The sequence below is a fragment of the Schistocerca gregaria genome, chromosome 7 (assembly GCF_023897955.1).
Source record: "Schistocerca gregaria isolate iqSchGreg1 chromosome 7, iqSchGreg1.2, whole genome shotgun sequence".
Lineage (NCBI taxonomy): Eukaryota > Metazoa > Arthropoda > Insecta > Orthoptera > Acrididae > Schistocerca > Schistocerca gregaria.
Genome location: NC_064926.1, coordinates 85,495,351 through 85,639,529, shown reverse-complemented (window position 1 = coordinate 85,639,529; position 144,179 = coordinate 85,495,351).

The following is a 144,179-nucleotide window of genomic DNA, read 5'->3' as shown; positions in this document are numbered from 1 at the left end:
ATGCCCCGGAGACGAAACTCAGCCTATGGAAGATTGACATAAAGACTCGTCCCAGAAAAAGAAATTCAAGACGCAACCTTCAGCTGGAAAAATCATGGCCACAGTGTTCTGGGACGCAGATGGTGTTAACCATGTTGATTTCTTTGATCGTGGAACAACAATAAATTCAAAGCGTTACATCACAACGCTGCGAACTCTGAAACGACGGCTGACTAGTGTCCGAAAGAAAAAGGGAGATCTTTTCCTGCAGCATGACAACGCCAAACTACACAAATGGTTCAAATGGCTCTGAGCACTATAGGACTTAACATCTATGGTCATCAGTCCCCTAGAGCTTAGAACTACTTAAACCTAACTAACCTAAGGACAGCACACAACACCCAGTCATCACGAGGCAGAGAAAATCCCTGACCCAGCCGGGAATCGAACCCGGGAACCCGGGCGTGGGAAGCGGGAACGCTACAGCACGACCACAAGCTGCGGACCCAAACTACACACTTCACGTGCCATCACAGCAGAACTTTGAGTCACTTCACCGTATGGCATCCTCCATACAGTCCATCTGTTCCCGATAATGAAAGACAATCTGCGGGGACATTATTATCCTTCTGATGAAGATGTTGAGAGACCTGTGAGACTGTGGTTGCGGAAACAGAGTGTCGACTTCTTCCTTGATGGCTTCAGAAAACTTGTTCATCGTAATTCTTCAGGCTTTCCTGGCGATCTAATGACACCTTGGGTTGTCGGGTGTTCTGCCGGATATCAGCGTCGTACTTGATCGATATTTCGGTAGCGTAACTCGTTACCTCCATCAGGTGCGACCTGAGACCTGGAGGGCGCGGACCGCAAAGCAGGACTGCAGGGGACCGAAAAGGGATTGGCAATGCTCCAGAAGATCACAACGAGTGGGCACGGACCACAGTGGGAGCGCGTGGTGAAGGGGGAAGAAGGCCACAGGCATAAATACTGGACCAGGTCGCACCTGATGAAGGTAACGAGTTACGTCGCCGAAATATCATACAGTACGACGCTGATATCCTTCAGAACACCCGACAACCCAAGATGTTGTTCAAATGGCTCTGAACACTATGGGACTTAACATCTGAGGTCCGCTCGGCCACACAAGTCGGCGCTCCATGTTTTCTTACCTCCTGCCTAACTGTCATAGTACTTGCAGTGCATCCTGATGCAGTCTGGAATTCCAGTGTGATGCTCTGATAGATGACTGCCTATTACACATTACGACCCTCTTCAACTGTCGGCGATTTCTGGCAGTCAACTGACGAGGTCGGCCTGTACGCTTTTGTGGCGCACGTGTCCCTTCACGTTTCCACTTCACTACCACACCGGGAACAGTGGACCTAGGCATGTTTAGGAGCGTGGAAATCTCGAGTACGGACATATGGCACAAGTGACACCCAAGCACCTGACGAAGTTCGACGTCTGTGAGATCTGCGGTGCGCCTCATTCTGTTCACTCACGATGTCTAATGATTACTGAGGTCGCTAGTATGGAGTATCTGGCAGTAGGTGGCAGAAAAATGCAGCTAATATGAAAAACGTATTTTTTGGAGGTGTCCGGATATTTTACATCACTTACATCTGCATCTACATTTATACTCCGCAAGCCACCGAACGGTGTGTGGCGGAGGGCACTTTACGTGCCACTGTCGTTACCTCCCTTTCCTGTTCCAGTCGCATATGGTTCGCGAGAAGAACGACTGCCGGAAAGCCTCCGTGCGCGCTCGAATCTCTCCAATTTTACATTCGTGATCTCCTCGGAAGATATAAGTAGGGGGAAGCAACATATTCGATACCTCATCCAGAAACGCACCCTCTCAGTGTCTGCCACTTGAGTTTGCTAAACATCTCCGTAACGTTAACACGCTTACCAAATAACCCTGTGACGAAACGCGCCGCTCTTCTTTGGATCTTCTCTATCTCCTCTGTCAACCCGACCTAGTACGGATCCCACACTGATTAGCAGTACTCAAGTATAGGTCGAACGAGTGTTTTGTAAGCCACCTCCATTGTGATGGTCTACATTTTCTAAGGACTCTTTCAATGAATCTCAACCTGGCACCCACCTTACCAACAATTAATTTTATATGATCATTCCACTTAAAATTGTTCCGTACGCATACTCCCAGATATTTTACAGAAGTAAGTGCTAACAGTGTTTGTTCCGCTATATAATCATAAAATAAAGGATACTTCCTTCTATGTATTCACAGTGCATTATGTTTGTCTATGTTAAGGGTCAATTGACACTCCCTGCACCAAGTGCCTATCCGCTGCAGATCTTCCTGCATTTCGCTACAATTTTCTAATGCTGCAACTTCTCTGTATACTACAGCATCATCCGCGAAAAGCCGCATGGAACGTCCGATACTATCTACTAGGTCATTTATATATATTGTGAATTCAGTGGTCCCATAACACTCCCCTGTGGCACACCAGAGGTTACTTTAACGTCTGTAGACGTCTCTCCATTGATAACAACATGCTGCGTTCTGTTTGCTAAAAACTCTTCAATCCAGACACACAGCTGGTCTGATATTCCGTAGGCTCTTACTTCGTTTTTCAGGCACAGTGCGGAACTGTATCGAACGATTCCGGAAGTCAAGGAAAATAGCATCTACCTGGGAGCCTGAATCTAATATTTTCTGGGTCTCATGAACAAATAAAGCGAGTTAGGTCTCACACGATCGCTGCTTCCGGAATCCATGTTGGTTTCTACAGAGTAGATTCTGGGTTTCCAAAAACGACATAATACTTGAGCAAAAAACATGTTCTAAAATCCTGCAGCAGATCGACGTCAGATATATAGGTCTATAGTTTTGCGCATCTGCTCGACGACCCTTCCTGAAGACTGGGACTACCTGTGCTCTTTTCCAATCATTTGGAACCTTCCGTTCCTCTAGAGACTTGCGGTACACAGCTGTTAGAAGGGGGGCAAGTTCTTTCGCGTACTCTGTGTAGAATCGAATTGGTATCCCGTCAGGTCCAGTGGACTTTCCTTTGTTGAGTGATTTCAGTTGCTTTTCTATTCCTTGGACACTTATTTCGATGTCAGCCATTTTTTCGTTTGTGCGAGGATTTAGAGAAGGAACTGCGGTGCGGTCTTCCTCTGTGAAACAGCTTTGGAAAAAGGTGTTTAGTATTTGAGCTTTACGCGTGTCATCCTCTGTTTCAATGCCATCATCATCCCGGAGTGTCTGGATATGCTGTTTCGAGCCACTTACTGATTTAACCTAAGACCAGAACTTCCTAGGATTTTCTGTCAAGGCGGTACATAGAATTTTACTTTCGAATTCAATGAACGCTTCACGCATAGCCCTCCTTACGCTAACTCTGACATCGTTTAGCTTCTGTTTGTCTGAGAGGTTTTGGCTCCGTTTAAACTTGCAGTGAAGCTCTCTTTGCTTTCGCTGTAGTTTTCTAAATTTGTTGTTGAACCACGGTGGGTTTTTCCCATCCCTCACAGTTTTCCTCGGCGCGTACCTGTCTAAAGCGCATTTTACGATTGCCTTGAATTTTTCCCATAAACACTCAACATTGTCAGTGTCGGAAGAGAAATTTTCGTTTTTATCTGTTAGGTAGTCTGAAATCTGCCTCCTATTACTCTTGCTAAACAGATAAACCTTCCTCCCTCTTTTTATATTCCTATTTACTTCCATATTCAGGGATGCTGCAACGGCCTTATGATCACTGATTCCCTGTTCAGCGCTTACAGATCGGAAAGTTTGGGTCTGTTTCTTATCAATAGGTCCAAGATGTTATCTCCACGAGTCGGTTCTCTGTTTAATTGCTCGAGGTAATTTTCGGATAGTATAATTTCACTCGATGCTCTGTCCCTATCACCCGTCCTAAACATCTGAGTGTCCCGGTCTATATCTGGTAAATTGAAATCTCCACCTAAGACTATAACATGCTGAGGAAATTTATGTGAAATGTATTCCAGATTTTCTCTCAGTTGTTCTGCCACTAATGCTGCTGAGTATTTGTGTATCAGCAGGACAATGCAAAGTGTCACATTGCTCACACTGTACGTGCTTGATTCGAAGAGCACCTGGATAAGTTTATCTTACTCTCCTGGCCACCAAACTCACCGGAATTAAACCCAATCGTCAAACTGTGGGATCACCTCTCTCGGGCAGCTGGTCACTGCACTGGAGCCAGCGTGGCTCCACGTCGCTGTCGGTACCTTTCCGAACATTATTGACTCTCTTCGAGCATGTGAAGCAGCGGTCCGCTCTATAAAAGTTGGTTATTTAGGCTTTCGACAGGTGGTCACATTAATGTGACTGGACAGTGTACAACTTAAGTCTCTAGAGAAGGATGCACAGTCTACACCCAAATTATTGTTACTTCTGGCATTGTGGTTCTGGACGGCACAGTTCATCCCGAATTTACTCTCGTTATTAATCATAAATGTCACGAAAGCGTACCTGTGTGTGACCTAGTAAGTGTAAGAATTCCTAGAGACCTGAAAAGGCTTCTGCAGTAAGTTCCGTTATGAGCTTTCCACATTTGTCTTACCGTCGCTCCTGTGAAATAAGTCCTTTTTTGACAATGTCTGCAGGCCACAGAAGATTATGCAGTGTAGTCTAGCAACACAGTGAGAGGAATTTCAGAGCTCAAAGAAGACCCAACTTTGCTTACTGGTTGCGTATCCATGTGTACGTGCTTCCCAGCTGATCGTCCATCTCAATACCCACGCAGTTCACACGTGTACCAGATCTCTCCTTGTTGTTTTTGTGGTCCTCAGTCTTGAGACTGGTTTGATGCAGCTCTCCATGCTACTCTATCCTGTGCAAGCCTCTTCATCTCCCAGTACCTACTGCAGCCTACATCCTTCTGAATCCGTTTAGTGTATTCATCTCTTGGTCTCCCTCTACGATTTTTACCCTCCACGCTGCCCTCCAACACTAAACTGGTGATTCCTCGATATCTCAGAACATGTCCTATCAACCGATCCCTTCTTCTAGTCAAGTTGTGCCACAAGCTCCTCTTCTCCGCAATTCTATTCAGTACTGCCTCATTAGTTATGTGATCTACCCATCTAATCTTCAGCATTCTTCTGCAGCACCACATTTCTAAAGCTTCTATTATCTTCTTGTCTAAACTATTTATCGTCCTTGTTTCACTTCAGTACATGGCTACACTCAATACAAATACTTTCAGAAACGACTTCCTGACACTTAAATCTATACTCGATGTTAACAAATTTTTCTTCTTCAGAAACGCTTTGCTTGCCATTGCCAGTATACATTTTATATCTTCTCTACTTCGACCATCATCAGTTATTTTGCTCCCAAAATTGCAAAACTCCTTTACTACTTTAAGTGTCTCATTTACTAATCTAATTCCCTCAGCATCACCCGACTTAATTCGACTACATTCCATTATCCTCGTTTTGCTTTTGTTGATGTTCATCTTATATCCTCCTTTCAAGACACTGTCCATTCCGTTCAACTGCTCTTCCAAGTCGTTTGCTGTCTCCGACAGAATTGCAATGTCATCAGTGAACCTCAAAGTTTTTATTTCTTCTCCATGTATTTTAATACCTACTCCAAACTTTTATTTTGTTTCCTTTATTTCTTGCTCAATGTACAGATTGAATAACATCTGGGAGAGGCTACAACCCTGCCTCACTCCCTTCCCAACCACTGCTTCCCTTTCATGTCCCTCGACTCTTATAACTCCAATCTACTTTCTGTACAAATTGTAAAAAGCCTTTCGCTCCCTGTATTTTACTCCTGCCACCTTCAGAATTTGAAAGAGAGTATTCCAGTCAACATTGTCAAAAGCTTTCTCTAAGTCTACAAATGCTAGAAACGTAGGTCTTAGGGTCAGTATTGGCTCACGTGTTCCAACATTTCTACGGAATCCAAACTGATCTTTCCCGAGGTCGGTTTCTACCAGTTTTTCCATTCGTCTGTAAAGAATTCGCATTAGTATTTTGCAGCCGTGACTTATTAAACTGATAGTTCGGTAATTTTCACATCTGTCAACACCTGCTTTCTTTGGGATTGGAATTATTATATTCTTGAAGTCTGAGGGTATTTCGCCTGTCTCATACATCTTGCTCACCAGATTGTAGAGTTTTGTCAGGACTGGCTCTCCCAAGGCTGTCAGTAGTTCTAATGGAATGTTGTCTACTCCCGGGGCCTTGTTTCGACTCAGGTCTTTCAGTGCTCTGTCAAACTCTTTACGCAGTATCATATCTCCCATTTCATCTTCATCTACCTCCTCTTTCCTTTTCATAATATTGTCCTCAAGTACATCGCCCTTGTGTAGACCCTCTGTATACTCCTTCCACCTTTCTGCTTTCCCTTCTTTGCTTAAAACTGGGTTTCCACCTGAGCTCTTGATATTCATACAAGTGGTTTTTTTTCTCTCCAAAGGTCTCTTTAATTTTCCTGTAGGCAGTATCTATCTTACCCCTAGTGAGATAAGCGTCTACATCCTTACATTTGTCCTCCTTATGATATCTAAAGTCATCTTGTTCAATATTACATGAGTGTTTGTAAACTGTTTGTTCTGAACCAGTTCCTCACCTGTTCCATCATTCTCATGGCTGGGTCCTGTATAAAAATGTTTGGGCGCTTTATTGGCATATCTGTGTCAGCAGCAAACTTCACATTTCTTGAAGAATCTTCAAATGTTCCCGGCAAATCACAAAAGCAGGTCTAAAACAGACGCGGCCAAATATCGTATCCTGAGGGACACCGTACTGAATGCTTCCTTACGCTGATTCCCATACTATCATTTGATAATGTGGCGATCTGTTCTTTGTGTCGCGTGGAATGCCTTTAAAGGCATACTGTATTAGTTTCCTTGATTTACACAATTAGCACGATGAAAGAAAATGGCGAACAAGGTTATTTTTTCTCGATTAGTTCTATCAGAATTGAGTTCATGATGTCACATATTTTCTTCTAAGTTCTTGCTAAAGGAGTTGTTATCAGAGGGGTGGTTCATTATTCATTTGTAATGTACCTTCGCAGAAGTTTTTGAGAAGACGGGGAGTGTGACTGGTCTATAACCCATCGTCATTTGTTTATTTTCATTTGCAGAAATGAGTGTAAAAGATACGTAACGCACCATATAAGTTTTTTTCATATTACACACGAAGTATCTCTTCTTCTACTGTCAGTCTACACTACATTCCACGACTTTAAAAGCAGTTAGCCCTCGTTATTGTTCCTAATTACTTCGCAGGTTACGAACGCTACCGCAATGTCTTCGTTAAATCCTATCGTCATTTTCTTCAGGAGCCATAGGAGAGTGCAGTGAGACTCACATATGTCGCTGGGCAGGGAGCGTACAGCTTTTCTTACAAGTGAAGTGTAAGACTTCAAACCTCAGAATCGCACAAAAATGCTCCGTGGTGACCAAAATCATGGGACTGCGATATGCGCATATACATATAACACTGCTGGCCATTAAAACTGCTACACCAGGAATATGACGTGCTACAGACGCGAAATTTAATCGACAGTGTGTGTGTGTGTGTGTGTGTGTGTGTGTGTGTGTGTGTGTGTGTGTGTATGTAGTGAGTGAAGTGTTATGAAACAATGTGTGTATAGTGTGTGCAGTGACTGATAGTGAAATATGAGTGAATAGTGTGGCATTACATTATTTAATGAGTTATTTGTAAATAAATTATTGTATACCAGGAGTAAAATCTAATGATTGTCTCTAACTAGAAGTCTGTAAATATATGTGTATACGAATTAGCTTATTGTAAATTGATCTAAGCTTGTAAATACTTTGACATGTCCTATATCCTTGTAAAAAGAGATCTACGGATGAATAAAACTACTACTACAACTACTACTACAGGAAGAAGATGCTGTGATATGCAAATGATTAGTTTCTCAGAGCATTCACACAAGGATGGCGCCGATGGCGACACCTACAACGTGCTGACATGAGGAAAGTTTCCAACCGATTTCTCATACACAAACAGCAGTTGACCGGCGTTGCCTGGTGAAACGTTGTTGTGATTCCTCGTGTAAGTCGGAGGAATGCGTACCATTACGTTTCCTTCTTTGATAAAGGTCTTTGATAAAGGTCGGATTGTAGTCTATCGCGACTGCGGTTTATCGTATCGCGACATTGCTGCTCGCGTTGGTCGAGATCCAATGACTGTTAGCAGAATATTGAATCGGTGGGTTCAGGAGGGAAATATGGATCGCCGTGCTGGATCCCAACGGCCTCGCAGTCGAGATGACAGGAATCTTATCCGCATGGCTGGAACGGAACGTGCAGCCACGTCTCGATCTCTGAGTCATCAGATGGGGACGTTTGCAAGACAACAACGATCTGCACGAACAGTTCGACGACGTTTGCAGCAGCATGGACTACCAGCTGGAAGACCATGGCTGCGGTTATCCTTGACGCTGCATCGCAGACAGGAGCGCCTGCGACGGTGCACTCAACGACGAACCTGGGTGCACGAATGGCAAAACGTCATTTTTTCGGATGAATCCAGGTTCTATTTACAGCATCGTGATGGTCGTATCCGTGTTTGGCGACATCGCGGTGAACGTACATTGGAAGCGTGTACTCGTCATCAAAAAAAATGGTTCAAATGGCTCTGAGCACTATGGGACTTAACATCTACGGTCATCACTCCCCTAGAACTTAGAACTACGTAAACCTAACCTAAGGACGACACACAACACCCAGCCATCACGAGGCAGAGAAATATTCGTCATCGCCATACTGGCGTATCAACTGACGTGATGGTATGGGGTGCCATTGGTTACACGTCTCGGTCACCCCTTGTTCACATTGACAGCACTTTGAACAGTGGACGTTACATTTCAGACGTGTTATGTCCCGTGGCTCTTCCCTTCATTCGATCCCTGTGAAACCCTACATTTCAGCAAGATAACACACGACAGCATGTTGCAGGTTCTGTACGGGCCTTTCTGGGTACAGAAAATGTTCGGCTGCTGCCTTGGCCAGCACATTCTCCAGACCTCTCACCGATTGGAAACGTCTGCTCAATGGTGGCCGAGCAACTGGCTCGTCACAATACGCCAGTCAGTGCTCTTGGTCAAGTGTGGTATCGTGTTGAAGCTGCATGGGCAGCGTATCAAGGGGGTTATTACGGCTAGAGGTGGTTGTTCTGGGTACTGATTTCTCAGGATCTAATTGCGTGAAAATGTAATCACATGTCAGTTCTAATATAATATTTGTCAAATGAATACCCGTTTATCATCTGTATTTCTTCTTGGTGTAGCAATTTTAATGGCTAGTAGTGTAAAAGGACAGTGCTTTGGTGGAGATGTTATTTGTACTCAGGTGACTCATGTGCAATAGTTTCCGACGTTATTATTGCTATAGGATGGGAATTGACTAAACCCGGAATGGTAGTTGTAGTTAGACGCATGGTACATTCCATTTCGGAAATAGTTAGGGAATTCAATACTCCGAGATTCACAGTGTGAAGAGTGTGCCGAAAATACCAAATTTAAGGAATTGCTTCTCACCACAGACAACAAAGTGGCCGGCCGACGGCTTTCATTTAATAACCGTGAGCAGCGACGTTTATGTTGAGTTATTAGTGCTAACGGACAAGCAAGACTGCGTGAAATAACCACAGAAATTAATATGGGACGTACAACGATCATATCCTGTTGGACTGTGTGGTGAAATTTGGTGTTGATGGGCTCTAACAGCACATGACCGTCGCGAGTGCCTTTGCTAACAGCTCGACGTTGCCTGCACCACCTCTCCTGGACTCGTGGCCATATCGGTTGGACCCTAGACGAATGGAAAGCAGTGGTCTGCTCAGATGAGTCCAGAGTTTAGTTGGGAAGGGCTGATGGTAAAGCTCCAGTGTGGCACAGGCCCTATGAAGCCATGGTCCCAAGTGGTCAACCGTGCGAGCTGGTGATGGTATGGACTGTGTTTATATATAATGGACTGAGGCCCCTGATCCCAGTGAACCGACCATTGACTGGAAATGGTTATGTTAGGCTACTTGGGGACCGTTTACTGCCATCCATCTTTCCAAGTAACGATGGAATTCTTATGGATGACGTTGTGCCATGTCACCAGGTCACAACTGTTCGCCGTTGGTCTGAAGAACATTCTGGACAATTCGAGCGAATTATGTTGTTACCCGGATCGCCAAACATGAATCCCATCGAACATTTACGGGACAGGAGAGCTCATGCACAAAATCCTGCACCGGCAACACTTTCGCAATTATGGATGGCTACAGAGTCAGTATGGCTCAGTATGTTGCAGGGGACTTCCAACGAGCGTTTGAGTCCTTGCCACGCCGAGTTGCTGCAATGTACCGGGCTAAAGGAGTTCGGACACGATATCGGGAGATATCACATGACTTTTGTCACTTCAGTGTCATCTAGTAGTATAAATCACTCGCCCCGAAAACAGTGGTTGTGCCATTGAATGCGAAACTGTGCGTCTCACCACGAGACACATGTGAATAGTCGTCTACTCTATGACTAAGGCAGGTACTTTGATAACACAAAGAACCAAAATGTCCGTACGGTAAGACGTAGGTTACACCGAAGGCAACAAAATATTGCTAGGCTCTTGATACGATACGTACTTCTTTAGACAATGTAGACGACAAAAAATTAGTACTTTCTCAACAATTCAGTATGTGATCTTGTTGTTACACATCCATTCCTCAATGCCGCCAACCAGTGTCGTCATTGTTATGGTATTCAGTCCGAAGGCTGGTTGCTGCAGTTCTCCACGCAAGCTTCTTCATCTGCAATTAACTATGGCAACTTACATCGTCCAGAATCTGCTTACTGTATTCCTACGTACGTCTTCCACTGCAATTTTTAGCCTCTACTGTTCACTCCATTACCGAACTGACAATTCCAATTCCTTGATGCGCCAGGATGTGTCCCGTTAGCTGAGCCCTTGATTTAGTCAAGTTGTGTCAGAAACATTTTTTTTTTAAAAAAACCTCCATTTCGATACAGTACCTTCTCATTAGCAATTCCATCTAGTCGTCTAATCTTCAGCATTCTTCTATAGCACCACATTTCAAAAGTTTCTATTATCTTTCTGTCTGAACTATTTTCGTCCACATATCAGTTGTGTACAAGGCTACACTCCATACAAATACCTTTAGATAAAGCTTCCCAGATTTATGTTACATGTTAACACACTTCTGTGTTTCAGAAATGATTTTCTTGCTGTTGCAAGGAGCCTAAACAGCTAAGGTCATCAGTCTTCAAAACATATGCCAGGATGGAATCAGTGTACCCCATCTGCCTGCACATAAATTCAGTGTGCAAGTGTGACAGAGTTTTCTAAATGTTTGTGTAGCATGTATTTGAGGCACGACGTGGGTGACAGCCCAGCATTCACCTAGTTGCATGTGGGAAAGCACCTAAAAACCCCATCCACGCTGAGCCGCACATCGATCTTCTTCGCTAATTCACAGAACGGAATCGAACCGGGGTCAGCGCACCTCTCCATCACCGAAGCGGGCACCTTAACGCGCTCGGCTATCCAGACGAGTTTTCTGTTGCCAGCCTGCATTTTATATTCACCGTACTTCGGCCACATTTAGTTATTTTGCTGACCAAATAGCAAAACTCACCAAATATTTTTAGTGCCTCATTTCCTAATCGAATTCCCTCAGCATAGCCTCATTGAATTACATTACATTCGATTACCCTTATTCTACTTTTGTTGATGAACACATCTTATAAACTCTATTCAAGACACTATCCATTTTAGTCAACTGCTCTTCCAAATTCATTGCAGCCTCGGTCAGAATTATAAAACCACCATTAACCCTGAAGTATTTGGGAAACTGGCGTTCAGAAATGTTTCCAAACGTCTCGACGTCTCGGAATGGTCCTGTATGGTTTTCCAAGTTTATGTTGTACCATTTATCCTGCAAAACCAGTAGCAAGTTCAGGTAGCGATGACGGAGGTGGATGGGGATCATGCAACATTCTATTTTAGGAGAGCAGAGAAGGTTCAATAAAATTGTGGTCTTGTGACTTTGGTGGCCAGGGGAGATACGACAATTCATCCTCACAAAATCGGTCCTGGACGATGCAAGCTGTGTTAACTGAATCCTTGTCGTCTTGGGGCACAACATCGCCATTGGGGAACAAACGGTGAACTGTGAGATGGAGCTGATCAGCCAAAATGGTCACATAATCCTTGGCAGTAATGCTACCATACACAGTAACAGTGGGGCCCACGGAGAACCACGATATGGCTGCCCACATCATAGCCGGTCCCCCGCCATGTTTCACTCTTGGGCCTTAAATTCGGCGGGAAGTTGGAAACAGTGACAAATAGTACACGTCAGACGAAATTTGTTCTTCTATTGCACCACTGTCCAGGTTTTATGATACTGGCATCACGTTTTCCTGTTTCGGGCATTTGCATAATTGATGAGTTGTTTTGGAATTCCAGTATGCCCTGCAGTTCTCTGCTTATGGACCTCCCTTCGTGTTGTTTTGGTGCTGACAGAGTTCGCGAATGCGACATTCAGTTGTACAGTGACTTTCGCAGCTGTCGTCCTCTTATTTTTCGCCACATTCCTCTTCAATGACCGTCTGTTACAATTACTCAACATACACTACTGGCCATTAAAATTGCTACACTACGAAGATGACGTGCTACAGACGCGACATTCAACCGACAGGAAGAAGATGCTGACATATGCAAATGATTAGCTTTCCAGAGCATTCACACAAGGTTGGCGCCGGTGGCGGCACCTACAACGTGCTGACATGAGGAAAGTTTCCAACCAATTCATCATACACAAACAGCAGCTGACCGGCGTTGCCTGGTGAAATGTTGTTGTGGTGCCTCGTATAAGGAGGAGAAATGCGTACCATCACGTTTCCGACTTTGATAAAGGTCGGATTGTAGCCTATCCCGATTGTCGTTTATCGTATCGCGACATTGCTGCTCGCGTTGGTCGAGATCCAATGACTGTTAGCAGAATATGGAATCGCTGGATTCAGGAGGGTAATACGGAACGCCGTATCACTAGCAGTCGGGATGACAGGCTTCTTATTCGCATGGCTGTAACGGATCGTGCAGCCACGTCTCGATCGCTGAGTCAACAGATGGGGACGTTTGCAAGACTACAACCATCTGCACGAACAGTTCGACGACGTTTGCAGCAGCATGGACTATCAGCTCGGAATCCATTGCTGCGGTTACCCTTGACGCTGCATCACAGACAGGAGCGCCTGCGATAGTGTACTCAACGACGAACCTGGGTGCACGAATGGCAAAACGTCATTTTTGGGAAGAATCCAGGTTCTGTTTACAGCATCATGATGATCGCATTCGTGTTTGTCGACATCGCGGCGAACTGCACATTAGAAGCATGTATTCGTAATCGCCATACTGGCGTATCAACCGACGTGATGGTATGGGGTGCCATTGGTTACACGTCTCGGTCACCCCTTGTTCATATTGACGGCACTTTGAACAGTGGACGTTACGTTTCAGATGTGTTATGACCCATGACTCTACCCTTCATTCGATCCCTGCGAAACCCTACATTTCAGCAAGATAACGCACGACCGCATGTTGCAGGTCCTGTACGGGCCTTTCTGGATACAGAAAATGTTCGACTGCTGCCTTGACCAGCACATTCTTCAGGTCTCTCACCAATTGAAAACCTCTGCTCAATGGTGGCCGAGCAACTGGCTCGTCACAATACGCCAGTCAGTACTCTTGGTCAATTGTGGTATCGTGTTGAAGCTGCATGGGCAGCTGTACCTGTACACGCCATCCAAGCTCTGTTTGACACAATGCCCAGGCGTATCAAGGCCGTTATTACGGCTAGAGGTGGTTGTTCTGGGTACTGATTTCTTAGGCTCTATGCACCCAAATTGGGTGAAAATGTAATCACATGCCAGTTATAGTATAATATATTTTTCCAATGAATACCCGTTTATCATCTGCATTTCTTCTTGGGGTAGCAATTTTAATGGCCAGTAGTGTATACCTGAGTCCACGGTCTGACGTAGCAGATGAAGTTTCTTCTATTTCCCTGTATGCTGTGTAAATCGTCGATACGGTGCCTATTGAAACACCAAAGACTTCGACTACTTTGGTTACAGAAGCACCCGCCATACGGCCACCAACAACCTGCCCATATTCGAATTCACTTAACCCTGAGATTAAGCACTATGCAGAACATTGTTCTAACCACGAGCATATGCGCAAAACTATAGACATATATCTCTGGCGTCGATCTGTTGTAGAATTTTAGAACATGTTTTTTGCTCGCGTATCATGTCGTTTTTGGAAACCCAGAATCTACTCTGTAGGAATCAACATAGATTCCGGAAACAGTGATCGTGTGAGACCCAACTCGCTTTATTTGTTCATGAGACCCAGAAAATATTAGATACAGGCTCCCAGGTAGATGCCATTTTCCTTTACTTCCGAAAGCCGTTAGATACAGTTCCGCACTGTCGCCTGATAAACGAAGTAAGAGCCTACGGAATATCAGAAAATCTGTGTGGCTGGATTGAAGAGTTTTTAGCAAACAGAACACAGAATGTTGTTCTCAATGGAGAGACGTCTACAGACGTTAAAGTAACCTCTGGTGTGCCACAGGGGAGTGTTATGGGACCATTGGTTTTCACAATATATATAAATGACCTAGTAGATAGTGTCGGAAGTTCCATGCGGTTTTTCGCGGATGATGCAGTAGTATACAGAGAAATTGCACCATTAGAAAATTGTAGAGAAATGCAGGAAGATCTGCAGCGGATAGGCACTTGGTGCAGGGATTAGCAACTGACCTTTAACACAGACAAATGCAATGTATTGCGAATACATAGAAAGAAGGATCCTTTATTTTATGATTATATGATAGCGGAACAAACACTGGTAGCAGTTACTTCTGTAAAACATCTGGGAGTATGCGTGCGGAACGATTTGATGTGGAATGATCATATACAAGTAATTGTTGGTAAGGCGGGTGCCAGGTTGAGATTCATTGGGAGAGTCCTTAGAAAATGTAATCCATCAACAAAGGAGGTGGCTTACAAAACACTCGTTCGACCTATACTTGAGTATTGCTCGTCAGTGCGGGATCCGTACCAGATCGGGTTAACGGAGGAGATAGAGAAGATCCAAAGAAGAGCGGCGCGTTTCGTCACAGGGTTATTTGGTAAGCGTGATAGCGTTACGGAGATGTTTAACGAACTCAAGTGGCAGACTCTGCAAGAGAGGCGCTCTGCATTGCGGGGTAGCTTGCTCGCCAGGTTTCGAGAGGGTGCGTTTCTGGATGAGGTATCGAATATATTGCTTCCCCCTACTTATACCTCCCGAGACGATCACGAATGTAAAATTAGAGAGATTCGAGCGCGCACGGAGGCTTTCCGGCAGTCGTTCTTCCCGCGAACCATACGCGACTGGAACAGAAAAGGTAAGTAATGACAGCGGCACGTAAAGTGCCCTCCGCCACACACCGGTGGGTAGCTTGCTCAGTATAAATGTAGATGTAGATGTAGACTGACACTTGCAAAGTATTGAGCGCACTGTACAGGTGGTGTTCGTGGTCAGACACAAACGCGCCACCCGCATTTTTGAACAAGCATGCATTTTCGCGGTGTTTGAACATCTTTATCGAATTCTTGCAACTCCGAACAAATGCGACGCTGGTTACCGACACCTGCGGCTGCAAGGCGGCGGCACCGGCGCGCCACGTGCTGTGGAGCGTTCGCCAGCGGAACAGGTTCCCACGTGGGCGTGTGGCGGTCACGAGTGACGTGGGGCCTGGCCTTCGAGCGCAAGCGGACGTGCTTCTCACAGCCGGTGCCGCCAACGCCGCCCACATAATAGCTGTAATCTGACGGCCCACGCAATCTATTATGTTACTGGAACAGGTTAAGTCGCGCTCTGCGCCTCTGTTTCTTCCGGCCGCTATCGCCGCGCAGTCTCTGTTCTCATTAATTAGAAACACGCAAGTAAGGTATGAGTGAAAAGCAGATACTCTGATTTCGTGACGCTGAAAAGATTTTCCTCGAGGGACAGCAGGTCGACGCTCGTCACCCAAGACTTTCATTCTTCATTCTAACGAAATGGGTTCCATACGTAGGCATAGCAAGAGAAGGGGACGGGCGGAGGGGGGAGCATGAGGGGAGGGGCAGAGAGTGTAGGCGGGGACAAGAGGAGGGCACTTGTCCTCTCCTGGAATCTGGGGTACAGACTTCTTCATCACTGCAGAATGTTCTCTGCATCTCTGGGGGTGATCGTCTGGGATTTTACTAAATCATAGATTTGGCATTGCTGAGGGCGACGGTAAATACAGTTGCTATAAAGTCATATATATATATATATGTTTTAGTAAAATCCCAGACCATAGATTTGGCATTGCTGAGGGCGACGGTAAATACAGTTGCTATAAAGTCATATATATATATATATATATATATATATATATATATATATATATATATATATATATATATATATATATATAAAACTTTATAGCGACTGTATTTACCGTCGCCCTCAGCAATGCCAAATCTATGATTTAGTAAAATCCCAGACGATCACCCCCTTACGAGATAGGACTGACGGAGTATATAGAAAAAGTTTCAAGAAAGGCAGCACGTTTTGTATTATCGCGAAATATGGGAGAGAGGGTCACAGAAATGATACAGGATTTGGGCTGGAAATCATTAAAAGAAAGGCGTTTTTCGTTGCGACGGAACTTATCATGAAATTTCAATCACCAATTTTCTCATCCGAATGCAAAAATGTTTTGTTGATGCCTACCTACATAGGGAGGAACGATCACCACGATAAAATAAAGGAAATCAGAGCTCGTACGGAAAGATATAAGTGTTCATTTTTTTCCGTGCGCTACACGAGATTGGAATAATAGGGAATTGTGAAGGTGGTTCGATGAACCCTCTGCCGGGTACTTAAATGTGATTTACAAAGTATCCATGTAGGTGTAGATGTACTACTGCTACTCAAGTCACGCAACTACTGTTAGACCAATCAGTGGTTTACACTAACCGTAATTATCAATCAGGGAAATTTTTGATACACCAAAGGCAAATGAAATTGTGTGATAATCACCAAAACAAAATGATAGGGGAGGTGCCTGATGGTATTACCACGGCAGTCTCCTGCCCAGCAGGCACCGCCATCTTTCAACCTCTGTGCAAATTCCCCACACTGTAAAAAATGAAGCCGGCTGTTGTGGCCGAGCGGTTCTAGGACATCACACACATCCATGCCCGAGGCAGGATTCGAACCTGCGACCGCAGCGGACACGCGGATCCAGACTGAAGGGCATAGAACCGCACGGCCACACCGGCCGACCCCACATTGTATCAAGGTCTTACAATATAATTCTGAACAACGTAAAAGGCTAACTTTAGTGGAACTGGTTCTCCAAGTGACAGCCACTGTGCCTAACCACACTTCCAAGGGAAAAGGCGAGCCATTGCACGATGGTCCTAGCGCATTTCCGCTGTTAGCCTCGCGTCAGGACTTCGCCACTGAAGCTTCCGCACCACTACCACCTTTAAAGCAAGCATATACGGACGTAAGATGGTGAGGAATCGGACGATTCCGCTTCGCTTCTCAGCTCTACTACACAGATTCTGGTGGCGGAGGCCCCTCCTTGAGTTTGGACCAGAATATAACGTGCTTAACAACCAATTTTCGAAAGCGTCCAGCACTTCCTCCAACCTGACTACCAAGGCCGAGACCGCCTCTTTGGAATCACATGAGGATAGAACTGTTCCGGAGCTCCGTACTATATCTGCAGACTTGCCAGACATCCGTGAGTCTGTAACGCATCGCCACCATTCTTCTGCGTCCCCGGATGGGGAAAGTGCGCCACAAGCCGCTGTTGATGGAACCCCGATCGACCCAAGTGACAGCAAATGACGTATCGTCAGTTTCCGATGCGCTTGATTCAGAGAAGACGCAACTCCCATCTGTACCTCAGGAGTACCACCCCCCACCCCCAATGCCACACGTTGCAACATGCGGCAGTCGCCTACTTGCACAGCCGCAACAAAACTACGTTTTCAACCTGAGCGCGCAGCATCGCGAAAAAAGGAAAAAAATGGTTCAAATGGCTCTGAGCACTATGGCATTAGCATCTGATGTCATCAGTCCCCTAGAACTTAGAACTACTTGAACCTAACTAACCTAAGGACATCACACATATCCATGCCCGAGGAAGGATTCGAACCTGCGACCGTAGCGGTCGCGCGATTTCTAGACTGAAGCGCCTAGAACCGCTCGACGACCAACGGCCGGCAAAAAGGAAAAAAAAAAAAGCAGAAGAGAGGGATCCACATCTTTACATTCAGATTCATCCGTTGACTCTGTCATGGAATGTTGACAGTAATTTGCAAGTCATCAACTGCATAATTTTCTAATCGATAGATACAGGCCTATATTTTTCTTATCTTGAACGTGAAGAGAATTAGTTCCGAGTTTAGACTTGCGGCCCTGCGACAGTTTATTTAGGCATGATATTCTTACAAGAAGTGTTATTTCAAAAATTTTTTCTGTTCCTGGCTTTTCTACTTTCTATAATGTGGCTCCTGAACTGTCTACTGGTACTGCAGTATTTTAGAGAGAGGGAAAACCACTGACTGATTTCGAAATTCTAAGGCTGCGCTTTTTGTGACCTTACTTTGATTCTTCTTTATGTCCCTTCAGGATCTGGTCGTTCCACAGATCATGCACGTTTTTATAAAGAGGATATAGCTTGTTATGTGATCGGAGGCTTTCCCGGCGTATGTGTTGTTTCCAGGGTTTTCGGGTGTCCAGCCGTATGCGACCGTTGAAGTCCCGCGATATTTCGGCGAGCAAACCGACGGTGTGGCTATGGGCAGCCCTCTCTCACCAGTGGTAGCCAACTTATTTATGGAGAGTTTCGAAGAGGAGGCACTTCAATCGGCCGAACGGAAACCCATGTGTTTTTCACCGGTACGTGGGCGTCACGTTTGTCATTTTAGAACATCTAAATTCCGTCCACGACAACATAGGTTCACCATGGAGATCGAGAAGGAAGGGAAATTACCCTTTCTTCATGTACTCGTAGAGCAGAGATTGAATGTCACACTGGGTCATAGCGTGTACCGTAAGCCTACTCATACGGACCTATATCTACGTGCCTCGAGTTGCCACTATCCTGCACAAGTCAACGGGATGCTCAGCATATTGGTTCATAGCCCATAATAGATATCAGACGAACAAAGTCTGCACAAAGAACTCAAACACCTAGAAAATGTGTTTCACAAGAACGGATACAGCAAATGACAGATTCAGACAGCCCTCAGACGACGGAAATACTGCAGAAACCCAGATTAAGAACAGTCTAAAGATGAGGAAACAAGCCTTTCCTTTCTACCGTATACAGGCAACGCGACATCAAAAATTGGGAGACAGCTGAAACAACACAAAATGGACACGGTCTTCCGGCCACCATCCGAGATTCGGGCCCTACTGGGGACAGTGAAAGACAGATTTGGCCTCGAGAAAGCAGGCGTATATAATATTCCATGTTGTTACGGTAAATCCTACATCGGTGAAACAATCCGAACAGTCGAAGACCGCTGCAAAGAACACCAACGCCACACGCGCCTAGGCCAGCCCACCAAATCGGCAGTGGCAGAAAACTGCTTGGAAACTGGCCACAACGCGAAATACGAAGAAACGTCTCAGAGCAAACTGACAAAGAACAACACGCATCAATTAAACAATGAGAGGAAAACGAAATCTTAAGACAGCCAACAGAACAAGCACAAATAAAACACAAAGTGATACACATGTTAGATATAGAAGAAACATTTCAGCTGACATATATACACTCCTGGAAATTGAAATAAGAACATCATGAATTCATTGTCCCAGGAAGGGGAAACTTTATTGACACATTCCTGGGATCAGATACATCACATGATCACACTGACAGAACCACAGGCACATAGACACAGCCAACAGAGCATGCACAATGTCGGCACTAGTACAGTGTATATCCACCTTTCGCAGCAATGCAGGCTGCTATTCTCCCATGGAGACGATCGTAGAGATGCTGGATGTAGTCCTGAGGAACGGCTTGCCATGTCATTTCCACCTGGCGCCTCAGTTGGACCAGCGTACGTGCTGGACGTGCAGACCGCGTGAGACGACGCTTCATCCAGTCCCAAACATGCTCAATGGGGGACAGATCCGGAGATCTTGCTGGCCAGGGTAGTTGACTTACACCTTCTAGAGCACGTTGGGTGGCACGGGATACATGCGGACGTGCATTGTCCTGTTGGAACAGCAAGTTCCCTTGCCGGTCTAGGAATGGTAGAACGATGGGTTCGATGACGGTTTGGATGTACCGTGCACTATTCAGTGTCCCCTCGACGATCACCAGAGGTGTACGGCCAGTGTAGGAGATCGCTCCCCACACCATGATGCCGGGTGTTGGCCCTGTGTGCCTCGGTCGTATGCAGTCCTGATTGTGGCGCTCACCTGCACGGCGCCAAACACGCATACGACCATCGTTGGCACCAAGGCAGAAGCGATTCTCATCGCTGAAGACGACACGTCTCCATTCGTCCCTCCATTCACGCCTGTCGCGACACCATTGGAGGCGGGCTGCACGATGTTGGGGCGTGAGCGGAAGACGGCCTAACGGTGTGCGGGATCGTAGCCCAGCTTCATGGAGACGGTTGCGAATGGTCCTTGCCAATACCCCAGGAGCAAGAGTGTCCCTAATTTGCTGGGAAGTGGCGGTGCGGTCCCCTACGGCACTGCGTAGTATCCTGCGGTCTTGGCGTGCATCCGTGTGTCGCTGCGGTCCGGTCCCAGGTCAACGGGCACGTGCACCTTCCGCCGACCACTGGCGACAACATCGATGTACTGTGGAGACCTCACGCCCCACGTGTTGAGCAATTCGGCGGTACGTCCACCCGGCCTCCCGCATGCCCACTATACGTCCTCGCTCAAAGTCCGTCAACTGCATATACGGTTCACGTCCACGCTGTCGCGGCATGCTACCAGTGTTAAAGACTGCGATGGAGCTCCGTATGCCACGGCAAACTGGCTGACACTGACGGCGGCGGTGCACAAATGCTGCGCAGCTAGCGCCATTCGACGGCCAACACCGCGGTTCCTGGTGTGTCCGCTGTGCCGTGCGTGTGATCATTGCTTGTACAGCCCTCTCGCAGTGTCCGGAGCAAGTATGGTGGGTCTGACACACCGGTGTCAATGTGTTCTTTTTTCCCTTACCAGGAGTGTAGAATACAAAGACACAAATACAGACATTAGACCATTCATGCATAGACCACCAAATAACCCACAAGTCAAAACAACAATAACAACTATCAACACAATCATACGCAACAAAATAAATGAAAATATGACTATGGAAGAGTTACAACTACTGGTTTATATAGGAGCACTCACTATATTAAATATGCACTCCAGGCAGAGATCAGAACCAACCAACACACAGAAGAAAACCACAAAACCAGCATGGCAACACAGGCTACAGATCAGAATAGAAAAACTGAGAAAAGACATCGGAGAGCTAACACAATTTGTAAAAAATGAAATATCAGACAAAAAACGAAAAAGGTTAGGTAAAATCTCACAACAAGAAGCGATAGAGCAATTAGATGAAAAGAACCAGAAATTACAAGCATTGGCCAAACGACTTAGAAGCTACAAAAAAAGTGAAAATAGAAGGAAACGAAACCAAACATTCAACACAAACCAAAAGACGTTTTACCAGACAATAGCTAACACACACATTAAAATAGACAATCCACCAAACATAACAGACATGGAACACTTCTGGAGCAACATATGGTCAAACCGAGTACAACATAATAGACATGCACGGTGGATACAAGCAGAAACAGAAACATACAAGATGATACCACAAATGCCTGAAGTGATAATTTTGCAACATAAAGGCATCGGAGCAATTAATTCTATGCACGATTGGAAAGCCCCTGGAAAAGATAAAATAGCAAAATTTCTGGCTAAAGAAGTTCACCTCAGCACATTCACATCTAACTAAATTATTTAACAGTTACATTGCAGACCCATACGCAGTCCCTGATACACTTACACAAGGAATAACTTACCTGAAACCTAAATATCACGTACACAGCAAACCCAGCAAAATATCGCCCCAAAACATGCCTACCAACAATATACAAAATATTAACTTCAGTCATTACCCGGAAATTAATGACACATACAACACAGACCAAAATTATAAATGAAGAACTAAAAGGCTGCTGCAAAGGAGCACGAGGATCTAAAGAGCAACTGATAATAATGCAGAGGTGACATATCAAGCTAAAACTAAACAAAGGTCGCTACTCTACATATAAATTGATTACTAAAAAGCTTTTGATAGTTTACCCCACTCATGGTTACTACAAATATTGGAAATATACAAAGTAGGTCCTAAACTGATACAGTTCCCAAACATAGTAACGAAAAATTGGAAAACCACGCTTAATATCCAAACAAATTCAAATAATATCACACCACAGCCAATACAGATTAAGCGTGGAATATACCAAGGAGACTCGATAAGTCCTTTCTGGTTCTGCCTTGCTCTGAACCCACTATCTAACATGCTAAATAATACAAATTATGGATATAATATTACTGGAACATAACTACACAAAATCACGCATCTAAAATTACTGGCAGCAACAGATCAACTACTCAACCAATTACTAAAGATGACAGGGGTATTCAGCAATGTTATAAATATGGCTTTTGGAACAGACAAATGTAAGAAAAATAGCATAGTCAAGGGAAAACATAATAAAGAAGAAGATTACATATTGGATAACCACAGCGACTGCATAGAAGCGATGGAAAAAGCAGATGCCTATAAATATCTGGGCTGCAGACAAAAAATAGGAATAGATAATACAAATGTTAAAGAAGAACTAAAAGAAAAATATAGACAAACAAAAATACTGAAAACAGAATTGACAGCAAGAAACAAGACAAAAGCCATAAATACTTATGCAATACCAATATTGACCTACACATTTGGAGTAGTGAAATGGAGTAACACAAACCTAGAAGCACTCAATACACTTACACAATCACAATGCCACAAATATAGAATGTATCACATACATTCAATAACAGAAAGATCCACATTAAGCAGAAAGGAAGGAAGAAGGGGATTTATCGATATAAAAACCTACGTTAAGGACAGGTAGACATTTTAAGAAAATTCTTTACACAACTAGCAGAAACTAGCAAAATACACAAAGCAATCACTTATGTAAATATATTGGCTACACCACTGCAATTTCATAACAGCTTCTACTACCCTTTAGTTCACATAACATCAACAGATACGAAGAACGTAAATTGGAAAAAGAAAACACTTCATGGGAAGCACCCGTATCATCTAACACAGCCACACATCGATCAAGACGCATCCAACACATGGCTAAGAAAAGGCAATATATACAGTGAGACGGAAGGATTCATGACTGCAGTACAGGATCAAACAATAAACACCAGATATTACAGCAAGCATATTATTAAAGATCCCAATACGGCATCAGATAAATGCAGACTTTGCAAACAACAAACAGAAACAGTAAATCAAATCAGAAGTGGATGTACAATACTGGCAAATATAGAATACACCAGAAGACACGACAATGTAGCAAAAATAATACATCAACATCTTGCTATACGAAACAACATATACCCGTGGTCTAGGGGTAGCGTCTTTGATTCATAATTAAAACGTCTTCGGTACCGGGTTCGTTCCCCGCCACTGCCTAATTTTTGATAAATAATCAGCATTGGCGGCCAAAGACTTCCGGCATAAGAAGTCAGCCTCATTCTGCCAACGGCCTTGTCAAAGAGGGCGGAGGAGCGGATAGAGGTTCAGGGCACTCTCTTGTCCTAGGGGTGGGAAATTGCCCCTAAAGGCGGAAGAATCAGCGATGATCAACGACATGAGGATGCAGAAGGCAATGGAAACCACTGCATTAAAGACACGTAACATGTACCCACAGGACAAGTGGCCTGTAGTTGAAGAAGTGTCAGGATGATCTCTCCAAATGATGTCATGATGATCTCTCCAAAAGATTCCGGAATAGTCCCCCATTCGGATCTCCGGGAGGGGACTGCCAAGGGGGAGGTTACCATGAGAAAAAGATTGAATAATCAACGAAAGGATAACGTTCTACGAGTCGGGACGTGGAATGTCAGAAGCTGAACGTGGTAGGGAAACTAGAAAATCTGAAAAGGGAAATGCAAAGGCTCAGTCTAGATATAGTAGGGGTCAGTGGTGAAGTGGAAGGAAGACAAGGATTTCTGGTCAGATGAGTATCGGGTAATATCAACAGCAGCAGAAAATGGTATAACAGGTGTAGGATTCGTTATAAATAGGAAGGTAGGGCAGAGGGTGTGTTACTGTGAGCAGTTCAGTGACCGGGTTGTTATAATCAGAATTGACAGCAGACCAACACCAACAACGATAGTTCAGGTATACATTCCGACGTCACAAACTGAAGATGAACAGATAGAGAAAGTTTATGAGGATATTGAAAGGGCATTGCAGTATGTAAAGGGGGACGAAAATCTAATAGTCATGGGCGACTGGAATGCAGTTGTAGGGGAAGGAGTAGAAGAAAAGGTTACAGGAGAATATGGGCTTGGGACAAGGAATGAAAGAGGAGAAAGACTAATTGAGTTCTGTAACAAGTTTCAGCTAGTAATAGCGAATACTCTGTTCAAGAATCACAAGAGGAGGAGGTATACTTGGAAAAGGCCGGGAGATACGGGAAGATTTCAATTAGATTACATCATGGTCAAACAGAGATTCCGAAATCAGATACTGGATTGTAAGGCGTACCCACGAGCATATATAGACTCAGATCACAATATAGTAGTGATGAAGAGTAGGCTGAAGTCCAAGACATTAGTCAGGAAAAATCAATACGCAAAGAAGTTGGATACGGAAGTCCTAAGGAATGACGAGATACGTTTGAAGTTCTCTAACGCTATAGATACAGCAATAAGGAATAGCGCAGTAGGCAGTACAGTTGAAGAGGTGTGGACATCTCTAAAAAGGGCCATCACAGAAGTTGGGAAGGAAAACATAGGCACAAAGAAGGTAGCTGCGAAGAAACCAGGGGTAACAGAAGAAATACTTCAGTTGATTGATGAAAGGAGGAAGTACATGTTCCGGGAAAATCAGGAATACAGAAATACAAGTCGCTGAGGAATGAAATAAATAGGAAGTGCAGGGAAGCTAAGACGAAATAGCTGCAGGAAAATGTGAAGAAATCGAAAAAGATATGATTGTCGGAAGGACAGGCTCAGCAAACAGGAAAGTCAAAACAACCTTTGGTGACATTAAAAGCAACGGTGGTAACATTAAGAGTGCAACGGTAATTCCACTGTTAAATGCAGAGGAGAGAGAGTATAGGTGGAAAGAATACATTGAGAGCCTCTATGAGAGTGAAGATTTGTCTGATGTTATAGAAGAAGAAACAGGAATCGATTTAGAAGAGATAGGGGATCCAGTATGAGTATCGGAATTTAAAAGAGCTTTGGAGGACTTACGGTCAAATAAGGCAGAAGGGATAGATAACATCCCATCAGAATTTCTCAAATCATTAGGGGAAGTGGCAACAAAACGACTATTCACGTTGGTGTGTAGAATATATGAGTCTGGCGACATACCATCTGACTTTCGGAAAAGCATCATCCACCCAATTCCGAAGACGGCAAGAGCTGACAAGTGCCAAAATTATCGCATAATCAGCTTAACAGCTCATGCATCGAAGCTGCTTACAAGAATAATATACAGAAGAATGGAAAAGAACATTGAGAATGCGCTAGGTGACGGTCAGTTTGGCTTTAGGAAAAGTAAAGGCACGAGAGAGGCAATTCTGACGTTACGGCTAATAATGGAAGCAAGGCTAAAGAAAAATCAAGACACGTTCATAGGATTTGTCGACCTGGAAAAAGCGTTCGACAATATAAAATGGTGCAAGCTGTTCGAGATACCGAAAAAAGTAGGGGTAAGCTATAGGGAGAGACGGGTCATATATAAATATACAATATGCACAACACCCAAGAGGGAATAATAATAGTGGACGGTCAAGAACGAAGTGCTCGTATTAAGAAGGGTGTAAGACAAGGCTGTAGCCTTTCGCCCCTTCTGTTCAATCTGTACATCGAGGAAGCAATGATGGAAATAAAAGAAAGGTTCAGGAGTGGAATTAAAATACAAGGTGAAAGGATATCAATGATACGATTCGCTGATGACATTGCAATCCTGAGTGAAAGTGAAGAAGAATTAAATGATCTGCTGAACGGAATGAACAGTCTAATGAGTACACAGCATGGTTTGAGAGTAAATCGGAGAAAGACGAAGGTAATGAGAAGTAGTAGAAATGAGAAGAGCGAGAAACTTAACATCAGGATTGATGGTCAAGAAGTCAATGAAGTTAAGGAATTCTGCTACCTAGGCAATAAAATAACCAATGACGGACGGAGCAAGGAGGACAACAATAGCAGATTCTCTATCGCAAAAAAGGCATTTCTGGCCAAGAGAAGTCTACTAATATCAAATACCGGCCTTAATTTGAGGAAGAAATTTCTGAAGATGTACGTCTGGAGTACAGCATTGTATGGCAGTGAAACATGGACTGTGGGAAAACCGGAAAAGAATCGAAGCATTTGAGTTGTGGTGCTATAGACGAATGTTGAAAATTAGGTGGACTGATAAGGAAAGGAATGATGAGGTTCTACGCAGAATCAGAGAGGATAGGAATATGTGGAAAACACTGATAAGGAGAAGGGACAGGATGATAGGACATCTGCTAAGACCTGAGGGAATGACTTCCATGGTACTAGAGGGAGCTGTAGAGGGCAAAAACCAGTCAATAGACTGATGAAAAAAAAACAGCACGTTCCCACATACAAGTATGCACCACAAAATGTACTGGAGAATGATGAATACAAATTATACTGGAACAGAACCATTATAACAGATAAAACCACACCACATAACAAAGCTGGCATCAAACTCACTAATAAAAAGAAGAAATTAACACAACTGATCGAAATATCCATACCCAATACAACAAATATACAGAAGAAAAAATTGAAAAATACATCCAACTGGCTGAGGAAGTCAAGGACATGTGGCATCAGGATAAAGTTGACATTATACCAATTATACTATCAACTGCAGGAGTCATACCACACAATATCCACCAGTATATCAACGCAATACAGCTACATCCAAACGTATATGTACAACTACAGAAATCTGTATACCGTACAGTTAAAAGTAAGTCACGCTTAATCAAGGTCCGCGTCACTTTTCATTTTTAACCAGACATAACGACTGAGAAAGGAAATAAATAATAATAATATGCATAACTTATGTGACAAAAGAAAGAATTGTTTTTGTGGAATTTTGTTGTTTTGTACATAATAAAATACAGTTTAGAGCAATAAAGAAATAATGTATAAGCCTTCGCAACTCTCAATTTCGCATTTTTGCGTAAGTGGAAGTTTTTCGTGCTATTCCATTTTTCGAAAGAATGTACAAGATCCCTACCAGATGTATTAATTCACGAATTTACTTCCGCGCTGAAAATCAGATATTCTTACGCTGCACGCACACAACAACTTGTTCTAACTGTACACTTCCTTGTTAATGTTCGCCTGCAGTCACGCCTATTTTATTTCGCTACTCTCTCTATCAAAGGACCTGTTCTCGGAGACCCCATTTCCTTTGCGGATAACTTTTATTGGTATTTTACTTTTGTGTTACCAGAATGAGATTTTCAATTTGCAGAGGAGCGTGTGCTCACATGAAACCTCCTGGCAGATTAAAGCCGTGTGCCGCACCGAGACTCGAATTCGGGACCTTTGCCTTTCGCGGGCAAGTAATCTACCGACTGTGCTACCCAAGCACAGATCACGACCCGTAGTCACAGCTTTACTTTTCTGTTAGCTTTTAAAACAGATTCAACATAGTTCATGTTTACACTGCACACGATAGCCGAGTCCCGCACTGTAAAGAACCAACTACAAACACAAAGTGCCGTTTGTGGAAACGATTAAACTCAAGTAGTAATGTCTATCAGCTTGGTAACTTGAATAGAGACTCTGAGATCCATAGGGGCCTAAAGCACCGCCGCGACCCCACATTCAAGTGAAACAACTTGCCGTGAGTTTTCATAATCATATACAATACAGGCCTACAGCACAGATAAACCTGACTTACCATAAAATCAACAGATTTCAGAAGCATGGATAAATGCTACTATCGTGCAATCCACGGTGAGGTGCTTTAGGCTCTTATGATTCTCACAGGAGTAACTCCCAACCGCACCCCCCTCATAATTTGTGGCAAGAGCTCTCAGTGGACAGCTCGTTAAAATTTGAACACAGATCAAGCGTGAAAACAGGAAGAAAGTGTATTGAACTGTGAAAAAAGAAGCAAAATAGAAACAGTGAACGGCTCAAGCTTAAGAAGTACAACATCGAGCACAGACGAAGAGCCATCGAGTCGTGGTTAAGTGTTGGACTTCAAAGCGAACGAACCCATATTCAAAACTCCATCGCACCAATTTTTTTTCACAAAATTATGAATTGTCCGTCCGGTCAGTGTCGTGGAGTAACGTCTGTCTGCAACAGCGAGATGTAAGGGAGAGACCTGTAGTGAAAATTGATTCTGCCCAACTACTACACTCCTGGAATTGGAAAAAAGAACACATTGACACCGGTGTGTCAGACCCACCATACTTGCTCCGGACACTGCGAGAGGGCTGTGCAAGCAATGATCACACGCACGGCACACCGGACACACCAGGAACCGCGGTGTTGGCCGTCGAATGGCGCTAGCTGCGCAGCATTTGTGCACCGCCGCCGTCAGTGTCAGCCAGTTTGCCGTGGCATACGGAGCTCCATCGCAGTCTTTAACACTGGTAGCATGCCGCGACAGCGTGGACGTGAACCGTATATGCAGTTGACGGACTTTGAGCGAGGACGAATAGTGGGCATGCGGGAGGCCGGGTGGACGTACCGCCGAATTGCTCAACACGTGGGGCGTGAGGTCTCCACAGTACATCGATGTTGTCGCCAGTGGTCGGCGGAAGGTGCACGTGCCCGTTGACCTGGGACCGGACCGCAGCGACACACGGATGCACGCCAAGACCGCAGGACCAGAATATAACATGCTTAACAACCAATGTTCGAAAGCGTCCAGCACTCCCTCTAACCTGACTACCAAGGCCGAGACCGCCTCTTTGGAATCACATGAGGATAGAACTGTTCCGGAGCTCCGTACTATATCTGCAGACGTGCCAGACATCCGTGAGTCTGTAACGCATCGCCACCACTCTTCTGCGTCCCCGGATGGGGAAAGTGCGCCACAAGCCGCTGTTGATGGAACCCCGATCGACCCAAGTGACAGCAAAAGACGTATCGTCAGTTTCCAATGCGCTTGATTCCGAGAAGACGCAACTCCCATCTCTACCTCAGGAGTACCACCCCCCACCCCCAATGCCACACGTTGCCACATGCGGCAGTCGCCTACCTGCACAGCCGCAACAAAACTACGTTTTCAACCTGAGCGCGCAGCATCGCGAAAAAAGGAAAAAAATGGTTCAAATGGCTCTGAGCACTGTGGGACTTAACATCTGAGGTCATCAGTCCCCTAGAACTTAGAACTACTTAAACCTAACTAACCTAAGGACATCACACATATCCATGCCTGAGGCAGGATTCGAACCTGCGACCGTAGCGGTCACGCGATTTCTAGACTGAAGCGCCTAGAACCGCTCGACGACCAGCGGCCGGCAAAAAGGAAAAAAAAAAAAAAGCAGAAGAGAGGGATCCACATCTTTACATTCAGATTCATCCGTTGACTCTGTCATGGAATGTTGACAGTAATTTGCAAGTCATCAACTGCATAATTTTCTAATCGATAGATACAGGCCTATATTTTTCTTATCTTGAACGTGAAGAGAATTAGTTCCGAGTTTAGACTTGCGGCCCTGCGACAGTTTATTTAGGCATGATATTCTTACAAGAAGTGTTATTTCAAAAAATTTTTCTGTTCCTGGCTTTTCTACTTTCTATAATGTGGCTCCTGAACTGTCTACTGGTACTGCAGTATTTTAGAGAGAGAGGGAAAACCACTGACTGATTTCGAAATTCTTAGGCTGCGCTTTTTGTGACCTTACTTTGATTCTTCTTTATGTCCCTTCAGGATCTGGTCGTTCCACAGATCATGCACGTTTTTATAAAGAGGATATAGCTTGTTATGTGATCGGAGGCTTTCCCGGCGTATGTGTTGTTTCCAGGGTTTTCGGGTGTCCAGCCGTATGCGACCGTTGAAGTCCCGCGATATTTCGGCGAGCAAACCGACGGTGTGGCTATGGGCAGCCCTCTCTCACCAGTGGTAGCCAACTTATTTATGGAGAGTTTCGAAGAGGAGGCACTTCAATCGGCCGAACGGAAACCCATGTGTTTTTCACCGGTACGTGGGCGTCACGCTTGTCATTTTAGAACATCTAAATTCCGTCCATGACAACTTAGGTTCACCATGGAGATCGAGAAGGAAGGGAAATTACCCTTTCTTCATGTACTCGTAGAGCAGAGATTGAATGTCACACTGGGTCATAGCGTGTACCGTAAGCCTACTCATACGGACCTATATCTACGTGCCTCGAGTTGCCACTATCCTGCACAAGTGAACGGGATGCTCAACATATTGGTTCATAGCGCATACTAGATATCAGACGAACAAAGTCTGCACAAAGAACTCAAACACCTAGAAAATGTGTTTCACAAGAACGGATACAGCAAACGACAGATTCAGACAGCTCTCAGACGACGGAAACACTGCAGAAACCCAGATTAAGAACAGTCTAAAGATGAGGAAACAAGCCTTTCCTTTCTACCGTATATAGGCAACGCGACATCAAAAATTGGGAGACAGCTGAAACAACACAAAATGGACACTGTCTTCCGGCCACCATCCGATATTCGGGCCCTACTGGGGACAGTGAAAGACAGATTTGGCCTCGAGAAAGCAGGCGTATATAATATTCCATGTTGTTACGGTAAATCCTACATCGGTGAAACAATCCGAACAGTCGAAGACCGCTGCAAAGAACACCAACGCCACACGCGCCTAGGCCAGCCCACCAAATCGGCAGTGGCAGAACACTGCTTGGAAACTGGACCCAACGCGAAATACGAAGAAACGTCCCAGAGAAAACTGACAAAGAACAACACGCATCAATTAAACAATGAGAGGAAAACGAAATCTTAAGACAGCCAACAGAACAAGCACAAATAGAACACAAAGTGATACACATGTTAGATATAGAAGAAACATTTCAGCTGACATATATAGAATACAAAGACACAAATACAGACATTAGACCATTCATGCATAGACCACCAAATAACCCACAATTCAAAACAACAATAACAACTATCAACACAATCATACGCAACAAAATAAATGAAAATATAACTATGGAAGAGTTACAACTACTGGTTTATATAGGAGCACTCACTATATTAAATATACACACTAGGCAGAGATCAGAACCAACCAACACACAGAAGAAAACCACAAAACCAGCATGGCAACACAGGCTACAGATCAGAATAGAAAAACTGAGAAAAGACATCGGAGAGCTAACACAATTTGTAAGAAATGAAATATCAGACAAAAAACGAAAAAGGTTAGGTAAAATCTCACAACAAGAAGCGATAGAGCAATTAGATGAAAAGAACCAGAAATTACAAGCATTGGCCAAACGACTTAGAAGCTACAAAAAAGTGAAAATAGAAGGAAACGAAACCAAACATTCAACACAAACCAAAAGACGTTTTACCAGACAATAGCTAACACACACATTAAAATAGACAATCCACCAAACATAACAGACATGGAACACTTCTGGAGCAACATGTGGTCAAACCCAGTACAACATAATAGACATGCACGGTGGATACAAGCAGAAACAGAAACATACAAGATGATACCACAAATGCCTGAAGTGATAATTTTGCAACATAAAGGCAACGGAGCAATTAATTCTATGCACGATTGGAAAGCCCCTGGAAAAGATAAAATAGCAAAATTTCTAGCTAAAGAAGTTCACCTCAGCACATTCACATCTAACTAAATTATTTAGAGTTACATTGCAGACCCATACGCAGTCCCTGATACACTTACACAAGGAATAACTTACCTGAAACCTAAAGATCACGTACACAGCAAACCCAGCAAAATATCGCCCCAAAACATACCTACCAACAATATACAAAATATTAACTTCAGTCATTACCTAGAAATTAATGACACATACAACACAGACCAAAATTATAAATGAAGAACAAAAAGGCTGCTGCAAAGGAGCACGAGGATCTAAAGAGCAACTGATAATAGATGCAGAGGTGACATATCAAGCTAAAACTAATAAAGGTCTCTACACTACGCATACATTGATTACCGAAAAGCTTTTGACAGTTTACCCCACTCATGGTTACTACAAATATTGGAAATATACAAAGTAGATCCTAAACTGATACAGTTCCCAAACATAGTAACGAAAAATTGGAAAACCACGCTTAATATCCAAACAAATTCAAATAATGTCACATCACAGCCAATACAGATTAAGCGTGGAATACGCCAAGGAGACTCATTAAGTCCTTTCTGGTTCTGCCTTGCTCTGAACCCACTATCTAACATGCTAAATAATACAAATTATGGATATAAAATTACTGGAACATAACAACACAAAAATCACACATTTGCTATACATGGGTGATCTAAAATTACTGGCAGCAACAAATCAACAACTCAACCAATTACTAAAGATAACAGGGGTATTCAGCAATGTTATAAATATGGCTTTTGGAACAGACAAATGTAAGAAAAATAGCATAGTCAAGGGAAAACATAATAAAGAAGAAGATTACATATTGGATAACCACAGCGACTGCATAGAAGCGATGGAAAAAGCAGATGCCTATAAATATCTGGGCTGCAGACAAAAAATAGGAATAGATAATACAAATGTTAAAGAAGAACTAAAAGAAAAATATAGACAAACAAAAATACTGAAAAAAGAATTAACAGCAAGAAACAAGACAAAAGCCATAAATACTTATGCTATACCAATATTGACCTACACATTTGGAGTAGTGAAATGGAGTAACACAGACCTAGAAGCACTCAATACACTTACACAATCACAATGCCACAAATATAGAATGTATCACATACATTCAATAACAGAAAGATCCACATTAAGCAGAAAGGAAGGAAGAAGGGGATTTATCGATATAAAAACCTACGTTATGTACAGGTAGACATTTTAAGAAAATTCTTTACACAACTAGTAGAAACTAGCAAATTACAAAGCAATCACTCATGTAAATATATTGGCTACACCACTGCAATTTCATAACAGCTTCTACTACCCTTTAGTTCACATAACATCAACAGATACGAAGAACGTAAATTGGAAAAAGAAAACACTTCATGGGAAGCACCCGTATCATCTAACACAGCCACACATCAATCAAGGCGCATCCAAAACATGGCTAAGAAAAGGCAATATATACAGTGAGACGGAAGGATTCATGACTGCAATACAGGATCAAACAATAAACACCAGATATAACAGCAAGCATATTAGTAAAGATCCCAATACGGCAACAGATAAATGCAGACTTTGCAAACAACAAACAGAAACAGTAAATCAAATCAGAAGTGGATGTACAATACTGGCAAATATAGAATACACCAGAAGACACGACAATGTAGCAAAAATAATACATCAACATCTTACTATACGAAACAACATATACCCGTGGTCTAGGGCAGCTGGCACGGTAGCTCAGCGTGTTCGGTCAGAGGGTTAGCTGCCCTCCGTAATAAAAAAAACTGAGTCAATGGATCAATAAAGAACTTCAACGGGTCAGGTGACGTCCGCCACGAACAATTGTAACGAACAATAACGAACAAAATGAGATAAAAAAAGAATTGGCGGCCGAAGACTTCCGGCATAAGAAGTCAGCCTCATTCTGCCAACGGCCTTGTCAAAGAGGGCGGAGGAGCGGATAGAGGTTCAGGGCACTCTCTTGTCCTAGGGGTGGGAAATTGCCCCTAAAGGCGGAAGAATCAGCAATGATCAACGACATGAGGATGCAGAAGGCAATGGAAACCACTGCATTAAAGACACGTAACATGTACCCACAGGACAAGTGGCCTGTAGTTGAAGAAGTGTCAGGATGATCTCTCCAAATGATGTCATGATGATCTCTCCAAAAGATTCCGGAATAGTCCCCCATTCGGATCTCCGGGAGGGGACTGCCAAGGGGGAGGTTACCATGAGAAAAAGATTGAATAATCAACGAAAGGATAACGTTCTACGAGTCGGGACGTGGAATGTCAGAAGCTGAACGTGGTAGGGAAACTAGAAAATCTGAAAAGGGAAATGCAAAGGCTCAGTCTAGATATAGTAGGGGTCAGTGGTGAAGTGGAAGGAAGACAAGGATTTCTGGTCAGATGAGTATCGGGTAATATCAACAGCAGCAGAAAATGGTATAACAGGTGTAGGATTCGTTATAAATAGGAAGGTAGGGCAGAGGGTGTGTTACTGTGAGCAGTTCAGTGACCGGGTTGTTATAATCAGAATTGACAGCAGACCAACACCAACAACGATAGTTCAGGTATACATTCCGACGTCACAAACTGAAGATGAACAGATAGAGAAAGTGTATGAGGATATTGAAAGGGCATTGCAGTATGTAAAGGGGGACGAAAATCTAATAGTCATGGGCGACTGGAATGCAGTTGTAGGGGAAGGAGTAGAAGAAAAGGTTACAGGAGAATATGGGCTTGGGACAAGGAATGAAAGAGGAGAAAGACTAATTGAGTTCTGTAACAAGTTTCAGCTAGTAATAGCGAATACTCTGTTCAAGAATCACAAGAGGAGGAGGTATACTTGGAAAAGGCCGGGAGATACGGGAAGATTTCAATTAGATTACATCATGGTCAAACAGAGATTCCGAAATCAGATACTGGATTGTAAGGCGTACCCACGAGCATATATAGACTCAGATCACAATATAGTAGTGATGAAGAGTAGGCTGAAGTCCAAGACATTAGTCAGGAAAAATCAATACGCAAAGAAGTTGGATACGGAAGTTCTAAGGAATGACGAGATACGTTTGAAGTTCTCTAACGCTGTAGATACAGCAATAAGGAATAGCGCAGTAGGCAGTACAGTTGAAGAGGTGTGGACATCTCTAAAAAGGGCCATCACAGAAGTTGGGAAGGAAAACATAGGCACAAAGAAGGTAGCTGCGAAGAAACCAGGGGTAACAGAAGAAATACTTCAGTTGATTGATGAAAGGAGGAAGTACATGTTCCGGGAAAATCAGGAATACAGAAATACAAGTCGCTGAGGAATGAAATAAATAGGAAGTGCAGGGAAGCTAAGACGAAATAGCTGCAGGAAAATGTGAAGAAATCGAAAAAGATATGATTGTCGGAAGGACAGGCTCAGCAAACAGGAAAGTCAAAACAACCTTTGGTGACATTAAAAGCAACGGTGGTAACATTAAGAGTGCAACGGTAATTCCACTGTTAAATGCAGAGGAGAGAGAGTATAGGTGGAAAGAATACATTGAGAGCCTCTATGAGAGTGAAGATTTGTCTGATGTTATAGAAGAAGAAACAGGAATCGATTTAGAAGAGATAGGGGATCCAGTATGAGTATCGGAATTTAAAAGAGCTTTGGAGGACTTACGGTCAAATAAGGCAGAAGGGATAGATAACATCCCATCAGAATTTCTCAAATCATTAGGGGAAGTGGCAACAAAACGACTATTCACGTTGGTGTGTAGAATATATGAGTCTGGCGACATACCATCTGACTTTCGGAAAAGCATCATCCACCCAATTCCGAAGACGGCAAGAGCTGACAAGTGTCAAAATTATCGCATAATCAGCTTAACAGCTCATGCATCGAAGCTGCTTACAAGAATAATATACAGAAGAATGGAAAAGAAAATTGAGAATGCGCTAGGTGATGATCAGTTTGGCTTTAGGAAAAGTAAAGGCACGAGAGAGGCAATTCTGACGTTACGGCTAATAATGGAAGCAAGGCTAAAGAAAAATCAAGACACGTTCATAGGATTTGTTGACCTGGAAAAAGCGTTCGACAATATAAAATGGTGCAAGCTGTTCGAGATACTGAAAAAAGTAGGGGTAAGCTATAGGGAGAGACGGGTCATATATAAATATACAATATGCACAACACCCAAGAGGGAATAATAATAGTGGACGGTCAAGAACGAAGTGCTCGTATTAAGAAGGGTGTAAGACAAGGCTGTAGCCTTTCGCCCCTTCTGTTCAATCTGTACATCGAGGAAGCATTGATGGAAATAAAAGAAAGGTTCAGGAGTGGAATTAAAATACAAGGTGAAAGGATATCAATGATACGATTCGCTGATGACATTGCAATCCTGAGTGAAAGTGAAGAAGAATTAAATGATCTGCTGAACGGAATGAACAGTCTAATGAGTACACAGTACAGTTTGAGAGTAAATTGGAGAAAGACCAAGGTAATGACAAGTAGTAGAAATGATAACAGCGAGAAACTTAACATCAGGATTGATGATCACGAAGTCAATGAAGTTAAGGAATTCTGCTACCTAGGCAGTAAAATAACCAATGACGGACGGAGCAAGAAGGACATCAAAAGCAGACTCGGTATGGCAAAAAAGGCATTTCTGGCCAAGAGAAGTCTACTAATATCAAATACCGGCCTTAATTTGAGGAAGAAATTTCTGAGGATGTACGTCTGGAGTACAGCATTGTATGGTAGTGAAACATGAACTGTGGGAAAACCAGAACAGAAGAGAATCGAAGCATTTGAGATGTGGTGCTATAGACGAATGTTGAAAATTAGGTGGACTGATAAGGTAAGGAATGAGGAGGTTCTACGCAGAATCAGAGAGGCTAGGAATATGTGTAAAAAACTGATAAGGAGAAGGGACAGGATGATAGGACATCTGCTAAGACATGAGGGAATGACTTCCATGGTACTAGAGGGAGCTGTAGAGGGCAAAAACCAGTCAGTAGACTGATGAAAAAAAAAAAAAACAGCACGTTCCCACATACAAGTATGCACCACAAAATGTACTGGAGACTGATGAATACAATTTATACTGGAACAGAACCATTATAACAGATAAAACCACACCACATAACAAACCTGACATCAAAGTCACCAATAAAAAGAAGAAATTAACGCAACTGATCGAAATATCCATACCCAATACAACAAATATACAGAAGATAACAGAAGAAAAAATTGAAAAATACATCCAACTGGCTGAGGAAGTCAAGGACATGTGGCATCGGGATAAAGTTGACATTATACCAATTATACTATCAACTACACGAGTCATACCACACAATGTCCACCAGTACATCAACGCAATACAGCTACATCCAAACGTATATATACAACTACAGAAATCTATATACCGTACAGTTAAAAGGAAGTCACGCTTAATCAAGGTCCGCGTCACTTTTCATTTTTAACCAGACATAACGACTGAGAAAGGAAATAAATAATAATAATATGCATAACTTATGTGACAAAAGAAAGAATTGTTTTTGTGGAATTTTGTTGTTTTGTACGTAATAAAATACAGTTTAGAGCAATAAAGAAATAATGTATAAGCCTTCGCAACTCTCAATTTCGCATTTTTGCGTAAGTGGAAGTTTTTCGTGCTATTCCATTTTTCGAAAGAATGTACAAGATCCCTACCAGATGTATTAATTCACGAATTTACTTCCGCGCTGAAAATCAGATATTCTTACGCTGCATGCACACAACAACTTGTTCTAACTGTACACTTCCTTGTTAATGTTCGCCTGCAGTCACGCTTATTTTATTTCGCTACTCTCTCTATCAAAGGACCTGTTCTCGGAGACCCCATTTCCTTTGCGGATAACTTTTATTGATATTTTACTTTTGTGTTACCAGAATGAGATTTTCAATTTGCAGAGGAGCGTGTGCTCATACGAAACTTACTGGCAGATTAAAGCCGTGTGCCACACCGAGACTCGAATTCGGGACCTTTGCCTTTCGCGGGCAAGTAATCTACCGACTGTGCTACCCAAGCACGGATCACGACCCGTAGTCACAGCTTTACTTTTCTGTTAGCTTTTAAAACAGATTCAACATAGTTCATGTTTACACTGCACACGATAGCCGAGTCCCGCACTGTAAAGAACCAACTACAAACACAAAGTGCCGTTTGTGGAAACGATTAAACTCAAGTAGTAATGTCTATCAGCTTGGTAACTTGAATAGAGACTCTGAGATCCATAGGGACCTAAAGCACCGCCGCGATCCCACATTCAAGTGAAACAACTTGCCGTGAGTTTTCATAATCATATACAATACAGGCCTACAGCACAGATAAACCTGACTTACCATAAAATCAACAGATTTCAGAAGCATGAATAAATGCTACTATCGTACAATCCACGGTGAGGTGCTTTAGGCTCTTATGATTCTCACAGGAGTAACTCCCAACCGCACCCCCCTCATATTTAGTGGCAAGAGCACTCAGTGGACAGCTCGTTAAAATTTGAACACAGATCAAGCGTGAAAACAGGAAGAAAGTGTATTGAACTGTGAAAAAAGAAGCAAAATAGAAACAGTGAACGGCCCAAGCTTAAGAAGTACAACATCGAGCACAGACGAAGAGCCATCGAGTCGTGGTTAAGTGGTGACGGTGTTGGACTTCAAAGCGAACGAACCCATATTCAAAACTCCATCGCACCATTTCTTTTTCACAATATTATGAATTGTCCGTCCGGTCAGTGTCGTGGTGTAACGTCTGTCTGCAACAGCGAGATGTAAGGGAGAGACCTGTAGTGAAAATTGATTCTGCTCAACTACTATATTAGCAGCCGAAAGGAAGCGGCTTTCGAATGGGAGCCTCTGATGACAAGGTGACAATCGATTCCTTCACCGGAAAGCACATTCGGTGTGTCATACATGGCATTAGTGACAGTACTTGTGTCATATGATAGACATCTCTTATCGACGCACCTGACTTGGACGCCTGATAAGTGAGTGAGATACGCCTCCTCCCCCTACGTAGGTGTTCGTATGAACGTGAATGTGATCACTCTCAAGGAAACGATGAAAACGTAACAGTTTGTCACATAAGCTGCAAAAAATGAACGCAACACTTTCACAGTCACACAGTTTTCCCTTGTGTTTAACGTTTTTCACGTTGCGTTCCGTTTTCGAAGTTTTGCATCTTGAATTCCTTCCTTGTAACATTGTTCACGCCATTTTATTTGTTGTTGTCATTTCTGTGGTATCTCGCCTGCTTTCACTATTCATCATATTTACCTGCAACGGTAACGTATTCTTACCACATGACGCATATTCTATGCCCGAGCGGTTTAGCCGCGCTGTCTTTGGCGCCTTGCCACGGTTCGCACGGCTCACCCCGACGGAGGTTCGAGTCCTCCTTTGGGCATGGGTGTGTGTGTTGTTCTTAGCGTAAGTTAGTTTAAGTTAGATTAAGTAGTGTGTAAGCCTAGGGACCGATGACCTCAGCAGTTTGGTCCAAAATTTCCATATTCTATGACCAGTGTACAGTATGACAATTGCCAAGACTACAGAAAGCGAACAAACATTTCAATGACCGGACGGAAAGTTCATAATGTGAAAAAGAAAAAAAAAAGTTGGCACCAGGTATTTTTGAACACGGCTCGCCTGCTTGCAGTCCTACACCGCCGTTGCTTTTTTTTCACAGTTCAGTGCAACCTCTTCCTGTTTTCATGCTTGATTTGCGTTCAGTTTTTGATGGGATATCTACTGGACCATCTTAGTACTAAATCTGAGGGAGTGCGATGGGGAGTTCCCCATGTCAGCAGCTCAAAAGGATTACTGTATGACCAAATTCATAACTTAATATAACCCACAAAATAGGTTTACTCAAATGTGTGTGAAATCTTATGGGACTTAACTGCTAAGGTCATCAGCCCCTAAGCTTACACATTACTTAACCTAAATTATCCTGAGGGCAAACACACACACACCCATGCCCGAGGGAGGACTCGAACCTCCGCGGGGATCAGCCGCACAGTCCATGATTGCAGCGCCCAGACCGCTCGGCTTATCCCGCGCGGCATACGTTTACTAACAGTACAACTTTGTCATATACTGACGTCCGATATAATTCCACTAAGGCATATAGTGAGTGAATTTGCATATCTGAGGAGTGTGCTCTCATCTAGCACGATTTATGCCGAGCAAACGGAGGTAAAAGTCTGCCGCACTGAGCTACCACCTGCTGGCCCTGACCCAATGTTCTAGTTGAAACGTAAGGGCTACCTGTGCATGTCATGAACCGCGCACATTATTTATCGATTCCGTGTGTATTTAGCCCATAAGTCAAGCTCATTAAAACGTGCACAACTGCAGGTGTGCTCCCGACGCTGGTGCCACGTTTCATAGAGTATAGAGAACCAGTTGCGCAGTAGACTTTAGTGCCGTATCTTTCAGATTGAAGCATCTACGTTACGTTTAACAGCGTTTAAAGAACAATAACCAATAAATCCCCAATATGTCCAAAGTTAGGGTGTTCACATGCTCTTATAGTCCTACACAGCTGCCGCCACTGGTCTTGCATCCACTTTGTGACGGTGCCAGACAAGCTCACTTACGGGTTATAGACGTCCGCCATGTTGTGGTGAAACTACTTCAGTTAAAGAGGTAACAACAGGAAGGACACAGGGCGCGAGCAAAATCTCGCTCCTTCCTACGGTATGAACTGACCTCCTTATATCACCGTATACCGTTGCGGACGGATCGCAAGCGAGCATGTATTACGTCCGTTACTCACACCGTTGGTCACATACTGATATACCAACGTGACATAATTACTACACCAACCTTTATGATGACTCTGGTACTGATACGATTGTCCCTGATGGGTTTACTCCCTTCCTCGATTGTGTGGCTACTCCCGCATTAAATGACGCCTTTCTAAATGCCTTTACTTGCGATGATATATATCGCATATCGTTAATTTACAGTCGCAAAAATCGCCTGGACTCGACTGCATTCCTAAGGAATTTTATGTACATTTTTGGCCTCTTGTAGGCGATACCATTTTGTCGCTGGTAAAGAGGTGATCCGGGGGTTTGATTCCTGACCTCTTCAAGGTTGGTGAAATCGTTCTATTCCGAAGACAATTGTATGTCCAGACATTGATAAATTCCGCCTAATCACACTACTTAATTTCGGTTACGAAGTTGTCGCCCAGGTGGTTCATTGTCGATACTGCTAGAGAAAATTTTTGCTGTCCTCCAAGGCTGTGTGCGTGGGCACACGTTTCCGACTTCTGTAGTTGAATGCCGCGACCTCGTCTCGGTGGCTGCAGCGATTTCATTCTCTGGAGCCTTGCTTTTTATTGATTTTAATAAGACATTCGACTGGGTCAGTTACCGTTTCTTGATGCGTGTCAGTTATTAAGCAATCTTTCTACTGGTATTCACGCATCTGTCGTAGTCAGTGCGACAACTTACTTCCTAGATCACCATCCGACGAGGCTTACATCAGGAGAGCCCCCTCTCCAGGTCGCTTTTTGTCTTTTCCTTAGAACCTCTGCTTCGCCCTATTGCTGATCAACTGTGACTGGATGATATTAGAAGGAACTTTCTCGGTTCGAGCGTATGCTGATGATGTTATGGTATTGCTACGTCATGTCGATGATATATCCTTGCTCAAGGACATACTGGATTCCTTTGTTCTGTCTCTGCGGCCCGCATTGATGAACGGAAATGTACCCTATTACCATCGCATTGTCATTCCATAAACAACGATTGTTGCTGGCCACAAATCATTGGGAATTACCGTGGATCGCTGTTTGATGAAAACGGCTGCATTCAATTGGCAGAAGATGATTAATCAAATTCAAGGGGCAATTCGAGAACACGAACGCCGTCCCCTTAATCTCCTTCACAAAGTGCGGGTCTTAGAACTCTACATTTTCAGCTAAGAGTGCTAGTTGCGTAAGTATTCCCGCTTCCCGCGATGATGGCGCGCCAATTGATACAAATGTCCGGTCGTTTCTTCTGGAAAAGCGTATTTTTCAACTTCGGTATGAAGTGGTTGCAAGGCACCATCCCTTGGAGAGTTGAGACTTCCCAGTATAAAAGTGAATGCTTCACTACTGTTTTTACAGCGTACCGTTTCAACATATACTCGAGCAACTCATTCTATTACACCTCACTTACTTACGTATCTTCGACCGGCCAGTCTGACTCCGTCTGCCGATGTTGGCCAGATCGAGTTTCAGTTGTGGCACGTGCGTGTATTTTATGTTATAATAAGTTTTCTGGGAGCTGACGTTTTATAAATGACACACCTTACCATCTTATCCTTGCTTTCTCGTTGGGGAATGAAAGCATCCCGCTCCCCAGTTGAAATGGTATCCTGGAAAACAGAGTGGTTTCACTTTAGTCTTCCTATCCTCCTGTTGGAAGTCGCCTCATTGTGTTATAGGCCGGCCGTATGGGCCGAGCGGTTCTAGGTGCTTCAGTCTGGAACCGCGCTGCTGCTACGGTCGCAGGTTCGAATCCTGCCTCGGGCATGGATGTGTGTGATGTCCTTAAGTTCGTTAGGTTTAAGTAGTTCTAAGTTCTAGGGGACTGATGACCACAGATGTTAAGTCTCATAGCGCTCAGAGCCATTTGAACCATTTTTTTGTGTTATAGGGTCATTCATAATCTATTCCCGACCAACAAACGCCCTCATCGCATTGATCTTAATCTGACTGACCCTTGCGACATATGTCATCAGCCTGATACATTACCACACAGGTTTGTCTCTTGTGGACGAGAATGCTGGCACTGGATTTGCCGACAACTGGCTTTCCTTACCAGATCAGCTGAAGCTGCTTTCCCCGTTGATCTTCTTCTGTATCCAGACTTTTCCTTTTTCCCTCAGACAAGGACTAATTCGATCGTATGGCTCCTCGGACACTACGCCCGCTATGTAGTCGGCTGTGACAAATATCCCGCCCCCCTTGTTTCTCACCGACACATGGTGACTGCCCATTGGATGTGGCAGAGGCTTCCATGTTATCGTGTTTTACTTGCAAGCATGTTGCACATTGTTCAAATGGCTCTGAGCACTATGGAACTTAACGTCTCAGGTCATCAGTCCCCTACAACTTAGAACTACTTAAACCTAAGTAGCCTAAGGTCATCACACTCGTCCATGCCCGAGGCGGGATTCGAACCTGTGACCGTAGCGTGTTGCACATTGTCTTTAATCGTCAAGGAACTGGATAGCTTTTATTTTCTCTGCAGTCTACTCTCATTTCGTTCTTCCTAGAGAAAAACTTTGTTTCCTTTTGAGTCCAGGAACTTAGGAATTTTTGTCTACCTAGTTTTCTTTTCCGAATATAAATAACAACAAAAATGAAGAAGAAATTTAAGAAAATATACAAATAAAGAAATAAAAATGATAAAACAAACAAAGCGAAATACAAAGCCCACCATAATACCATGTCCATGTGAGGTACCAGCACAGTGGCAGGTGGAGGGGACACATCGTGGCCAGGCCTCGGGTTTCGACCACTGCCTACATTGTCTCCACCGGCCTGACGCTCGCTGAGTCCGTTCATTCCTGCAGATAAAAAAGTAAAAAATAAAAAGGTTGCTAACGCACCGTTGTGTGGTGGTACTCGACCTGGGAGTAAGCCAGTTCGAACCCTGGTGGTAGAAAAGATTCACTCCCAGTATTTGGCCGGCAGGGATAGGAGACGTGGTGGTGTAAAATTCCTGAACTCCAGACTTCGCGCCAGCGTCCTGGTTTAAATACCAAACTTCTCCCCAGTGTCTCCTAAAGTGTCACACTGTTGACGGTGAACCGTCTGACGCATGAGGATCTTAAGCTTGGCGGTCCCCTTTGTCCTATTGGCGAGGAGTAGGCTATGTGTCGGCACAGCGTTTCACCCTCTCACTTGTCTCATCATCCCTCGCAGATATCCCTCTACACACACATGCATGTAGTAGTGCACTTAGTGTGTAACGGAGCATATTGTAGACAAGCAAACAAACCTGCTGCTGGGGTGGAGCCTACGCTGCATATGCCTTCATTACACATTTGGGTTACATAGGAGGAAGTGGCAGGGGCCTGAGGCTAAAAACTGGAAACATTTGGGATATCCAGAATCCATCACCAATATACTGAATGTGGTAAATATAGGAATGGTCGAGGAAATGACGTCTCACTATCCAGCTGCTTTAGTATACCTTTCAAGATAACAATTGGAAGCAGAGAGCAGTGAAAGAATGAACGATGATGCCATTCAGAAGACATAATAGTCTGATTCATTGACTGGTCGAACGTAGGCGAAGGTGCTTGTGCCAGGCTGTACGGAGTACAGCCTAGACTAGTGAGTGCAATCTCTCTAAGAAACCTGGCAATGGTATTACATGAGGAGATATTTACTATCAGGGTGTACGCGGAGGAAAATGTACTCAGGTGCCACAACGATTCACTCAGATGAGCAGCTCTGAAAGCCCTATCGGCCGTTGTCATTCAGGAATTAGTGGCAATGAACATGCTGACAGGCTATACCAGGAGACAGCACGCAGAATATTGGACTAAAATCCAAAAATAAAAATATCATGAACAAATGATGCTATAGTCACATTTTAAGAGAAGTTCTTCAGTCCTGTGTTTGATGAGGAGACAGATATAACTCGTGGTAGGACTAATGACTGACCATGAAAACATTAGGAAACATGTGCTTACAATGGTTATTGAGAAACAAGTGTAGACTGTGTGGTGAGCGAGGTGAAACCGCACCATGTTTAATCTCATTAATCTCTGAAGGAATTGTGCCTAGTTAGGAACTAGTAAAGGGTCTCATATAAACCTTTAAGGCTATGGCTGGTTTTACCAGAATGACAGGAAGAAATCACATAATAAACTCACGTTCAGTGCAAGCAACAGCGAGCTAAGAATAGTGTTGTTCTGTCTCCCTGTGTAAATCAGTCAGATGGAACTATCACTTCGTAACTTGCATTCACTTGTCTGTCAGGCTACTCACGAAAAACTATTCCATCTCCTTGGCGCGGCTACAGCAGTTTCGGAGCTGTCCTGCCTGATGTGGATTGACTGCACAATAACAGGTCAGACTCCACAGACAAAGACCATCCGGGTTCAGTACTGGGTTTAGATTAGATTATATTACATTAATACTAGTTCCATGAATCATGAATACGATATTTCGTAATTATGTGGAACGAGTCAAATTTTCCAATACATGAAATAATTAAGTTAATTTAATAACATAATTAAGTTAATATAAGAACTTTTTTATTTTTTGGTTTTTTAATTTTTTTAATAATTTTTTTGTTTGGCTTTTCTTCCTTTTTTTCTTAAATTATATCTAAAAATTCCTCTATGGAGTAGAAGGAGTAGTCATTCAGATATTCTTTTAATTTCTTCGTAAATACTTGTTGGTTATCTGTCAGACTTTTGATACTATTTGGTAAGTGACCAAAGACTTTAGTGGCAGTATAATTCACCCCTTTCTGTGCCAAAGTTAGATTTAATCTTGAATAGTGAAGATCACCCTTTCTCCTAGTATTGTAGTTATGCACAATGCTATTATTTTTGAATTGGGTTTGGTTGTTAATAACAAATTTCATAAGAGAGTATATATACTGAGAAGCTACTGTGAATATCCCCAGATGCTTAAATAAATGTCTGCAGGATCGTCTTGAGTGGACTCCAGCTATTATTCTGATTACACGCTTTTGTGCAATAAATACTTTATTCCTCAGTGATTTACCCCAAAATATGATTCCATATGCAAGCAATGAGTGAAAATAGGCATAGTAAGCTAATTTACTAAGATGTTCATCACCAAAATTTGAAATGACCCTTATTGCATAAGTAGCTGAACTCAATCGTTTCAGCAGATCATCAATGTGTTTCTTCCAATTTAATCTCTCATCAATGGACACACCTAAAAATTTTGAATACGCTACCTTAGCTATATGCTTCTGATTAAGGTCTATATTTATTAATGGTTACTGTACGGAACTGTATGTACGGTGTCTGATCAAAATTCAGTGAGAGTCTGTTTACAAGGAACCACTTAGTAATTTTCTGAAAGACATTATTGACAGTTTCATCAGTTAATTCTTGTTTGTCAGGTGTGATTACTATACTTGTATCATCAGCAAAGAGAACTAACTTTGCCTCTTCATGAATATAGAATGGCAATAGCATATTTCAGTCTATCAGGGAAAATGCCCTGTTCCAGAGGTGGCTGAGAATCCTACTTATCTGTTGAGAACAAGCTTTTAGTATTTTGCTGGAAATGCCATCAGTTCCATGTCAGTTTTTGCTTTTAAGCAAGTTTATTATTTTCCTAATTTAGTCGTTTACTGAGGTTTCAAGTCAACAAAGAGAAGTAGAGGGCATCAGAATAATCGAATAAATATCAGGGTTGGCTGAAAAGTAATGCCTCCACCTCCGTAACTCTTCAACAGTTGGCAGCGTTGGTATACAGCAGGTACTGGCTTATTCCGTTGCCTCTTCTTTATAGCGTCAGTTGGCGGGAAGTCTTATCATTGAATGGTTGTGTTGTTACAGTGTAAAGTATGGAACCCTGCGCAGACGGTCGGTCAATGCGATTTAAGCAACATGCAGTCATTGAATTCTTGACAGCAGAAGGTGTCAACCCAAAGGAGATTCATCAGAGAATGAAAGCAGTTTATGGTTATTGTGTTGATGTGAGTACTGTGCATCGTTGAACGAGTAAGTTTAAAGATGTTGACTCGGGAACATCTGACCTGCGTGACAAACAAAGAGTTAGACGTCCTGTGACAGCAACCACCGAGTTTCACAAGCAAAATGTTGACAGATTGATTCAGGACGATGGTCGTATCACTCAGAGACAAACTGCAAGCACAATCGGCATTTCCCAAGAACGTGTGGGTCACATTACTGTTTTGCACGGCTATTAGAATATCTGTGCACGATGGGTACCCGAATGGTGACTCCTGACATGAAAGCGCACAGACCTGAAATTTGCCAGGAACTCCTGTCGCGTTACGAGAATGATGGTGATGTCTTTCTCCATTCAATTGTGGCAGGAGACGAAGCGTAGGCACACCATTACGACCCGGGGACGAAACGTCAGTCTATGGAATATCGACACAAAGACTAACCCCAGAAAAGGAAATTCAAGACGCAGCCCTCAGCTGGAAAAATCATGGCCACGGTGTTCTGGGACGCAGATGGTGTTATCCATGTTGATTTCCTCGATCGCGGAAAAACAATAAATTCGGAGCGTTACATCACAATGCTGCGAACTCTGAAACGACTGCTAACAAGGGCCCGAAAGGAAAAGGGAAATGTTTTCCTGCAGCATGGCAGTGCCAAACTACACACTTCACCTGCCATCACAGCAGAACTTCACAGTCTGAATCTCACCAGCGTACGGCATCCTCCAATACAGTCCAGATTTAGCACTGTCTGACTTCCATCTGTTCCCGATAGTGAAAAACGATCTGCGGGGACATCATTATGCTTCTGATGAAGACGTTGAGAGAACTGTGAGACTGTGGTTGCGGAAACAGAGTGCTGACTTCTTCGGTGACGGCTTCAGAAAACTTGTTCATCGTTGGCAGAAATGTATGAAATTGGCTGGTGATTTTGTGGAAAAGTGAATATTGGTAATCAAAGATCACATTCTAAGAATTATTTCTGCGTTTGAGTTATTAAAATATTCCCATGCAAGGCCCCTTAACGAAGGTGGAGACATTACTTTTCATTCAACCATCGTACATTAACATAATCAATTTTAAAGTGGTGTAAACAAATAAAGTATTCTATATTGTATCAAAGTTGTAAAAGCGATATTTTAAAGTTTACTTCTTACTTCTATATTTTGAAGGGTGTAAGGGGTATTTCAGAAGGAATAGTCAGTATTCAGGAAAATTACAGGAAAGATATTTCAAAGCAAAAAAGTCTAATAAACATAGGTTCTAAAATGCATTCTTTAAGAGCTATGAGCACTTCTTCATATTCGATACTGTGAAACAAATCTCTTCTACTGTGCGTTCGGTATTATGAGACGAGCTAGTACGGACCAAAACATGAAAAAAGTAAGGTAAACATGAACTTTAAAATGCATACATTAAGATTCCGTGCATTAATTCTGTAGGAGAGACGTGTTTCACAGTAGCGAAGAGGAACAAGTGCTCATAGGTCTTAAGGTATGCACGTTAGAGACCATATTTATTTGACATTTTTATCTTAATTTGCTCTCTCAAAACAAGGAAAGCAAAGAGCTTGCAGTAGAAGAGATTTATTTCACGGTATCGAAGATGAGGAAGTGCTCTCAGTTCTTAGATGAAGAAGTGCTCTTTGTACTTAAGATGTTTGCTTTGGAGCAGAGGTACACACAGCCTGTACAAACCAATACTACTTTTTGCTTATTGCTTCTCTTGTATCAAGAAATATTTTTCCTTCATTCTTACTCCCTTTCTATTTACAATAATTAATTTTTTGTGTCAGTGTTCCAATGTATAATTATAACTGTATTTTGTGAATATTTTCTGTCTTTATTACCTGACTTGAGGGATATGATTGATTTAGTCATATCACGAAGTAGTTTCAAGTCGCTAACTCACATGTTAATAACATAGAAGATGTATTTTGCATGTGTGTACGTTTTAAGTATAAAAGTAACTTACCTTAAAATTTATCACGTGGATAACTATCGTTATTTTAGGATACAGAAAATGCAGTGTGCAGTAGGTGATAGAGTTCGTCAGATCCCTCGCCTTCTCGGTACGCTGAAATGCACGGCTTTGCTGTCACTGATACAGCATGACATGCAAGTAGACGAAATGCTACCAATATATTGTCTAGAGTCGCCAAGTCGAAAAACTATCTGAGCACAGTCAGACTGTTTTGGATAATGTGGAGGACTGCATTGCTGCTGATTAACTTATCTCTTACGTTTATCTGTTGCGCTTATAGAGTAGTGAAGAAACACGCCATTTCGAAGGCGAAAGTGCGTATTATCCTGCTAATCTGTCACAATTTAGTATACTTCGTATTATTATGACAATTTGTAACTCATTTGTATTAATACAGTGCCCCCGAAAAACTAATAACAACCACTTCTACCCCTGGAATGCTGGTAGCGCAGGAGAACGTTGGTTGTGAGAAGATGGTAAATCTTCTGAGATTCAAACAGTGGTAGAGACACGAGACAAGAGCTAAATAACTACAAGCAATCAATTTACAACCGTTCCACAGTCCCTGATTAGCATATGGATTGCCGGCGTACAAGTTACAGTCACTTTAGACACAAATTCCTTTGTTACCCATTAGGAACTGTCGAATCCTGGGACCTGTTGGTAGACTATTAAAAAATGTTATAGCGCCCATCTATATGCGATTTTAGGAAATCTGACAATTAGAGACAATTTCTCTGTGGTTGGTGGTTTAATGGTAGAGTCCATTAATGGTTTAGTGGTAGAGCCTATAAAAGCCACGGATCTCCTAAGAGAAAACGACACTAAGATTGACTTTTCCCTAAGGACACGCTATTTTTCATTAAATGGTGTACCAGGTTCCCTGGATCTACTGAAAACCGACAACGTCCTTGGCAGGTTCTGCAGACGCCTAACAGTTACGTGGATGACAATAGAGACACTTAAATTTGACAGGCAACGAGCTATAACTGATACCTTCCCAACATAACGAACCGCATACAGTCCAAGGTCTCCGAGATATGCTACTTATCTGGAGCATAGCTACTAGGCCTGCTAACTGAATGTATAAATGTATTTGAGGAGCAGCCTGTAGCGATACATGGCTACCAGTACAAGTATGTCACACCGCATGAAACTTTCTCCCATAGTTTCTATCCCACTCCATAATCAATAAAATGTATTTCCAGAACTACACTACTGGCCACTAAAATTGCTACACCACGAAGATGACGTGCTACAGACGTGAAATTTGACCGACAGGAAGAAGATGCTGTGATATGCAAATGATTAGCTTTTCGGACCATTCACACAAGGTTGGCACTGGTTGCGACACCTACAACGTGCTGACATGAGGGAAGTTTCCAACCGATTTCTCATACACAAATAGCAGTTGACCGGCGTTGCCTGGTGAAATGTTGTTGTGATGCCTCGTGTAAGGAGGACAAATGCGTACCTCACGTTTCCGACTTTGATAAAGGTCGGATTGTAACCTATCCCGATTGTCGTTTATCGTATCGCGACATTGCTGCTCGCGTAGGTCGAGGTCCAATGACTGTTAGCAGAATATGGAATCGCTGGGTTCAGGAGGGTAACACGGAACGCCGTGCTGGACCCCAGCGGTTTCGTACCACTAGCAGTCGGGATGACAGGCTTCTTATCCGCTTGGCAGTAACGGATTGTGCAGCCACGTCTCGATCGCTGAGTCAACAGATGGGGACGTTTGCAAGTCTACAACCATCTGCACGAACAGTTCGACGACGTTTGCAGAAGCATGGACTCTCATCTCGGAGACCATGGCTACGGTTACCCTTGACGCTGCATCACTGACAGGAGCGCCTGCGATGGTGTACTCAACGACGAACCTGGGTGCACGGATGGCAAAACGTCATTTTTGGGAAGGCTCCAGGTTCTGTTTACAGTATCATGATGATCGCATTCGTGTTTGGCGACATCGCGGTGAACTGCACATTGGAAGCTGTAACCGCCATACTTGAGTATCAACCGACGTGATGGTATGGGGTGCCACTGGTTACACGTCTCGGTCACCTCTAGTTCGCATTGACGGCACTTTGAACAGTGGACGTTACATTTCAGATGTGTTTCGACCCGTGGCTCTACCCTTCATTCGATCCCTGTGAAACCCTACATTTCAGCAGGATAATGCACGACCGCATGTTGCAGGTCCTGTACGGGCCTGGATACAAAAAATGTTCGGCTGCTGCCCTGGGCAGCAAATTCTACAGATCTCTCACCAATTGAAAACGTCTGGTCAATGGTGGCCGAGCAACTGGCTCGTCACAATACGCCAGTCACTACTATTGATGAACTGAGTTATCGTGTAGAAGCTGCATGGGCAGCTGTACCTGTACACGCCATCCAAACTCTGTTTGACTCAATGCCCAGGCATATCAAGGCCGTTATTACGGTCAGAGATGTTGTTCTGGGTACAGATTTCTCAGGAGCTATGCACCCAAATTGCGTGAAAATGTAATCACATGTCAGTTCTGGTATAATAATTTGTCCAATGAAAACCCGTTTATCATCTGCATTCCTTCTTTGTGTAGCAATTTTAATGGCCAGAAGTATACTTTTAAGTACGTTAATAAAAAAACTGAAGTAAATGAAAGACTTATACTGCAGTATGTGATTTTTAGTGTGACTAAACGAGAGGGCAGCAGTTCATAGTTTTTGAACGTATACTACGTCATTATATATATTAGTAGGTTAATTGGGCAGTGACAAATATTTATGTCCGTCATAAACTTGTGTCTCACATGTTCATAATGATGAATCGTAAGGTTTCTGAGGATCTAGGTGATGTGATCGCATATACAGTATTACAATTTATATGGTACTATTCACAAGACAATCCCTTTAATCATCCAGAGAGTCCATGCACATCTAAAGACCTTACACCCATGTCTAAGACAACTTAGATACCCATTGACAATCCTCTCCGATGTGCAACGACTTTGGCTTTACCACAAATAATATTCTATTGCTAAGTACTGGAACAGAGTGAAGCGTAGATAGAAAGATGCCTGAACTAACATTTAGGCCTAAACTGGTAAGTCCTTCCAGCATGGATAAATGCTGTGTACCTTCGTAATTGCACAGCCAGGAGAACCGCCAAAAAGACTGACTTAAGACTAGTTTCCGTTTCAGCCCATAAAATTTTTGTACTAATTCACCGATATTTTCTGATCTGATTTGGGCTGGTATAAAAATTATACTAATGGCCGTCATATCAAACATTTGTCTAATACTTCCATGATGTTTGGCAAACTGCCAGAAGTGGACTGCTAAAGGGATTGTCAAATGGTTCAGCGATTCTCCACACTAGCATTTGCTAATTTCTTTGACCTTGGAACAGACTAGGAACTGTGAGAAAAGGTTTTATGTGGTATAAGGTTCACATGGTACTGGTAGCTACAAATCGCTCCCGTATTCTCCTTGAATACGATTGTGTGTTGAGTTAGTGGGCCATTAGTTCAGAGCATTGGCTCTCAGCCAAGGAGATTCCCTCTGATACTCTAAAACGTATAACTGCTGAGTACAATGAAGTTAATTAAATTATAGGTTGCAACGTGTCACGTTTCATTCTCTTTCTTGGCATCCTCTTAACTTTTATGATTTGGCTAAACCTGTCATGGACACTGTCTGTCGGAAGTAGGCTCACCAAAGCGAGTGCACCATTCAATGAAACATAGCATTTGCCTAAGGAAAAGAAAATACTTATCTACATTTCTCTTAATAAAACCATCCCTATTAGGCAGTCTTCCACTAAACCATCAACCACAAGAAATATGTCTCATTTCGCTCTATTTCCAAGGGTCAGGTTTCGGGGGGTCTGTACTGTAATACTGTTTGAGTGCGTACTAACAATTCCCGGGAATCTCAAATTACTGGTGAGTAATGTAGGCGCTGTGACTCGCTCCTCTTAAACAGTATTACATTACAAAGGAGTCTGTGTCTAAAACGACTGTAACTGGTATGTCGCCATTCTTTGTGCCAATTGTATAATGTGAAGCAGTTGAACGCTGCTTGGTGCCGTTATTTACATCTGTGCTAGCTCTTGCTCAGGTCCGTATCATTGTTGACTTTCAGAAGCTTTCTCTTCCTATCAAAGCCTCTATTCCACTCCACAACTGATGTTCTGGGGCTAGAATGGTCATTATTAATTGTCTGGGCGGATAGTCAGTGACTGTTGACTATCGTGTACTACCTCATTGATGAGGGAGGTCGGGATGGTTCCTCCAGTCTTCGTCGTTCGATCTGTTTCGTTGGTTATTGTTTCTCCTGCATTCGTTGCTGTTGTTCTGTGGGTTATTTATTTTTATTTTTTTTATAACGAGACTTATATTTATTTTCATGTTGTTTTTGTTAATTCTGGTTATTGTCTAGGTTATTATTACCTATCCATTGGCCCTTTGCTCACCGAAGAAATTTTCTTCATTTTATCGTTGTGTTCCCCACGGCAATCAGTTAATGTGTTGTATGTCTTACCATTGTTGAGGCTACAAACAGCCAGCTGATTCAGTGTCTCATTATTCATAGATTTAGCCTCTTTTGTGTTATATTACTTAAGTCTACAACTGGCGTGAAATCGTCAACTTGCTGACCCATATTAACTTCTGTCTCACTTCAACAGGTAGTCTGGCTTTGAGAATTCACAAATGTCTGTGTGACATTTGACATTTGCTCATTCCAATACTTCCTCTTCTACTACTCGAAATACCGTCTTAAGCTATTTATCGGAATCTGAACAGTTCTCGGTTGAAAACGTCTTTCCTGAGGCTCTCTTGGATGGTGCATGACCAATAATTGGCCAAGAAGGTGCGCTAAAATTCATCACAATTCTTACACTATTCCGTCACTTCTGTTGCAAAAAGCGCAGCGTTCCCATGTATATATGCAGGCATCAAATCTACACTCCTGGAAATGGAAAAAAGAAAACACATTGACACCGGTGTGTCAGACCCACCATACTTGCTCCGGACACTGCGAGAGGGCTGTACAAGCAATGATCACACGCACGGCACAGCGGACACACCAGGAACCGCGGTGTTGGCCGTCGAATGGCGATAGCTGCGCAGCATTTGTGCACCGCCGCCGTCAGTGTCAGCCAGTTTGCCGTGGCATACGTAGCGTGGACGTGAACCGTATGTGCAGTTGACGGACTTTGAGCGAGGGGGTATAGTGGGCATGCGGGAGGCCGGGTGGACGTACCGCCGAATTGCTCAACACGTGGGGCGTGAGGTCTCCACAGTACATCGATGTTGTCGCCAGTGGTCGGCGGAAGGTGCATGTGCCCGCCGACCTGGGACCGGACCGCAGCGACGCACGGATGCACGCCAAGACCGTAGGATCCTACGCAGTGCCGTAGGTGACCGCACCGCCACTTCCCAGCAAATTAGGGACACTGTTGCTCCTGGGGTATCGGCGAGAACCATTCGCAACCGTCTCCATGAAGCTGGGCTACGGTCCCGCACACCGTTAGGCCGTCTTCCGCTGACGCCCCAACATCGTGCAGCCCGCCTCCAGTGGTGTCGCGACAGGCGTGAATGGAGGGACGAATGGAGACGTGTCGTCTTCGGCGATGAGAGTCGCTTCTGCCTTGGTGCCAATGATGGTCGTATGCGTGTTTGGCGCCGTGCAGGTGAGTGCCACAATCAGGACTGCATACGACCGAGGCACACAGGGCCAACACCTGGCATCATGGTGTTGGGAGCGATCTCCTACACTGGCCGTACACCTCTGGTGATCGTCGAGGGGACACTGAATAGTGCACGGTACATCCAAACCGTCATCGAACCCATCGTTCTACCATTCCTAGACCGGCAAGGGAACTTGCTGTTCCAACAGGACAATGCACGTCCGCGTGTATCCCGTGCCACCCAACGTGCTCTAGAAGGTGTAAGTCAACTACCCTGGCCAGCAAGATCTCCGGATCTGTCCCCCATTGAGCATGTTTGGGACTGGATGAAGCGTCGTCTCACGCGGTCTGCACGTCCAGCACGAACGCTGGTCCAACTGAGGCGCCAGGTGGAAATGGCATGGCAAGCCGTTCCACAGGACTACATCCAGCATCCCTACGATCGTCTCCATGGGAGAATAGCAGCCTGCATTGCTGCGAAAGGTGGATATACACCGTACTAGTGCCGACATTGTGCATGCTCTGTTGCCTGTGTCTATGTGCCTGTGGTTCTGTCAGTGTGATCATGTGATGTATCTGACCCCAGGAATGTGTCAATAAAGTTTCCCCTTCCTGGGACAATGAATTCACGGTGTTCTTATTTCAATTTCCAGGAGTGTATTTAAAAAAATATCATTCCATGTTCATAATAACAGACCACAAGATGCCATTATGAAGTCAACTAGGCGTATGATCTTCTCGTCTGGCCGGAAAGTATGGAAGTGCCAATGTTTTAAGAGGTTTTCGTCCATGAGCGTGGGAGTGTAAGTGTGTGCGATCTCCAGGGTGTGCTGTGGCCATGTTAACAATTGATAGGCTGACTCACCAGCAGTAGCTCTGATGTATGGATTCCTGTTGGTTTATGTCAATGTCAGCCAGTTATATTGCACCACACTTTTAAACTAAGAAAACCCTTTATTTATCGTCAATGATGAAATGCACAACAGTTGTAAAATTTTTTACTACCTCAACTGAAATAAACCAACAGTGAGTTTTATGGAGTTACAGTTTATGCATGTACTTGGTGTTTATTCTTAAGAAATTTAGCAGTAGTTCTGTTTAACTTATTTAATGATAACAATTTGTGTAGGCATCTTTACTTATTTATAACTTTGCAGATGCACATGAATATGTGACATAGCCCCCAAAATGGGACATGCTTTCTTTTTAGGAAAAAAAAATTACGACTGTATTGGATCTTATGGTTGAACATCAACAATACTGTGGATGTCCTGTAAAGAGAAAAATTCTTAATTTATTTTCTTCTTCTTTTCGCTAGTAGTATCACACCATTACAAGGGGTCTTTATCTGATTGCTTTTTGATATCTTGCAGCTCAGCTGTTACCGTCATTTCAGAACCATCATGCTCAGAGGCTTCATACTCTATTGCCGCCTGGACTCTATTATCAATGTTCTCCACTAGTTTTTTATCCTTCCCTTATATCTAGGTAGCAAATTAAACAGTAATCTTTTCACTTTGTAATGCAGACTGCTTATTAACTGACCTTTCTTGCTCTAGATACAAATCCTAAATACGATCAGACAACTTTTGAACAGTTTCCGATAAACACCCTTGTGCAGGTCGTATTTCAGCTATCTGGTCTATCAGTTCACCTATCGCTGCAGGCAACCCAGCCTGAGCCTTACCTCATGAATCAGATACGAAATTTCCTTACAACTTACTCTGTGACTCAGAACTTTACTTCACTAAGATTTCCTTTTTTGTAGGCATCGCCGAAGTGGCCCAACCTGATTCAATATTGCATCCATTCTGTGGACTATTTGTGCTCATGCACCCTTCATTTCACTTATCTGTGCAACTTGAACTATGTTTTCAGCAGGTGGCCGATGTCTTTTTGTATCATGAAATCCACTTAAGTTTGTTTTGTTATTTTCATCATAACCATCAAAATTTCTCCAAAAATTAGAAAATTCACTTAGACTCCCTAAAAACAACACTAATAAATGTTATACACTGATTGAGACATTTAAGCTTAAATATTACAAGGCAAAAATAAATCATGAAGCACTTCGCAAACATTAGCCATGTGTGAACACTACAGAAAAAATTCTGTTGCTAAATCACAAAAGGAAGTTTCTAGAACTATGTACTGAATTCTGAAGTTGTTCATAACGAACTTGGTTCAAGTAATACAGCAACCAGACAAAAGCAATACGTAAACATTCTTCTGAGTTTATTTTGAATCCACTGACGTGGTCTTTACCATTGTTAGTGCGCCTTTTTACCTTATTTCTACTCTCCATTGCTTAAATGAAGGTATAAGCAACAAGAATGTACAACATTTGCAGCACAAGTACGTACAACGATGCACAAATTACGGGTCGATTATTTTTTTTAATACATTTATCACATATAGACAGTTCCTGTAGAAACGTTTGTCATTTCACGATTATAACTATGACTGAAAGCTAAATTGCTTGGGTTTTATTTCAGTATTTTTTTAGATTATCTTTAAACTTACCTCAATTGACATGCCTCGTGAAATTTCATGCATTTGTGCAGTTCATAATTGTGTTGCTTGGTTAATAGTTAGTGCCTCTTTGAAAAGACAGTAGAAAACTGAATCAAATTCCGAAGATGTATGTTGTGGTTGGCAGGAGAGCCAACCGTGTTTTTCTAAAGGAGGCCGAAATGCACGCGTTTTAGCTCACACAGGCTGGCGTGAGGTCTGGAACATGACAAGGGAATTAGAATTGAGAAAAACGGACGTAGCTGGTGGAATACTTAACTTTAATCCATTAATGACGAACGTCGATCTTTATGGTACATGATTCACAATATCAATAGTACGGATACTGGCGCCTTGCTAGGTCGTAGCACATAACGTAGCTGAAGGTTATGCTAACTAACGTCTCGGTAAATGAGAGCGTAGAAATCAGTGAACCATCGCTAGCAAAGTCGGTTGAACAACTGGGGCGAGTGCTAGGAAGTCTCTCTAGACCTGCCGTGTGGCGGCGCTTGGTCTGCAATCACTGATAGTGGCGACACGCGGGTCCGACGTATACTAACGGACCGCGGCCGATTTAAAGGCTACCACCTAGCAAGTGTGGTGTCTGGCGGTGACACCACAATGTAGGCTCTTGACTCTTCACCATTTGCCAAAAACTATTCCGTACCTGTCACTGTTATAATTTCATGGAACAAAAAGAGAGGACGGTTATCTATAAATAAATTCAGCAAGCCACTTGAGTCCCAGCAATGATGGTACCTGTCGTGAGACGTTGGGTTTTCCCAAGGCTTCAGGATGGGGACAACTATACTATATCGCCATTGTGACAGAAAAGCACCCATAAGCCAAATGCAGTTGAAGAAATGGTTCAAATGGCTTGAGCACTATGGGACTTAACATTGATGGTCATCAGTCCCCTAGAACTTAGAACTACTTAAACCTAACTAACCTAAGGACATCACACAACACCCAGTCATCAGCAAAGATTGGATGTTCAGTTTTCAATGTCCAATTAATATTCCATAGCGAATGTTAATTATATCATTTAACGTGCAATATGATAGTATTCAGCAGCAAAAATCGATATACTTCTTTGTTTGACAGACAGAAGCAGAAAAGATCTGCATACATAGATCTTGCCCCAAAGGAAGCAATAATCTTAAATATTAAAATATTGCTACCATATCACCATAAATTCCGTTAAGTTATTTGAATGACGAACAGCTCTGTTGTAGCACATGACTATACATCAACAGCGACTGTCAGTGGCACTTGTAACTCCACTGAGACTGTTATTCACAATGGAGTCATTAATCTACTCATGGCATACCTTACCATAGTGATGTACAGTAATTTCACAGATTGCGATTTTAGCAGGATCACACCTTCTCCCCCTACTTCTGGCCGAGAATTGATAATCATTTACTTTTTCGAGGCCAGTCACATCGTTCATTAGGACAGCAATTGAAAAATGGCGACCTTGTTAAAAAAAACTGATGTACCTTTTTCACTAGAGAGCATCGTCAGGTGTACTCATAAGCGCTAAACTGTGTATTCATAATGTCGCATCTAACATTGATTCGACTCGACAGCCTGTTACTAAATTTGCCTTTGCGATGCGACCTTGATTCATGGTTGCCATTACAGGGACACCAGACTTCAGTTCACCATAGCCTGTGACATCTTACTTGCTTGTTGGTTCAGAATGGTGGTCGTTGCAATGTAGCATGAGAAATGGCCAATAATAGAAAGCAGCAGTTTCCTGCTGATGTCTGGCTAAAAGATTCTAAGATATCCATTCCTATAATTTCTGAAGGTTTGATTGCCTCCAGTAACCTCTGTAGAAGTTATTTCTGATGTCTCAGATCCACTCACTGTGGACATAGTGCACAATTCCTTACATACGGATCTACATTTCTTTTACTTGTCCACTACCAGTAATGCACTACCACTCTTCGATCCATAGACCTACAGCCCACTTACCCAGATGGCTCATAAGTGTGCAACTCTTTTAATATTTCTTCCTTTAACTTTTCTTAACATTTTCCTTGCTTAGTTTTTAACAACTTCAAAGTCATACTCACTTGTTTTCAACTGACACTTGTGAGACTGCTTAAAGGTTCCTCAAACACCAACAATCACTTTAATGTTGTGTGACAGGTTATCACTTTGAATTTTTTACCATACCAGCAGCATCTAAAATGTGTAACCCCTATACATCAGGGTTAACATCTCCTTCTACATTGTGAAGTAGTTCCTCTTCAAATCGTTCAAATGGCTCTAAGCACAGTAGGACTTAACATCTGAGGTCATCAGTCCCCTAGACTTAGAACTACTTAAACCTAACTAACCTAAGGACATCGCACACATCCATGCCTGAGGCAGGATTCAAACCTGCGACCACAGCAGCAGCACAGTTCCAGACTGAAGCGCCTAGAACCGCTCGGCCAGTAGTTTCTCTCAGCTGTGTCTGTCTGCCTTGAGGAATAAGCCACAGGATGTTAATCATCCTGTGTAACCTGACTCAAAACACATCCCAATGCCTGGACATGTGATAGTACAAACTCCAACTCATAATCTGGAAAGATCAGAGCTGGAATCGACATTACAGCCTCTTTCAGCGCCCTTTGCCCACTGAAATTTTACACAATTTTTCGGTGATTGTGTAAGTGCTCATGGAATGTCCACAAACCCTTTAAAGAATTTTCTGTAATAATTGGCCAACCCCAAGGCTGACTGCAACTCCTAACTTGCCTGGCAGCTGGAACATCCTGGTCTGCTCGCACCAACTCTAGATCTGTTTTTATCCCTTCCTGACTAATCACACGTCCTAAATACCTCATTTTTACTTGGGCAAAATGACACTTTTGGTACTCAGTGTAAGTAGAACAGCTTGTTGTGTCTTAAACTCTTATCTCAACTGCCATTTACGTTCCTTAATATCCCTCGAAAACACAATCACATCATCGAGGTACCCCATACATTGCTGAGGTTTCAGACATCTACATCTACATCTACATGACTACTCTACAATTCACATTTAAGTGCTTGGCAGAGGGTTCATCGAACCACAATCATACTATCTCTCTACTATTCCACTCCCGAACAGCGAGCGGGAAAAACGAACACCTAAACCTTTCTGTTCGAGCTCTGATTTCTCTTATTTTATTTTGATGATCATTCCTACCTATGTAGGTTGCGCTCAACAAAATATTTTCGCATTCGGAAGAGAAAGTTGGTGACTGAAATTTCGTAAAAAGGTCTCGCCGCGACGAAAAACGTCTATGCTGTAATGACTTCCATCCCAACTCGTGTATCATATCTGCCACACTCTCTCCCCTATAACGCGATAATACAAAACGAGCTGCCCTTTTTTGCACCCTTTCGATGTCCTCCGTCAATCCCACCTGGTAAGGATCCCACACCGCGCAGCAATATTCTAACAGAGGACGAACGAGTGTAGTGTAAGCTGTCTCTTTAGTGGACTTGTTGCATCTTCCAAGTGTCCTGCCAATGAAACGCAACCTTTGGCTCGACTTCCCGACAATATTATCTATGTGGTCCTTCCAACTGAAGTTGTTCGTAATTTTAACACCCAGGTACTTAGTTGAATTGACAGCCTTGAGAATTGTACTATTTATCGAGTAATCGAATTCCAACGGATTTCTTTTGGAACTCATGTGGATCATCTCACACTTTTCGTTATTTAGCGTCAACTGCCACCTGACACACCATACAGCAATCTTTTCTAAATCGCTTTGCAGCCGATACTGGTCTTCGGATGACCTTACTAGACGGTAAATTACAGCATCATCTGCGAACAGTCTAAGAGAACTGCTCAGATTGTCACCCAGGTCATTTATATAGATCAGGAACAGCAGAGGTCCCAGGACGCTTCCCTGGGGAACTCCTGATATCACTTCAGTTTTACTTGATGATTTGCCGTCTATTACTACGAACTGCGACCTGCCTGACAGGAAATCAGGAATCCAGTCGCACAACTGAGACGATACCCCATAGCTCCGCAGCTTGATTAGAAGTCGCTTGTGAGGAACGGTGTCAAAAGCTTTCCGGAAATCTAGAAATACGGAATCAACTTGGGATCCACTGTCGATAGCGGCCATTACTTCGTGCGAATAAAGAGCTAGCTGCGTTGCACAAGAGCGATGTTTTCTGAAGCCATGCTGATTACGTGTCAATAGATCGTTCCCTTCGAGGTGATTCATAATGTTTGAATACAGTATATGCTCCAAAACCCTACTGCAAACCGACGTCAATGATATAGGTCTGTAGTTAAATGGATTACTCCTACTACCCTTCTTGAACACTGGTGCGACCTGCGCAATTTTCCAATCTGTAGGTACAGATCTATCGGTGAGCGAGCGGTTGTATATGAGTGCTAAGTAGGGAGCTATAGTATCAGCGTAATCTGAAAGGAACCTAATCGGTATACAATCTGGACCTGAAGACTTGCCCGTATCAAGCGATTTGAGTTGCTTCGCAACCCCTAAGGTATCTACTTCTAAGAAACTCATGCTAGCAGATGTTCGTGTTTCAAATTCTGGAATATTCCATTCGCCTTCCCTGGTGAAGGAATTTCGGAAAATTGCGTTCAATAACTCTGCTTTAGCGGCACAGTCGTCGATAACAGTACCATCAGCACTGCGCAGCGAAGGTATTGACTGCGTCTTGCCGCTTGTGTACTTTACATACGACCAGAATTTCTTCGGATTTTCTACCAAATTTCGAGACAATGTTTCGTTGTGGAACCTATTAAAGGCATCTCGCATCGAAGTACGTGCCAAATTTCGCGCGTCTGTAAATTTTAGCCCATCTTCGGGATTTCGCGTTCTTCTGAACTTCGCATGCTTTTTCCGTTGCCTCTGCAACAGTGTTCGGACCTTTTTTGTGTACCACGGGGGATACGTTCCATCTCTTACCAATTTATGAGGTATGAATCTCTCAATTGCTGTTGCTACTATATCTTTGAATTTGAGCCACATCTCGTCTACATTCGCATAGTCAGTTCGGAAGGAATGGAAATTGTCTTTTAGGAAGGCTTCTAGTGGCACTTTATCAGCTTTTTTAAATAAAATTATTTTGCGTTTGTTTCAGATGGATTTGGAAGAAATGGTATTGAGCCTAGCTACAATGACCTTGTGATCACTAATCCCTGTATCAGTCATGATGCTCTCTATCAGCTCTGGATTGTTTGTGGCCAAGAGGTCAAGTGTGTTTTCGCAACCATTTACAATTCGCGTGGGTTCGTGGACTAACTGCTCGAAATAATTTTCGGAGAATGCATTTAGGACAATCTCGGAAGACGTTTTCTGCCTACCACCGGTTTTGAACAAGTATTTTTGCCAACATACCGAGGGTAGGTTGAAGTCCCCACCAACTATGACCGTATGAGTTGGGTATTTATTTGTTATGAGACTCAAACTTTCTCTGAACTGTTCCGCAACTGTATCATCGGAGTCTGGGGGTCGGTAGAAGGAGCCAATTATTAACTTAATTCGGCTGTTAAGTATAACCTCCACCCACACCAATTCGCACGGAGTATCTACTTCGACTTCACTACAAGATAAACCACTACTGACAGACACAAACACTCCACCACCAATTCTGCCTAATCTATCTTTCCTGAACACCGTCTGAGACTTCGTAAAAATTTCTGCAGAACTTATTTCAGGCTTTAGCCAGCTTTTTGTACCTATAACGATATCAGCTTCTGTGCTTTCTATTAGCACTTGAAGCTCAGGGACTTTTCCAGCGCAACTACAACAATTTACAACTATAATTCCGACTGTTCCTTGATCCAAGCACGTCCTGTAATTGCCAAGCACCCTTTGATATTGCAGCCCATCCCGCACTTTCCCGAGGCCTTCTAACCTAAAAAACCGCCCAGTCCACGCCACACAGCCTCCGCTACCCGTGTAGCCGCCAGCTGAGTGTAATGAACTCCTGACCTATTCAGCGGAACCCGAAACCCCACCACCCTATGGCGCAAGTCAAGGAATCTGCAGCCAATACGGTCGCAAAACCGTCTGAGCCTCTGATTCAGACGCTCCACCCGGCTCTGCACCAAAGGTCCGCAGTCGGTTCTGTCAACGATGCTGCAGATGGTGAGCTCTGCCTTCATCTCGTAAGCAAGACCGGCAGCCTTCACCAAATCAGATAGCCGCTATAATCCAGAGAGAATTTCCTCAGATCCAAAGCGACACACGTCATTAGTGCCGACATGTGCCACCACCTGCAGCTGGCTGCACCCTGTGCTCTTCATGGCATCCGGAAGGACCCTTTCCACATCAGGAATGACTCCTCCCGGAATGCACACGGAGTGCACACTGGATTTCTTCCCCCCCTTAGCCGCCGTATCCCTAGGGGGCCCCATTACGCGCCTAACATTGGAGCTCCCAACTACCAGTAAGCCCACCCTCTGCGATTGCCCGGACCTTGAAGGCTGAGAATGATCCTCTGAAACAGGGCAGGCAGCTGCATCTGGCTCAGCCAGAGACAGTGCCTGAAACCGGTTTGTCAGACGCACCGGGGAGGCTTTCTGATCAGCCTCCGGGGACGCCTTTCGCTGCCTGCCACGCCTTGGAACGACCTCCCAATCAACCACAGGCGAGGGCTCAGCCCCACTGCGGGCAGCAACCGGGGCAACCACAGCGGCAGACCGATCTGGGGACAGACGGGATGAGGTTGACATCCCCGTGATACCCGAGTCCGGCTCCCCACAGTGGTGCCCATTGGCAACAGCCTCAAGCTGCGCGACCGAAGTCAGCGCCGATTGCAGCTGTGAGCGAAGGGATGCCAAGTCAGCCCTCATCCGAACACAGCAATCGCAGTCCCTGTCCATTCTAATCGTTGTTTAACAACAGTTACCGAAACACGAGTCCGTGCCTAGATAACGCAAGCGGAACACGCAAAGAATGTATCAACTAACCTGTACAAATGCCTAACGACTGCGCTACAATCTGCTGAATTTACGATTACAGTAACTAAAACTCGAAATTGCACCTCCTATACGAAACTCACACGCAATTTAAATAAGAATCTACGAAGTAAACACTAAAGCGCGATGCTACAACCCTCGAATACTATAATACGCCCGAAATATATGAATTAAACAATGCAAGTACCCAAAAACACGCAAAGAAATTAATTAAACTATCTAACAAATAAGTAAGCTAGGGTTATACGACTTGCTGCTGCAGCTGCTTATCCAACGGCGGCAGGGAGCAGGGAGCACACCCCGCTATACTCTGTCCAGCAACCACTGATATGTGGCTGGGCGTTTTGCAACCCAAACGGCAGTCTCTGACACTGTTAATGACTCCAGGGGACGGAAAATGCAGTTTATGGCTGATCTCCAGAGCTACGTCCAAGTGACGATACCTGCTTCTCAATCTATCTTAGAAAACTACTCGCACTGCTACAAGTTGTCAACGGTTTCTGTAAAGTTGGGTACTGGATACGTATTAGCCAATACTCACAACAAAATCTACACTCTTTTGTCTCATCTGCCAACTTTTTGGATACAGTAATGATGGCTGCTCCCAAGGAGTTAGTGATCTCCCCTGTTATTCTATCGCTCAGTTCTTGGTTAATGAAGTCCTCCATAAGTGGCTGTAAATGCTAAGATATACAACATAGTTTCTGGTACACAGGAGCTTCAGGCTGCACTGGAATTCTGTGCTGCAGTATGGGGATTGCTGGTAATGCATGCTGATGATCAAATAGATCCTTGATTTCCAGTATTGGTTCTCATTCCAACCGAACCTGAAAACTTTCATTACTGAACCAGTGACTTCACGTCACTACCTCTTGCTCCATTCAAACTATGATATAATGAGGTGGGTTTGACTGTTACTAGGTCCTGCCTTGCCACTGAGACATGTGCTTGTGTGTCCAATAAAAATTCATGCTTCTTACTGCTTATGACTTCCACTATGAGTATGCTGTATTCCGTCTCTGCACGTGTTTCTGTGGCGTTGAAACTTAATGGGAATGCTGGCTGGTGGACTTGGGGCTCCCATTTGCGTTTCTTGCCTGAACGTTCCACCCTTCTCCACTCTACCCCCTTGCCTCCAGAATCCACCCCTGGCGCCCAGCCACACCAAATTTCTCACACTTTGGCTTACAGTCCTGCCACAACATGACCTGCGTGCCCACACATGTAACAACTTAACTCCATAGAGAACATACCTCACCTACTGTGCACCTCTTTTGCTATATCCATCTCCTCCTGCTCTATAGCTATTCTAACGGCGTTAGGCACCTTTCTATGTTTATAGGCGGACAGGTCCCACAGGAAAGCAACTAGAGCCCTATGTTCCACTTCCTGGAGGATATTCTTATTCACGTCATCACTTTTCTGTAATTTGCAAGTATCCAATCACTGAAACCCCCTACTGACTCACTGTGCTTCTGTGACATTTCAGTCAACTGCCCCCAAAAAACCTCTCACTATTCTGTTTCCTACAGTGTTGCTTGCGCTCTTGCCCAGATTGTTCAAATGTATGTTATTCGTCTCCTCAGTTCCTCATTATGCCTCAAAAATGCTTCTGGCCCTTCCCCCTCGTCTGTGACAACGTAGTCATCTGTAATAGCTGATCAGTTGACCAATACTTAATCTTTACGTTGCCTTAAGGTCATTCATTAAAAACAATAAAGTTGGTTTGCCAAAAAGGGAGCAGTTAGATTTGCAACAGCTGGTTTTACTGATGGAGTAGATGGTCTCCCCCCTTCGTTCATAGCAGCCTTTTGGCTATGCATCTCTGCCTTACCCATTGGCAATTGTGGTACCTGATTTATTAATGTCTGAATCACCTCCTGCTCTGAAACGTCCTGCATCCCGGACTCTGTCATTGCGGAAACTTTATCCCCAATACACAAACAAGTATAATAAAAGAACGTCAGGACAATAGCCATTCAAATAGAATACCAGCCAACACCTTACACCCGATCATGAGTCACTATGACTCAGTACACTGCCAAGCACTTTGGCCATAGCAGTGGCACATAAGACACAACTGATAACGACTTAGCACGTGATGGACCATGTCCTGCGAGCACCTTACAGGCTGCAAATGGTGCTCTCTGGAATTGCCACGAAATTGTGCCAAATCCACCAGTCCCTCTGGCAGCATACATCTACTCTCGAGTTATGATGGCAGTCCCACCTAGAACTCATCTTCAGCGCACAGAAGTAGCAGTAGAAAACAAAACAGTTCATCCGCTCACACCACTGTAACTCTCAATGGTAATTGAAGTGGCAGTGACAGGGTTGAGTTGAGGCAATAGGCTGATGTCAGGATGTTCTCCTGCACATCCTGACAGCAGAGCACTGCTATTTATACTACTCACACATTATGATCTTTGTATGATTATCGATGTATTATCCAGAGGTGTCTGGTATAGTTATATCACTTTGGGTAAATTTCGATCAAAAGTTAGCAACGTTATAATAGATGTACGAAAATGTACAGGGTGTTTCAAAGATGGAAGGCATCATTTTAGTAATTTATTTCCCGTGCCTAACCAATAAAAGAAATAAATTACAACATGTATCCGGAAATACTTGGTTTACTGGTTATGGACTTGAAAGCAGTGATATTGATACGTTATTGTTCCCATAGGCAGTTGTCACGATAGAAGATATTAACAGGAGCGTTAATTCCGAAGGGAAGCGTACATTAACTGTTATATTTGGCGTTCGAAGAGTGCTCAAATCAGGAGCTGGCCAGACTGCTCTTCGCATATAGTAAGTCGGGCTACAAGTTTGCTCTGGCTCTTCGTTAGTACCAGGAGAAGCAACCATAGCGGAGCTGTTCAGAGCAGGTTCGAATCCTGCCTCGGGCATGGATGTGTGTGATGTCCTTAGGTTAGTTAGGTTTAAGTAGTTCTAAGTTCTAGGGGAGTGATCACCTCAGCAGTTTAGTCCCTTAGTGCTCAGAGCCATTTTTTTTGTTCAGAGCACGTTGTGTACGCTCTTGGGAAGTATACATCACCTGGTTAGGAGAGGCGACGAGGGGGATCTACAGCTTCAAATTGTAGGGGATTGTGGATGCTGGCAGCACGACTGCTTCCGTCAGCACACAAAGGTCAGAACTGGTTGAGAATCTTTTCGGAATCAAATTAAGGCAGGTTGTGAGAAAACGTGAAACGCTAGTGGAGTTTGGTATGGTGTTCGCAGGGTATGAGACATCGATGTGTGACCTGTATTCAAGCAGCAATTGGCATTTCGAACATCTTCCGAAAAGACATTAAGTGTGGGAAGAAAAACGTTACGGTGAAAATCACTGTCTTGAATAACATAACTCTGAAACGAAGCATTTCCTGAACTTTTTTGTGTGTACACAAGGGGAACAATACCCGAACTTGTGCCCTCTAGTTTCGAAACACCCTGTATGACAACCATCTTACTTAGATATTACGTCGTTGTCATTCGCATAGAATGACGGATACAGCCATCACCGTGTATTGCGTCATAATGCTGTAAAAGGGATGTTGACAAAATTTCTCAGCTGTTTCCAGTTGGCAGTAACATAATTATACTACGTCTGTGGAGCAAACGCGTGACTGAGCTACTGGGCTAAGACTACAACCTTTCTTCGCCGCAGCAATAGTGGGAGGAGGGTGGCGGTCCTATCACCCCGGGAACCCTCTTAATCCCGGGTAATTAATACAACCAAACATATTTTTTATAAAAATACAGTAGCATGTTTTAATGCGTTTATTCCACTTTTGAATTTCCACTATGCCAGACGCTATGGCTCTTAAGACATCTTGCACGCTTCCCGCAATATCTCGTTAGCTAACAAAGTTATCTGAAAGCTGTTGTCCTCAACTTGAAGAGCTAGAGAGTACGTTTCCGGCCAGAGGAAGTAACTAATATTATGGGCCCTACTTCGGAGCTATAGAAAGCATAAGCTTTCCGAGAAATCGAACCCGGTTAAAATTTCTAAAATTCCGCTTGCAAAATCTTTAAAAGTGGTTTTGCTAACTCAGTTGCCGACCGTTTGAGCGGGCGCGACTGGGAATTTGGAGCGAGAGAGTGTGCAGTTTGATACATCTACATCTACATCTACATGACTACTCTGCAATTCACATTTAAGTGCTTGGCAGAGGGTTCATCGAACCACAATCATACTATCTCTCTACTATTCCACTCCCGAACAGCGAGCGGGAAAAACGAACACCTAAACCTTTCTGTTCGAGCTCTGATTTCTCTTATTTTATTTTGATGATCATTCCTACCTATGTAGGTTGGGCTCAACAAAATATTTTCGCATTCGGAAGAGAAAGTTGGTGACTGAAATTTCGTAAAAAGGTCTCGCCGCGACGAAAAACGTCTATGCTGTAATGACTTCCATCCCAACTCGTGTATCATATCTGCCACACTCTCTCCCCTATAACGTGATAATACAAAACGAGCTGCCCTTTTTTGCACCCTTTCGATGTCCTCCGTCAATCCCACCTGGTAAGGATCCCACACCGCGCAGCAATATTCTAACAGAGGACGAACGAGTGTAGTGTAAGCTGTCTCTTTAGTGGACTTGTTGCATCTTCTAAGTGTCCTGCCAATGAAACGTAACCTTTGGCTCGCCTTCCCGACAATATTATCTATGTGGTCCTTCCAACTGAAGTTGTTCGTAATTTTAACACCCAGGTACTTAGTTGAATTGACAGCCTTGAGAATTGTACTATTTATCGAGTAATCGAATTCCAACGGATTTCTTTTGGAACTCATGTGGATCATCTCACACTTTTCGTTATTTAGCGTCAACTGCCACCTGACACACCATACAGCAATATTTTCTAAATCGCTTTGCAACTGATACTGGTCTTCGAATGACCTTACTAGACGGTAAATTACAGCATCATCTGCGAACAGTCTAAGAGAACTGCTCAGATTGTCACCCAGGTCATTTATATAGAACAGGAACAGTAGAGGTCCCAGGATGCTTCCCTGGGGAACACCTGATATCACTTCAGTTTTACTCGATGATTTGGCGTCTATTACTAAGAACTGCGACCTTTCTGACAGGAAATCACGAATCCAGTCGCACAACTGAGACGATACCCCAAAGCTCCGCGGCTTTATTAGAAGTCGCTTGTGAGGAACGGTGTCACAAGCTTTCCGGAAATCTAGAAATACGGAATCAACTTGAGATCCCCTGTCGATAACGCCCATTACTTCGTGCGAATAAAGAGCTAGCTGCGTTGCACAAGAGCGATGTTTTCTGAAGCCATGCTGATTACGTGTCAATAGATCGTTCCCTTCGAGGTGATTCATAATGTTTGAATACAGTATATGCTTGATAGGTGAATGCTAGCTTTATTCAATTCGGCTGTTCACTTAAGAAATCAGCCGAATACAGCCGCAATAAGTCTGTTGTGAGCATTTCTGTTTTATATGATGTGGACTGCTATACTGCGGTCCCTGCTTACAGTATGTGGATTATCAAAATAGTGGTTTTGCGGTACTAATTTCTATTAAACGATGGTAATGTGGAAATGGAATTAAGCTGCCTCTGTTTACTGCAGCTAATGCTTGAAGAAAGTGGCAAGTCGAGATTGTTATAAGCCAAGTTTCCTAAATGGTTGACCACAAGCAGCAGTTCTGATCGGATTACTGGACAAGTACAATTTTTGATGATCGATGTTTCATTCGGCAAGGTTCGAATAGCGTCACTGACGGCTACTTTGTCATTCGTTCGCAGATTGGTAGTTAACATAATGTCACCGGAAATTTATACCAGTAAGCATTTCAATAATGGTGCTTTCCTTTCGAAGAAAGCTCTAACACTAAGCAGCATTTCCCAGCATTCAGCTCGACCCCGGAGTTATTGCTTCCGTAACCAACGTAGTCACATTTTTTGGTGTTTCAAGAATACTTATACCGCACACAGGAAAAGCGGGAAAACATTATCTGCTAAGAACCTTCCTGGCAGATTAAAACTGTGTGCCAGACCGAGACTCGAACTCGGGACCTTTTCCTTTCGCGGTCACGTGCTCTACCATCTGAGCTACCCAAGCTCGACTCACGATGCGTCCTCACAGCTTCAAATCTGCCAGTACCTCGTTACCTACTTTCCAGACTTCACAGAAGCTCTTCTGCGAACCTTGCAGAACTAGCAACCCTGGCAGAAAGGATAATGCGGAGACATGGCTTAGCCACAGCCTGCGGAATGTTTCCAGAGTGAGATTTTCACTCTGCAGCGGAGTGTGCGCTAATATGAAACTTCATGGCGGATTAAAACTGTGTGCCGGACCGAGACACGAACCCGGGACCTTTGCCTTTCGCGGGCAAGTGATCTACCATCTGAGCTACCCAAGCACGACTCTTTGGGAAGAAGGAGATGAGGTACTGGCAGAATTGAAACTGTGAGGATGGGCTGTAAGTCGTGCTTGGGTAGCTCATATGGTAGAGCACTTGCCCGAGAAAGGCAGAGGTCTCGATTTCGAGTCTTGATCCGCTGCAGAGTGAAAATCTCATTCTGAAATTATCGCCTAAGTCACAACACCGACGAAAATGTGTGTTGAGTGGTCGTGACAGACGGTCATTGAAGAGGATTTTGACGAAAAATAAGATGACAACAGCTGCACAAATCGCTGCAGAACTGAATAGCACACTTACGAACCATAGCAGTACGAAAAAAATACGAAAGGAGCTCCATAATCGTGAAATTATAGGGTGAGCTGAAGTTTCAAAACCACACATGAGTGATGCAAATGCTCGTAATAGGGAAACGTGGCGTCGAAGCCATAAAATGTGAACTGTGGAGCAATGGAAGAAAATCATTTGATCCGATGAGTGACGTTTCACACTGTTTCCAACTTCTGCAGAGTTTACGACTCAGGAGTGAAACATGACGGGCGTTCGATGATGATTTGGACAGCCGTAATGTGGTGTTCCATGGGACCTATGAGAACCGTGCAGGATCGTATTATTGCCGTGGATTACGTGACCATTTTGGATGATTAGGTCTGTCCCACGGTACAGTGTTTGTTCCCCACTGGTGATGCTGTGCTCCAAGGCAACAGTGTCTCTGACCACACAGCTCGCTTCGTCGAGGACGCTTCAGGTGACCGAGGACGAATATTCGTATGTCCTCTGGCCGCCACAGCGTATCTCAAAATCATTGAACCACTGTGTTCCGCTTTGGCGAGAAAGGTACGTGATCGCTGTCCATGTCCAGCATCATTACTTGAACTTACGACAATTTTGCAGGAATGAGTGGTGTAAGTTTCCCGCGAAAAGTATTTACCCATTTCAAAACTACTAGAGGCTGTTTTGAATGCCAACGGGTTTCCTACACTATATTAGGCATGTTACTGTATTGTGTTTTCTGTGTTTCCATATTTAGACCACTGCCTGTATACCCAACTGAAGCCATTTTCAATGATTAGATGACTCGTTGCTCCAGTCAGTCCCTGACAGGGGTTTAAGATCGGACGAGTTACCGAGTAAGTTGATGTGTGGTTAAATGTCCGAGTCTTTCTCAAACCAGGAACGTATGTGTCGTGGCGAGTGCCCCACTTCCGAAAAGGCGTTCCTCGCGTAGTCGTTGTGTCTCAATTACAAGTCCGCAGCGTTTCCACTTATGCGAACTCGTATAATTGATGCTTTTTATTATTAATATTGTATTGTTAATTGCTCGGATTCGCAGTAGTTATTAATTCTTCTCTCTCAGCGAGATCCCGAGATACTCTTTGATTCTGTCTTTGTAAGATTGCGTCGTAATACGAAAATATTTTAAAGTTCACTTCTCAATAATGACGTGAATATTTGCACTTCAATGAAATAGTTTTACATGAGTAGTCGTTGATTTAGTCATTTATCAAACTATTTAATAATGTAGTCCACACCAGGTATTTAACTGGTAACGAACAGTTTATTGTTATTTTATCACTAAATACTTATAACCTCCGCACCACACGCACACGGAATAGTTTAGTTAAGTCAGTCCGATAGAGTTAATGTTTCTTGGCAATTACTTGGGTCCTACTCAAGAGTAATTGCGTGTATTCTTTCATAGAATGTTCACTTCTCCTTAAGATCCAACTAATTTAAAGTCAAGTCCAATGTTCACTAATTCCGTTATTACATTTCAATCAACCCGTAGTGCACGGTTAAATGAGTCTATTTGTTCCTGTCTCAGTTCACAAAATCAGTTTCTTAAGCCGTGAATACCGCCACGCAACAAACACTTCTAAAGTCGAAAACAATCTCGTCACGATTCACAATCTCAATAATTCAAATCAGAACTGCTCTCGTACGTGTGCACTGGATGAGTTCTAGCAAGCGACTTCTTCTGTGGAAGAGCACTGTAGGCCCATTGAGTTTCTTCGTTGCGCTTACAACTCTCTTCCACATAACAGTTATCTGTGATGACATTACTTTGGAGTTAACTTTTGCCGGCCGCGGTGGTCGAGCGGTTCTAGGCGCTTCAGTCTGGAACCGAGCGACTGCTACGGTCGCAGGTTCGAATCCTCCTTCGGGCATGGATGTTTGTGACGTCCTTAGGTTAGTTAGGTTTAAGTAGTTCTACGTTCTACGGGACTGATGCCCTCAGATGTTAAGTGCCATAGTGCTCAGAACCATTTGAACTTAACTTCTGAGATATTAATTTCACATTTGTCACATGGATATTTGTCCATTGCTGAAATATGATGTTTCTTCTTTCTCTTTCGCTAACAAATATGCTCAGTGGTCTACAATGTCGTTGTTGACAAAACTCTTTCGTGTTAGCTCATCGGCAAAGATGTCGTAACTGCCAAGATAACTTTCCCTACTTCATGTTCTTTCTTAATTGACTTTAAGGTGGACGTTGGGGCGTTACAGCGTGTTGCCCTGTGAACACGAATCCAGTAATATTGGAAGACGGGAATGTCCAGAAGATATTCATCATGAAAATTCAGAAGAAAGAGCATCACTTCGTCACCGAGAATATGGCACTAGACATCCAGGTTAATGTGCACGCTAATGTGACGGAGTGAGCCCAATCGAACCAAAAACGCCGCCAAAGCATGACAGAACCACCTCTGTCCTTAACTGCACCCTCCACACATTACGAGTTCAAGACTTCTTTGGGTCGGCTGTGCACTCGATGCCTCGTATCATTTGAATGGAGGCACAACTGCGACTCACCGAACCACAGCACACGGTTCTCCGAAATCATAACACACGCAGTTACTTTCGGAATTTTCGCTTGGAAACTGGCCGAGATGGACCTGTGTCGCTAACATTAACAAACAGTTCGTGTCGAGTTTAAAACCGATTGTCACTGACAAGGCACGGAAGTTGCCGCTGGCCCGTGTCGTTTACGAGCTTTCTACGACCACCGGTTACCGGCCGTGGCTCCGATCGGTTCACTCCCGTCTTAGATCGTAAACTCGGCCAGAAGTTCGAAATAGTCTGAAACAAGACTCGTAAAACCAAATGACTTTCTCCATAGTCCATGCTTTATGGCTTCGGCGTCATGTTTTCCCCTCACTAACATTTGCACCACTGATGTGTTGTTTTGGAGTTTCAACTGCCCTGCAATTCGCAGCTCATAGAGCTCCTTCCGTGTTGTTTTGTTGCTCGCAGTGTTCGCGGGTGCGACATTAAGTTCTTTGGCGACTTCCGCACCTGTCGCCCTCTTGTTTTTCCTCACTTCAATGACCGTCCGTCAGGATCACTCAACCCACACTTTCCTCCGCTTTGTGACTTAGCGGATAAAGTTTTTCCTCTTTTCCTGCGTGCAGTTTAAATCTTCCATATGTTGGGTTCCTCTTGAAACACCACACACTTTGCCTACCTAGGTTACAGAGGCGCCCAGCTACGAGCACCAGCTTGTTACCCACGTACGCATCCACTTAGCTCCGACTGCACTGAACGCTGTTCTGACCACGGCTGATACTTGCAACGTATTGAGATCATTGAACAGCTGCCGTTCATAGTCAAATACAACGACGCCAGCTGCAGGCACACATTTGTGTTCAAGCACGCATATCTCGCGGAGTTTTCATCCACTCGTCTATCCCACGTACCTAAAGAAACGTGTGGAGTCTCTACATGACACCTCAGGCTATTATCAAAACCAGAATCGATGTTACTCGATTTTCGCGCCGTGTGTCCTAGAGGAGACTAATTTTCGTCTGACGTGCTTATTAAGGGCCTGCTCGCCGAAGTCTCGTGCCTGTGACGTCAAACTTGGGCTGGGAGCACATGAGGTCGTATATTTAGGAGTTGTTCTAGTGAAATGTGCTTGTAAATCGGTATCTAGGACGGTTGAAAGTGCTAATTAGCCTGTGAACGTACTTTCAGCACACGAATTTCCTGTGACCTTACTATGTTAACTACTAGTGTGTGAACAGATAACAATAGATAAAGTTACCGTCAATGACAGACGTTGTTCGAATCTTGCTGAATGAAACGTCGATCATCAAAAACTGTCCAGTAATTCGATCATTAACTGCTACCTGTAGTCAATCAATGTAGGGAACTTGGCTTATAACGTTACAAACGTTTCTTCACGTATTTGTTGAAGTAACCGGAAAAAGTTTAATTCCCTTTCTACGTCACCATCGTTTAACAGGAATTCCTCTGAGCTGACAAATGTCATAAGATAGTGCTACACACGTATAAAGATGGCAGTATCATGACGTACACAGGGCTTAAAAGTGCAGTGCAAAGGCGGAGCTCTCATTTGTACTCACGTGACCCATGTGAAAAGGTGTCTAGTGTGATTATGGCACCACAACAGGAATTAACAGACTCTGAACGCGAAATGACAGCTAGAGTTAACACCTACGACATTCCATTTTGGAAATCTTTAGGGAATTCAATATTCCGAGATCATCTGTGTCAAGAGAAGGCCGAGAATACCAGATTTCAGGCGTTAGCTCTCACCGCGTACAACACAGTAGTAGAAGGCCTTCACTTAAGGACAGAGAACAGAAGCGAGTGCCTTTGCTAACAGCACGACATAGCCTGAAGCGCCTCTCCTGGGCTCTCGACCACATCGATTGGACTCTAGACGAATGCAGAACCGTGACCTGGTCAGATGAGTCCCGATTTCATTTGGCAGGAGCTGATAGCAGGGTTCAAGTGTGGCGCAGACCCCACTAAGCCATGGCAGGAGCGATGGTAGGGTTCTAGTGTGGCGGAGACCCCACTAAGCCATGGCAGGAGCTGATGGTAAGGTTCAAGCGTGGCGCAGACCCCACTAAGCCATGGCAAGAGCTGATGGTAGGGTTCAAGTGTGGCGCAGACCCCACTAAGCCATGGCAGGAGCTGATGGTAGGGTTCAAGTGTGGCGCAGACCCCACTAAGCCATGGACCCCTGTTGTCACCAGGGCACTGTGGTGGCTTCACAATGGTGTAGGCTGCGTACATGTGGATGTTCGGCTACTTGGAGCCCATTTGAAGCCGTTCTTGGACGTCACGTTCCCAAAGAACGATGGACTTTTTGTGGATGACAATGCGCCATGTCACCGGCTCTCAGTCGTTCGTCATTGGTTTGCAGAACATTCTGGACAATTCGAGTGAATGGTTTGGCACCCAGCTCGTCCGACATCAATCTCGACGGACATATATGGGACACAATCGAGAGGTCATTTTCTGTACAAAATTCTGCTCTGGCAACACTTACTTCCGCAGTTATGAAGAATTATAGAGGCAGAGGCATCATTGACGTCGGTTTGCAGTAGGGTTTTGCAGCATATACTCTATTCAAACATTATGAATCACCTCGAAGGGAACGATCTATTGATACGTAATCAGCATGGTTTAAGAAAACATCGTTCTTGTGCAACTCAGCTAGCTCTTTATTCGCACGAAGTAATGGCCGCTATCGACAGTGGATCTCAAGCTGATTCCGTATTTCTAGATTTCCGGAAAGTTTTTGACACCGCTCCTCACAAGTGACTTCTAATCAAGCTCCGGGCCTATGGTGTATCGTATCAGTTGTGCGACTGGATTGACGGCAAATCATCGAGTAACACTGAAGTGATATCAGGTGTTCCTTAGGGAAGCGTCCTGGGACCTCTGCTGTTCCTGATCTATATAGATGACCTGGGTGACAATTTGAGCAGTTCTCTTAGGTTGTTCGCAGATGCTGCTGCAATTTACCGTCTAGTAAGGTCATTCGAAGACCAGTATCAGTTGCAAAGCGATTTAGAAAATATTGTTGTATGGTGTGGAAGGTGGCAGTTGACGCTAAATAACGAAAAGTGTGAGGTGATCCACATGAGTTCCAAAAGAAATCCGTTGGAATTCGATTACTCGATAAATAGTACAATTCTTAAAGCTGTCAATTCAACTAAGTACCTGGGTGTTAAAATTACGAACAACTTCAGTTGGAAGGACCACATAGATAATATTGTCGGGAAGGCGAGCCAAAGGTTACGTTTCATTGGCAGGACACTTAGAAGATGCAACAAGTCCACTAAAGAGACAGCTTACACTACACTCGTTTGTCCTCTGTTAGAATATTGCTGCGCGGTGTGGGATCCTTACCAGGTGGGATTGACGGAGGACATCGAAAGGGTGCAAAAAAGGGCAGCTCGTTTTATATTATCACGTAATAGGGAGAGAGTGTGGCAGATATGATACGCGAGTTGCGATGGAAGTCATTAAAGCAAAGACGTTTTTCGTCGCGGCGAGATCTATTTACGAAATTTCAGTCACCAACTATCTCTTCCGAATGCGAAAATCTTTTGTTGAGCCCAACCTACATAGGTAGGACCGTTCATCAGATAAAATAAGAGAAATCAGAGCTCGAACAGAAAGGTTTAGGTGTTCGTTTTTCCCGTGCGCTGTTCGGGAGTGGAATGGTAGAGAGATAGTATAATTGTGGTTCGATGAACCCTCTGCCAAGCACTTAAATGTGAATTGCACAGTAATCACGTAGATGTAGATGTTGATGGCTCAATAATCTGCAGAGGAATTTCAACGCCTTGCTGAGACCATGCGTCTAATTGCTGCACTACGTCGGGAAAAAGGAGGTCCGACACGATGTTAGGAGGCATTCCATGACTTTAGACAACTCGCTGTAATACCGAAAAACCACGATTTTGGTAACGCGCGTACGGTAAGCAAGGGGCCGCAGTCCAGCGGCCCGCATAATATGAAATAGGAAAGTCTTTGATTTAATACTGAAATGCGGACCTTTTTATAATCGTAAAAGCAATAGACGAAGATATCTAGCGTGGGCGTGGTTTTGTAAGTGGATACCGGTTGGAATTGAATCGGCACTTACCTATCAAACCGCACACTCTCTCGCGTCAAATTCCCAGGGTATTTGGTAGCATATCAACGTAAGCTGTCCAACGTGGCTATAAGGGATGTTGCGCCACACGGAGCCATAGCGAATAAACAATGGCCGTACAAATATCTCAACCTACAGGGACAAGCGTCTGGTGCGAGGTGTCATCATGGGCACGTCCTTACTAAAGAGCTCCCTTCTGCCTATCTGACACGCCTCCTTATTGATTCAGTTACTGCGCAGAATCCATAAAATAGTCTCTTATCATAAACACCATTATACTGCCATGATTTATGGCAGCACTGGACGGTCACACGACTGTCTGGTACCAACAGCTTCGCACCATCTACAGCGCTCCAGGGTGACCAAGGTGCTACATTATTTTAAGGGAGCGCTTAATGTTTCAGCTATCATCGACAGTTTCTACAGTCGAGTGCACAGTCGTAACTAAAGAATGAAAATAAAGAGTGCTAAAACAAAATACACTCCTGGAAATGGAAAAAAGAACACATTGACACCGGTGTGTCAGACCCACCATACTTGCTCCGGACACTGCGAGAGGGCTGTACAAGCAATGATCACACGCACGGCACAGCGGACACACCAGGAACCGCGGTGTTGGCCGTCGAATGGCGCTAGCTGCGCAGCATTTGTGCACCGCCGCCGTCAGTATCAGCCAGTTTGCCGTGGCATACGGAGCTCCATCGCAGTCTTTAACACTGGTAGCATGCCGTGACAGCGTGGACGTGAACCGTATGTGCAGTTGACGGACTTTGAGCGAGGGCGTATAGTGGGCATGCGGGAGGCCGGGTGGACGTACCGCCGAATTGCTCAACACGTGGGGCGTGAGGTCTCCACAATACATCGATGTTGTCGCCAGTGGTCGGCGGAAGGTGCACGTGCCCGTCGACCTGGGACCGGACCGCAGCGACGCACGGATGCACGCCAAGACCGTAGGATCCTACGCAGTGCCGTAGGGGACCGCACCGCCACTTCCCAGCAAATTAGGGACACTGTTGCTCCTGGGGTATCGGCGAGGACCATTCGCAACCGTCTCCATGAAGCTGGGCTACGGTCCCGCACACCGTTAGGCCGTCTTCCGCTCACGCCCCAACATCGTGCGGCCCGCCTCCAGTGGTGCCGCGACAGGCGTGAATGGAGGGACGAATGGAGACGTGTCGTCTTCAGCGATGAGAATCGCTTCTGCCTTGGTGCCAATGATGGTCGTATGCGTGTTTGGCGCCGTGCAGGTGAGCGCCACAATCAGGACTGCATACGACCGAGGCACACAGGGCCAACACCCGGCATCATGGTGTGGGGAGCGATCTCCTACACTGGCCGTACACCTCTGGTGATCGTCGAGGGGACACTGAATAGTGCACGGTACATCCAAACCGTCATCGAACCCATCGTTCTACCATTCCTAGACCGGCAAGGGAACTTGCTGTTCCAACAGGACAATGCATGTCCGCATGTATCCCGTGCCACCCAACGTGCTCTAGAAGGTGTAAGTCAACTACCCTGGCCAGCAAGATCTCCGGATCTGTCCCCCACTGAGCATGTTTGGGACTGGATGAAGCGTCGTCTCACGCGGTCTGCACGTCCAGCACGAACGCAGGTACAACTGAGGCGCTAGGTGGAAATGGCATGGCAAGCCGTTCCACAGGACTACATCCAGCATCTCTACGATCGTCTCCATAAGAGAACAGCAGCCTGCATTGCTGTGAAAGGTGGGTATACACTGTACTAGTGCCGACATTGTGCATGCTCTGTTGCCTGTGTCTATGTGCCTGTGGTTCTGTCAGTGTGATCATGTGATGTATCTGACCCCAGGAATGTGTCAATAAAGTTTCCCCTTCCTGGGACAATGAATTCACGGTGTTCTTATTTCAATTTCCAGGAGTGTATCTCCTGAAATAGTGCAGGTCCTTCGGTATTGTACGTGAAATCTGCGAAATTAATAGCTAGTGGACGGTGTTAGTTAAAACGAGATCTTACGCTATCCTTGCCAAGATCACATTAAATTCTCCTCAATGTGGAAGTCGCCAATTGAGATTTAAACATCAATTTTCACCAATTAATAGTGTTGTGTTAATTCCCCGTTTTTGCTGCCTGCAAGGAGGATAAGGAAAGTTATTCTCTTAGTCTCCCTTTCTTAATTTTTTTAAGGAGTATATCTCAAAAAATTTTAATTCTATTTCCCACAGGGCAATAAGGCGTAGAATAAACTGGTTAAGTAACTTCCTGGCAAAAAGAAAATTATTTTAATATTACTTTTACTTTTTTACGCTTCTCCATCCTCAGCTAGAGTATTGCTGTGCGGTAGTGGATCCTTAACAGATATGATTGACAGAGGACACGGATAAAGTCCAAAGAAGGGCAGCTCGTTTTGTGTCATTACGAAATACGGGAGATAGTGTGTAGTTCAAGACATTAGTCAGGAAGAATCAATACGCTAAGAAGTGGGATAAGGAAGTTCTAAGGAACGACGAGATACCATTGAAGTTCTCTAACGCTATAGATACAGCAATAAGGAATAGCGCAGTAGGCAACACAGTTGAAGAGGAATGGACGTCTCTAAAAAGGGCCATCACAGAAGTTGGGAAGGAAAACATAGGTACAAAGAAGGTAACTGCGAAGAAACCGTGGGTAACAGAAGAAATACTTCAGTTGATTGATGAAAGGAGGAAGTACAAACATGTTCCGGGAAAATCAGGAATACTGAAATACAAGTCGCTGAGGAATGAAATAAATAGGAAGTGCAGGGAAGCTAAGACGAAATAGCTGCAGGAAAAATGTGAAGACATCGAAAAAGATATGATTGTCGGAAGGACAGACTCAGCATACAGGAAAGTCAAAATACCTTTGGTGACATTAAAAGCAACGGTGGTAACATTAAGAGTGCAACGGGAATTCCACTGTTAAATGCAGAGGAGAGAGCAGATAGGTGGAAAGAATACATTGAAAGCCTCTATGAGGGTGAAGATTTGTCTGATGTGATAGACGAAGAAACAGGAGTCGATTTAGAAGAGATAGGGGATCCAGTATTAGAATCGGAATTTAAAAGAGCTTTGGAGGACTTACGGTCAAATAAGGCAGAAGGGATAGATAACATTCCATCAGAATTTCTAATATCATTAGGGGAAGTGGCAACAAAACGACTATTCACGTTGGTGTGTAGAATATATGAGTCTGGCGTCATACCATCTGACTTTCGGAAAAGCATCATCCACACAATTCCGAAGACGGCAAGAGCTGTCAAGTGCGAGAATTATCGCACAATCAGCTTAACAGCTCATGCATCGAAGCTGTTTACAAGAATAATATACAGAAGAATGGAAAAGAAAATTGAGAATGCGCTAGGTGGCGATCAGTTTGGCTTTAGAAAAAGTAAAGGCACGAGAGAGGCAATTCTGACGTTACGGCTAATAATGAAAGCAAGGCCAAAGAAAAATCAAGACACGTTCATAGGATTTGTCGACCTGGAAAAAGCGTTCGACAATATAAAATGGTGCAAGCTGTTCAAAAGCTATAGGGAGAGACGGGTCATATACAATATGTACAACAACCAAGAGGGAATAATAAGAGTGGACGATCAAGAACGAAGTGCTCGTATTAAGAAGGGAGCAAGACAACGCTGTAGCCTTTCGCCCCTACTCTTCAATCTGCACATCGAGGAAGCAATGATGGAAATAAAAGAAAGGTTCAGGAGTGGAATTAAAAAACAAGGTGAAAGGATATCAATGATACGACCCAGAGTGAATACGTAGTAGATGTTAAAAGGTGGTTCCAGATAATGTTGGATGATAGGCTTGACGTAAGCAATATGATATTTATTAACGATAATATAGTACAAGTGACATACAAGTATAAAGATCACTTCGTTGAGGATAGTTTATCCACTAATGTGTTTATAGCAGCATTCACTACTTCAAATGGACGACTACGGCTTTACGATATGCTAGACAGGTTAGGGTCAAATGTAGTCTACTATGATACGGATAGTATTGTTTACATTGATGATGGTAGGAATACCATTGAAACAGGTTGTATGTTGGGGGAATGGACTGATGAACTGGGAAAGGATGATCACATAACAGACTGGATCTCTACAGGACCTGAAAGCTATGGGTACAGGACAAAAAACGGAAAGGAAACTATGAAGGTGAAAGGTTTCACACTAAACTATGAAAACTCCAAAGCCTTGAACATAAATACCATGAAAAATATTGTGGATAATGAGATCGATAAGGTTAAATTAAAATATAAAATGATTACGAGAGATACAAAATCTAAATGCTTGATTAATAAGGATGTTAGTAAAGAATTCAAATTCGAATATGATAAGAGAAAGATTGAACCTGAGGTAGATGGTATTATTGAAACATATCCTTGGGGTTATTAGGCAAGAAAGAAATAGAAATTTACTTAAATAAATAGGTAGACACAAACTTAAATAAGATTAGATAATAAGATAAGTTAAGGTTAAAATAGGCTATAGTTAATAAGATAAGTTAAGGGTAGACACAATCTTAAATAATAGTTAGAGTAATCTTTTGTAAGACAGGTAAAAATAATTTTTAAGGTAAACGCAAACCACCCCGTAAAGGTAAGTAAAATAATTTTTAAGGTTAATAGGAGCCTAGAAGATGGTTGGTTTGGTGTAGGAATAAGTTTTGAAAAAATCTTCGATTACATTTTAAGGTTAAGATTAACCATTATTTGTACCACTTTTTATTTCACATTTGTGAAATTATTTATTTAAATAAAATGGATGGTTCTCACCACACATTTTAATACTTTTTAAGATTAAGATTAGCCACACTCTTTCTCAACATTTTTGAATGTTTTTTATGATGACTTTGAACCATATTTTTTAATAAAATCTTATGACGTTTTTTAAGTTTAGTTTTAACCTTAAAATAGGTTAACTTTTCAAGTTTGGGTGAACCATAAAATAGGTTCATTATTTTCGATTACGTTTTATGGCTAGTTTTAACCTTAAACAAGATATACTTTTGGAAACCTCATTGGGGAGAGTGTGGTTGGTTTGAGCCATAACTGTTGATTGTGTTGTATGGTTGTGTTAACCTTAGTTTTGAAAACCCCATTGGTGTTTGTGTGGTTGGTTTTAACCACAAACAAGGTTAAAAATAAAATGAATTTAAGGTGAACTTGAACCATAAATAAAAAATTGAGAATTGATTTTTAAGGTTAAATAGGACCTTAAAAGTTAAATAGAATTATGGTCGAATTTAACCCTAGAAGAGGGGGTGGTCCCTACGTACCCACATACTACTCCCAGGCTATACCATTACAATTTCACGACCGAGCTAGGTGGTGCATTGGCAAGATTCTTTATACAGGAGGGCAGCTCACCGGCGTTACCATAAACCCTAATCTTCCTACTTTCTGTTTAAAGCCACTGTTTGAGCCTGTCATTGCCATACACTACTGGCTATTAAAATTGCTACACGACGAAGATGACGTGCTACAGACGCGAAATTTAACCGACAACAAGAAGATGCGGTGATATGCAAATGATTAGCTTTTCAGAGCATTCACACAAGGTTGGTGCCGGTGGCGACACCTACAATGGGTTGATATGAAGAAAGTTTCCAACCGATTTCTCATACTCTAACAGCAGTTGACCGGCGTTGCAAGGTGAAACGTTGTTGTGATGCCTCGGGTAAGGAGGAGAAATGCGTACCATCACGTTTCCGACTTTGATAAAGGTCGGATTGTAGCCTATCGCGATTGGGGTTTATCGTATCGCGACACTGCTGCTCACACAGTAGAAGACACAAGTCACCTATCAGAAATAACTCATGAAAACAGTAGTGTTATTGCAATACAGACATTAATCCCATAGGTTCACTGTCCAAGACTATTAAAGTATATAAGCAAAAAGAACCCAACTTTTTATGTTCACTACATTTTTTTTAACAGAATAAAATTAAGAATTGCTTTAGATAATTAACTTAAAACTTTTAGAAACGAAACAGTATAAAAACAATGTACTCAAGGTCAATGCAACGAATAACGGCTGCTTACCTTATACCGTAGATCTCATTCATACTAAAATAATAAGGAAGAATTCGAATCTGTTAAAAGAGATTACTCTTTTTCGTCACAACTCTGTTCATAAAATGTATTAAAGCATGGAGTATAAGGGCCGAGTGGCTAATAAGATCGCAAGTGCTTATAAGCGACTTAAAATCAGTTTAGGTTACAGTAACAGCTAAAGTTCAGGCACAGTATTAGCACATTCGATTGAACGCTGCAATCTGGCATTCATAAAATTATATGGAGTGATTGTTATGCATATTACGTTGGCCACATCGTCACACCATTTACGGAACGGTTCCGTAAACACACATCCCTATACATAGTAAAACAGCCAACGCTTAAGGAATACATAACGACCACTAAGCGTTCTATACTAGTATCCATAACAGTTTAGATAGCTTGCACTTGGCAGATAAGGGGTGAAGGATGTATCTACTGGAGCAAACTCAGATCTTTGTCCATTTGGGGAAAGAGCCTGGGGACTTTTCAGATGAACGCTTGGATTCTAAAAACTAATATTTCTTTGAAATGTTCCTATACTTTATATAATTTTGACAATCACAGGACTTGTTCTGGTGTATTTTACGTTCCGCTCCTGACCGCCTTTGTCGTACGGTAAAGTGAATTGTAAAGGAATATTATGCTACAACTTTTCGCGATTTTTGCACTTCGACGATACTGTCTCTGGTGATCGCTTTTTATTTAAACGTCTGGTTTAGTCTTTGCACTTTTTCTGTGGTGATTTTCCTGTTGGTTTTCATTTGAATTCATGTTAAAATGCCTAGTTTCATAGTTCTTTTACTTTTGGCTGCGCTGCGATATATCGACTCGTCTCGTATGGGTTCTTTTATCCTACAAGTAATGTCTTGCAGAGTCATCTTTGACTGGTAATTTTGGGAATTTCGTTTGACAGTTGTTGTTATATGTGTCAAGAGCACACATTGCTCGTGAAAGTACGTGTCAGCCACGACTATTTTTCGGTAAATTTTCTTTCTTTCTGTTAGTTATTTTGACTTGTCTCTTTCCTTGTCTACTGAAGTCAGTCTTACATATTGGTTCCCTGTTCCATACTTGTAGAAGTGGATGCTTTTTGTCGCGTTGATACTACAAATGAGTGTACTCTTCCTCGTTGATTTATGACCATTTGATTAATTATGTTCTAATTGACGTCCTACCCTATAATCATAAAAATGGTTTTCTGCTTATTGTTCGATATATTTTACCTTACGCAATTCTTGGAAAATAAGTATGTCCTGCGTTATTTCGCATCTGTCTAATTTTTCGTAGTATTTTAGTCCCCACTGTTTTCGCGTTACCCTGGTTGCTCAGGCGTGAGCCGTTATATTTATACAGTTCCTCATTAATGCTCACAAGTGTAACGAATTTTGGATGTTCCACTCATTCCTTCTGTCGAGTTTGCCACGGTTAGTTTGTAAGGGATTCCTCCATACATATTCATTGTGATATACAAATTTACGTTGCTTCTTCACTGTGACAGTACTTGGCACCCCCGCATGGACTTTCGTTTACTGCCATACTGTGTAGGACGTACAATGTCAATTAGTTTTTGATTTTTGGTTTGTGGCTTTATCTATGATTTACACAGAATAGCTTTTGTAATGGCTTTTGAGGGGTACAGTTCCCCATATTCACTTAATATTGACATTGTTAGTGTATACGCATACGTTTGCGACAATTCTCTATAATGGGACTACTGCAGGTTATGATTTTATACATATGATATTTTCTAGTGATTCATTATTAGGGATGTCCTCGGAAATTGATATTGGTCCATCACAGTGTTTTCATACAAATGATACAAATTGGTCCATCACGGTGTTGCTATACAAATGTGATAGTGCAACCTTTGCCGGGGGCTTACGACATTTTTCCCACCTTATTGAACTGTAACATAACCCCCCCCCCCCCTCCATGTTTTTTTTATGACACTATTTACAAGAGCAGACATAAGCATTTATAGTTTCGTGTACTCCCGGTCGGACACATATTAGTTCATTTATTGTTTGTGTAACGAATAAATACTACCACGCTTACATACTTTTACTGATTATGGCCGTTTGATGTATTTTTCTTTGGGTACGGTAATGCGAACCTAGGTATGGAAAAGGTTTTACTGTCTAATATGGTACTGTCTAATATGGTATTCATCTAGCATTACACTGGTATTCATTAGTTTTCGTTGGTCTGTGTTCTCATAATTTATTGCTGCGTAGGTTCATTAGCTATTCTGACTATTACTCCCTGCTGTTCTTTAGTTTACGTTAATGCTCTGATATTTGCTTCTTAATTGTATCTCAACGGAAGGTCTTCATAGTTGAATGACCATTTCACCTCATGATGAGTCTTATCATGGAAATGTGGCATATTTAACGTAATTTTTGTGTATAGTGCATGCGACATATGTAGATTTAATTATGTAGTATTTGGCAACATGTTGGTGATATTGCTTTCCGACGCGTTTAGCTGTTCACTGTTTTATCCTGTACGTTGTCAGTCTCAGATGACGAATCCTTACTTTTGACCGGATAATATTTCTTCACATGTTTTATTTTTATTTATAGATTCGCCTAATTTTCACAAGATGCCTACAAGCCCAGTACTGGTTGTTTAATGCGAACTTGTTTCACATTTTTTATACTTGCATGTTTCAGTTTTTTTGATATTTTCTCTTTACTGACATGCTTTCGGCAGGTAGTGGGTATGGTTGTCATTATTGGTCGCAATACACCGATGGAAAAAAATCTCGGCACCAAGATTCGATATATCGCAGAGCAGCCAAAAGTAATAGGACGATGAAACTAGGCATTTCAACATGAAGTCAAAAGAAAACCAATAGGAAGACCACCACAGAAAAAGTGGAAAGACTGAAACAGACGTGACATAAACGAAAGTTGATAGGTGTATTTCTACATCTGGAAGATGATGTCTGTCGAAATTTCGCGCCAGTCACGTAACAGTGGCGCAACTAGCGTCGCTGTGAGGCTGCAAATCAGGTAGTGTTAAATAAAGTCTGTAACGGTCGTAAGTGCTAATTAAGATTGAACGTGGTCAGTTGACGTTAGTAAAGAATGCCCAAAAAAGGATACAAATACGCCTGTATCAACACCACTCTGATTTTGAACAAGGTCGTGTGATAGGGCTACGAGAAACTGGATGTTCCTTCTGCGATATTACAGAAAGACTTGCAGGATTGTAGCCACCGCACACGACGGCAGGCAGCTGAGGTCATGAAAATGTAAGGTCGCAAGAAGACCAGACTCCAGAAGGCCACAGAGCACTGCGAGAGGGGAAGGTCACCGTGCACAGCGTGTGGCTATGGCGCATCGGACTGCATCTAGGGCAGCAATCTGAGCAGCAGATGGCACCACAATGGCACAATGAACCGTTACAAATCGGTTACTTCAAGGACAGCTGCGAGCTAGCCGCACTGTAGCTTGCATTCCCCTGAGCCCACACCACCACCATTTGCGACTTCAGTGCTGTGTAGCGAGAGCTCGTTGGAGGGCAGGGTTGAGGCCTGTTTTTTCTGATGAGAGCTGGTTCTGCCTCGGTGCCAGTGATAGCTGTATGTTGGTTACATGGGGGCCAGTTGAGGGCCTGCAAGCAACCTGTCAGCGTGCTACACACACTGGACCTACACCTGGATTTATGGTTTGGTGTGCGACTTCGTAGGACTGCACGAGTAGTCTCGTTGTTATTCCACGCACATTGACTGCAAATTGTACGCCAATCTGGTGATTCGACCTGTTGTGCTTCCATTGATGAACAGCATTCCAGGGGGTGTTTTCCAACAGGATAACGCTTCCCCATATACCGCTGTTGTAACCCAACATGCTCTAAAAAGTGTCGACATGTTGCCTGAGCCTCCTCTGTCGTCAGCAGAGCACGTATGGGACATCATAGGACGACAACTCCAGCGTCATCCAGAGCGGTTATTAATCGTCCCTGTACTGACCGACTAAATGCAAAAGGCATGCAACTCCATCCCTGACATCCGGCAACTGTGTAACACAATGTATGCGCATTTGCATTTTTGCATCCACGTTCTGACTTTTACAACAGTTATTACTGAACCAGCATTTCACATTTGCAGTGGTTTATCTCGTACTTGACATTAACCCGTGATCTTCCAACGTTAATCACTTAATCTATTCCCGAAATTTCTTTGGTGTTGTGATTTTTTCTCTCAGCGTAGTTATTAGATCTCTTTGTCATTTATGTCATTTTTAAGCATGTTAATTAATGAAGAGTACCATTATCTGTAGCTGGTTCTGCTATACAGATGATAATTTATGTTGTCCTTATTTCATAGACGATCTGGTTGGCTACTGCGTTAGTTTTTTTGGCCGCCTTGCCGATTTACTTGCGTGATATACTATTCCAAATAAGGTCGTTTCTTGAATGTTTCCTATATGTCAGTATTTCGTATTTTTGTCCATGTTGATTAACCTTCTTGACTCTCGTGCGATACCTAGTAAATATGGATATTTCGCTGACGCTTTTCTGGGTTGTACCTATTACTTTTAGGCTAGTGCATCGGGTTGGCCTCACGTGTTTTCTTGCCTGTAGATTCACTCACTGGTCCCAGCATATTTACATGCTCAGTACCCGAGATGCTTCTCTTTCATTCATTGTTAGATCACATTTTTTGTACTTCCTTGTGAGACGCCCTGCTAAACCTGCACGACAGGACAAGTAGTAGGAATTGTGGAAGTTGGCCAGAATGAGCGGCTGTCAGTTACACTCCAAACATAACACTTCATTTAGTTGTCCAAACATTGCAGCGCAACTTCTAAGCTAGACTATCGACAGAAAACGTCTTTAATTCTAAAGCGGCTGAAGGCCCATGAAGTAAATACAACAGCTATAAATGTATATATGTATTTTTTGAGACAGAAGGCTCTAGGCTTTAATCTTAAATAGTATTTAAGACCAAGCGATATAACACTTGACTAGTCAGACAGATTAAGATTTTTAAAAGCTGCTGACGGCCGATAAATTTAAAACAACATAACTATAATAACCTTTCAATAGGCAGAAGGCTGAAGCTTTATGACCAATAAGAAACCTTACTTAAAAACGGCTGAAGGCCTTTGTTTTTTTATTTTTATTATATTTTTTTTAAATTGCAACGAGTTTTCTAAGGCTGAAGGTCCAAAGTATTTAACCTTAAATAATATTTAAGCCCTAGCGATGTAAGACTTGATAAGTAAGAATCCAAAAATTTTAAAGCGGCTGAAGGCCCATCATTTTAAGAACAATGCGAATTCGATAAATTTACAACATGCAGAAGGCCCAAGCTTTATCTTCAAATAAGGTAAGACTTGCCCAATCCAGAAAAAACTTACTTTTAAAACGGCGGAAGGCCTCTGATTTCAAAAACACAATTACAAGCATACATATTCCAACAATCGGTTATAATTAAATGCCAATGAGAAAGGCAGTATTGGCAACGGCGCTCAGAAGTTTCCAGTGGGTTCGGTCTGCCCTTGAAATCTCGACGTTCGCTTAAGTGAGACAAGAAGTAGGCCCAACAATAGTCGATCCGCCAGCAACACAACCAAGAGACAGTCAGGGACCCACCGACAAGACGACTTGTTAACCGCCGACAAGTATGCGAGAATTCCAAAGCCAAAACGTTACAGACGTAGCCGCCCACAACCAAAAATACATTAAGCTGTCAAAAACTATACACCATGTTGGATAGTGACAACAGGTGAGGAGAGGACACTGCCTGAATTCACGTCAGTGATCAGAGCAGGTAACCGGAAGAAAATACCGCTGGTGCACTTGAATGTCAAATCGACAAATATAGTTAATTGCACCACACGGCGGCTAAATCTTCACCAACTCGATCACTCGCTGTTGCTCCCGGGAATACCTCCAGCAGCGAACCACCAACCAAGGGGACAAGGTGAACAGACGTGGCTTCGGTAATTAGATCATCACTCAACTTTCATGTCCTGGGTCGGTGAGCCACAAACCTCGTATCACTCGGAACAGCCCCAACACGCTCCGACGCTTCATAGAGTCCGCCAGCGGCCCGGCCGACTGGGTCGCGCGGAGACTTGCTCGCTGATCCGCTCCAACCGACCGACTCACTGCCAGTACGTTGACAACATTTAAAACTAGTTGTCAGTGGAAATGACACCAACTACACACACAGTTGCACGAAGACTTGAATGACACTCAGCAGTGGCTGTGCAATCACGAAGACAAATCGGGAGTCGATACACACACACACACACACACACACACACACAGCCAGCCCACAGGCGATCGGCGAGCCAATTTACGTCGTCCAGTAGGACGACCGACCTACGATCCACGAAGACCGTTCCCGGCTCAAGTGGTGCGTGGCGGCAACGTTCGGGCGAGCCATGGACATCCGGGCCTCACTGCTGCTCCAACCCGACTGAACTAATGCCGCGTTCCAACTCCACGACTGGCAGGTCCGGACTGCCCTCCTGGCACGTCCCAGCTGACTCCACGAGAGACGACAACCCGGCAATAATAGCAGTGCAGCGAAGATAACACGTGAGGGCTATATCGATAGGCGCTGCTGCTGCCACTGACGGGCAGACAAAGCAGCAACTCAGCGACAACAGAAACTGAAACTAACATGACGAGGTGGCAGCACGCAAAAAACAGGATGTAAAATAAGAGATGGCACGAGCGCCAGCCACTTACGACGTACCTTGCTCTGACGCTACGCTGATTGTTGATGACACTAATGCCTATTTTACAGAATTATTTATATTATGTTGTAGTACTCCTTTGCCGCACGATGTTCGCCGGATAGTTACCATAGTTATTTTCCCAACACGACTATTATTTTGCGTTTTTTATACTTATATCCTTTCTTACAATGTCAAGTTAGTTATCTGGAGCAATTGTTCATTTAGTTCCATTACAAAATGAATAAAAAGTAAAATAAAATAAATAATATAAGAAATATGTCCTTAAATATTTTTGGACAGTGAACATGTAGGATTAATCTCTGCATTGCAAAAGCACTATTGTTTTCATGAGTTATTTCTCATAGGGTGCTTGTGTCTTGCACTATGTGAGCAAACTGTTATATACTGTTATCTGTTATATATACTAGTGAATGTATTACACTAGAATATATATATATATATATATATATATATATATATATATATATATATATATATATATATATATATATATATTACTGTGTAGGATAGGAAGACGACACTACTGAAGAGGCGAAACTGGTAGCCTAGATAAAGAAAACTAAAAACTATAAAATTAACGGCTGTTGGAATACTATTTTCACAAGCCATACTCTCATGTGAATTCTCTTTGGCTGTTAACGATTCCTAAAAGCAGATGAATCCACTAAGGTCATCGGCAGATGATTCGGAAGACGAGTGTAAAGCACCGCATTGGTATCTCTTATTCTAATGGACGAATCTCGCAAGCATCGCAAGAATTCCGAAATAATATACCAACACTCGAACCTTCAGGTGCGCTCTTTTACAGGATAGCACTGTTGTGTGTTAGAGAATAAAAAGTAGAGAAAAAGGAAAGTATCTGGATTGAGCATTCGAACAGGATAAAGAACAGATGAGGTAAACTTGAAAACATATCGTAGGATGAAGTGAAATACTGTTGGAAGAAGGAGGAGAATTTGAGCATGGAGACTATAAAGTAATTTTTAAAGGAAGAGAGTTAAAAGCAAATATGGTTGGATCAATATACAAGAAATACCTGTATAAGTACCTTACGAAAGTTGTGCCATTATATGAAAGAATTATAGTATTGAAAAAAGAGAAGGACTCTGTGGAAATTTTGATCTCTCAAGTTTACGCGCCTCCATCTGATTCAAAGAAAGAGGCCATAAAAAAATATTGGAACAAATAGCGCAAATATATAAAGAAAATGTGATTGACAAGTAAAAAGTATAATTCTTGGAGACTAGGACAGTAGAGTAGGGAAAGATAAGAAGGATGTAGTTTGGGAATTTGGACTTTGCAAGAGAAACAGGGGTGAAAAACTAACAACCTCCTCTCGTCACTTTCAACTCTGAATTAAAACAGTTGATTTAAGAATCTTAATCGGGGGTTTTACACGTGGAAAGCTTCTGGTGATAGTATAAGATACCAGATAGATTTTATTGAAACCAACCAAAGACTCAAAAACAGTATCAAAATGGGGGAAACACTCTGCATGGCAGATGCTGTTCAGGTGATAGCTTGCTAGTGGCTGAAATACGGACAAGGCTGATGCGTATTAAAAGAAGACGATGAGAAAATGGGATGTGGTGCGTTGAAGCTTGGAGGATTTGAGGCCTACACTCGAGCCATCGAAGAAAAACAGCAGAAAGTATTAGTGTACCAGAAGAACATAAAAGTATTAAAGATACGATTCTGGAAGCCTTAACAAGAGGTGGGAGAAGTAGAGAAACAGAATAGGGAAGAATGGATAATGTCAAGTATGTTAGTTAAAACGGATGAATGTAGGAAAATGGGGAAATGATCACACTATGGAAGGAAAAAAACAGTATTTAATTTGTATACAGAAAACCGAATAACGAACTAAGAAAACTAACTAAGCACCCTTGTATCCTCGTCGCCGATGGTATGTTAAATCTCAGTCGTCCTTCTTTATAATAAACACCAGAGTACTGAGCCACAGTGTACATATCCAGCTACCCATAACACACGAAAGGCGAGAGTGAACTAGCTGTTTATACGCGTCCGCTAATTAATGTTTGTATTAACACAGGCAGTAGTAGCAATAGGTTAGTTGCAGACCGTGAGTTCTGTTGCTTGGCTGGATATACCATTATCGTAAGCGATCGTTATGGTAATAGTGAATGATGGGTACGTTGAAAGCCAGTCCGCTAGATATTACAGATGGCTGACAGTTACAGATCGCGTCGGTTACCACCCTCTCATAAAGCCGAGGCGAAATTATAGAGCCGCTTGGCTCGAGAATTCCGAGTGGGTGGCGATATGTGAGGGACGGAAACGCAGTGGCGATCAGTATGTGGCAAGAATAAATACTTACCATTTACACGCAACTGAAGTCTGCTTGTTCACTTCCGACAGTTACAGTGTACACTCCCGTACAACTGCGTGCCACTACCGTGCAAGTGAAGCCGTTAAACAAACGAAAGTACAGGGTGGCGCACTAAATGTGTTACCATTTTGTTTTTGAATATAAACTTTATTGTCAATACAATCTGAAAGGAACATATACTACAATGAAGAGCCGTCCATGGAGATTTGTTCTAACTCAGCAGATGCTCAATATGTCCACCATTTCGTTTCCTAACTTCCTTCAAACGAACACTGAAGTTAGTGATTACCCTACGGCACATGTCTCCCGTAATTTCACTGCAAGCTTGAAGAACTCCATTAAATCACGTGGACGGTTCGGGAATTTTTTTTCCTTTAGGTACCCTCAAAGAAAAAAGTCACATGGACTATTGGGGGGCCAATTTTGTCCGTCATTGAAGCGACCTGGAAACCTGAGTGGAGTGGAATGATCCGCATGTCGAAATGTTCGTGTAAAAACTCCAATACAGTGTTTGCAGTACGTGTTCTTGCTCCATCTTGCATGAACCACTGAGTGTTGAAGGGCAAGGCAGTAGCAAGTAGCTGTGGAATGAAGCTATAGCGAAGCATGCTCAAATAACCCTAGCTGTTTACAGTTTCTTCAAAGAAAAATGGTCCAACAAGTCCGTGACTGGAAATTGCTGCCCACACTGTAACCCTCGGAGCATAATGTTATTGTTCATGAAGCACTTGTGGGTTTTCAGTGGCCCAAAAGCGTACATTTTGTTTGTAAACCACACCGCCTAAATGAAAATGCGCCTCGTCTGAAAAACCAAACGTTGTTGAGAGTTTCTTCCCTATCCTCCGCCCACTGAGCAAACAGTAGTCTCTGCTGCTTGTGTTCTTCAGTGAGCTTCTGTGCACAGGTCGTCTTGAATGGATACATATGGAGGTCACTTTTAAGAATGCGTTGAACGGAGCGTCTGGATATTCCCAGTTGCACTGCTGCCTTTCTACACGATTTCCCTGTACAGCAACTCGTACCGCTTCAATATTCTCCGGCGAACAAACTGGCTTAGGCCGAGGTCGCTTCGCTTCCAATACTGTTCCTTCCTGTACCAATTTATCGTACAACCTGCGGATGATCTTCTTGCAAGGGACCCATCGGGTGTTAAACTGTTGTCGATAACGCCTCGGAGTAAGGCTTTTCGTTTCATGAAAAAGTAACACAACTGCCGATCGTTGCTGTGTCGTCAGTCTTTCATTGTCAGCCATTGCTGGTTACTAGTCTCCTAGCGGCAGTATCATGAATCACACGTCATTTCGTAACTCATTTGTTTTTCCAAGCTCTGCTGGTACTGCTGGCGCATACAAGTTGAGGCTGAACGGATTTGATGGGAGGGGGGGGGGGGGGGGGGGACATCTATCAACTGAAACTCACTGAAATGAAATGAGTGGAATGAACAGGGATAAAAAGGATCTCCGATGTTCAGACTAATTCACTGAAATAGGTAACACAATGGAAGTATAATTTTGTCTTCCAACTCTTGCGACACCTCCACGCGACATTGTTGCTGAGAACACGTGGGCTGGTTGTAAGAGCGAGACACTCCATGCTGGCGTTGCAGGTGGGGATGCACACAGCACAAACGTTGTGTGGGCCTTCTGCATTGCGTCTCCTACGTAGACTATATCGCATGGTTGAAGTCATTTGAAGACCTTCTACCAGTTCACCACGAATGAGGATCGCTACGATACTGGAAATGAATAAATGGGTAATTTTTAAGAATGCGGTCATTTGTTTTATTAATTGCCATTGTGCAAAATGTAACACACTTTACCAAACGTTCTATGAACTAATGACACACAATTAAAAACGAATAAAACACATTTTCGCATTACGGTGTCATTGCTTGTACGTCATCACCATCATGTCTGACTGTCGATTGAATTATGTAATTACTACTCTGATTTCGTACTTCGCACGTCTTTCAACGCACACCGCCGCCATGAGACTGACTCCAACCATAAGTGTCAGGCCGCTTTGGAATCTCTGTGCTCAGAAGTAGTCAGTCAGAGGCCAGAAATGGCAACGCTTCCTTACAAGAGCGTGGTATGGACACAAACAAATACAAGCGAAATTGTTAAAAGGGTAGGCAACGCTTGTAGCGTCACATTGGATTCTGTGGAAGATCGCTGTAGGTGTATGACGATTGTCGCCGGTAACCCTTTACTATTACTCGGTTCGAAACACCATATTGGCAAGAAATTGCATGGGGTTCAATGAACTACAAAATTTCTAAACTCAGTGTCCTTTGACGTTATTCAGAACAACGCTGTAGCCATAGATAGAACCAGTATTTATAGAAAAAAAGGATCCTCACACACTACCCATACGGTACGAACATTTTGTCGTTTTTGTTTTTAGGGCTGTCTCCCCGATTCGCAGTATTACAATATGGGATACACTCCTTCTTCTGAGACTGTGACAAAAGTCTTATTTAGAAGAAAGACTTTTAGGACTAAATAAGATTTTTATTACAGTCGTAAAATACGGAAATAGCCCATATTAATTGAAAAGAACATTGCTTACCACCGTCGTTAAGAGCAAAACATGTGAAGCTGCAACATTAAGTATGGGAAAGTGAATATGCGAGATGACTTTAAACTAGACTGTACTACTTAGAAGTACTATATTGCCCGAAAAAATATAAACCAGCACAGTGGAATCGCATGAATTGGCATGGGTTTGAAGCGTAATTTTCAATCCTCTTTGCGACAAATGAAGTCACTATAACTGAAATGCAGTATGAGTTGAATGCTCAAAATTTTACATTGGACGAACAGTAAGTAAAATTAGCAGACAATTTAAAGAACCACAAAACAATAAGGGACAATAACCAATCCACCTTCTCTGCACACTTAAAAGACACCAACCACATAATACCTAATGTAGATGATTCAATTCAAATGTTATGTAAGTTACAGCAAGGAAACATCATGGATGTAACTGAAGATGTTGAAATATGCATCCATCTAAAATGCACGTGAGACAGTGTTTTAAATGAATAAAAAAACTAGCAAAATGGCAAATTCCAAGACGACCTTCTACCAGTTCACCACGAACACTGCAGAACCGTAGAATGTGTAATTATCGTTACACTCATTAATAAATATGACTGTAATGCTAACGAGCACGTAATCATAAAGCCGTTTTTACACAATTCATAAGACCTTTGTAACAGTTATTCGAAGACGACGTGCTCCCAGAATAACAGAAGGCATATATACAAGATATTTTTAAAAAATTACATACAATCATGTCGATACCAATATGAAAGATAAATGTAATTGAGAACAAATACATATGTATGCTAATCAACAAATTTCTGATCAGTAATTATTGTCTTCCTTTTGTAAGTACGCTAAAAACTTCGACCCTATATATAAGAGCTTTGCAACAACTGCGCGGAAGTAAGGTGCTCTTAAAGTAGCGGAAACTTTTTATAGTTTACTTTATGACGATTACATACAATCATAGGAGCAAGGACATACATGGCGTAATATACCACTAAAGAATACTTCATAGAGTAAGTTACAGTGCGCGTTGTATATCTAGAGATACGAATTATAACTGTGTTATAAAAATCATGAGTGGCATAACGTTTCCTATGTGTAATACCTTCGTTTTAGATACTTGAAAATGGCCGAAATTGTACAGTCGTACCTGAAATAAAGAGAACTACAGTTGAAGGCATCACAAAATTATTTTAAAAAGGTGCCGCAACTATAGACCCAATCGCAATGAAAATTACAGAGTTGAAATCAGTTTAAATAATTATGTAACTGAATGTGGTTAGTGAAGGTTACAAGTTTTGTAACAACTTGTTGCCTGGGCAGAAATCATTTGAAGTCACATAATGTGACTCACTACAGAGCAGCGAAATTCTACCGAAGTGTTTGGTGTTACCAATGTTCCTTTTGTTCAAGAACGTCTCAAGCTTCGCAAGGATACAATTAAAGAGAGCTGGAGATACACAAACAGAGATATGTCTACATCTGCGACGGTGTGGTGGGACTATATGTGTCCATTTGGCGGAGCCCCCTGACAACACAGAGATCACACTTCTGATACCTGAGCTGTTCCTTCCCCTTATATGACAAGGAGAGGTTGCTTGTCTTCTTGGTGCATCGGAACTCCCAGCAATGGCTACCATGCGAGGTGGCCCTTGTTGTGGCTGGGTGGCGCCCAAGAGGAGAACCCCTGATAGGAGTGGGTGGTATCAGAGGGCGGATGCATTCGCATGAAGCGTTAAGCTGCAAAAATCTGGCCGTTCTCAAACGGCTGTCTCTTCAAATGGTAAAGGATCACTGAATGCTGCTTTGTACGACCTGGCAGCCTTCCCTTCCCTGCCTGCCCCATGGGAGGAGGGCCAGGCTCACCGTCTTGCGATGAAACACTTTCTTTGCTACCTCATCTGGACTAGGACGGATGGAGACACATTCAGTGCCTCAAAGCCATTGTTTTTTGTGGAGAATACCGAGGACAAGTTTGGTGGAGTCTCTTAGTAAGATGCGGTCGGGCTCTTCGTGCCTGTGATCGCCTTGGCAATATCCCAGGGCCTATTACTCCTGACCAATCTCTGAATATGGTCCAGAGAGTGATTTTTTCATAGGGATCTCATCCTGAAAACTGATAAGGAACTCTGGGCTAATCTGGAGCGATGAGGCGTTCATTTTGTTCAACGTGTGGAGAAGTGTCGCAAAGACAACTGCACTGATAGTGGCACCTTCATTCTGGCTTTCGAGGGGGATACTGTCCCAGAGAAGGTCATGGTTATGTGCTGCAGATGTGACATGAAGCAGGATGTCTCACAATCCATGAGGTGCTTTCAGTGCTTGAATTTTGGCCATATGTCTTCCCACTGTATGGTGGACACCCACTCCATGAGGGAAAATCATGTGTTCCGCCACCTGTGGGCGTCAATTGTCATGACCGCCACTCCCCTAGCTCACTCGACTCAAATGGTTCAAATGGCTCTGAGCACTATGGGACAACATCTAACGTCATCAGTCCCCTAGAGCTTAGAACTACTTAAACCTAACTAACCTAAGGACATCACACACATCCATATTCGAGGCAGGATTCGAAGCTGCAGGATTCGAGCGGTCGTGCGGTTGCAGACTGAAGCGCCTAGAACCGCTCTGCCACAACGGCCGGCCTCACTGGACTGCACAGCTTACAAGAGAGGAAAGAAAATCCAAAAGTACAAGTCCCACTGGATCGCCTGTCTTATGTTGAAGCTCGCAAAAAGTGTGAGGGACTCCATCCAGTGTCGCTATCTTCCACTTTTGTCTCTGTTACATCATTTCCCCCTTCTACCTCTTCCTTAGCGCAGCCCCATCCTCCCCTCTCCCTCTCCTGCAGTTTCCCTGACCTCCTGCTAGGGAGCCGCTCCCCCTCCCCAACAAAAGAAGAGAGCCCCTTCTTCAACACCTGCCGGTGATCAGGTTTCCTCCTTGGGCCCCTCTCCCTGGCGTCTCGCAGGCCAGAAGATTCCTTCCACAACTTGGCCACGAGATGCACGATCTATGCGCCTCGAGGTCGCCTGCTCTCTTTCGAATCCAGATCTTGTAGATGCCTCTACTCCCTCTGTGCCTTGACCTCCTCCACCTCTGAAAGAGAAGAAGAAGAAACGTAAGTCCCAAGACAATCCCCCCCCCCCCTGGTACCCCAGAGACGTCATCTCCCCACTCACAACCTGAAATCTTATTTATGGATGTTACCCCATCCTTGTTGGTGAAGACCACTGACCAAGTGACATGACCTCCTCAAGGCTTGTTTACGTCCAACCTGGACTGTCGCCACATGATCGTCTAGCGGAATTGCACTGGGCACTATTGTCACATACCGGAAAAACAAAGTCTTGTCTCCTCCTATTCTGTGTTCTGTCTGGCTCTTCCAGAAAAGCATATCCATGATGACCACTCTCCCACATTTCGTGGTTATCGGGCGTGCCAGCCACGGGGTACAATCTCGCGGGGTTTGGACTTTGGTGTGCTCTGATGTCATTAATGTCTGGATCCCCCTATGTACCAACCTGGAAGCAATAGCTAGAGTGCAAAAGATACCGGCGATTACCATTTGCAATTATCTCCCTCCAAGTAGGCCACTTCCTTATGTTGAACAGTCTACTTTAATCTAACAACTCTTGCTTCCATTTCTCCTCCTAGGGGACTTCAGTGCCCATCAGCCACTGTGGAGGAGTGCAACTTCAATGGGTAGGGGTCTCCTAATTGACCAACTTATTACGGACCTCAGTTTGTGTCTATGGTTCCTCTACGCACTTCAGTGCTACTCGTGTCACTGTCGTAGCGGCCCCTTATTAGTTAGATTTGTTAGAGGGCCCGCACAACCGAGACGCAAGATGGGCTGCCGACCTCCTTGTAGGAGCACGGAGAGAAACATCGCCAGCGGATATCAGCAACAACAGGCTTTCCAAATAAACGCGGAACTACTTCGTCAGACAACATGTGACAGAGTTCGACCAATCGGAACTTATATGACTCGTGTAGCACTCCATCGACCCAGCTTTATAAGCATGCGCGGACAGCACTTTGTATTTTGTAATTGGTACAGTAGCTTTTGGTCAGTATTTTCTTACATTGCTTGTTTCCTTCTCTGGTTCACCATCACAAGAGTTGTGAGGTTTCCATTTTTTCTAACGTTTAAACCTTAGTGTATGCCAAGAAGGAGTTTTCTTTAATTATAATAAACTGTGTTCAAATTGACTGTTAGTTTTTTCCTGCCAGCTGCAGGACGCTACAGTTATTGTCGACGAGTATAGAATTTTCATTTTCAAACGAAATGGCCTCCTCCTTGGTGGAAACTCTACAGCAGATTCAGGCATCGCTCATGCGTTCAGAACTTCGCTCTCACTCGCCAGCCGGCCGCGGTGGTCTCGCGGTTCTAGGCGCGCAGTCCGGAACCGTGCGACTGCTACGGTCGCAGGTTCGAATCCTGCCTCGGGCATGGATGTGTGTGATGTACTTAGGTTAGTTAGGTTTAAGTAAAGTTCTAGGGGACTAATGACCACAGCAGTTGAGTCCCATAGTGCTCAGAGCCATTTTTTTTCTCACTCGCCAGCGTTGCAGGAGGTAGCTCATAGATTCCATCACAGGTAAATTGAAAACTTTGCATGTGGCTTCACCGACGTTTCCGGCCTGCGACAGGTCTGTCGAATTATGGTCAAATTATGTCGAACAGTTGACAGAACATTTACTGGCACATGGTAGCTACCGCGAAGATCAAAGTCGGGCTTTTTTTCTAGCAACAGTCGGTCGACAGACGTATCGTTTCTTTCAACAACTGAACCATGAGCAGTCCGCTGGAGATCTTCCATTAACTCATATTAAGAGCTGTCTTGTTGAGGACTTTGACATACAAATACACGTCGCCGCCGCCCGTTAGACTTTCTTTTCTTGCGAGTCACCAGGTCAGACTTACCGGGAATGGATTAGGAACCAACGCTTGGGCTCACTGGCTTTATCCCCGTACACTCGCGCCTTGCCTAGTTTCAGTAATCCGTATCAGCCAACGGCGTTTTTTCCACAAAATCTCTTACAATGGCCGTTCCTTCACCGCTCAGATTTTGGTGGCCGGATCCCGTGGCGCTACTAACTTAGTGGGTGTGGACATTTTTGGTCGTCTGGGTTTATCAGTTCAGGATGTGGTACAGGCAGTGTCGATTCTCTCATCCGATACTCTCCTCGACCCCTTGGTCAGCAAATATAAAACGTTGTTCTCATCCTCCACACCAGGGGTGAAGGGTTTCACTGCGCATGTTCAGCTTCTTTGCTGTTTCTCGATTTTTAAGGCCCTCCTGGTCTCCTTTGTTCTGCAAGACAGGCTCCAGGTGGAACTTCGCCGCTTGCAAGACAAAGGCATCCTTCTCCCGTCGTGCACAGTCGCTGGACGACGCCTATCGTGACAGTCGAGGAGACGAACGATGTTTCACGCATCTTTGGCTATTTGAAGGTCACGATCAGTTCTTAGTGCGTCATCGGTGCCTATCCTGTCCCATCGGTGGATGACATACTCACATGACATACTCACGGGCTTGACCGTTTTCGCCAAAATTGATTTGCGCAATGCTTATTTGCAGCTGCCATTGGACGAGGTATCGCAGCAGATCCTAGTCACCAATACCCCGTGCAGCCTTTGGCGGTACAACTGTCTCCCGTTTGGCATTGCCAGCGCCTCGGCCATTTTCCAACGTTATTTGGAGCACTTCACAAGCCAGGTTCCCCGTACGGCCAATTACCTGGACGATGACATCGTCGGTGGCTTGTCCGCAGTGGACCTCGCGGACAAGCTGGATCTGCCGTTTCAGGTTTTTTTCCGAGGCTAACCTGCATTGACGGAAGGAAAACTCTGACATTTTTGTGTGAGAGGTCAGTTATCCCGGGTTCACGATTGATGCCCGCGGTCTACTCGCTGCAAAGGAGTGCGTCGAGGTGATTCAAAACCTGCCTCCTCCCACCAGCGTGCAGCAACTGCAATATGTCCTCGGTCAAATCAACTATTATCGACGTTTTATACCCCATGCCGCCGATATTTCGGCGCCCCTGACTGGCGCGTTGGATTTGGGACACAGCATGTGATAGGCTTACACATGTCTCAAGTCAGCTCTCTCCCGCCTTCCTTGTCTGGCCACTTACGGTCGTTTCCTGCCCCTCATCGTCGCCTGGGTGCGGTCCTCTGGCAAGTGGAGAAGCTGATGGCTTTCACATTGACCGATGCTCAAACCAAGTATAGTCCAATTGAAAAGGAAGCTTTGCCACTGGTTTTCGCCCTGACGAAATTTTACGATTTCGTGTATGATCGTCATTTCATTCTGCAGACCGACCACAAACTTTTGGATTCTTTGTTCCACCCAGGTGCTGCAGTTACCAGTCGGATGGCGCGCCGCCTCCAGCGTTGGCGCTTTTACTGGCGACTTTCAACTTTGATATTGTCTATCGCGTCTCTGAACGGCTCGCAAACGCCGATTTTCTGTCCCTGCTGCCTGCCGGGGCGGATGGTGAGTTCGACGCCTCTCCCTTGCTTTGTTTCAATGTGGAATGGGACGTGGACGCAGCTCTGGACGCGCTTCTGTTGGATGCCGACGCGGACCGGTGCGTCACTGCTCAGGATCAGATACTGCAAGCTCTCTACTAGCAAATCGCTGCGGGTTGACCGACCAGTCATTGTAGCGTCCGCAATGCAGAGGTCCGGCATCATTGGGATCATCGGCACAGTCTCTTTTTCCGCAGTGGCGTCATCCTTTTGCACAGTGATTCCGACGTTCCTGGGTGGTCATACCACATGCATTGCACTGCAGTGTCCCCGACCTCCTCCACGCTGGCCATTGGGGCTTCATCCTCACCAAAGAGCACTCCCGCTGACACTTTTATTGGCGCAGTTTGGATAAAGACATTGCCTCCCTCATGTCAGCCTGCCCCATGTGCCAAACACGTCAGGCAGCATCCCCAAGCCTGTATGTTTCGTGGCCTGATGCAGCTGCTCCGTGGGAACATCTCCATTTTGATCACGTCAGGCAGTACCCGCGTACTGATATTTTTCATGGCCAGATGCAGCTGCTCTGTGGGGACGTCTCCATTTGGATTTAGCAGGGCCTTTCATATCTCCCAGTGGCTCATACTGATAGACTCCGGGTCGTGATACCCTATGTCGCTCAGAGCCATTTGAACCTTCGACTGTCGTATATTATAGCCACAAATGGGCAAGCAATAGTGCATGGAGTCGCTCGCCACAGCTGAACAACATCCAGAAATCAGCCAAACCATCCATAAGGCGGTGGAGTGAAGAATTCAGCTTACCAAGCGTGTTTCTCCACTGTCCGTGCATCACAAGGTACAGATTGAGTGATTGATTGATTGATTGAGAGGTTTATTGGACCAAACAGCGAGGTCATCAGCTCCGTGATTCCGAAGTTAGTCACAGAAGAAAGAGGGTCGGCTAAAAGTGTACAGATGCAATCAGGGGAGTCAAATTATACAATAATGAACTTAAAACACACATGATAAAAGGCATAAAAGGTGAGACCAAATCTAAAAACTGAAAAAAAGGAGCGATCTTTCCATGGTAGAGGGATCATGGGATCCCAGACCGAGAAGACATGAAGAGAGGTCCCAACCACAACCACTTTGCCCTGCTCCAAGAATAAAGTAAAACCTTACACCTGGAAATAAAAACCAGTTTCACAGAGGAAACTTAGGGACAGTTAAGCCATCCATGAATCGACTGCTAATATTAAATTTAAGGAATCAGGAAGACTATACTTAGCACGAAGGGCCAAAAGAAGGAGACATTCCACCAGTATGTGGGATACAGTCAGTCTGGTTCCTTAACCACATTGTGGAGGTGGTTTGTTACGTAGGAGGAAACAATGACCAATATGTAGACGGCATAAGACAGAGGACTTCTTTCGAGGGGAGCAGAAAGAAGAGCGCCAAACTGCAGTAGACTCCTTGATTGTGAGGAGTTAATTACTATGAGCTGTAGCACACCAGATGTCATTCCATTTTTTGGCAAAGCGAGATTTGGCGTAGACCCGCATATCCGCAGCTGAAATCTGAAAGGAAATGGGGGTAAGTATCTGCTTATCTAGCCAAATGGTCAGCCAGTTCATTTTCTCAGATGCCCACATGATTTGGGACAGAGAAAGACAAATGAGCAGGCGGCACAGCCAAGGGGACAGAGAAGGTCGTGGATAGCAGAGACCAGAGGGTGACGAGAGTAGCATCGGTCGATAGCCTGTAGGCAGCTCATTGTCTGAAAAAATTAAAACACTATGGAGGGAGGCCTGAAAAACAAATTGGAAACCTCTGTGAATGGCTAGATGCTCTGCTGTGAACATACTAATGATCCCGGCAATAAATGGTGTTCTAAGACAGTAGGAGACGTGAAAGGGTATCCCACCTTATGATTGTCTTAGAACCATCAGTTTAGAAGATGATGGCACCGTGGAACTGTGCAAGGATGGCACGTACAAGATGCTGGCAAGCCTTATGGGTGGCAGATGTCCTAGGACCCTGGAATAGATCGTTCCTAATGCATGGTCTAGGCACCATTGAAGGTGAAGGAGGGTATGGGGCCAAAGACATGGGGTGCATTCCAGTGAGTGGAGATGGATATCCCGACAGGGGAAAATGAGACACATGCCAGCTGACAATCCCACCCATGGGTCTGCAGGGAGACATCCATCGTTGGAAAAGAGCACTGGGTACATGGATGGTCAGGGAATTGGCGAATGGTGATTGTGTAAGGAGCCAGGAGTTGGCTCCATCGTATTTGTAGAGGGGGAATCCCGACTTCTCTGAGGAGACTGTAAATGCGACTAGTGCGAAATGCACCAGAAGCCAGACACATCTCACAATGGTGAACACAAACAAGCAGTTTAAAAATTGGATGGAACTGCAGAGCCATAAACTTGACTACCATAATCTAGTCTGGACAAGACCAGAACACAGTAAAAGTGGAGAAGCTCGGTATGGTCTGCACCCCAAGAGCCACGAGATGGAGAGTGTTAACCTTCTGCATGCATGCAGTGTGTATGTGCCGAATTTGGGGCAGCAATGTCAGCTTTATATCAAAAATAATGCTCAAGAAATTGGACTGTGATACAACATTGAGGAGCTGGTTGCATGAATAGTTAGTGATCGTGGAGTACTGTGGGTTGACGACAAAAATGAATAACCCACGTTTTATGGGAGGTGGCCCACGCAGTGGCCTTTAGGATATTGCTTTGGAGCCAGCGCTCTGCAGATGTTACCGAGTGGGAGCTGCAGCAGATGCAAAAACCGTCGACCTATAATGCCGGGGTAACCAGAGGCCCAATAGAAGTTACAAGCCCATTGTTGACTGCGAGGAAGAGTGTGACACTTAGCTGCCATCTCGAGCCCGAAAGAGCTGGTGAGTATAAACTTGCGGATAAAAATTGGAAGGGGACCACAGAAGCCCAAGCCATGGAGGGTAACTAAAATATGATGGGGCCAATCCATGTCTTATACAGATCAAAGAAGATCGCTACAAGATACCAGTGGTTAGTATAAGCCTGTCAGATGACTGTTTCCAGTCTGAGTAAATGGTCCGTTGGTGATCACCCTGTCCAGAAGCCACACTGATATGGGGACAAAAGCCTACAAGATCCGAATAGCCAACATAATCTGAAGCTGACCATCCTTTCAGGCAGTTTATTAAGTATGTTCGTCAGGCTAGCTATGTTGGTAGCTGTCGTGAGACGTTGGGTTCTCACAAGGCTACAGATGGGGACAATTATACTATATCGCCATTGTGACAGAAAAGCACCCATAAGCCAAATGCAGTTGAAGAAATTGTTCAAATAGCTTGAGCACTATGGGACTTAACTTCTGAGGTTATCAGTCCCCTAGAACTTAGAAGTACTTAAACCTAACTAACCTAAGGACATCACACACATCCATGCCAGAGGGAGGATGCGAACCTGCGACTGTAGCGGTCGCGGGGTTCCAGACTGTAGCGCCTACAACCGCTCGGCCATTCCGGCCGACGCAGTTGAATACCCTGAGGAGATGTCACCTCTGGGGAATGTCCAAGTGCTGGATCATTTTGATGTGGATCGAATCCAGCCTTGGGGATGTGTTCTGTGAAGAGCTGAGAGTCGGCAAGAATTCCAATTCAGTGAAGGGTTCACTACATAGCATGGTTCGGGATGAAACAGAGGTGGGTCTGTTCAACTCTGCGTTTCTGCCAGTGAAAGGTAGCACGATAGGTCGAGGATGAGAATGTCATCACAAAGTGTGTCGCGAGGTGTTCTGCAATGAATCAGTGTGCAGACCACATTGGACGTTAAGAACCTGGATAGTTGACTGTCGCTGGCGGCCCAGAAGGCTACTGAGCTTGGACAAATCCTGCGATGAAGAGGCATATGTCCCCAGGGAGGAAACACAACGCTCCCAGCATTCTGCTTAACAAGGTAAGGAGCCTTAGCATGAAGACGCTTAAAAGAGAGGACATAGGTCTGTGAAGGGAGCCGTTTAAATCGCTGCAGCCTCCATCGGCGATACTGGACAGTGATTACGACATCATTGGTCTACCATTGTACTGGTCGAAGGTGAGGGGAACCTGTGGACAGTGCTAGCAGCAGGAAGAATAGTGGCAGTGACTCCTTGCACGACTCTACAAGGGAATTGGAGAGGGAGGTATGGAAGTATACAGCAGACGTATATAAAGGCCAATTGGCCCTGTGGAATCCCCAATGTGGAGATCTGTCTGTCTGGCGGCACTTCAGTCAGGAACCACGCAGCTGCTATGGTCGCAGGTTCGAATCCTGCCTCTGGCATGGCTGTGTGTGACGTCCAAGATGGCGGCGATGACGTCATCAAAGATGGCAGCATGTAGACTTGGCAACAGCCCATGACGTCGTCCAAGATGGCGGCTTTTGACGGTAAAATAGGCCAATCTTGCTACGTCCACTAACGTAACCTCAAGAAAAAATGGCGGGAAGTTTGAATTTTGGCAGGAAAATAGACCAATTGTGCTATGTCAACTAACCTAAGCCTCCAGAAGAAAAAATGGCGGGAAGTTTGAATTCCAACAGGATAATGCATGCAAAAAAGTACTTATCTTGATTACTATTGATTATCATTTATTAACATTCACTATCATTTATTATTATTTATTATCATTTATTACTATTGATTATCATTTATTATTATTGACCTGCCTCCAAGAGAAAATTCCCTGCAATTTCAAATTCCAGCACGATAATGGCTGCAAAACCATACATTTGATTATTATTATTCATTATTATTCATTATCATTCATTAACGTTCATTATCATTCACTGTCATTTATTATCATTCATTAACATATATTATCATTCATTATTATTTATTATTATTATTATTGTCATTTATTATTATAGGCCTACCTCCACTAGAAAATTGGGCCAAATTCAAATTCCTGCACGATAAGGTCTCGAAAACTGTACTTCTATTTATTATTATAATTTATTATCTATTCAAGATGTCTGATTTTCTCTGCGAGAAAGCCATTTTCCTTACATCCATAACAAAAATCTATCACAAGTTTAAATCGCAACACCATAATTGATCACACGTACGAACTTTCTCCATCACTTATCTTTTTTCACTGGTAGCCTATCATAATCGCGTCAAATAATGAACTGCACTTACAGTAACGTAATTCACAACCTTTGATTTTGCACAGGTGAAGGGACTGAAGACTTTATTTCAAGCAGTATGGTCATCACTTGTTCTCCAACACAGTCAGCACACACATCTTTGATATCGCACTGCAGCCACCACGATGTCCGCGCTCCAACTGAATTAGTTCAAATCCTCGCCACCGCGTGGCCAGCACGCAGAGACACCTCCTACACCTGTCACGTGAGGCGGCCGGCCACTCGCGCTGGACTGTCGGTACACTGGGGGCGAGCCCAGTGATCGCTCCCACGTCGTAAACATGTTTTCACTGGACACGCTGGAACTTGCTGTGTTTGGCGTCACAGCGGTCCCTTGTCCGCTCACCACGCGTATTCGTCGCCTCCGCACGTTTCCCGCCAAAATTGTTTGCCTTGGAGCTGAATCACAGAACGGTCGGTCGGTCCCTGCCACACTTTTGGCGCCAAAGTTGTTTTCCTGGGCACGTTCAAACCTGTCGATGACAACCGCTCACTGTCCACCACGTGTCCTTGTGCGAACTAGAACGCAGTGCTACACTTTTGGCGGCAAAGTTTGTTCGACAATGGAATCCGCCATGACTATATAACAGCACGTTTGGTCCATACTAGAACGCTCACTAAGTGACTCTCTGTCGCAACGCATGTAATAACTGTACAATTGCTGTGCCGCCGCCCCACTTACGTCACACACCCTCCATACATGCGACAGACATAGTCTTCTGTAAATACCTAAGTACTTAATTCCATTTCGTTTTTAATCATATTAAATAATTCAATTTACAATTACAGGTACATATGTAAAGGTGTTCAACTACCTAATTTCAACTACTTTTCGAGAACCAGACAGCCACCTCTCCCTAGGAACCAGCGCCGACTTTGAATTATGGCAGTAAAGAAAGGTTACTTCCGCTTTCTCTACCAACCTAACAGATTTGTTGGAAAGAAAGGGCAGTTGTACTAACCTCAGCCACCCGACCGCCACTTCCTCCTAGGAACCAGCGCCAAGTTTGAAATCTGCCATTAAACAAAGCGCACTTGCACTCCCGCCACCAACCTACGAAAATTGTTGCAAACGAAGCTTATCACCACAAAAATAAGCCACCAGCACTCAACCTCTTCCTACACGTTTTGGGTAAAGGGACTCACCCTGCACTAGGCCCATGGATGGAGAAACCAATTTACTTTATTTAGGAATGGAGTGTATGTATCACATTGACATGTTCCAAACCATACAGACCTGCAAAATACTCCTACATAACTCATTTACAATGCTCTAGACACACGCTTGCTAATTGTAAACAGCTAAAAATAACTCCTAGCACAGCCTACAGACATGCCAACCGCTCATAAAAAATGCAAAACATTTACATCCAGATAGCCAAACAACTACTAATTTTTGGAAATTATTTAAGTCCATAGGCTGATGGAAGGTGGAAAGAGTGTACTTTATTTATTTAGGACAGATCTTTTTGAAACTTTTGCATCTCATAGGTTTCAATATGCAAGGCTGACATAAGGCAGTTTCTGAACTCCAGTAGTGTACTACACGTAGCAAACACAACCACACCCACCAAGATATTCATTCCAATCCAGACCTCTAACTCCTGTACAGATTAATTTGTCCAGTTATTTGTTGACGCACAGAGTTTGACCAGATTGCAGTTTTTGTGCAAAAACCACTCAGACTGCGCTGCACTCTATTTATTTGGAGCCCTTTTGTTTAGTCGTGGAGTATATTTGTAGCAAAACACCAGCACTGTGTTATCTGATACAGGCCACAAACACGAAAACAACTCCTAACTTCACCACACAATAGCGGACAAACTGGCGTTCTACAGATCGGAGCGTGGAATGTCAGATCCCTTAATCGGGCAGGTAGATTAGAAAATTTAAAAAGGGAAATGGACAGGTTAAAGTTAGATATAGTGGGAACAAGACTTCTGGTCAGGTGACTACAGGGTTATAAACACAAAATCAAATAGTGGTAATGCAGGAGTAGGTTTAATAATAAATAGGAAAATAGGAATGCGGGTAAGCTACTACAAACAGCATAGTGAACGCATTATTGTGGCCAAGATAGATACGAAGCCCACACATACCACAGTAGTACAAGTTTATATGCCAACTAGCTCTGAAGATGACGCAGAAATTGAAGAAATTTATGATGAAATAATAGAAATTATTCAGATAGTGAAGGGAGATGAAAATTTAATAGTAATGGGTGGCTGGAATTCGAGTGTAGGAAAAGGGAGAGAAGGAAACGTAGTAGATGAATATGGATTGGGACTAAGAAATGAAAGAGAAAGCCGCCTGGTAGAATTTTGCGCAGAGCACAACTTAATCATAGCTAACACTTGGTTTAAGAATCATGGAAAAAGATTGTATACATGGAAGAACCCTGGAGATACTAAAATTTTTCAAATTTGTATCGGCCACTGCCCAAAACAATTTGTAAATTTTTTTGTGGGGAGCATGGGGGCTATGTAAGTAGGCTGTTTAGGTTTTCTTATTGGTAACGCCACGTAGCGCTCTGTATGAAAATCGCTGGCTGTGCTGTGTGCAGTCTGTGGCTGGTTTGCATTGTTGTCTGCCATTGTAGTGTTGAGCAGCGGCAGCTGGATGCTAACAGCGCGTAGCGTTGCGCAGTTGGAGGTGAGCCGCCAGCAGTGGTGGACGTGGGTAGAGAGATGACGGAGTTTTGAAATTTGTAAGAATTGGTGTAACGAACTGATTTATATATTATGACTATTAAGGTAAATACATTGTCTGTTCTGTATTAAAATCTTTCATTTGCTAACTATGCCTGTCAGTAGTTAGTGACTTCCGTAGTTTGAATCTTTTATTTAGCTGGCAGTAGTGGCGCTCGCTGTATTGCAGTAGCTTGAGTAACGAAGATTTTTGTGAGGTAAGTGATTTGTGAAACGTATAGGTTAATGTTAGTCAGGGCCATTCTTTCGTAGGGATTTTTGGAAGTCAGATTGCGTTGCGCTAAAAATATTGTGTTAGTTTAAGCACAGTCTTGTATAATTTTTCAAAGGGGAAGTTTCAAAAGTATCAGATAGATTATATAATGGTAAGACAGAGATTTAGGAACCAGGGGCAGATGTGGACTCTGACCACAATCTATTGGTTATGACCTGTAGATTAAAACTGAAGAAACTGCAAAAAGGTGGGAATTTAAGAAGATGGGACCTGGATAAACTAAAAGAACCAGAGGTTGTACAGAGTTTCAGGGAGAGCGTAAGGGAACAATTGACAGGAATGGGCAAAAAGAAATACAGTAGAAGAAGAATGGGTAGCTTTGAGGGATGAAGTAGTGAAGGCAGCAGAGGATCAAGTAGGTAAAAAGAGAAGGGCTAGTAGAAATCCTTGGGTAACAGAAGAAATATTGAATTTAATTGATGAAAGGAGAAAATAAAAAAATGCAGTAAATGAAGCAGGCAAAAAGGAATACAAACGTCTCAAAAATGAGATCGACAGGAAGTGCAAATTGGCTAAGCAGGGATGGCTAGAGGACAAATGTAAGGATGTAGAGGCTTATCTCATTAGGAGTAAGATAGATACTGCCTACAGGAAAATTAGAGAGACCTTTGGAGAAAAGAGAACCACTTGTATAAACATCAAGAGATCAGATGGAAACCCAGTTCCAAGCAAAGAAGGGAAAGCACAAAAGTAGAAGGAGTACATAGAGGGTCTATACAAGTGCGATGCACTTGAGGACAATATTATGGAAATGGAGAGGATGAAGATGAAATGGGAGTTACGATACTGCGTGAAGAGTTTAACAGAGCACTGAAAGACCTGAGTCGAAACAAGGCCCCCGGAGTAGACAACATCCCATTGGAACTACTGACTGCCTTGGGAGAGCCAGTCCTGACAAAACTCTACCATCTGATGAGCAACATGTATGAAACATGGGAAATACCCCCAGACTTCAAGAAGAATATAATAATTCCAATCCCAAAAAAAGCAGGTGTTGACAGATGTGAAAATTACCGAACTATCAGTTTCATAAGCCACAGCTGCAAAATACTAACACGAACTGTTTACAGACGAATGGAAAAACTAGTAGAGGCCTACCTCGGGGAAGATCAGTTTGGATTCCGTAGAAATACTGGAACACGTGAGGCAATACTGACCTTACGACTTATCTTAGAAGAAAGATTAAGGAAAGGCAAACCTACGTTTCTAGCATTTGTAGACTTAGAGAAAGCTTTTTACAATGTTGACTGGAATACTCTCTTCTAAAGGTGGCAGGAGTAAAATACAGGGAGCGAAAGGCTTTTTACAATTTGTACAGAAAGCAGATGGTAGTTATAAGAGTCGAGGGACATGAAAGGATGCAGTGGTTGGGAAGGGAGTGAGGCAGGGTTGTAGCCTCTCCCAGATGTTATTCAATCTGTACATTGAGCAAGCAATAAAGGAAACAAAAGAAAAGTTCGGAGTAGGTATTAAAATACATGGAGAAGAAGTAAAAACTTTGAGGTTCACTGATGACATTGTAATTCTGTCGGAGACAGCAAAGGACTTGGAAGAGCAGTTGAACGGAATGGACAGTCTCTTGAAAGGAGGATATAAGATGAACATCAACAAAAACAAATGAGGATAATGGAATGTAGTCGAATTAAGTCGGGTGATGCTGAGGGAATTAGATTAGTAAATGAGACACTTAAAGTAGTAAAGGAGTTTTGCAATTTTGGGAGCAAAATAACTGATGATGGTCGAAGTAGAGAAGATATAAAATGTATACTGGCAATGGCAAGGAAAGCGTTTCTAAAGAAGAAAAATTTGTTAACATCGAATATAGATTTAAGTGTCAGAAAGTCGTTTCTGAAAGTATTTGTATGGAGTGTAGCCATGTACTGAAGTGAAACATGGACGATAAATAGTTTAGACAAGAAGAGAATAGAAGCTTTCGAAATGTGATGCTGCAGAAGAATGCTGAAGATTAGATGGGTAGATCACATAACTAATGAGGCAGTATTGAATAGAATTGTGGAGAAGAGGAGCTTGTGGCACAACTTGACTAGAAGAAGGGATCGGTTGATAGGACATGTTCTGAGATATCGAGGAATCACCAGTTTAGTGTTGGAGGGCAGCGTGGAGGGTAAAAATCGTAGAGGGAGACCAAGAGTTGAATGCACTAAGCAGATTCAGAAGGATGTAGGTTGCAGTAGGTACTGGGAGGTGAAGAAGCTTGCACAGGATAGAGTAGCATGGAGAGCTGCATCAAACCAGTCTCAGGACTGAAGACCACAAAACAACAACAACATAGCAAACAGCTCTTAAATAATGCAGTACACAATATCAGCAGACGAGCTCTGTACTCTTAAACTCTCCAAATAAAGCACCGCACAGTGCACAGACATGCTCACAAAATAGTGTAACAGACGCGCCCAAACACCCCCAGCTGCAAGAAACCGACCAAACGCTCCAAGGCAGGGGTTCCAGAGTCTCCAGCCAAGTTCAGCTTCCGAGCGCTCATGATAGCCGACCAGAAAGGGTAATCTCTGACACATGTGATAGCTTCATTGTTCTTCTCATGTACACGGCCGTTGTCTCAGGACTGGATCGGCCTTCACGTCTATTGTCAGAACAGCCCATAGCTTGTTGACATACACGATTGACGCGGCCGGGGAAACATTTTCGACTCGCATGCAACCGAGATGGTGACGGAAAACCAATCACTCTGATCTGAGCGGCAGGCGCGTGTAATCATTGAGAACACTCTATTTATTTTTTCGAACAACTTATTTAACCATACAGTATATCTGTCACGCTATCACAAAACACCCACCCATATGTGCCCTGGGCCACGCTGCACAGCCCACAGACACACACTCAATCATAATTTCAGTACACACTATAGCAAACTGCTACTAAATAATTCCTCACACAGATGTGTAGATACGCTCAGTACTCGTAAACCATCCTAACGCGTAGCAGAGCCTCCAGATCCGCTCACAAAATAACTCAGCAGACGTCTGCAGGTACCCCCCACCCCACACCCTGCGCAAAGGATCGTGAAGTCACCCATCCGTCTGATTTCAGACCTCGCACAGCCCCTGCTCGGTTTCCTCAAGCGTGAGTTGGCGCGGTCAACGCGCTCGTCAGCAGGCAAAGCACACACGTATGTCCGTCCAGGACCACGATCCGTCACAATCCCGAGCCATGACCACCGAACGCAGGTGAAAGTCAACTTTAAATCAACGTAGCATAATTCCAAAGTGCAGCCTCCATACGTTAGACACATCATAGCAGTACATGTTTTTACCTCCTATGACACTGTAGCACACTACGCATTGCCCCTCACATGACATTACACGCCCCTATAACTGAACATAACTACACATCTCTGCCGTCACCTCGTCGTGTGAGCAGCCATCTAAAACCTTCTCAATATTATTCTAACTTTACAACAATAAAAAAAAAATAATATCTCATTTACACCGCACACCGCACCTAACCTCACACCCGTCCCACCATCAGCATACACAAACGTTCTCAACTCTATCTTGACACTCATATATCACGACACAAAGCATGCCTATCAATAAATTTACCATTCTCATCCCATCTTTTCGAATTACAAACGTAGCCTCTATCGAAACACCAATCAACTCATCTTTCTCGCACTTTCAGCAGTAAAATTAATTTTACACACACCCAGAAATTCCAAACGCAATTAAAGAGTCAAACTTTTATACAGAGCATCAAGCACATACAGGGTGTTTCAAAAATGACCGGAATATTTGAAACGGCAATACAAACTAAATGAGCAGCGATAGAAATACACCGTTTGTTGCAATATGCTTGGGACAACATTGCATTTTCAGGCAGACAAACTTTCGAAAATACAGTAGTTACAATTGTCAACAACAGATGGCGCTGCGATCTGGGAAACTCTATAGTACGATATTTTCCACATATCCACCATGCGTAGCAATAATATGGCGTAGTCTCTGAATGAAATTACCCGAAACCTTTGACAACGTGTCTGGCGGTATGGTTTCACATGCAGGTGAGATGTACTGCTTCAGCTCTTCAATTGTTTCTGGATTCTGGCGGTACACCTGGTCTTTCAAGTGTCCCCACAGAAAGAAGTCACAGGGGTTCATGTCTGGCGAATAGGGAGGCCAATCCACGCCGCCTCCTGTATGTTTCGGATAGCCCAAAGCAATCACACGATAATCGAAATATTCATTCAGGAAATTAAAGACGTCGGCCGTGCGATGTGGCCGGGCACCATCTTGCATAAACCACGAGGTGTTCGCAGTGTCGTCTAAGGCAGTTTGTACCGCCACAAATTCACGAAGAATGTCCAGATAGCATGACATAGTAATCGTTTCAGATCTGAAAAATGGGCCAATGATTCCTTTGGAAGAAATGTCGGCCCAGACCAGTACTTTTTGAGGATGCAGGGACGATGGGACTGCAACATGGGGCTTTTCGGTTCCCCATATGCGCCAGTTCTGTTTATTGACGAAGCCGTCCAGGTAAAAATAACCTTCGTCAGTAAACCAAATGCTGCCCACATGCATATCGCTGTCATCAATCCTGTGCACTATATCGTTAGCGAATGTCTCTCATGCAGCAATGGTAGCAGCGCTGAGGGGTTTCCGCGTTTGAATTTTGTATGGATAGAGGTGTAAACTCTGGCGCATGAGACGATACTTGGACGTTGGCGTCATTTGGACCGCAGCTGCAACACGGCAAACGGAAACCCGAGGCCGCTGTTGGATCACCTGCTGCACTATCTGCGCGTTGCCCTCTGTGGTTGCCGTACGCAGTCGCCCTACCTTTCCAGCACATTCATCCGTCACGTTCCCAGTCCGTTGAAATTTTTCAAACAGATCCTTTATTGTACCGCTTTTCGGTCCTTTGGTTACATTAAACCTCCGTTGAAAACTTTGTCTTGTTGCAACAGCACTGTGTTCTAGGCGGTGGAATTCCAACACCAGAAAAATCCTCTGTTCTAAGGAATAAACCATGTTGTCCACAGCACACTTGCACGTTGTGAACAGCACACGCTTACAGCAGAAAGACGACATACAGAATGGCGCACCCACAGACTGCGTTGTCTTCTATATCTTTCACATCACTTGCAGCGCCATCTGTTGTTGAAAATTGTAACTACTGTAATTTCGAAAGTTTGTCCGCCTGAAAATGTTCTGTTGTCCCAAGCGTATTGCAACAAACGGTGTATTTCTATCGCTGCTCGTTTAGTTTTTATTGACGTTTCAAATATACCGGTCATTTTTGAAACACCCTGTACGACACTCACTCTAACATTCAAAGCCTGATCCATCTTGAATTAAATATTATTACCATTGCCACAAAATTCTGCCAGCAGGTGGATGAGTGACTTCACGATCCTGTGGACAGGGTGCAGAGTGGGGGGGTACCTGCGCACATCTGCTGATTTATTCTTTCCAATAATTTTGTTAGGTTGGTAGAGGAAGCGGAAGTGACCTTTCTTTACTGCCATAATTAAAACTCGGCGCTGGTTCCTAAGGAGGGTTGGCTGTCTGGTCCTCGAAAAGTAGTTGAAATTAGGTAGTTGAACACCTTTACATATGTACCTGTAATTGTAAATTGAATTATTTAATATGATTAAAAACGAAATGGAATTAAGTACTTAGGTATTTACAGAAGACTATGTCTGTCGCATGTATGGAGGGTGTGTGACGTAAGTGGGGCGGCGGCACAGCAATTGTACAGTTATTACATGCGTTGCGACAGAGAGTCACTTAGTGAGCGTTCTAGTATGGACCAAACGTGCTGTTATATAGTCATCGCGGATTCCATTGTCGAGCAAACTTTGCCGCCAAAAGTGTCGCACTGCGTTGTAGTTCGTACGAGGACACGTGGTGCACGGTGAGCAGTTGTCATCGACAGGTTTGAACGTGCCCAGGAAAACAACTTTGGTGCCAAAACTGTGGCAGGGAATGGCCGACCGTTGTGCGATTCAGCTCCAAGGCAAACAATTTTGGCGGGAAACGTGCAGAGATGACGAATACACGTGGTAAACGGACAAGGGACTGCTGTGACATCAAACTCGACAGGTTCCAGCATGTCCAGAGAAAACATGTTTGCGATGTGGGAGCGATCGCTGGGCTTGCCCACCGCGCTAGTGGCAGGCCGCCTCACGTGACAGGCTTAGGCAGTGTCTCCGCGTGCTGGCCAGGAGGTGGCGAGGATTTGAACTAATTCAGTTGGAGTGCGGACGTCGTGGCGACTGCACTGCGATATCAAAGATGTGTGTGCTGACTGTGTTGGAGAACAACTGATGACCATACTGCTTGACATTATGTCTTCAGTCCCTTCCCCTCTGCAAAATCAAAGAACGTGGCTTACGTTACTATAAGTGCAGTTTATTATTCGATGCAATTATGATAGGCTACCAGTGAAAAAAGATAAGTGATGGAGAAAGTTTGTACGTGTGATCAATTATGTTGTTGGGATTTGAACTTGTGATAGATTTTTGTTATGGATTTAAAGAAAATGACTTTCTCTCCGAGAAAATTGGACATCTTGAATAAATAATAATAATGAATAGAAGTACAGTTTTCAAGACATTATTGTGTTTGAATTTGGCGCAATTTTCTAGTGGCGGTAGGGCTATAATAACATAAAATAATAATAATAATAAATGAACATGAATGATAATAAATGACAATGAATGATAATGAATGTTAATGAATGATGATGAATAATAATAATCAAAAGTAAGGTTTTGCAGCCATTATTGTGTTGGAATTTGCATTTGGAGGGAACTTTCTAGTGGAGGCAAGTCAATAATAATAAATAATAATAAATGATTATAAATAGTATAAATGATAATAAATAATAATAAATGATAATGAACGTAAATAAACGATAATCAATAATAATAAAGATAAGTACGGGTTTTGCATGCAGTATCCTACTGGAATTCAAACTTCCCGCCATTTTTTTCTTCTGGACGCTTAGGTTAGTGTTCATAGCACAATTGATCTATTTTCCCACCAAAGTTCAAACTTCCTACCATTTTTTCTTGAGGTTAGGTAAGTGGACGTAGCACAAGTGGCCTGTTTTCCTGCCAAAAGCTGCCATCTTGGATGACGTCATCTCCGCCATCTTGAATAAATTTGGCAACAATTCAGAGTGCGCGGACACTCCCATTGTCCCCCTACTCATACTCTGTACTCATGAGACTATTCATTCCATTCAACAGGTCCTGTAATTATTCTTCTATTTGACCGAGGGTAGCAATGTCATCAGCGAATCTTTTTTATTTATCTTGAATTTTAATTCCACTCTTGAACCTTTCTTTTATTCGCATCACTGCTTCTTTGATGTATAGATGAACGTGGAGACGAGAGACTACATCCCTGTCATACTCACTTTTCAATCTGAGCACTTTGCTTTTGGTCTTCCAGTCTTGTTGTTCCCTCTTGGCTCTTCTACACGATCTATATTACCAGTCTGTTCCTGTGCCTTACCCCTAATTTTCTCAGAATTTCGATTATTTGACACTACTTGACATTGTCGAACGCTTTTTTCAGGTCTACAAAGCTAATTAATGTGTATTGATTTTTGTTTCGTCTTGCTTCCATTGTCAACCGCGACGTCAAAGCTGCCTCGCGTGATGCCATTAGGTTTCCTACAGCAAAACTGATGTCATTAAACACATCCTCAATTTTCTTTTCCATTCTTACGCACACTATTCTTGTCAGCAACTTGGGCCAGCCGCTGTGGATGAGCGGTTCTAGGTTCTTCAGTCAGGAACCGGGTTGCTGCTGTGGTCGCAGTTTCGAATCCTGCCTTCGGAATGGATGTGTGTGATGTCCTTAGGTTTAGTTACGTTTATGTAGTTCTAAGTCTAGGGGACTGATGACCTCAGATGTTAAGTCCCATAGCGCTAAGAGCTATTTGAACGAACCATTTGAATCTGCAACCTGGATGGCTGAGCTGTTAATCTGATCGTGCGGTAATTCTCGCACTTGTCGGGTCTTGCACTCGTCGGAATTGTGTGGATGATATTTTTTTCGAAAGTCAGATGATATTTCACCAGACTCATTACACTTCAACGAGAACGAAACTTTTGTTGCCACTTCCTCCCAATGATTTTAGAAATTCAGATGGAATGTTATCTATCCCTGCTGCCATCTTAAGACTTCCCAAGCTCTCTTAAATTCTGATTCTAATACTGGATGCACTGTCTCTTGTATATCGACTCCCGTTTCTTCTTCTGTCAAGTCACCAGATTAGACTCCCCTTTCACAGAGGCCTTCAATGTACTTTTTCTACCTATCCGATCTCTCCTCTGCATTTAACAATCGAATTCCCAATTCACTCCTAATTTCACCGAAGCTTGTTCCATTATGTGACTGTAATTCACTGAAGCGTCCACAACCACAAAATAAATAGCGCGTTAAAAAAATAATAATAATAAAAAAGTCACATATTCCTACAGTGAGTAGTCATGTTCAAAACAAAATGTGAAATTTCTGTACTTATATGTCCGGAATCCAATACATCTTGAGATATTGGCCGATTTACTTGAGTAATGTGTCGTATTCGGCGGTGTGGGCCGTATTAGAGTTTCATTCACTGCGGTCATCTACATAGTTGATTATTTCTCACAATTTGAAATCTTTTAAGGAGGTAATCACAATTGAAAAAGGGCTAATTTGCCCCAAAGAATTCGAACAATTGTAAAACAGTTTATAACATTACAAGGTCAAAAGTTATGCTTCACAACCCATTTTTTCTTCTTTTTTGAGAAAGGGGAGCACCAAAAAATTAATTTAAAATCCTCAGTTAGTGCTGAATTACAACTATAATAACCACAGAACTGACATATAAGCTGCTGGACAGATATTCAATACTAAATAACTTGTGATTTTAACGAAACCTAGCAGGGAAAAAAACACTTACAATTGTATTTAAAGCAATATCAAGTTAGCAGCGGGGCCAGAAACAGTTTCAGAACAACAATTTTTAAGAAAGGTCTCTTATTAATTAGCAAAACTCCTTCAACTGAATAACAAGTGTTCCAGTCAAGGACAGTAAGTTCTTAATATCACAGGATTGCACTAGACAGAATCCCAGTATGCGAAACACTGAGGAACAAGCGGTTAATGGCCACAGAAGGAAAGGCAAACCCCTCTTAGCGAGCCGACTTAGCGCATAAAGGGGCCCGCGGAGGTAAGTGATACACAGCCAGTCCAGTACCGGATACCTTTCGCCCCAGGCATCGCAACCATGGCGAGAAGCGCTGCCGAGCTAGGAAACAGTGCAGCGCAGGAATCGCCTAAGTAAGACAGCTCCAAACCGAACACTAATACAGGCACAATACACCAAAGGAAGCGCAAGATAAATAGACACCTAAGCCTCTTCAGTTATGTGCAGTTAAACGCAACATTTTTAAAAACAAACTGACTCGACTTACTGTCCATTAAAATAGAAATCCATTAAATTAGGTATTAAATAAACTCATTCAGTAAAAGCTCCAAAACAGACAAACCAAATTTAATACAATTTGCACCAGTTACTTAAATTGAAAATAGTTACAGTTACTTGCCCCGAGGGATAGCGGGAAGGTCAGATAGCACCCCAAAAATTTTGAGGTGTTGGGGCATGAACGTAAGGCCAAAGACGGATGCAGTCATACAAAAAGCCAAACAAGAGCTTACCGTAGAATCAGACAGGGAAATGGCGGCAACTAACCAATTTCTCCTTACTAATGGCTTCAATAAACACCTTGAGGACCTGGCCAGGCCATGCAACTTAAACATAACTAAAACGATCACATATTACACCATAAACGTACATTCGATGAATAACCAGTATTAAACACAAATGAGAAGAAACTCGTATGAAACTAGCGCCCTGGGGGAGGAGAATATAAACAACAGTGACGTGGGTCGAAGCCCTTAGCTCAGTAAGGTAACCTTAAACACACCATAAGGTCACCAGGAAGGGCAGTGATCACCACTTGCCAAGGAATTTTTACAAATTACCCGAGGCATGGCCACAGCGTCCCCCTCGCCCCGCCGCAAGGTATCAGGGATAGTAAGGGGAAATCAATTGTTTGATTTATTTATTGATTTTTTATTTACTTATTTTGATATATTCGTAATTTGTAATCACTGGGTAAGCAAAGCAGTATCTTGGTACTTTGTTGCACCGAGGTAATATACACTCCTGGAAATGGAAAAAAGAACACATTGACACTGGTGTGTCAGACCCACCATACTTGCTCCGGACACTGCGAGAGGGCTGTACAAGCAATGATCACACGCACGGCACAGCGGACACACCAGGAACCGCGGTGTTGGCCGTCGAATGGCGCTAGCTGCGCAGCATTTGTGCACCGCCGCCGTCAGTGTCAGCCAGTTTGCCGTGGCATACGGAGCTCCATCGCAGTCTTTAACACTGGTAGCATGCCGCGACAGCGTGGACGTGAACCGTATGTGCAGTTGACGGACTTTGAGCGAGGGCGTATAGTGGGCATGCGGGAGGCCGGGTGGACGTACCGCCGAATTGCTCTACACGTGGGGCGTGAGGTCTCCACAGTACATCGCTGTTGTCGCCAGTGGTCGGCGGAAGGTGCACGTGCCCGTCGACCTGGGACCGGACCGCAGCGACGCACGGATGCACGCCAAGACCGTAGGATCCTACGCAGTGCCGTAGGGGACCGCACCGCCACTTCCCAGCAAATTAGGGACACTGTTGCTCCTGGGGTATCGGCGAGGACCATTCGCAACCGTCTCTATGAAGCTGGGCTATGGTCCCGCACACCGTTAGGCCGTCTTCCGCTCACGCCCCAACATCGTGCAGCCCGCCTCCAGTGGTGTCGCGACCGGCGTGAATGGAGGGACGAATGGAGACGTGTCGTCTTCAGCGATGAGAGTCGCTTCTGCCTTGGTGCCAATGATGGTCGTATGCGTGTTTGGCGCCGTGCAGGTGAGCGCCACAATCAGGACTGCATACGACCGAGGCACACAGGGCCAACACCCGGCATCATGGTGTGGGGAGCGATCTCCTACACTGGCCGTACACCTCTGGTGATCGTCGAGGGGACACTGAATAGTGCATGGTACATCCAAACCGTCATCGAACCCATCGTTCTACAATTCCTAGACCGGAAAGGGAACTTGCTGTTCCAACAGGACAATGCACGTCCGCATGTATCCCGTGCCACCCAACGTGCTCTAGAAGGTGTGTCAACTACCCTGGCCAGCAAGATCTCCGGATCTGTCCCCCATTGAGCATGTTTGGGACTGGATGAAGCGTCGTCTCACACGGTCTGCACGTCCAGCACGAACGCTGGTCCAACTGAGGCGCCAGGTGGAAATGGCATGGCAAGCCATTCCACAGGACTACATCCAGCATCTCTACGATCGTCTCCATGGGAGAGTAGCAGCCTGCATTGCTGCGAAAGGTGGATATACACTGTACTAGTGCCGACATTGTGCATGCTCTGTTGCCTGTGTCTATGAGCCTGTGGTTCTTTCAGTGTGATCATGTGATGTATCTGACCCCAGGAATGTGTCAATAAAGTTTCCCCTTCCTGGGACAATGAATTCACGGTGTTCTTATTTCAATTTCCAGGAGTGTATATGGGTAAAGAAAAAAAAATTGCTTGGTAAATGATGCAGAAGAGTGTGTCGCTACTCTCCTTACACTTCATCATCCAGGTACGTCTTCACATATGTCGTATGTTGTTCCACCGGTAGTCGGACGTAGTGTTGTCAGCTCAGTCAATGGATATCTTCTTCTACCTGTTGATAATCCAGCTGCGTGGAGGGTCGCGTAGGGCACTCAAAAATGGTTCAAATGGCTCTGAGCACTATGGGACTCAACATCTTAGGTCATAAGTCCCCTAGAACTTAGAACTACTTAAACCTAACTAACCTAAGGACATCACACACACCCTTTGCCCGAGGCAGGATTAGAACCTGCGACAGTAGCAGCCTCGCGTTCCGGACTGCAGCGCCAGAACCGCACGGCCACCGCGGCCAGCGTAGGGCACTTCATAAGTAATTAGAAAAATACTGTCCGTATTTTGGGTCCTGTACGATCTTGCAATGCCGTTCTTGTAGGAAGTTCCGAAAGTCTAATACATCTTTAGGTCCATCGTTAAATAAGTATTGTACCGCATGCCCACGGAGCCAAGTGACTGCGTTGATTTTCGTGCGCGGGAAATACTGTTCATCCGGAAATAGTAGAAGTCGAGGTGTGATGTTTTCCGGAGTCAGTCGTAGAAAATATGACAAAATTTGTCGCACCAAGCGCCATACGTCTTCTACCGCGGCACATGTGAGACGGTGCTCGTCCGTGTCTGCTATTCTGCAGTCTACACATAGAGGCGATTCCTCCATATTTATCTTCAGAAGGCATGATCAGATGATCTGTTTACCGTTGACTGTGATGTAACATGTGGATCGGACTTATGTATCCAGTGTAACCGCATTTATTGTCTGCCACGCCATCTGCCAATTAACCTGAGGGTTTTTGGCCTCCACGATGTTTGCTGGCGCCTCTGCTGTAGGACACGATATATATCCAGCGCCGATGCCTCTTTCGTCGGTGGTACTGCGATACGGACATAACTGTGTTCAATGTAAAAGTGCCCGAAGTAGTAGAAGGTTGGGGGTATGTCTTGCGTGGTCAGTGAGGGCATAAGGGAGGACGGAGCTAAGGACTCCAGCAGCACACCTGTCAAACTTTCCGGGTGGTGGCGCCACAGCTTAATGTGCGAGCTGACAAACAGGGCCACAGCTCTGCGTGGACATGGACTAGACCAAGACCTCCCCTTTCTGGGGGAAGGGTCAGCGATTCATAACTGTCTTTGAAGAGCGTGTCTGTACTGACGTAGGCTCCGAATGGCGCTATGAGACGTCGAGCAATCAGTAACGGTATTGGAAGGACACGCGATATGTGAGGAAGGAGCGATGCGAGGTAAACATTGACGAAGTGTGTCCTTTGAAGAATGTCGAGCGTCCGGTGACTAAGTTTGAAGATCTGGACCCGAAGTTGTTGTAATAAGCGGCGGCAGTTAAGGGCCGCAGTGAGCCGTATGTCGTGGTGAAACTCTGTTCCGAGACATTTGACAGTGCGGCTAAGCTTTAGGGGGTCGACACACGCTGGGGTCAACCCGTCTCCTATGGCCATGGCAATCGATTTGGTGACGTTGACACAGCTGCCGAAAGCCACACCGTACGTGGTAATCCATTCTAGTGCGCTGGTTACATCCTAGCGATTGCGGAGCACGAGAACCAGGTCGTCTGCATATGCTGTGCAGAGAAATGTGACGTCACGTCACGTGATTCCGCTGAGGAGTTAACGGAGGCCACAGAGGAGCGGTTCCAGTGCCAGAGCATAGAGTAAGGTCGACAAGGGGCACCGATCGGAAAATCGGGAGGACTGCGTGAGACGCCCCTTAACGAGCACCTTGGAAGTCGCCTCTCGGAGGAGGCGCAACACGACGTCTGTGAATTGCTGTGGGTACTGCATGTGTTGGAGAACGGACGTTAGGTACGCATGATCCAATCAAAAGCTAGGCTAAAATATAGTGACACTAGCGCTCCCAGTATGCGGCGTGCTCTCGCTACGGCTAGTATGTCACGGTATCGACACAGTGCAGTGCTATTGATACCCCGTAGTGAAGCCTGATCTGGTGAGATGGCGTGAGGAAGGGTAGTTTGTATACGGTTTGCTTATAGGTGAATATCTTCATGTCGCATTTGACGAGTGTTAACATGCGGTAATCACGTATTCGAGCCCCATCTTTTGGTTTTGTGAACCGGTATAATTATTCCTTCTATGAAGGTCGCGGAGAGCGGCACTGAGGGGGACATAAGCTCTCGACAGATATCTGTCAACTTGGGAGCCAGTAAATACTGTTAAGTTCTATAAAAGACAGGGAGCCCGTCGGAGCCAGGAGACTTATTCGCAGCTCCTTTACCTATGGCGTCGATAACTTCGTCCTCCGTAATGTCGTTCAATAATTCAGTTTGTGAATCCTGTGAGACAATGCCGTAAACCAGTTGTGAGGCTCCTCTCACCGTCATCGGGTCGGAACATTGAGTAAAATAAAGTTGTGCGCAATGGTCGAAGAAGGCTGCACCAATATCGCACTGTGTGGTGTGATGACGGCCGTCCTCAGTGGTGATGGCCTGTATCAGTCGTTGAGAGTCTGTCTTGTGTTCGCACTCCGGCGATCGTCCCTTCGAGGTGTCGGAGGATATATGCTACGATCTGTGACTTCTCACGCTGAACTGTCAACTGTCGTTCCGATGTGGGTGGCAAGGAGGCACATTCGCGAAGGATGGTGAGATAAAAATCCAGGGTCTGCCGCCTCCAAGCAGCGGTCTCACGACCATACGTAATAAAGCTTCTCCGTAGGGCCGGCTTGGCGCAGGTTAACCACCAACGTAGTATACGTCGGGAGGCACGTCGATGGCACGTCGACATTCCGGAGAAGCGAGGTGAGCAAGGTTTAATTTCCAGGGATGTCGGCTGCTCCACACCCGTTGGCTCAAAGGGTGACGGCACCTATATAGGCCTCGTGATCAGAAAAGGCTACTGGCCACACCTCCGCGTCACTCACCGTTGCCGCGAGAGAACGGGACCATGTTCCCATGCATCTACCAGCTGATGATCGCTGATGAGTGTCCCAAGTTCGGGACTCGGTGAATGGCGTGGCAGCTGATCTTTAGGTGCTTCGGTGCTATTGAAATCGGCCCCTAATAGCAAATCATCTGCCCTGAAAAAGCGGTGCTATTCCTTCGGCTAAGAAAAGCGATCGGTCGCGACGGCGATTTGTTCCGGAAGGGGTGTACACATCGATAAACTGGACGCCTTGCACCGTTACGGCCATTCCTCTAGTGTCGGGGAGATATCGGACTTCGTCCGCCTCGAGGCCCTCTCTGAGGAAAATTGCGACTCCACTGTTAGTTGGCGAGGCGTGGGACACATGAGCCGTGTAACCATACACACCCGGGAAATCGGCGACGAAGACTTATTGGAGAAAGACAAAGTCAAATGGCTCTGAGCACTATGCCATTTAACTTCTGAGGTCATCAGTCGCCTAGAACTTAGAACTAATTAAACCTAACTAACCTAAGGACACCACACACATCCATGCCCGAGGCAGGATTCGAACCTGCGACCGTAGCGGTCGCGTCGGTTCCAGACTGTAGCGCCTAGAACCGCACGGCCACTCCGGCCGGCTAAGACAATGTCAACGTCTGCTGCATTGAGCTTGTCTTGGAGCAGCGACAACTTTGTACGTGTCCGAATGGTGTGCGATAAGTCTGTAGATCGTCTCCTGCAGTGTGGGCCGCCGTCACCGTCGCCATAAAAGATGGTGTCTGTAATCTGCAGGCCGCATCCGCTCCGTCATCTGTTGCTACTCGGGAGGGGCCGAGGTGTGGGAGGAGAGACCCCTCACCTCATCCACCACAGCGGCCGTAGAATCGTCTTCAATGTCGTCCGCCCAAGGTTCGTAAGTTGACATTGGCTGCTGTAGAACACTTGTGAGCTGAGTGACTAAGGGTGAATGCGCAGTTGTTTCCGGTTGTGTACCAATGGCGGGCGCTGTGCTTGTGATCTGTTTGTCCGAGAGAGAGGAAATTGGTTTTTCGAAATCAGACAAAGTGACGGTTGAGGTAGATCCCGTGTCATCCATTTTTCTCGTCTCGTTGGCCGTCCAGTTGTCAACTGGAGAAGACGTCCGCTGCAGGCAATCGTCTGAGGGTGTGCGACTTCGCTTTTTATGTATTCTCGGTGACCTTTGGTTTCTGTGTCCGAAAGAGTTTGTGGTTCCCGCATCGCATCCCCCTAAGGGAGAAAAGCAGAGGTCGGTAAAACCCTAGCGTCGAGTTCCATTCTCTCGTCCGAATCTTGTTGTGGAGTCGATGGGCGTCTTTCTGCAATCTCTGTGGACTCCGTAATGTTGTTGGTCAATTCAAGACTAGCGACAGGTATGCGTTCTAACGCTTCCTGTCTTCCAAGTGCTCTTTAGTCCGCCATGACGGTCGACCGTGTCACCCTTGCGTAATTGAGGGAGGGGGGGGGGGGAGGGGGGCGTGAGTGTAGGAGATGGTGCAGTGTCATCTAATGGAAATTGTGTAACCCGACGTTGAATACAAGCCGAGTGTACAGGACCCTCCTGGCCGCAACCAAAAGTACGAGGCTGTCCATCGTACATTACGACTGCTCAACGTCCACCCATGATTAAGTAGGATGGCACGTGTTTCTTTAATTCAATTTTGACTTGTCGGAAGCCTTTGAGGACCAGATACGTGGCTAATTACCGTCCCATATGGGCGGAAAGCTGAGGTAACGACGACCAGTGGGACTTCGAACGGGAGTTCGAAACTCTTAATGTGCATAATCCTAGTCCTGCACGGTCAACGGTAACCTCCCCGATGTGACCAGCGGAGTGTTCCAAATTGAGAGTGATCGCACATCTGTTCACAACTGCGTGGCCATATTGACGTAAACGACGCTACTTGTGATGTATAGGTGGATACCGACGATGTGCTGTGGTGGTATTTGAACTTCGTCACGGATGAATCGTTCGATTTCAAAGGCTCGTGGTCTTGCTGATCTTGATGGTAGCTTTTCTGTACGAATGAGCCATAGCGACTCAATGTCAACGGACGCGAGTACGAGCTGCGACGAGGAAGTAAACAAACTCTGCGGACGGGACGTAAACAAGACGTCCTCGCCGCTCACCGGCCGAAAGCAGACCGACCGCCGAGGACACAGACGATAGCGCGACTGCAGGGACTTATCTCTGGAATGCTCCCCGTGAAAACCACACTTTCCAACTTTCTGTCCTATTTCATTCTTTGAGAGCTGTAGTATCACCAATGATATCTGTACAGATGTCAGCGTCATAGAAAAGAAAAGTCACTACACAAGTAAAGAAAATTCATGAAAAATGACCAGTCTTGGAATCGGTAACTACAATTGAGCTAAAGGTCAATTCTAGTTACCGATTCCAAGACTAGTTATTTAGCGTTTTCAAATCTAAATCTGCTTGGAAAGCGTAACAGAGGATTTCTTTTGGTTGACGGTTGCTTTCAGTTGAGACTACATACAGAGGCGCCATTAACTTTTAGTGTATTCAAATATTAATAAATATTTCGATTAATCTAACTTCAGTTAGGACTTAAATCATCGAATACACTAGTACACGCAATAACTGACCCTTCTTTATTACGACTTATCTGAACGTCCACTAACAGGAAACTTAAAAAGGATGTTAGCAGCAAGTGAAGAGACAATAACACAATAAATCCTAAAAGAAAATTCACTACACAAGTAACGAAAGTTCATGAAAAAATGACTAATCTTGGAGTCGGTAACTATAACTAAGCTGTAAATGTCAATTGTAGTTAGGTATTCCATGACTGGTTATTTTCAGCGTTTTAAAATGTAAATCAGGTTGAAAAGCGTAACAGAGGAATTCGTTTGGTTGACAGATATTTTCACTTGAGATTACACATCGAAGTGCTATTAACTTTCAGTGCATTCAGCTATTAATCAGTATTACGATTAATCTAATTCCAGTTAGGAATGAAGTCGTCGTATACCCTAGTACGCACAATAACGGACACTTAGTTATTACGACTGGTCTGAAGTTTTACCACATAAATCTGCCAACAGACGTCAGCAAACTTAATTATTTCACGTGTTCTCTGTATGAACACTGCAAAAAACGTGCACGACAAACTCTCCCACACACCTCTTTTTGCATCTTCTTGTTAACTGACAGTAATTATCTCTAAGCCGCGCCGGGTGATCGCACAGTTTGGTCCCTTAGGAATTCACAAACATTTGACCATTTAATTATCTCTGCACTAACAACTATAATACTTTGTGTATTTTATCTGTTGTGCGATTTATTATATTTTTGCTGTAAATATGTGTGCGTGTTTAGCTGTGGATCATATAAGCCAGCTGTAAGGAGACTATTTGCCAGATATTTGAATGAACACATCCGTTCAGTTTGGAATATACATTCCATGCTAACCTATTACCAGTTAGTGGCAGTATGCTGTGTTCAGAGAAACTAAGTTTATATCCAGTGTGGGAAGAGTGGACGCTACATACATGTTTCTTGATTACAGTAGGAGCATATTGTAAAGCACGCCAGTTGTATACAGGCTCTAATAAATTTCACGGAACTGTCCTAATCCGAGTCCCGGCAGAAAACAAACAAGACAGAAACCAGTTATGGGACAGTTTTAGTACCTGATGTTACATCTGCCACACACCGTAATGTGGTTTTGGTTCCTCACAAGCTTCTTCTAATGAAATGCCTATGGGGAACGTCTCAGTCGTGCAACTGGATTTGTGAGCTCCTGCCAGAAAAGTTACAATTCGAAGTAGTTGAGGGAAAGACATCCAAAAATGGGAGTGATATTTGGCGTTCTCCAAGGAATCGTTATAAGCCTGCTGCTGTACCTAATATATATAATTTAGGAGACAATCCTGACAGCTGTATTAGATTGTTTGCAGATGACGCTTTCATTTACCGTCTAGTAAAGTCATTAGAAGTTAAAATCCAATTGTAAAATGATTTGGACAAGATATATATGTGGTGTGAGAAATGGCAAATGAACCTAAATAGCCGGCCGCTATAGCCGAGCGGTTCTAGGCGCTTCAGTCTGGAACCGCGCGACTGCTACGGTCGCAGGTTCGAATCCTGCCTCGGGCATGGATGTGTGTCATGTCCTTAGGTTAGTTAGGTTTAAGTAGTTCTACGTTCTAGGGGACTGACGGCCTCAGGTGTTAAGTCCCATAGTGCTCAGAGCCATTTGAACAATTTTGAACCTAAATAATGGAAAGTGTGAGGTCATTCACGTGAATACAAAAAGTAATCTATTACATTTCGGTTACACGATAAATCACAGTAATCTAAATGCTGTCAATTCAAATAAAATGCTTCAAATGGCTCTGAGCACAGTGGGACTTAACATCGGAGGTGATCAGTCCCCTAGAACTTAGAACTACTTAAACCTAAAGAAGCTGAGGACATCACACACATCCACGCCCGAGGCAGGATTCGGACCTGCGACCGTAGCAGTCGCGCAGTTCCGAACTGACGTGCCTAGAACTACTCGGCCACAAAGGCCGGCAATTCAAATAAATACCTATGGCTAACAATTACGAGCAACTTAAATTGGAACGATTATATTGATAATACTGTAGTAAGCCGAAACAAAGACTGTGTTTTATGGCAGAACGTTTAGGAGATGCAACAAATCCACTAAAGAGAATGCTTACACTAAGTTTGTCCGTCCTCTGCTAGAGTATTGGCACTCGGTATGGGATCCTTAGGGGTTTGGACTGACGGAGGACATCGAAAAAGTTCAAAGAAGGACAGCTCGTTTTGTATTCACAACAGATACGGGAGTGTCACGGATATGATACACAAGCTGAGGTGACAATCATTAAAACAAAGGCTTATTCCGTTGCGGCGAGACCTTTTTTAATCTCCAACTTTCTCATCCGGAAACAATAAAATTTTGCTGACGCTGGCCTAGAAAGGGAGAAATAAGCTTCGTAATAAAATTAGAATGTCAGAATTCGCACGGAAACAAGTAAGTGCTCGTTCTTCCCACGCACTGTTCGAGAGCAGAAAGGTAGAAAAATAGTGTGCAAATCTACCGGGTATAAATTGTGAAATGCAGAGTAGAATTGTAGATGTAGATGCAGATGTAGATTTAGAATGGAGACGTAGGTGTACTCTCATTCCAAGTTAGAATTCCCAACACTTTCGAGCAGTCTACGCGACGCAACAGTAGGATTTTGAATTCCACACTGAAGAGTCCCAGCCTACAAGAAGTTGTGAACTCCTACAAACTGTAACTAATTGCAGGAATCGCAGCTGTTTCACACGCCATCTTCTCTTCTTGCCTCCACCGTCTCCCTGCCCCCCTTTCCCACCCAGTGTTAAGTCCTTATAAACAGCTACGCTTCGATGGCTGATCAAAGTCCTATCCGTATTCCGAAAACAACGACCTGAACCGGTGTGGATGTGAGTCGCAGTCGGAAAGACAGCTCTTCAAATACTTATTTACTTTTCCCATGGCTTTCAAAGACTTTTTGATGTTAATGCCGGGATGATTCTTCCGAAAAGGATACAACCGATTTTCTTCCCCACCTTTCTCTAACAGAAGGTTCTGCTCCAGCTCTAAAGGCCTCATTGTAGACATAACGGTAAGCCCAAACATTTTTTACTTTATATTACTCCATAGATGACGAAATGTTTTTTTACTTTATACTACTCCATAAATGACGAAAACATCTGGACACTGCCGCAAGTACAAGAGCCGCTTCATCTCAACGTGGAAAGTTGTCTACCCAGTTCATTTCCGGGGAAGAACGTAAGTTCGAAGCTGACAACCACGAACTGACAGTCATTGCATCAGCAAGTCGGCGTATTAAAAAGCTGAAACAGGCAGATGTGAAAATGGCAGTGGAAAGTACCCAAGAGTTGCTAAAATGTCCGTGATAACTGCGAGAGATATTGCTGCTGGTTGCCATAAAAATGTCCACTAAAATTGCTGCTGACCTCTACTCACACCGAAACGACTCGACGAGAACATTTTCGGCTGCTCTGATGGAACACGGAGCCATTTCACGCCGATAACAAGAACGTTAGACTTTTACTGCAAAAAAAAGTAACAAACCTGGTGCATAAAATTAAGTTACTCGTTTCCATGAAATCTGCGAGGGAGAAGAGGGGGAGGATTAAAAATCTCTGTAACGTGGAAGTAACTTAGTAATTTACATTTTATTCAAGTGCAAATTATACCTAATATTATTATTTTACAATCCTAACATTAATTATAAAATCATTTACAATAACTTTAAGAGGCTCGTTGGGGATACTCCTTATTGACATTGAGGGAGTTGCCCAACATAAAATTTTTTAATCAAACGTTAAGTTCCGTTATATCATCCACAAGACACTGAATATTGTCTAGCAGGTTGCTCAATTCGTGTGTACTTTTGAGTCCCGCTCCTTGCTAGTGGTAAACGTTTGAAGGGATTGAAAAATCAGTCAGCCACTTGCAAAACAAAGGTCCTTTAGCCATTGACCTAGGCTTCGATATTTTTAAAAATATCTATTTCAGAAGGAGTGGGCCTTGTTACAACACATGATGGTACAATAGATTAAATGAAGTGGAGCGGTACTTGTCCTGTATAAAATTGACAAAACAAGAATTATCACAAGCCATGGCGTTAGATAGCAGCCAGATTACATACATCGTACTTCAGAATGAATGCTCACTGGTAGATGCCCACAGGTAAAGGCACTCGTCAACATGAAATTGTTACAGGAGTCACAGGATGAAATAGGGATTTTAAGTTACGTGTACATCATGACAGAGAGTAAGGCCAACTGTTATCGAAACCTTACAGTTGGCGAGTTGCTGTTTTTCAGCCATATTTAAGATTTTGTAAATGTTCAGATTCTATTTGGTTCTGGTATTATATTAATTCTTCGCACTACTATTTAAGACGAAGAAGCGTTAGCAACGACATAGGACATAAAAGAATAAATTACTGTGAAGCAGTTGTTAAAATATCGACTCTTTTGGTCTCTGCGAGATGATCCAGAAGTAATACGTATACTCATACAATACGCTTTTGTTTTCCGAATGTAAGTTACCTCACGAAAAAGTGAAGTGCCTGGAGGAGGAGAGGGAGGAAGAAGCGAAACTTCACTGGTTGGCCGGCCACTGTGGCCGAGCGGTTTTAGGCGCTTCAGCTCGGGACCGCGCTGCTGCTACGGTCGCAGGTTGGAATCCTGCTTCGGGCATGGATGTGTGTGATGCCCTTGATTAATTAGGTTTAAGTAATTCTAAGTCTAGGGGATTGATGACCTCTGATGTTAAGTCCCATAGTGCTTAGAGACATTTGAATTTTTTCATGGGTTGAGAGGGTGTGAGATGTTATTTCAGTGATTAAGGTGTCGAGTCAAATTTGCAAAGAACTTGGTAGCATGAGCCCACGTATCGGTTTGATGTTGCACCTCTCCGACCTAGATGTATGCACTGATTTGGTTGAAAGTGAAGTCATAGAGCCGTTTTGTATCCTCTCCTAAGGCCAGCTGGTCCACAACTGTCGTAACTAATCCCTGATATCCCAGATACTGGCACTGTGGTGGTACTAACTTCCGAGATAATCCCATATGTCTTCAGTTGGGTACAGGTGTGAGGAACTAGCTAGGAACGAGAAAACCTCAGCATCACACAGACGGTTAACAGAGACATGTGCCATCTGTGGACGAACATGTCCTGTTGAAAAATGGCACCACTGTACTGTCGCGTAAGAGGACACAGCACACAGGATGTGTGTGGCATACCGTCGTGCGGTCAGCGTTCCCTCAGTCACCGCCAGCCATGACAGGAACCCATAGGTGATGTCTCTCAGCACCACGATGCAAACAGAGACACTGCTGCGGTTGAAGTTAAAATCTCGTGGGTTATTATGCCGCGTCATGTTTCTTCTAAAATGCTCGACGTTTCGACCCCTCTGCTGGGATCTTCCTCAGGATCTTTTGGTGTTCACTGCCGCTAGAACACTGTGTTCTAGCAGAAGTGAACACCAAAAAATCCTTAGAGAGCAGAGGGGTCTAACGTCAAACATTTTAGAAGAAACATGACGTGGCGTAATAACCCAGAAGATTTTAACTCCAGTGACAACGGCCACGAAAGCCTGCAGACTTACACTGCTGCGGTTGTGCAGAACAATGGAAGAATGGGACATATCCCCAGGTGGCCGCCTCACACTTCAGCTATCGTCATCTGGGGTAGTGCCGAACCGCGATTCATCGTCCAACACAATGCGGCACCATTCATCAACAGCCCATGCTTCTAGGTCGCGGCACAATTCCAAATGCTGTCGTTGGTGTTAGTGAAAGCCTGACTATGTGATGGTAAATTTCGAGTCCGCCTGCAGCTGCTCTCAGACGAATGGTGCGGGATGCCACTGAGGGTTGCAGGGAGTGCATCACTTGTTCTCGGATGGAAGGTTCAGACGAGAAGGGGCTATGACCCGACTTGTGTACAATACGGTCATCCTTACTTGTGGTGATCAGACTTGACCGACTGGAACCTTTATGACGAGTATGTCTGCCCCCACTTTCCCACACAGACTAACATCGGGCCACTGTCACATCCGGATGCCCAACACATCTGGACACTGAACGATTGTAGCAGCCGGCTGAACGGAGACCCAAAACGAGGTCCCTTTCAAGCTCTTTCACATGCTTTTAACGCTTTCTCCCACGAGTAAAGTGCATCTCAGAGCCCTTCAAAGTGATCACACAACACCTAATGCTGTTTTCGCGCCTCATAATACCCGTCAGTCCTGGTAACAACACTAAACTCGAAGAACGCAAATACACTGTAGCGGCTGTTCCACCCTTCACAACCAGCTTTAATCATTTACATACTCATCTATAGTACGAAGATACATTAACGTCCGACCATGTCCTCTGGGCACTTCACTATGGAGAAGGCAATTGAGGACGTGCTGGATGACGATCAGTCATTTAGGAAAATTGAAGGCACCGTAGAGGCAGATCTGACATTGCAGTTGATAACGGAAGCAAGAATAAAGTAAAATAAAGACACGTTCATAAGATTTGTCGGCTTGGACAAAATTTTCGACAATGTCGAATGGCGCAAGGTGTTCGAAATTCTGATAAAAGTACTGGTATGCTGTAGGTAAAGACGAATAATATACGATATGTACAAGAACCAAGAGGGAACAATAAGAAAAGTAGACCAAGAACTAAGTGCTAGGATTAAAAAAGAGTCTGAGACAGGGATGTAGCCTTTGTTCTTTCAATCTATACATGATGAACGAATGATGGAAAGGAAGGAAAAGTTCGAGAGCAGAAGAAAAATTCAAGACGCAGAATATCAATGATAAGATTCGCTGATGACATTGCTATCCTCAGTCAAAGTGAAGAAGACTTACACGATCTCCTAAAGGGAATGAACGGTCTAATGAGTACAGAATATGGCTTGAGAGAAAACAGAAGAAAGACGAAAGTAATGAGAAATAGCAGAAATGAGAACAGCGAGAAACTTAGCACCAGTGTTGGTGATCACGACCTGGACGAAGTTAAGGAATTCTGCTAGCTGGTCATCAAAACAACTTATGATGGACGGAGCCATCCCTGGCCAAGAGAAGTCTATACTATCAAACGTAGGTGTTAATTTGAGGAAGACATTTCTGAGAATGTGCATTTGGAACACGGCATTGTGTTGTAGAGAAATGTGGACCGCGGGAAAACCGGAACAGAAGAGAATCGAGGCATTTGAGGTACGGTGCTACAGGAGAATGTTGAAAAATATGTGCACTGATAAGGTAAAGAATGTGGAGGTTCTCTGCAGAATCGGCGAGGAAAGGAATATGTGTCAAACACTGACTAGAAGGGATAGGATTGCAGGACATCTACTAAGGCATCAAGGAATAACTTCCATGGTACTAGAGGGAGCTGTAGAGGATATAAACTATAGAGGGAAACAGAGATTGGAATACATCCAGCAAATAATTGAGTACATAGGCTGCAAGTGCTACTCTGAGATGAAGAGGCTGGCACAGGAGAGGACTGATGACACACAAGACAAAAAATCGTTTCTGGAATAAAAGATATTGTGGAGACATGGCTTAGCCACAGCCTGGCGGATGGTTTCCAGAATGAATTTTTCACTCTGCAATGGAGTGTGCAATGATATGAAACTTTCTGGGAGACTAAAAGAGTGTGCGAAAGGTAGGAGATGAGGCAAAAGCGGAAGTAAAGGTTTGAGAAAGAGTCGTGGTTGTGCTTGGGTAGCTCAGTAGGGTCTGCCTTTGGCAGTAGAGCAGCTCAGACATACTGTATACATCCTGGCTGCGTGCGGCCTCGTGCTCGAGGTTGCTTTTACTGCAGCCGGCTTTGCGCATCTAAGCTCTTATAGACGAGCACTGTGGCACACTCTTTCGGAAAGACTGTGTTCCAATTTACGTTTTCTAACAAGTATACGAGACGTAAGGCGCTTAAAATCGAATGCTTTTTGAGGAACGGAGTGAACATTAGTTACAACAATCTTATTAGCATCCAAATGACGAAGACGACACTGCTTATGACTCATATTTGTCGTCTTCGTCAAGCTAGTTACGGATGTGGCATGTGGCAAGATATGTGTGGCAAGATATGTACGATGTCAAATGTGGACTAAGTTTCGACACTCCTACGGCCATATAGGAGATGTGTCAGTGGATCATGCGGGTTCGGGTATCCGCATCATACATATCTCTGAACTGTCATTATAAGTACGGGAAACGGTGGTTACAGATGCATTACGACATTATGGTACGGTGTTCAGCAGGCCACCGAAAAATGGGCAAGTTTCACAGCTTATATAGTGCTTAAAGCTTTCCTACAGGTATGCATTGAGCTGACAAAACGTGTGCCCTCGTATTCGTACATCGGGAGATGCAGTGCCACAGAGATATAAGATGGACAGCCAAGGTCCCTGAATGCGCCAGTGAGGGCCACGTTCAGTCGGAATTCCTCCAGAGAAGATTAACCCAGCTGCCTAGAAGCAGCCAACAACGTACATATGCGACTTCGTATCGTTCGCTGACATACGCGGCGGCACTTCCGGACACGCTGACACCGACGCCGAATCCTTCTATCTATCCGTCCTCAGGAAGAGGCAAGATGCCGTTGCACACGTTCAAGGAGACACAAATCGCAATTACACCCGACACACTGCCACTAGTGAAGTGACGACTGACGGAAGACTGGAGCAGAATGTGGATGCAGAGACGTGTACACAACGAAGTGAAGGATGTATACTGGGGTGAACCGCGCCGTAAGTGTCTGTGTGGTTCAGAATTAGGATGCAATGTTCCTTTGGACGTGGTTGTATGTCCGTAGGAACAGAAATTATAGCGACTACAACCGTTATGAAATACGTGAAATGTATTCGCACTTGAGAATACGAACAATTACCAGATGTATACTGAAATGACGACAGTGAAAATGTATACCCGACCGGGACTCAAACCCACTTTTCACGCTTATCGCGAGCAGTTATCTTGCCCTTACGCTCTACAAGCATCATTATTCACAGTGTTGATGTGAACTCTGAGTGGGGCACAGTCAAGTGGCGGGTGCCCCAGGGATCAGTGTTGGGGCCACTCCTGTTCCTTATTTATATAAATGATATGCGCTCTAGTATTAGCACTCCGTCTTCAGGCCACGAGTGGCCTACCGGGACCATCCGACCGCCGTGTCATCCTCGTAGAGGATGCAGATAGGAGGGGAGCGCGGACAACACATCGCTCTCACGGCCGTTATGATGGTATTCTTGACCGAAGCCGCTACTATTTGATCGAGTAGCTCCTCAATTGGCATCAAGAGGCTGAGTGCACGCCGAAAAACGGCAACAGCGCATGGCGGCTGGATTTTCACCCATCCAATTGCCGGCCACGCACAATAGCGCTTAACTTCGGTGATCTCACGGGAACCGGTGTATCCACTGCGGCAAGGCCGTTGCCCCGCTCTGGTATTAGGGTAATTCTAAAATATTTCTGTTTGCTGATGACACAAGCTTGATAGTAAAGTACGTTGTGTGCAACTCTGGCTCGACTTCAAATAGTGTAGTTCATAAGTTCATGGCTTGTAGAAAATAAACTAATCTTAAGTCACAGTAAGACACAGTTTTTACAGTTTCTGACACACAATTCAACAAAACCCGACTTTTTAATTTAACAGAATGGGCATATGAACTGAACAGTTCAAATTTCTAGATGTTCAGATAGATAGTAAACTGTCGTGGAAACCCCACGCTCGGGATCTTGTTCAAGGACTTAGTGCTACCAGTTTTACTTTCGAACGGTGTCTGAAGTAAGTGATCTTTCGACACAAAAATTTGTCTACTTTGCTTATTTTCATTCGTTTATGTCGCATGGTATTATATTTTGGGTAACTCTTCCTATCCTAAAAGTATATTTTTGGTTCAGAAACGGGCGGTTTGGGCAATAAATGGTGTAAGTTCCCTAACTCCCTGTAGAATAATCTAGGTATTTTGATATTGTTCTCTCAATATATACTTTACTGTCGTTTCTTGTTAGTCATATCAGCTTGTTCCCACGAATTAGTAGCTTTCACTCACTTAATACTCGAGAGAAATCTAATTTGCATTTGGATCGCACTTCCTTAACTTTTGTGCAGAATGGTGAGCAGTATACTACTGTATCCATTTTCAATAATCTACTACGAGAATTCAAAAATCTTAGTTCTAATTTACGCGCTTTCAAATCTAAACTGAACAGTTTCCTCATGGATCACTCCTTCTATTCTGTTGAGGAATTCCTTGAAAAATTAAGCTGATTCGTATGTTATATTGTTCATTGCGTTTACTTAAATTTATGGCTTGACTTTTTTTGGATTCATAAAGATTTCATTTTTTATCTGTTATTACATTTATGTTGTAATTTCACGTACTGACGCGTTCCATGACCATGAAGATTTGCTCCTTAATTTGGTACTACGGAAATAGACGTGTAAATAAATAAATAAATAAACCCTCCTCGGTCCGATCTAATCTTCTACACGTCGTCAACCATGTCTCTACAACATGTACGCTCATTATGTATGTTACCACACAGGAAGATGTTTTAATTGCAGTGCCTGCGTTGTTCAGAATTACCATGTAATAAGAGCATGTTTGACCCCCCCCCCCCCCCCCAATTGCGTGTTTATTTTTAGTTTTATCATTGTATCATCAAAATAACTGTTTTACTGAATGAAGCGTCGAAGTGATCAATGTCTCAAACGCCTGTAATACGTGACAGGTATATCTTAGATTTGACCTTATGTGCTCTACAACACTTCTTTACTGGTTGCAAAATATGGTTTTTTATTTGTTAGTTAGAAATATATTGAGATATTAAGGAGTAAAGAAAAAATTAGTAACTTTGGTCACATCATAGTTTACAGACAATTAAATTTAAGTGTACACTAATCATTATCAATATTTCACTGAGTTCTAAGATCGTAAACACAGATGACCATGGTAGCCTGTAAATAAGGGGAATACTGTTTATTTCAATAGTTTTCTGCTAAATTCTGGAGATTAGTATCGCTGGTTTTATTTTTATTTTTTCACTTAATGGAGGGTCTTTCTCTTTCCGTCTTCCGTTAGGAAACTTAATGTGGCTTCTACTTGCTAACGCACGAACTTTGTCGGGTTTGTTGTTGAGGTCAGCTAAGGTCAGCCTGTGAATTTGCGCTTTCACCCGACTGGAATGTTACCGGTCAGACCACAAGCCCAACCGCGTGGGCCAGAGCTCACACGAGCAGCCGAAAAGTATCCCGTCTTGAGCGTGTCTTATCTTATCTTAAGCGTACCGTGTGTGTAATTTGTAGATTCCCTGCGATTTTCAGAACCCTTCGTTTTCACGTTACCTTAGTCTTCTAAACTTACCTGTGAAGAAAAAATTTAAATTCGAAGGAGAAACTGCATTGGTCGTATTTTTTTGTTTTATTATCCGCAAAATCGATTTTCGGTCACTTACTGACCATCCTCAGTGCTGTAATACACAATTAAAATTAGTAGGCACTGATATCAACAAGCTTAGAGCGATCACATAAATTCAGTTGATAAACTGAGTTTATGTGATCGCTCCAAGTGACCGAAAATCGATTTTGCGGATAATAAAACAAAAAAATACGACCAATGCTGTTTCTCCTTCCAATTATATCCATTATCTGGTCGTGGTGCACAGAACATTCCATGGAGTCGCCAATCAATAAAAATTTAAATTGTTCTAATTTTATTTTGGGCTGAAAGGGGGGAGGGAGGCAGGGAGGGAGGAAGGAGGGTATCGTAAGCATCATAAAAAACATTACTCAGACAAAGGTTGTAGTTAGACTAGAATAAAACAACAGATCGATTGTGGTCTCCAAATGCGTATGCTAATAAAGCACAGAGTTTGAACAATATTAATGGCACTGCAATAGGAGGCAAAGAGGAAGAACCTCCATATAGAAATGCAGTCAAAAAACGTTCTTCGAATAACTAGATAACGAGAATCAAACATAATAGAAAGACTTTACAGTTTTGACCCGAGTATCAGCTGCATCTTCTCCCCACAATTCCATCACGAAAAATTGAAATGTGTCTTATCTACGCGTCCCTGCAGACAACGTTATATGATTTCATCATAGAAATTACAACTGCGGTGCTCTTTCATTATTTCGATGTGGTGCAACGGTATCTCTAGTGTAGCCGTCTTCGACTGGTGATGTTTCATTTGGGTAGTGACCATTGGTGTGCTCACAGTTCCGCGGTTTTCCACGGTAGGACAGCTTCGAAAGAAAATCATAAATAAACTTCGAAATGTGATGCAAATTTAAAATTCGCAATTATCCTGTATAATGTATGCCATTAGGTCCTATTGGGGAATAGGTTTTAAAATTCACTTTCATCAGAGAAATCCTAGCAAGGTCGGAAGCTGAGAAGTATGCTGAAGCTAGGGTTCTTTAATTTGAACAAGACAAAAGAAAAGATCACATATCCCACGACAAATACTCCAGTTCTACTAGTACAAGCATCGATTGGTGCTGCAGGTTGCGGTGGAAGTGGTCTACCTATTCACTGAAGTACTTCATTAGCACTGAAACTGCCAGAAGATTTTACCGAGAAACGTATTAACTTCCAGTGACACGTAACCCAAATGCGAGAATGGCGCTCTTGCCCTCTACATCAACACAACAAAAATACAGAAGAGAGAGCAGCACATTGAGGGCCTCTGTGAGGAAGAGGAACTGATAGAAAAAGAAACAGGGGTCAGTAGGGAAGAGACAGAGGATCCAATATTAGAATCAGAATTTAGATGAGCTTTGGAAGACTAAAAACCAAATAAGACAGAAGGGACAGATAACATTACGTTGAAATTCATAAAATCATTGGGGAACTTTGGGCAACAAAACGATTACTCAGGTTGTAGAATGTATGAGCCTGGCGATATGCCATCAGACCTTTGGAAAAGCATAATCCACACAATTCCGAAGATTGCAAGAGCCAACAAGTGCGCAAATTTTCTCTCAATGGGCGTAAAAATTCATGCATACAAGTTGCTGACAAGATTAATATACAGAAGACTGCAAGAAATAATTTGAGGATCTGGTAGATGACGACAAGTTGGGCTTTAGGAAAGGTAAAGGCACCAGCAAGGCAACTGTGACTTTGTGGGTGATAACGGAACCTAGACAGAAGAAAAATCATAATGTGTTCGTAGGGTCTGTCGACCTGGAGAAACCGCAGGACAATGTAAAATGGTGCAAGATGTTCAAAATCCCCAGAAAAACAAGGATAAGCTACAGGGAAAGGCTGGTAATGCACAATATGTAGAAGAACTAAGAAGAGAAAATAAGTGTAAGACCAACTACAAAAGAGTGTAATGTAGGGATGTATTCTTTCGTCCCTATACATTGAAGAAGTAATACATTGAAGAAGTAATGAGGAAACCAAAGAAAGATTCAAAAGCGGGATTAAAATTTAAGGTGGAAGTATATCACTGACGATATTCGCTGATGAAATTGCTAGCCGTAGAGTAAGTGAAGACGAATGACAGGATGCGTTGAATGGAATGAAGAGTCTCACGATCACAGAAAATGCTTTGAGAGTAAATCGAAAACAGACTACAGTAATGAAAAGTATTAGAAATGAGAACAGCGAGAGACTTAACGTCATAATAGGCAGCAAAATAATCCACAACGGAGAGAAGAGAGGCATTTGAAATGTGGTGCTACAGATGAACCTTGAAAATTAGGTGTACTGATAATGTAATGAATGAGGAGGTCCGATGCAAAATCGGCGAAGAAAGGAATATGTGGAAAACACTTACAAGAAAAAGTGACAGGATGATATGACATCTGTTAAGCCATGAGGCAATAACTTCCATGGCACTAAAGGCAGCTGCAGAGGTGAAGAAACCTCAGAGAAGACAAAGACTGGGATACATCCACCAAATAATTGAGATCGTAGGCTGCAATATCTACTGTCAGTTAGAAAAGTTGGCAAGGAATCTGAGCTGAGCAGCATCAAATAAGTCGAAGACTGGTGACTCAAAAAGAGAAAGAAACAAAAGTGTTGGTTCCAAATTAATGCATTACCTTGTTGACCAAGTTTTAGTGGATTAAATTATATTATATTACGTTTCTATAATAAAATGTAATTAATTTAAGTGGTAAAAAAGGTTGTGCATTAAAGCATGACAAGTACACTCAATGTAGCCACTTATTATTATACACTCCTGGAAATTGAAATAAGAACACCGTGAATTCATTGTCCCACGAAGGGGAAACTTTATTGACACATTCCTGGGGTCAGATACATCACATGATCTCACTGACAGAACCACAGGCACATAGACACAGGCAACAGAGCATGCACAATGTCGGCACTAGTACAGTGTATATCCACCTTTCGCAGCAATGCAGGCTGCTATTCTCCCATGGAGACGATCGTAGAGATGCTGGATGTAGTCCTGAGGAACGGCTTGCCATGTCATTTCCACCTGGCGCCTCAGTTGGACCAGCGTTCGTGCTGGACGTGCAGACCGCGTGAGACGACGCTTCATCCAGTCCCAAACATGCTCAATGGGTGACAGATCCGGAGATCTTGCTGGCCAGGGTAGTTGACTTACACCTTCTAGAGCACGTTGGGTGGCACGGGATACATGCGGACGTGCATTGTCCTGTTGGAACAGCAAGTTCCCTTGCCGGTCTAGGAATGGTAGAACGATGGGTTCGATGACGGTTTGGATGTACCGTGCACTATTCAGTGTCCCCTCGACGATCATCAGAGGTGTACGGCCAGTGTAGGAGATCGCTCCCCACACCATGATGCCGGGTGTTGGCCCTGTGTGCCTCGGTCGTATGCAGTCCTGATTGTGGCGCTCACCTGCACGGCGCCAAACACACATACGACCATCATTGGCACCAAGGCAGAAGCGGCTCTCATCGCTGAAGACGACACGTCTCCATTCGTCCCTCCATTCACGCCTGTCGCGACACCACTGGAGGCGGGCTGCACGATGTTGGGGCGTGAGCGGAAGACGGCCTAACGGTGTGCGGGACCGTAGCCCAGCTTCATGGAGACGGTTGCGAATGGTCCTCGCTGATACCCCAGGAGCAACAGTGTCCCTAATTTGCTGGCAAGTGGCGGTGCGGTCCCCTACGGCACTGCGTAGGATCCTACGGTCTTGGCGTGCATCCGTGCGTCGCTGCGGTCCGGTCCCAGGTCGACGGGCACGTGCACCTTCCTCCGACCACTGGCGACAACATCGATGTACTGTGGAGACCTCACTCCCCACGTGTTGAGCAATTCGGCGGTACGTCCACCCGGCCTCCCGCATGCCCACTATACGCCCTCGCTCAAAGTCCGTCAACTGCACATACGGGTCACGTCCACGCTGTCGCGGCATGCTACCAGTGTTAAAGACTGCGATGGAGCTCCGTATGTCACGGCAAACTGGCTGACACTGACGGCGGCGGTGCACAAATGCTGCGCAGCTAGCGCCATTCGACGGCCAACACCGCGGTTCCTGGTGTGTCCGCTGTGCCGTGCGTGTGATCATTGCTTGCACAGCCCTCTCGCAGTGTCCGGAGCAAGTATGGTGGGTCTGACACATCGGTGTCAATGTGTTCTTTTTTCCATTTCCAGGAGTGTATATAAAAATCCAAGCTACTTTTGAGAACACTAATTAAAATCTATGTAGAATGAAATAAAATTATAGTTAAAAATAATAATAGGCATTTTCAGCGCACTAGAATTAATTTAAAAAAAATAATCTGAGACAAAGTATATAAAATTTCAGCCAAACCTTTCAGCGCATATTGAAAGGAAACACAGTGGTTTTTTTGGATGGTAATCTTTTTATTTCATTTCAACCCATCAAGTGGTTTTTTTCCCAGAATGTCGCTTTTTGACTGTGACCTTGATGCCAACCGTCATCCATCTGTCCTCTGGCAGGGTCTTGGCAACAACTTGTATAGATGGTAGAGATGCTGAGAGTGGACGTTCTCGTCTTCTTCCAGAAGGGATCAAGCAGTGTACGACGATAGCAAATACCAGTAGTACTGGCCAGCCAAACCAATACTATAGGTATTCAGCTGTGCCTTGCAAGGCAAGGAAATAACGTGCACAAGTCATATATACAGTTGGTATCCGAGGAACTAAGTTGATTCAAGAACAAAGATAAGACAGTGATTTCTTGAACCGGCTCTAGCTGCTAAAATCTTCCAGGAAACTGTGATTTGATAATGCAGCGCGACCCTCTGGCAGCGCTGGATAGCGATAAATACTTGAGTGAGTCATGGGCCACTCTAGAAAGAGAATCTACGGAATATTTCCCGACAGCCAGCCTGCTGAATAGATCAATTTTCGTTAATTTCCCAGCCAAATACGAATCGATTTTTAAAATTCCTAATGCTATCAAAATGCTAACGTATTCTACATAAAAAGATCTATTCAAAAAGATAATAATGAATAAAATCTCACATCATTTAATACTCAATTTTCCAGTTTAATAATTCTCCGATAATGTTCTGTGTTTTGAATCAAATGTGAGATTGTTCTTTTAATACAAGATTGTGTAGGCAGTTGTGTCCTTCAATATTTTATCTTTGAACCCTACACATAATTTCGTAGCAGTTCTCTGAGTAGTAACAAAATTCTTTCTTTGAGTCATGTTAATCACATAGACAGGACAGTTGGTTATGAAATCAAATGGATTTGTATCTACATCTCGCATCCACTGTGTAACGTGTTTAAAATCAAGAAATGCATCATTTGCCTTCAGATAATTATTTAGTGGATCGAAATTCCATATTTCTTGAGGAAATATGTCATTCCTTCTATTTTTAATATAAATATTCGGAAGTTTAATGTGACCATATAACAAAGAATCAATCAACTGGTTATTTTTTCGATTAGTTTGAAACACAAGAACAATAAACTAAGACTCAACTGAATTATGGCAATTCATGATCACTAGCTCAACATTTTTCTTTTCTCTTAATCCTGCTACCTCAACTGTTTGTAGTTCATACACAGATATGGGAAGTTTTGGATTTTTGCAGTACATTTTCTCATTGTTCATGCTCATAATTCGGTTCATATTTAACAATAGGTACTCGAATATCTATAGATTCTACTAAAATTTTATCTTTTTTGAACTGTATCACTTCTGTAAACTCCAGCATTATTGTAGTCAGACCGTCTAACAAGAGCAACTCCTTCACTGGAACTCTGAGCAAAAATTACAATAAGATCCCTTTCCTATAAGATTTCTTTATAGTCCCTAAAGAAACCACCAGGCATATTCAGAGGATAAAGCACATCATTTTCCTAACTCTTTATTTTACCATTTTAAGTAT